The sequence below is a fragment of the Talpa occidentalis genome, unplaced genomic scaffold, assembly GCF_014898055.3.
Source record: "Talpa occidentalis isolate TD23 unplaced genomic scaffold, MPIMG_talOcc4v2.1 talOcc4.15, whole genome shotgun sequence".
Classification (NCBI taxonomy): Eukaryota; Metazoa; Chordata; class Mammalia; order Eulipotyphla; family Talpidae; genus Talpa; species Talpa occidentalis.
The window spans coordinates 24,884,944-25,029,122 of record NW_023601543.1 but is presented as its reverse complement, the minus strand read 5'-3'; the positions used below and the strand labels follow the sequence as shown (position 1 = coordinate 25,029,122).

Below are 144,179 nucleotides of genomic sequence, written 5' to 3'. Positions count from 1 at the left end.
GATGGCACCAGGTCCGCTCACTCACATCAGAGTATGTCTATGTCTTTCTCTTTCTCGCGTTGTGAGGTTGTGGTCCTTGTACCTAGCAGTAGTATCAGTGGAGTCTCCACTTCTGCCTTATGATTTTGAGTGTTATTTTTAGTTGCATTGCCTCCAAGTTGGTTCTCTGGCTTACTCAGGGATTGTATAAACTTCAAACAAGCCTCAGTTTCTTTTCTGCTTAAACAAGTCAGATTTGGGTTGTGGTTCTTTACAAGTAAGAACACTGGTTGATATTCATCTCCTCTACCCCTGTACCCTAAATCCCAGGACTATACAGATCAATAGCTCCCATGAGGACATAAGAGAAACAAGACTGGCTAAGGAACTCCTAGGTCCTTTAGGAGAGTGCATTGTCTTAATGACTTCTTTGCCGATTATGCAGTGCCCCATTTGAGGCTCAGGATGGAGCTAACATCTGCAGGGAATCTGATAGTCACAAACTAAGAGATCCTGGACTCCTGTGGATAAGAATCAGACTGAAACATTTTTTTATCAGCTGTAACCCTGTCACTACCATCAGCAAGGTCACAGACACAAAAATGCCTAGGAAATGAGACCCCCCCATATAATCAAGTGCAAGTAGGCTTTAAACCAGAAGCAATGAGAGAAGATATCCAAATGATCTGATTCTGGTTTGGCTCAGCCTCCTAAGTTTTGACCTAGGCTCATTGTGACCTCAGTGGGTCAGCTGACCGTGGCCCTGATCCACTCTGCTGATTCCAAATCCCAGGATTCTTCTAGATCTTTCCTCATTTGAAGGTAAGTTCCTTAAAATCTGGAACTTTCTCCTTTTCACTTTTGTTTAACGAGCTCCTTAAATAATGGTTGACACATAGTAGACCCCCATTAAGTATTTGTTGAATGAATGGATGAATGAATGTGTGGAAGAGTAAATAACTGGATCATTTTTTCCAACACTCTCCTTATGGAAAGAATTAAAAAAAAAAATCTGCCTAGCTTCACCAATTTACTTTTCTACTGCTCTGTCTCTTCCAAAAGTTATCTATGGCTCTCCCACCCTTCAGGAATAGCTTTGTTTCTTAGGCTCCCAGCTTACTGCTGACAAATTGTTCTTCTATAGCTTCAGTTGAACACTTTTTGTGCAACCAGCCCAGGAGACACTGAACACAGTTCTGCATTCTAGGCCAATTACACTCAGCTGTACTGAGGTATTAATTAGGACACATACAGGAAGTGTTCCATCCAGAGACCTGCAGCCAAAGGGGTAGTGTTCCTCTGAGACAGGGACTGTTGCAAGGAGCAGCGAGGAAGTACATAGAGCTCAGTTTAATAGCCCTAGGCTTGATTCCATAGTCAGTAGGCAATTTTATTCCCCCCTTTTTGGTGTGTGTGTGTGGGGGGGAGATAAACAAGCCTTCTGTTTACTCACAAGGCCTGTCAGTTGTTAATTCACTGTCAGTAATAACTGCCCATCAGTTTTCCTTGGAGCTGCCTAAATTTATCAGGAAAGTTTCACGTGGGTACTACAACTCACGCTGCCTCCAATACATGCAGAAACACAACACATGTGCACACACACACACACGGGCACATGCACACACTGTCTCTTCTCTCCAGATATTTTGTGCATCAAAGTAGTTGTAGTAATTTGAGACAAAGAAGGGTCTTTTTACTAACTATCCTCTGGGATTTTTAGTGATGCTTGAAGAAACCAATTTTTGTTTAGGGCCACAGCTGGACCCTGCCCTCTAAGGAGTTGATTTAAGGTGACTGTAAATAAATCAAACTTCCTACATGTGTGACCTTGGATGAGTCACTTAAAATGTCCATACTGCAGTCTCTTCATTTTAAAAATGGGGATAATAATAGTGTATACTTTTTGGGATTGTTGTGAGGATTCAAATAGTTAACACTTGTAAAAGCACTTAGAATAGCATCTGGCACATAGTAAGTGCTATATGAGTGATATATGTTATTATTTTTTCTGTAATAATTATCATCAGTTGAGAGTTTTTAAAATCTTTTATACCATTCTTCTTTGCTTCCTGTAGTTACAGGCCGCAAGAAAGATTTCTGTATGGATTTGCTTCCTTTCACAGAGACATAAGTGCTGGGCATATGTGTAATCTGAAATTCAGCAGAGCCCAGGCACAGGACTAAGCTCCTGAGAAAGGACTTCAGGCTTCAGAATTGCCAGGGAGTGGGGATGCAAACAAGTCTCTACTATGAAATGAGGGTTTGAGAAAGTGTATTCTTTAACTACCTGTCTCAGTGTTAAAAATTCCCAACCACAGATATGCCAAATTAGAATTCTGGAGGCAGGGTGTAGAAATCTACATTTTTAAGTGCTCAGGTTAAATTGCCAAATTTAGAGGATAAAAATATAAGAAGTCCAATTAAATTTGATGTTTGGATGAGTAACATATCATTTTTTATTATAAGTATGCTCCAAATATTTCAGGTGCCATACTTATACTAAAAATCATTTGTTTATATAAAATGTTAATGTAATGGGGCATCCTGTATTTTATCTGGCAGAGTACACCTAATTCCAGCATGTGCACTTCCAAGGAGATTTGAGCACCACTACATTAGAGGAATGTGGGTTCTGGAGAAGTCTCTCTTTGCAAGGAAAACTGGAGAAGGGATGTGAAACAGGGGTGTGAAGTGGGGGACTGGCCGAAGGGAAATAACAAAGTTCCGGGTCTTCTAACAGTGACAGATCAGGGTAGATCATCAGGCAGAGGAAGGTGACTTCATCACCCAACCAGAATTCTTTTAATCAGCCCCAAGGACTGGATTTTTTCCTAGAGCATGGTTTTTAGTGGGTGGAAAGGAGTTTCCATCCCCAAATACACTTTACAGGGTTTCACCTGTTAAAGCATAAAATGAGAGCTCAAGAATGAGTGACTTTTTCAGAAGCATCTCAAGTGCCCCTCCCTGTAGGGGAAGGAAAAGCTTTTCCTCTATTCTTTTAGATGCAATACCTGGTGCCTGCAAATAAAACCGGCAAGACAAATTAACAGGAGAAAAGGCATGCATGCTTCATTGATATCGATGTTTTAAGTTTTGTGTGATGGATACATAGAAAAAAGTGAAAATCCAATGAAACAGTTATACCCAGGGGCATATATACCATTTTAACAATGGGTGACAAACTGTGGAGAAGTAATGAGACAAAGGAAAGGGGGTTGGACTTACTGGTATGGTAAGTTGTGGGAAGATAACCCTCTGGAGGTCTTGTGTGCACACCCATTTAGGTGCCAGCTCTCCATCTCCAATGATCGAGTATGGAGAAAGGAAAGAGAGAGAAATGCCTCACAAAGGGAGATATATGTCCTTTTAAGGCAAAGAGATGGAGGGCAAAGAACCCTTCCTAGGTTGGCTGCTCCTTGATTGCCTTCAGCTCGAAATAATCTTTATGCCAAGTGGCAAGTTTTGGGGTGGTCTACTCTGATCCCCTTTACCCGCATTTTGAGAACCACTATCACAGAGCTTCAGCCAGAAAATAGAACAGAAAAATAGGTTATTATAAAATGTGCCTGTTGTCTCTGGTCTTTACCTGACTCAGCAGATAGCAGGTTTCCTTGCTAGAACCCAGCTAGCCTTCCCCCAAACACAACTTCACAGGATTTTCTCTCTGTTTGTACAAATAGTAAGCAAAACAGTAACTCCTGAATCTCTGGGGTCATTCCCTTTCATCATGGCTATTGCCAAGATCTTAGTAGGCACTGGTGTGCAGTAGTGCTTATTAGCTTGAGGAGACTAGAGAGAGAACTGGGTCAGTTTTCCTAACAGAAATATATTATGAAAGTCCCCCTATTGGCATCATGTCAAGTTTGAGCTGTATTTACAGGCCTTGTTTTCCAGAACCACACACCACCTATTGCACGGGGCTGTTATCAGCCCAGCACAGCCAGACTCTGACTCCTGCCTACTGTCTTATCACATTTTCATTATGACCCAAATGTCAGCCGAGAGGATTCTACTTTCTGATGGATTAAAAAACTACTTATTATGATTAGACTAATTCTCCTCAGTCTTGCAAGGATGAAAAGAAATGTTTCATGGGAAGCCCTGACTAAATGCTAGTGCCCATGACTCTGTTTTTTGCTGTTGCTTCCTACCAATCCCAGGTGTCGTGTCAAAGGGATGCTTCCCGGCCAAGAAGAACAGCTTTGTCTGAGCTTCGTCCCTCCCACTCAGCACCACCAAAGCCCTTTGAAGGAGAATGAAATGGTCATTATCAAGTGACATTCAGCTCATTATGAAATGGCATTCTAAGCATCCCAGGGATTAATTGGTTGCTGGTAGGAGAGAATAGAGAATAGGCAATAGTTAGCCAGGGTAAGCACACACACACACACACACACACTTTTTATTTCAAAATATCTGGCATAATTGAGGTCTACAAAATGCATAGGTGAAGGGCCTCCCCTGGGGGCGCAGCGGTTCTTCTTCTTTTTTTTTAAGATTTATTTATTTATTTATATTAGCACTGGGTACAGTCAGAAGTGCCGGAGGGTGAGAGAATTCACCAGAGCCAGAGGGGAGAGCAGAGCAGGCAGACTGATGAAGTACACTGCTGAGGGGAGCAGCGGGCAGGAGAGGTCTGCGTGCCATGTGGGACCCTCGCCCGGCAGCCGGGGATCGAACCGGCGCTGCGGAGGCTGCAGGCACCTTCACAGCCCAGCGCTCAACCGCTGCGCCACCAGGGGAGGCCCTGGCCAGGTTTTCTTGATTGGGAGTTTATTGGCCTCATCTTATCTGTCTCCATGCCTCCCTGGACAGTGAACTCGCTACAGGTAGGAGACATGTCTTATTCATCTCTGCTATTTGCTTATAGCACTTAGCACAAACCTGCTTTAGAGTAAGCACTTTCTAAAATGTTTATAAAAACAAATGTGCTGGCAAAATAAAGATGAAGAACAAAAGAGGAAGGTGCAGGACAACTTTCAAGTCTGGATGAAGTATCAGCAATTGAGCCCAAGCAAACAAAAACAGTTGTAGATTAGAGGAAATGGAAATAAAAGAGTCTAAAAATAGCAGATTGCAGTTGCGGCCAGCTAAGAGTGGTCTGGTCCACTCAGCACCACCACATAGAATCACAAGGAAACTCATGCTGCTTGTGTTACCTACTACTAAGACAATTTAATGGCAAGACATTAATGAAGAGGAAAAAAATGAAAAGGACAGTATGATCTCCCTGCCATGCTTAGTTCCATATCTGCATTCATGCAATTCTCCCTTCCTCCCCCATGTACCTGTGAAATCCTCTTCATACTCTAAGGTATAATTCCACAGGTCTCCACGATATTGTTGAAATTTATATCATATGTCTGGATTCAATCCAATGATTTCTACCTTGGGAGAAACACAACTGGTTTTCTATGGGAATCACCAAGTCTTCTGCTTTTCTTCTGGATATTCTAAGCACCTAGAATAGTGTTGGGTGCATTACAGGGACTTACTAAGTATTTTATATTTATTGTTCAATAATATTTAATTTTTATTAGATAAATATTATCTTGATTTATGGTGAATAGAAAACGAATCCCACAGAAGGCTGGAAGAGATATCTCTCCTGTAGTAACAAATTTAATTTCACTTCACTAAATAAACAACTAGTCTCATCTCAGGCCAAATGGGCATGTTACCCTTTAGAGACTGTTTTTCACTGCCTGGTAGAGCAGTTTGTTATGATTAGAGAGTACAAAGCATATCTACCTCTAGTGCCCCAAATTGGAATGTGTTGCACAAATCTCTTCAGTGAGATGACTTATGTTTTCTCCTTAATTGAGAAAAAAAAGTTCTAGAAATTATGAGGGGAACTTTAGATACCATCTCCCTTGATTGTTAGACAGAAATAACAGTATGTGACTTATTTCAAAGAATAGTCAAAGGTCATTTTAGAAGTACTAAAAAGTGGCAAAAAAAAAAAAAAGTAAAGGGAGAAGAACAGTCTCAGAGAAACTGATTAAAATTATGGATAGAAAATCCTGTTGTGAGAGCAGAGCCTCAAAAATAAAATTATGGAGAAGAAGATAAAAACCCTGCAAGATATAAGAATGGAGACATCTGGGGATGGGATGAATTGTGATAGTATTTATTGACCTGAAAAGAAGATTGCTGTTGAAAAAAATAAGAAATCTTACAGTGAGCCCAAATCGCAGAATCTTCTAAATACCTAATGCAGGGCAGTTGTGGTAGGCACTTCTAAGATTCCCCACCCCTCCAGTGAGTATTCCAGCATCCACACACTTGTGACATCCCCTTCCCACCCACAATACCCACACCATGTGTTCTCACCTTCCCTTCCATAGTCAACATTCCTAGTGGGTGGACTGGATCTAGGGAGTTGCTTTTAACTGATAGAAAACAGCAAAGGGATGTCACTTCTTAGATTGCATCACCAAAGACTGTGACTTCATTGTGTGGACATATTCCTCTCTCTCACTTGATCACATTGATGAAGCCATTGCCCATGTTGCAAGCTGCTAATGGGGAGATTCCCACATGTAAGGAATAGAGGGCGTGTTCTGGCCAATAGCCAGTGAGGTATTGAGGTCCTCAGCACAATGACCCTCAGGGAGCTGAATCCTGCCAACAAGCACTGAGTAATCTTGGAAGAGCATCCTGTCCTAGTAGAACAGAGAGGTGACAGTGACCCAGGCCATAATCTTATTTGCAGATTTGCAATTGACTCTAAGCCAGAGAACCAAGCTAAGCCATCCACAGATTCCTGACCCACAAATGAGGTAATAAATGTGTGATGATGTAAGCTGCTAACATTGAGCCTAATTTTTTATGCTGCAATGAATAGTGAATGTAACAGGGAAGGCAGCTTCCAGGCTCATGTATGGAATGGGGAGAAAGACAAAGTGGCTCTATCACATTTTGAGGGTACAAGTGGCAGCAAGATCCCAGGGCATTAGATCACAGGGCTGACCATTACAAAGCAGTGGGAAAGAGACTATTTGAAAAATAATAACCTAGAAAAGTCCCTTGTCCTATAGTTACTAAAGATACATAATGGAAACAGAATCTAGGACACAGGAAAGAAGTTTCAACTCAGGGCCAGAGGCCAGAAGCCCAAAAGAATTGATAGCCTGGGTGATCTTACGGTCTAGTCTACCTTGGTATGATATCTTTATCGGAGACCTAGTGGGACAGAAATCACCTCTGTGACTTCTGTGACCTCCCTTTCAAGTCTTCCTTGAACAATGAGAGCTTGAAATGGGAAGGGAAATGCAGAAGACTCCTACTATGTTTATAGTTTCTGAGATGTGCTGTGTGAATTGAAGAAGAAATCGATCAGAAGGTACATGGAGCACAGCGGTGAGAGGAAGCATTGCCTGGAAATAGCCACTGATCAGATTTGTTTTCTGGGGAAGAGGCTGAAAGGTGACTTGAGGCAGGATGAAAGTCAGAGCTGAGATATCAGGCATGTGCTTCCATAACCAGTACTCCACCTGCTCTCAGCCCTGCCATCTCTGAGCTATCAAAATGGGGGGAGGTTGAAAGGATTTGAAAAACTGGAGCTCAAAAGGACCTATTTCTTCAACATTGTTTTTGACTTCCTGTCCTTCTGGAGAAATGTTGGAGCTCTGCTTTATGAAAATCATCATAGACCATGATACAAAGTAGGTTCTCTTGGGTCCTACTGATAGGGGGGAAGGATGTCCTGAGCAAACGCCATTCAGGCTTTGTGGACTCCACCCCATGACACTGGGAACTACAAATCCCATGAGCACCAGAGGGAAGGTTGCGAGGACCTGAGGGCGGAGTTAAGCAACCAGGCTCTCGGTTTGGGTATTTAACTGGCCAGATCAGAGTAGGGGGTCGCTGGCTTGGCCACGAGGCGTGCTAGGTTTCTTGCCAGCTTGGCGGGTCATTGGGATTCCAGGTCAGCGGAATCGGTAGGACACATTTACGAACTTATCTGCCTCTTTACTCCCTGAGTTATTCATTTCCCATTTCCCCTTCCCTTGTAAATAAACCTTTTATCAACCTTTTGTGTATGTCTGCAGTTTAACATTAATAAGTCCCCTTTAAGCGCATGGGTGAGGACCCAGTCAGGTAACCCCATTTTATATCGGGGTTTGCCCTGTAACACTACCTCTTATCTTAGTACCTTGCGCAATCGTACCTTTCCACAATTTCAGGAGGTAATCCTGTGTACTTCATTGTTTAATCCTCACAGCAATCTTGTGAGATAGATAAAGCATTGTTAATCCTACTTTATAGATGAAGAAACTAGTGAAACCATCTGGTCCTGAATGTTTGTTTTTTGGGAAGCTTTTGAGTACTGTTTCCATTTCCTTGCTTGTGATTGGTTTCTTCGGGTTTTCTATTTCTTCCCTATCCAGTCTCAGATGATTGTATACTTCTGAGAATCTGCCCATTTCATCTAGTTTGTTGAATGTGTTTGCATATAAATATTTATAGTAATCTCTTATCCTCTGAATTTCTGCAGTGTCTGTTGTCACTTCTTTTTCATTTTTGATCCAATTTATTTGATTTTCTCCCCTTTTTTCTTAGTGAGCCTAGTTAAAGTTTTGTCTATTTTGTTTAATTTCTCAAAGTACCAGCTTTTGGTTTCATTTATCTTTCCGGCTGTCTTATTTCTATCTCATTTATTTGTGCTCTACTATTTATTATTTCCTTCCTTCTTCTGGCTTTTGGATGTTTTTATTCTTTTTTTATATTCCCTTGAGATGAGAGACAGGTTGGTTGACTTCTTTTTAGTTTTATTATGTGGGCCTGTATTGTTATATACTTCCCTCTTAGAACTGCTTTTGCTGTGTCCCATGTATTCTGAAAGGTTGTGTCCTCATTATCGTTTGCCTCGAGGTATTTTTTATTTCTTCTTTGATTACCTTATTAACCCAGTGGTTGTTCAGTAATGTGTTGTTCAGTTTCCATGTTTCAAATTATTTCCTTGTTTTCTTTTTGTAGTTGATTTGTGGTCACAGAAGATACTTGGTATGATTTCATTCTTCATGAATTTGTTGATATTTGTGTCATGACCCACCATGTGGTCAATCCTAGAGAATGACCCATGTGCACTTGAGAAAAATGTGTATTCAAATTTTTTTTGAGTGCATTCCCCTGTAAATATCTACTAGACCCATGTGGTCTAGCTCTTTGTTTGGGTTGATTATGTCCTTATATATTTTCTGTTTCTGCCTTCCTTTGCCTGGCTTTTTTTTTAAAAAATCATGCATACAAGAGCTGAGGTGTAGACCAAAGGTGGGGGGGGGGGCAGTGAGAGGATTCACCAGAGACCGAGTGGGGAGCTGAACAGGTGGATTGACTGAAATATACTGCTGAGGGTAGCAGCGGGTGAGAGAGGAGAGGTCTGCTGAGCCATGTGGGTTAGCTCCCTAACTGGGGATCAAACTGGTGCTGCAGTGGCTGTTGATAGCTTCATAGGGCTGACACTTAACCCCTTGCACCACCAGGGAGGCCCTATTCTGGCCTTTTGAATAATGAAATGTTTGTTTTTCCTTTCTGATATAGGGGATGATAGAAATGACTATGAAGTATACAATACAAATGAATCCTAAATGAAGGTTTGGTGTTGCATTGGCTGACTTCCAGAGGTCCCTCTTTTAATTTCTCTCAATCTTTGAAGGTATTTTCCAGGTGATGATCCATGATAAATCATAATATGTTCCTCCAAGAAAAGGTATCATGCTTATATGACTGGGATAGGATGGGTCTAACAAAGCTGAACAGGTTTCATAACTGTATGACTACTCAGAGCCTTTATTAAGATTGTATGCAAAGTAAATATGCAAGATAAGATTTAAAATATGCACCTTACCAAATTTTATTTTGTGATGGAATTCATTGTCTTTGGGGCCTCTTGAGGGACTAATGTACATCAGACTATAGATTGGTTGGAATATAGAATGCTGGTCTATGTTGGTTTTATAAATGTATTACATTAGTGCATAACTCTTCAGTCCTGGAAACCAAGAAGGAAAAATATTGTGCCAAACACACATAGAACTCTTCAAGGCTGTGCTTTGCTGGGAGCAGTGGGAGGTACTGCACTTTGGGACTGTGTTGGAAATGCACATTAGGTGTCACCTCACATCCAATAACAATGAAAGCCCTTCCCCCCAACTACTGGTAAAATGGAGTGAGGTCTGAGAAAATGAGCCAAACATTTAAACTCTCCACTGAGCTGGCACCTATCTACCCCAGCATGCTTCCTAAGCCCTGTGTGCAGTCCCTAAACAATTATAGGTTATGCTCCATTATTCAGCCAAATAGCCCAGTCAGCCTCAGAGCACAGCCAAAGTTCTGAACTTGATGTGCTTTGAAAGACAAACCATTAAAAAGAGTCCAGTGTCAGGTCAAGGTATATAACCTAACCTAGAATTTAAGTTGATTTTGTCATATTTAAGAGACCAGCACAGGCATAAGCTATCTTGGTAGATTTCTGATGGACCACTGTGTGATTTTCCAGGGTTTTTGGTTTATTTGAGAATGGAAACAAACATAATCATACAGTTTTTTTTTTTCCTAGCACAGTTACCTTTATCTCTGTCCTTACTCCCATCTTTTTGAAAAGGTTATAGAATACCTAAGAACAATTGCTTTCCTTTACTTGGGAGTGAAACTCTGGCTAAAAACTGCAGTCTCCTAATATTAGAACTGAAGACCTTGCAAACATCTTAGAAGAATTATTTTTAAAACCTAAGGGTAAGAGTGTTTGCATTGCAGGAAACAGGTTTGGATACTGGATCTCAATCATGCCCTTAAAAAATGCTCAAGTAACTTCTTCATCTGAATTCTGCTCTCTGTCTAAGGGACAAAGACTACTTGAAATGTGAAAATGAAGCATGATGGTCAAATGTCTGTCCATAAGTCAAAAGCAGTAATTAAATGGCTATATCAAGGATCTTAATATGAATTTCATCCAGGAAGACATACAGGTGGTCAGCAGACACATAACAAGATGTTCTACATAGCTTCTTAGGAGGATGAAAATCAAAACCACAATGAAATTTCACCTTATACCAGTTAGAATAAGTATTAACAAAAAATCAAGAAATAATAAATGTGGGTAAGGAGAGAAAAATGAACCCTCGTGCACTTTTGATGTGAATGTAGATCATTCCAGTCCCTGCAGAAAACAATATGGAGGTTCCTCAAAATATTAAAAATAGATCTACCATATGATCCAGTAGTCCTACATGTGGCTAGTTGCCCAAAGAATGCAAAAACACTAATTCAAAAAGATATATGCTTTCCTACACACATTGCCACACTATTCACGATAGCCAAGATATGGTCACAATCCCAGTGCACAAGAGCAAATGATTGGACAAAGAAGACATGGTATATATGCATGAGGAATGCTACTTGGCAATAAAAAAAAAAAAAGATGAAATCTTGCCATTTGTTGCAACCAGTATGGTCCTTGAAGGGATTATTGCTAAGTGAAATAAGACAGAAGAAAAATACCTTATGAATTCACTTACTTGTGGAATACAAAGAAAAAAAATGGATAGACAAAACAGAAGCAAATGTTTAAGGCTTTGACAACAGGATGGTTGTTGCCAGAGAGCAGAGGGGATGGACTGAGTAGGTGGAGGGGACCTGCTGGTTGGTGGTGGATGGTTACTAGACATTTGGTGGTAGGTGTAGTGATATATATAGTTGCTGAGGTTAAGAAACTAAACACCTGAAACCTATGTGGTGCTGTAAATTAGTGTTACCTCAATTGAAAAATAATGGCTACATCAAAATTACCCGAGGATCTGGTTTAAAAACACATACCCCGAATTCACCCTCCAGATGCATTGAATCAGAATCTTTAGTGGTGGAGCTAATAATCTAAATTTTGATCTAAAGTTTCTTGCTTAATTATGACACATAGCCAATGCTGAGAGCCAGTAGTAGATCTACAAGATCTCTTCCAGACCCGACATTTATGGTTAGCTTTATTTAAAAACAAAACAAAACAAAACAAAAAACAGACATAGAGCCCCGACCCACTTGGTGCCAGGGATCCCCCTAGACTTCCATGCTTTGTCAGCCAAGATTTCTCATCAGAAAATGATGTTTTGACTATTTCTTAGATTCTCCCAAGGATGGTACATAATGAATAGTATATGATTATAGATGCGAAGGAGAGATGCTAATGCATTATATACGACAGTTGCCTGGGGCACGAGGGTAATTTCTCCTAGCGTTGCTAAAGGCTGCTAGTAGAGAAACAGTATGTGAAGAACAGATGGAGTCTCTGAAATATAATGTATTTATACAGCAGAACGTTCAGTAATAAGATGGTGCCTCCAGTCACCTGGCCCCCTGAGTGATGCTGTGGTCTGAAACAGCTCCCCCCAACCCTGCACTCCACCTTCACCTATATCAGAAAGACAGTGATCAGTATAAATCACTGTTTAGATTTTAGGGTTAATTTGTTACCACAGTGCAACAGTCTATCTTGAGTAAAGCAGTAACATCAAGAAATTTGAACCCTGTTCAAACATCAAGCTATCAAAGGGGTTTTAACAGGATCAACTGAACATTTTTCAAGGATCACTCTGCCTACAGGGTTGAGACTGGATAGAAGGAGGGCAAGAGTTCATGTAGACAGAGCAACTTGTTAATGAATTAATTATTGAATTAATGTGTTCAGTCAACAAATACTTATTTAAAATCTTCTGTGTGATCAGCACTGTGCTAGGTGACAGGAATACAAAGATAAATGATAGAATCATAGGTGGTGTTAAATGCTATCAAGTGAAGAGCGAGGGTGGGCCTCCCCAGTGGCGCAGTGCTTGAGCGCTGGGTTGCGAAGCTGCCCGCAGCCTCTGCAGTGCTGGTTCGATCCCCAGCTGCCAGGCGAGGGTCCCACCTGGCACGCAGACCTCGCCTGCCTTTCCCACTGCTCCCCTCAGCAGTGTACTTCGTCACTCTGCCTGTTATCTCCGCTCTGGCTCTAGTGAATTCTCTCACCCTCCTGTGCCTCTGAGTGTACCCAGTGCTTGTATAAATAAATAAATAAATCTTAAAAAAAAATTAAAAAAAAAAAAGAGCCAGGGGGCTATGAAACAGAAGGAGCCATCTCTTTTATATAGAAGTATGCGGCCTGATAGAAATACAATGCTAGCCACATGTATAAGATTTTTCTAAAAACATTCTGGATGCTGTGGGCAGAATGAAAATGCTACAGTGGGACCAGACTAACCACTGAGTCCATTAAGGTGAGGCAGTTCATGTACTGAGTCCAACAGATAGTGGGTCTTGTAACAGGCACACCCTGACCTGTGCATTTTGCAGAGTCAGACCCTTCAGCCAGTGCAAAGTCCTTTATCAGAAGGTCCTGGAAGCCCTGTGCAAACATACCCAGGGAAAGGGGAGCATTGATCATCTCGTTCTACACAATTGTCCAAACGCACTGAACTTAACACTTAGGGGTTCTGTGTTGATGTGTCCTCACATCAACAGGTTAACACAACTACATCCAAATGATTTGTACGGGATTCAAATGATCATTTTCTACAGAAGTTCTAATGAAAAAATTTGACTTTGGTAAGGCCTAAGTTTGTTAAGGATACATCTTTTTTTAAAAAGATTTATTTGTTTATTTATACAAGCACTGGGTACAGTCAGAAGTGTGGGAGGGTGAGAGAACTCACCAGAGCAGAGAGCAGAACAGGCAGAGTGACAAAGTACACTGCTGAGGGGAGCAGTGGGAAAGGCAGGAGAGGTCTGCGCACCATGTGGGACCCTCGCCAGCGGCCGGGGATCGAACTGGCGCTGCAGAGGCTGCAGGCAGCTTCGCAGCCCAGCGCTCAACCTCTGCGCCATCAGGGGAGGCCCAAGGATACATCATTTTTTCAGAAAGAGGATGGCAATGCATGAAATGGCAATATCATAGATTGTTTACATGTTCACTAGAGGTTTCGCAACTAAAACCTGTGTAGCACAGCCTTCGGCTGATGGAAGTGTTTTTTTGTTTGTTTGTTTGTTTTTTCACTTCGGCATCCAGATGGTTCCCAACTCCCACCTAACCCCGTCCTTCTTTCAGCACAATCATAATTTCCTCATTCTATTACCCCAATTTTGAGATTTTTTTTCCAGGGGAAAACAACTTTTCTGACCGAAAGAAAAAACCATTAGAAAACTCAGGACTGGTCCACTTATTTTCTGCTCTCATTTTGTGGCCACTTTAAGGTCAAAGATTATATTTTGTCATTAGTACCTTGAATAGTGGTTGGCATATAATAGACCTGATGAATGTATGAGTGAATGACAGCAGTATCCAACATCACTCCTGAAAAATATTGTAAAGGGACAATGGCGAATAAAACACAACAGAACTCACAGAGCCAAATCACCATCATACTTGGATAATGTTCCTAATAACCTCTTATATTTGTGCCTTCACCCCTCTTACTATCACTGTACTTTGAACTTGATATATCACGTGCCAATTACATAATTAAGTGACAGTTTCCCCCCAAGTGCATCTGCAAGCATAGGGATCAGTAGCATGTCCTCTTCATCTCTGTATCCCTAGCACCTAGTCCAATGCTTGGCATATTATAGGTGGTCAATGAATGTGCAATGAGTAAATGAAATAATGCAACTTAACTGCAACCTTCCTGTGGCTGGGTAGGGCCATATTCATTTCTTTTGCAGTCATCACTCCCACCACCACAGATACACTGCAGATCTTGGGAGAGCTCTAGCTCCAGAGCTTTGCATAGAGTCTAATGCACCTGGCTCCATCGGAGCCTTTTGTTATCATTGACCAATGACCACATGCACAGCTGATGGAATCCCTTAGAGCAGAGCTTGGTCCGCAAGCCCTGTGTACTAACAATCCTTCTAAATATATTACAGTATATTCCCTACATCTAACTCACTGGACATTTGGTAAATGTAAGGATGTAGCAAACAGAAGTTCCAGACTGAAGTTTCAAGCATATGCATTGTCAGACATATGGCAGGATCTTTCTATGAGACTTAAGGGGTGTCACTATCTATTCAGCTATGTTCACCATTGGACATCGCCATGTTTCTCAATAGGGAAATGTTTTCCTCCTGCTAATATAAATCTGCTTTATCTTTCCAAATTAAGACCCCATAGTAGAAAGTCAGTGAGCATTGGAATATTAGTTCAGTACGAAACTTTAACCCCCACTGCATCATTTGCTCTCTAATCTCTTTTAGAAACATCTAAATGATAGAAAGGGCTAGAGAGTAGAACTCCTTATTTTATGAACTACTCTTACAACCTTTATTTTTCCCTTCCCTACCCACCCCATAAACCACAAATATCACATTTTTGAATTCCTATTTTGAGAGCACAGCTAACAGATTGTGATTCGAGTGAAGGCCTTTGTAAGTTGGAGGGAGTCCTGAATTTAAAAACAAGAACTACTTTTTAGAGCTACCTATGTGTACATAACAACATGGAGAAATGCATCTAATTTCCAGGTTAAGAGAAAATCCAGTATTTTCCACCAAACAGGGTTTAACAAATAGTCCCAGCCAGAAATACAAGAGACTTAAAGCTACAATGATATGGTAAACAACATAAGTTAGACTGTGCCTGAGAAACTGTGAGATTCCCCTTACCTCCATATAGATAGCAACTAAGCATAGTAGGTAAACTTCTGAGACAAGGGTAGCTGAACTTCCTGAGTAAAGGGAAATCGGACCTTTTGTGAATGACCTGGGGGAGTCTCACATATGCTTATTGTATTTTTCCAAAAGACTGGCATGAAAGGGCGCTGCCACTTTGGCCATCCAACTGAAGGAAATTTGTTTAAGCCTGTTTTTCAAAGGCCAATCAATCCTACTCAGTAGTTTATGTTCTACCTTAAATGTTTCCTTGATTGTATCAATGGTCAAATTTTAGGACAAAATACTCAGTGATACTTTGTCTTTATTAAAGACTTTTGCAATGAAATATCTTTTCCTCAGCCAAGAGCAAAAGAGTATCCCCAAGAAACAGAGTATCCTGATGTGGAATATCTTTGGAAGAACCAAGAGCATAGAGAGCATGATTGAGAAGCAAACGGGTGAGTAGTTTCCTTGCAGGCATAAGTCAAGAAAATCTTATTGGCAGCCATTCTTGCTGGAGGACTAGTCTTCTCACTATGCACCATTCTTTCCATAAGCCTTTGCATTGTCTCTTCCCTTTGCCTGGAATGTCATTAACTTTAACCTTTCCATACTTGGCTTTTCTTATCAACAGCTCAGGGAGATATTCCCTGAACATCCTACCTAAAATAAGTAATTCTCCCCTCTATTCTTTTTCTCAGTCCATTTTTATTCTTCGAAAAACTTAATGCAACTGATGATTTTACCATTTGTCTTTTCCACTATAATGTAAATATCAGGAGAGTGGGCACTGAATATTATTCACTATTAAACTCCCAACAGCACTATACTTAGACCATAATGGTTGTTCAAAATATGTGTTGAATGAATGAATGAGATGGTGAGGTACACACAAATTACCACTTTATAATGCAGTGCATGCATAGTACAATGGTACAATGTTGTGGGCATTTGCCTCTCCAGAATCCACTTGCCCTTCTTCTGGCAATAATCTTGATCTTACCCTTCCAACTTCAGTCAACACCAGGCCTTAGAGGGTGGAACATGTGATCGAAGTGAATGAATGAATCCAGTTCCCTTGGCTAGTTACTGATTATACTGGCTAGTGGCCTGTATAATCAGAAAATGTGACTTTTATGGGAATGGTGACACTTTAATGGGAATGGTGAGACTCTTCCTTTGGCAGAGTGTGTTCAACTGGAGCAAATGTAGCCATCTTGTAATCATGAGGGCAAGGAAGCACTATGGGAGCTCAGAACAGGGAGAGACCATTGCATGTTATGAGATTTGTGTTGGGGTGGTAATTAAACTAGAACTTGAAGATAGGTATGATTATTTTTGTTAGCAATTAATTTCTTTTGGTTTGTTTTTCAAATTGAAAAGAATCTTAGAAGTCTAGAAAGAGGATGAGAGTGAGGCTTTAAGCCTCACTAAAGTCTAGAGTGAGGCTTAGAAAAGTGAGCTGGCTTGCTTACAGCTACATTGCAAGTTAATGGCAGGGTCACAATCAATATCCAGGGCTTTTGTCTCCTGGCTGGATATTCTTTCCACTTTATAGGAGGGATTTTGGCTTTGCAGTTTGGTGAAGAGACAGATTCTAGGTGAAGGAAGAGATATACCACACACATTTTGGCATAAAATAAAAATAAGCTCATAGGATAATAATCTGTGGATGTGGCTAGAGTGAGGAATAGCAAGAGATCAGGTAAGAAATATCAGTTGGGGTCTGTTTTAGAAGGAAAACCATTAAGTAAAAGAAAACTATGATTCAGGAAACATGGAAGATGGGGACTAACAGAAGCAAAGAAACAAGTAAAATGGTTGTGACACTAGCTTAGTGTGCCAAAATATGGGGCCAAACCAAAGAGAATTGAGTATGTTTTAAAAAGGAAAATAGGGAACAGATGTCCTTAACTGTCCTCACAAATACTTGTGTTACTGTCTAAATGCAATTCCAATTATATTCATTTCTGTGAATGGCTTATTTTGTACATCTATTGATTAGATAGTAGTATAATTGTCATTTACTCTTAAATATGTATCAAATTATGTGGTAAATTTTATTTAACTTACGAATTTTGCTCATGTATGCTCACTCATCCCTCCAATCTTGGTGCTCATTATGATGAGTAACGAAGAGTAGAGAAACAGCCAGCCACTTGCTTTTGGTTTTAATACTTCTCACCCATTTTTATTTGAAGGTAGCCTTTTAAACCCCCAAAAGGAAGGTGAAGTCCTCCCTTTGTTCTGGATGGAGAATTTGAGGTAAACCCTTTCAGGAGAAGAGGATATGGCTAACCCCTAGGTCAAGAACCTGAGCAAAGCTGATCATCTGCTTATTTTGTTATTTGAATTGAAACTGGCCACTTCTCAGCTTCTCCCCTGGGGACACCCCCAAGATGTGCCCAGGTCTCTGGGTGCTCAGCTAAGGAGGCCATCTAGAACAGCCTCGTTGGTTCTACCTTGCACTGTGCTTAGCAACATGTCAGAAGCAAAAAGATTGTAGTATTAGAGGAACAGGAGCAGAAAGAGCCCAGGGGAGACCTAGAGTCCACTTGAGTAATAAATCATCAGCCAAACTGAGCACTGCACTTTATTTGGGAATCTTTAGGTTGTAATAGTGACATGTTTATTCATGGTCCAACATTTTTCTAGGTCAGATATTTCAAAGAACATACCTACAATCGAACACATACATTTTTTTTTCTGCTGTTCCTAAGCAGGGTGCTTGTGCTAGGAAATAAAATAGCATTTTAGAGTGAAGGACTGGGAATAGAGCCAAGTGAAAATGTGGGCAGCATGCAATGAAATATAAGTCATTGTAAGGGTGGCCAAAGTCTGAATTTACTTAGGACATTCCACTGTATGCCTGTTGTACATCAACAACTATTAGTAATTGTTACTTCCAAATTTATCCTGACCTGGAGGGTAAATTGTATGGTCATTTTATCAAGTCGATTACTTTAAATAGAAATGCCCTCCATTTTTAGAACTCATCATAATTTTTAGTAATTTTTTCATCCATTATCTCTATTAATATTTAGAACAACCGTATGGGGTGGGTACAGCAGGTGCTATCATGCCCTTTGGACAGAAAAAAAAAGTTGAGGCTAAAAAGGTTTCTTTTCCTTAATGATAATAAATGGCATCACTAGTCCTGTGCTTTTCCCAATTGTACTGCTTTTTCTGCCCCCTGTGAATACTTAAGACATGTGTTCAATTCTAGTGTAGCCAATAATGAACACAAAGTTATCAGAATTGACTGTCTGTAATGTATAGCCCTTTGGTTCCTGAGCTAGACACAAGGTTCATATAAACCTGGGAAGTGTACAAAAATCCTCTGTAGATTAAAATGTTGAGAAGGTGTAGTGTCATTAAAGGTAACTCCAATCAGTGGGATCCCAAGCTTAAATGACAAAGTTGGCATGCCAGTTAATTGACTATTGGTAACATTTAAAGAGAAACTTGGATTCAAGACAAGTACCTTTCATGCTAACCCCTGCTAAACCCACACTGCCTCAGGACCTCACTCTATTCATGTTACTCATTGCCTCTGTTTGCCCTTTTCAAATGACAGAGCCACAGTTTCCTCCACCTCAACCCTGGAACTCCAATAAGAAGTTACAGGAACAAGAATAGACCCATGGAATCAAATAGAAAACCCAGAAATAAGCCCACAGATTTACGGACAACTAATCTTTGACAAAGGAGCAAAGAATGTGCAATGAAGCAAAGAAAGTTTGTTCAATAAATGGTGCTGGGAAAACTGGGCTGCTACATGCAAATAAATGAAGCTATGCACAAAACCATGCACAAAACCCAACTCAAAATGGATTAAAGAACTAGACATAAGACCTAAAACCATAAAATATATAGAAGAAAAAATAGGCAAAACACTACATGACATACACCTCAGTAACATCTTTAAAGACACATCACCCAGGGCCTCCCCGGTGGCCCAGTGGTTGAGCGCTGGGCTGCAAAGCTGCCCGCAGTCTCAGTAGTGCTGGTTTGATCCCGGGCCGCTGGGTGAGGGTCCCATATGGCACACAGACCTCTCCTGCCGCACTCGCTGCTCTCCTCAGCAGTGTACTTCATCAGTCTGCCTGTTCTGCTCCCCGCTCTGGCTCTGGTGAATTCTCTCACCCTCCCATGCTTCTGACTGTACCCAGTGCTTGTATAAATAAATAAATAAATCTTTTTAAAAAAAGACACATCACCCAAAGCAAAAATAGTGAAGGAAAGGATAAACAGCTGAACTACATCAAATTAAAGACCTTCTGTACAGCAAAAGAGACGTTAATCAAAACAAAGAGACATCCTACTGATGGAAGAAAATTTTTGCACACAAAACTAAGAAGGCACTGATCATAAAGATCTACAAAGAGATGAAACAACAAAAACAAATTAAACAACCCAGTCAAAAAATGGGCAGAAGAGCTAAAAAGAAACTCTCCAAAGAGGAAATGCAAATGGCCAATAGACATATGAAAAAATGTTCAACATCACTCATAATCAGGGAAATGCAAATCAAAACCACAATGTGATACCTCCTTACACCAGTAAGAATGGCATATATTAAAAAAAAACAGCAACAATAAATGTTTGCAAGGATGTGGAGAAAAAGGAACTCTCCTGCACTGCTGGTAGGAGTGCAAACTGGTCCAACCACTGTGGAAAGCTGTGTAGGGATTCCTCAACCTGCAAAAGATGGAGCTTCCATGTGATCCAGTAATTCCACTCCTAGGAATCTACCCAAAGGACACAAAAATATTAATTTAAAAGGACCCCTATGTTTATTGCAGCCCAAAAATAGATGACTGGATCAAGAAGACGTTGTACATATACACAATGGAATATTACTCAGCAGTCAAAAAAGATAAACACATGCAGTTTGCAGCAACATGGATGAAGCTAGAAGGGATCATGCGCAGCGATATAAGCCAGAAAGAAAAAGAAAACTACCTGATGGTTTCACTTATAGGAGGAATGTAGAGGATCTAAATAAGGGGCGGGGGGAATAAGTAAAAATAAAAATCAACAAGCAAATCAGAGACATTCTATGGTGTGGGGTGGGGGAGAGAGAAGGGAGTAGGATCAAAACGGGTGGGAAAAACACAAGGGACTATGGTGATGGTACATGGGTGACTTCGTGGTGGGAATTTCACAGGGACTATAACCAAGATAAGAAAGCGTACATTGTACAAAAATGAAGAACAATGTGAAAAATATATGAAATAAAATGATAAAATCTAAAAAACAAAATCTCTCCAATAAGAAATTAAAGCAGTAGCAGGTAGGGCCTCCCCGGTGGCGCAGCGGTTGAGCGCTGGGTTGCGAAGCTGCCCGCGGCCTCTGCGGCGCCGGTTCGATCCCCGGCTGCTCCCCAGCCACCGGAGGAGGGTCCCACATGGCGCACAGACCTCTCCTGCCGCCCGCTGCTCCCCCCAGCAGTGTCCTTCTGTCCTTCTGCCTGCTCTGCTCCCCGCTCTAGCTCTGGTGAATTCTCTCACCCTCCCACGCTTCTGACTGTACCCAGTGCATGTGTAAAACAAAACAAACAAATAAATAAATAAATAAATAAACATGCCTCTAAAAAAAAAAAAATAAAAAAAAAAATAAAGCAGTAGCAGGTAAAAGGGACCTGACTCAGTTCAGTTAATCACTATGCATAGAGAGGTGGCCGTCTGAGATGCTTCTGCCTGTGCTATTTGTGTTTTGAGACAAGGCATTAGGTCCTTTCCAATTCCTTTTCAGATTCCAGCTACAATCCCAGCTCATTTGAGTTATTGCTAATGAGGAAAGAGCAGCCTAGCACATTCCTCTGAAGAGCGGCCATCAAACCTGCTAGAGATGGCACAGGCAATGGTGAGGTCACAGCAATACTGTCTGAAGGTTGGAGCGGCGGATCAGCTCTGCAACCAGTCCCCACATACCAATATATCCCGTTCTTCTCAGAGGGACCTTACCTCGATCTACCATATTATGTCTGTTGCCAAGATTTTCTATCTGCTTAATGTTCATTCATTTATTCAACAAATATTAAGTGTCCACTATATGCACCAGGTCATGGGAAAGGTGCCACTGATATAAGGCATAGTCTCTACCCTTAATGAGTTCACAGTATAATGGGGAGCGTAAACAGGTAAATTAATAGTTACAAAAGAGCATAATTAGCATTGTTCACTCATTTGTTCACTTATTTGTGCAAGCATTTCTTGAGCACATATTATATGCTAAACTCTGCAGTAGGTACTAGAGACACACAATAAGCAGGAAATGTAAGTGGCATCTCCCTTATCTGTGTGCCCCTCAGGACCTTATACCCAACATAGTTCCTGGCAAAAAGACAGCTCTTAGCAAATAAACGACAGCTTACTCTGAAAGTTCATTTGAAAAAAAATTGAAATAGTGGAAGCCCTTTCTTCCAAGGAAATCTTGTATATAACCTAATGTGTCAAATATATGAAAAGAGCAAGGAAAGGTAAAAACTAACATATTAAAAAATAAAGAAAGAAAAAGGCATTTTTCTGATTCAATAGGCAATGTGAGTCCAAGAACTTTGCTGTAGCAGCCTATTCACAAACACCCCTGGCTCTTATCTCTAAGCCAACCATGAGACATCCATAGCATGAGGGAACCAATAGATGATTCTCACATTATGGTCTCAGTATCACCTGCAGTGTTAGTTAACTAGGCTGATTCCTGGGAGCCATCCCAGAATTGCTGCATCAAATTCATTGGAGATGGAGCCCAAGAATATCAGCTTCCAGGTGATTGTTTGTGATGCATACTCGTAGTTGAGTTTGAAAACAACTACCTAAGAGGCCTTATCATAAATATGTGAATTCACTTTCTATTGCTACATAACCAATGACCACAAACGCAGCGGCTTAAAACGCCACCCATTTATTAGCTCACATTTTTGTAGATCGGCGGTCCCAGCAGTGTCGATGTCTCCCAGGACAGGAATGGAGGAGTCCAGAGGGATGCTTTCTCATCTGGAGCTCAGGGTCTTCTTCCAAGCTTGCACGAATGTGCCAGAAGTCCTTATGCTTAAAGGGTTGTGGTCCCCAATTCCTTGCTGGCTCTCGCTGGATGCTGCTCTTAGCCACCACAGGCCACCTCATCGCTTGCACATAGCCCCCTGCTGCAGAGAATCTTCCTCACATTGACTCCCTCTCACACAGCAAATCGCCTTCACCAGTGGAGTGCAGCAACCGGGCGCGGAGTGGGCAGGGGCAAAGGAGGCAGGGGCCCTCAGAGGCTTTTTCAGGCTTTAATGATCTTTCTATACCAATTGTTGTAGGGCAAACCCACAGGCTGGCAAGGCAGGGAGACCAGGGGGACCGGGAGACTCACAGGACTCCCGGCCCCTTGCCAGTCTTTACTCTTTGGACTCCCTGGCGTCATCGCGGGTCTCTACCTCGCACAGCCTTTCCATCGCCGGAGCTCAGTGACGCTGACCTTACAGACTCCGCCTCCAGGCTCAGGTGTGCCCACTTACGCATGCCCACACCATACTCCAGGTGTCCCCCCGCCCCCAGCAGGCACGTGTGCCCCGAGCCCACACTCCCAAGCGCCGGCTACATACAAGGCCACAGGTGATAGCCACAGAGGCCGGCAGTGTAAAATCTGACCAATTCACTTACCCTACAGCCAGGAAGATCCCAATTAAGTTTTAGGGCTCTCCTGATTTGGCCAGACCTACTGAAAATAATCTCCCTTTCTTAAAGATAACTGATTTGGGATTTTTTTTTTTTTTTGCATCAGAAAAATCACAGAAGCATCTAGATTCATGTCTGATGGAATATTTGGAAGAAGTGTGTGTATACCATGGTGCAGAACTCTTAAGTGTTAATTAGTTTGCTAAGGCTGCCATAACAAATATCACAGACTAGCTGTCTTAAACAACAGACATTTATTTTCTGATTTCTGGAGACTGGAAATCCAAAATCAAGATGTGAGTAGGTTTTTTCCACTGAAACCTATTTCCTTGGTTCCCATCTTGAAGCCTCACCATACGAATTTTTCTCTCTGTACACCCATTCCTGGCACCTCTTCCTCTTATAAGGGTACCACTCATGTTGAATTGCTCCCGATTTTAACTTAATCCCCTCTTTAAAGACCTTGTCTCCAAATGTCATTACTTTCTGAGATGCTGGAGGTTGGGACTTCAACATATAAATTTTGGTGGAACACGCTTCAACCCATAATGAGCCATTTAAGAATTCTGCCCTCTTTTTTAATTTATTTTTTATTATTTTTTAAATTTTATATATTTTTACATCATTTTTCATTTTTGCACAATGTATGCATTTTCATCTTAGTTATAGTCACCATACAATTCCCATTCCCCTTGTTTTGATCCTACTCCCCCCACCCCACCCCCAGTATGTCTCTGGTTTTAAAAGAAAGATAGAGCAAGAGACCAAGAAAAAAAAAAATTCTGCCTTCTGTTCAAAGCATCTGTATCACCTTTTCTTGTTTGTTTTTACTTTGATTTTTGTATCACCTTTTGGAAAAACACATACTCTCAATTCCACACTGAGGTTTTATATCAGTATATTGAGCCAAAAGCAAGGTAACTGATATGGAGCATCTGAAACCTGATATTTGTCTGAGTACTAAATTCCAATCACATAGCAACTACTTCTAGGAGATAGGATAGGGGATCATGGCATGATAGGGTCTTCGAGAAAAAGGAGTTAAAAATTGCATCCTGGGGGGGCATCCCTGCTGGCGCATGGGGTTAAGCACAGCACTGTAATGCTATCCACAGCCTCTGCAGCACGAGTTCGATCCCCGGCCGGCCATGGCACTACCTACATGGCGCGCAGACCTCTCCCATCTCGCCCACTGCTCCCCTCAGCAGTGTTTCAATCTGCCTGTTCTGCTCCTCATTCTGGTGAATCCTCTCACCCCCTGCACCTCTGGCCTGTTCCCAGCTCTTGTATGCATAAATAAATAAATCTTTTAAAAAATTGCATCCTGGGTTATTAGGGACAAGCTTAGTATTAGCTATGATAGCATCCAACATTTCTACACTAGGGCTTTGATACTGAGAAAACAAAAGATTGAAAACCGCTTCTCCACACCCACGATTCTGAACCCTATAGCCTAACCCCAAACCTACTGAATCAGAACCAAGGTCAGAATATGTGTATTGTTTTTCCATCTTCAGTGGTGAATTCAGTCATGTATAACCAATGACCAGGAAGCAAATGCGCCTGGACTATCATAGTTACTCAATATTTCTACTTGAAGAGTAAACTCTCGATCACTTTCAGTGATTCTTTTTTTAATTTATTATTTTTTATTTTTTATATATTTCTTACATCATTTTTTCATTTTTGCACAATGTATGCATTTTCATCTTGGATTCTTAAGTTGAATTTGACTTTGGATTTTGCATGTAGAGCCTGAATCTATTTGGATTTTTTTCCTGAAATCAAGCTGCTGTTGTTTGCGTCACGACAAGCAGCACTTTACACATGAGGTCACACAGTCCTCATTGACCGATCACTCTCACTGCCCTGCAGATGATTAGGTACAGACTGAGATCCATGGCCGCTCTCTTTCTTTGGTACCATTAGGTCAAAGCATTCCTTGGGTCAAATTTATTAACCTCACATAAGCAAACGCCTTTTTCCCCAGGCAAGCAACACCAATTTTCCTGGCCGATGGATAAGCCTTGTTGTGGCATGAAGTTCCTGTGCCCTTCATATAATATCTTTCTGCAAAGTTTAAAAGAACATTTTGCAATAAAAGAAGTAAAAAATAAATGCCATTTCTTATTAAATTAAAAATCAAAAGAATATTTTTTTAAATGAGGTTGAAGAACCACATGACAAAGAATAAGCAGCTACCTGAGGTAACATGTGCAATGCAGATAGGATGATGTAACAGAAATATTGGTGTGTGTGTGAGACAGCAGCAAAATCAGGAAACAAGAGGGTTGGGAGCTAAGAATGTAGCTCACAGCATAGAAAAGGAAGCATGGGGAGTGGCGAGGAATGAGAGGGGTAAGAGCAGGAGAGAGGTAGGGACCATGAAAAACCCTAGCAAGAAGTAACAGAGTGGTTGGTGTTCCAAAAGACAGCCTTTTGAAACCCTGCCAGGCTGAAATGAGGGCCTGCAGAGCTCGAGAAAATGCGGATTTCTGATTGGATTATGGTGATGGCTGCACAGCAATCCAGATTTACTAAAAATCCTTGAATTATACACTTAGGTGAATTACATAGCTAACCTATGTAATCTATATGTAAAAAGTATCCCAATGTCAAAGGCCCAATAGCAGGTTTAGATTTAGAAAACTCAGATTGTCTTTCGGCCTATACAGATTCAAGGTGTGAGCCTATGACTTTGAATCACATACAATGTTGTAAACCAATGTTACCTCAATAAAAATCAATAGATGATAATGGATGGAGGGATAGATGAATGGATGAATAGATAAATGGATAAAGGATTATGGGGACTCCCCTGTGGCACAGTGGGTTGAGCGCAGCGCTGTGAGGCTGTCTGCAGCCTCTGCAGGACGGGTTCGATTGCCGGCCGGCCAGGAAGATACCCACATGGCGCGGCAGACCTCTCCTGTCTAGTCCTCTGCTCCCCTCAGCAGTGCATTTCTGCCTGTTCTGTTCCCTATTCTGTCTCTGGTGAATCCTCTCACTCCCTGCACCTCTGACCTGTACCTCAGTTCTTGTATAAATAAATAAAACTTTAAAAAAAAGTATTATGACCCAACACCAGCACTTCATGACTGGTAGTTAGGTTTTCTTTTGTGGTCTATTTGAAATGGGAGTAGACAGGGTTGCTTCTCCCTGATGTCTGCCCTCTGAGTCTGTATTTACATTTGTCTAAGTTTCTCAGACCCTGGTTTTATTGCAAGGGGGAAATACCACAAACCCCCATGTGAGAAAATTCCACCAGGAAAACAGAAACATAAAATCAAAAGATAAATGGAGATAAATTAAAATTGGATGAGATACCACTATACCACCACCAGATATGTAAAATCAAAAACACTGACAAGATCAAGTAGTGGGGAGAATGTGGACGATCTGGAATTGTCATGTTGCTGCTGCTGGTGTAAATTGGTTCAACCACTTTGGAAAACAATTTGATATTATCTGCTAAAGCTCAACATATGCCAATCCAGTGGCCCAGCAGTTCCTGTCCCCAGTATTTATCCAAGAGAAGTGAGCACATATGTCTACCCAAAGACTTGTAGCAAATGTTCATAGTCATTTTATTCATAAGAGCCAAAAACTGGAAACAACCCAATATCCCTGAATAATTGAATAGATAATGAGATTGTATTCTATACATAAGACGGAATACAACACAGTTAATTTTTTTAAGGAACAAACTGCTGATACACCCCAAAACATTGATGAATGTCAAAAACAGCATGGTAAATGAGAGAAGTTACACAAAGAGTAACACTGAATGATTCCATGTAGATGAAATTCAAGTACATGTTACATTCAGTTTAAGATGATAAAAGCGAGAAACTTGGACAATACTGTTTGCAAAAGGGCACAAGGGAAACTGAGGTGTTGTAAATGTTCTATATCTTTATAAGGGTTGTGCTTACATGAGTGTAAACATTTGTTAAAACTCATCTTAGAATTTGTCAACTTTACTGTATATAAAATATAACTAACTTGAAACAATAGAGCATGGACAACAGCAACTGTGAAAAAAAATTAACATATATATATAATATAAAAGGGCTTAGATACAGGAATTATGAAGCACTCCTGCATAGGGGAAAGGGTCAGGCATAGGGGGAAGATTCTATACTTCAAAATACAAATAACAATATAACCAATGTTACCTCAAAAAAAAAAAAAGACAAAATATTTAATGAAAAACTGGCAAAAGATAGAACTAAGCCAGATATCCCAGAGCAGTTGTATATCACCCCTAAGTTTAGAGGGGGGGAGAATCTGCTAGTAATCACAGACACACCCAATTTCTAGACACTCCATGAACCAGTCAACTGTTTGATATTATTAATACTTTGCCATAAAAAAAGATGAAATCTTACCATTTGCAACAACATGGATGGAACAAAGAGGATGATGCTAACTAAAACAGATCAGAAGAAGAAAGAGAAAAATGGTATTTCACTCGTTTGTGCAATATAAAGAAAGAAGCCAGGGGCTCCCTGGTGGCCTAGTGGTTAAGTCTCTGTGCTATCACCACTAAAGCCTGAGTTCATTCCAGGGAATTAACCCACATATGGTGCAGCAGACCTCTCCTGTCTTGCCCACAGCTCCTCTCAGCAGTATATTTCAGTCAATCCACCCATTCTTCTCCCCACTCTGTCTCTCGTGAATCCTCTCACCCCCTGTACCTCTAGCCTACACCCCAGTTCTTCTACAGAGAAAAAAATAGAGAAAATTGTTCATAATATTAAAAAAAGAATAATACCTTATAGTTCCATTCACTAAACTGCAAATGTCATCAGTTTATCTTTTTTGATTGCTGAGTAGTATTCCATTGCATATATATACCACATCTTGTTGACCCAGTCATCTGTTTGGAGCATTTAGGTTGTTTCCAAATCTTGGCTATTGTAAATAGTGCTGCAATATACATAGGAGTGCATGTTCCCTTTCTGATTCATGGGTAGATTCCTAGGAGTGGAATTACTGGATCATATGGTAGATCCATTTTTAGTGTTTCAAGGAATCTCCATACAGCTTTCCATAGTGGCTGAACCACTTTGCATTCCCACTGGCACTGTAAAAGTGTTCCTTTTTCACCACATCTTTGCCAGCATTTGTTGTTTCTGGTTTTTTTTTTTTTATGTAATGGGCCATTCTCATAGGTGTGAGGTGGTATAGAAAATGAAGAGACACAATACTGAATGGGAAAAAATATTTGCACACCATACATCAGATAAGGGACTGGTATCAAAGATCTACAATGAGCTTACACAACTCAACAAAAACAAAACAAACAACCCGATCAAAAAATGGGCGGAAAAATTAAGAAGACACTTCTCCAAAGAATAGGTGCAAATGGTCAACAGGTATATGAAAAAATGTTCAACATCAGTTATTATCAGGGAAATGCAAATCAAAACCACAATCAGATACCACCTTACTATTATTTTTAAACGATAGTGAGAAGATGAGCTACATCATAGCATGATTTGGGATGAATGTCAGGCCTTTTCGTGTGTGGAGTGGGGGAAAAGATAACTGTGAAAACCCAATGGGAAATGGAAACATTGATAGGATGCCTTGACTGCAGGCACATTCTCAGGCAAATCAGCTTTAGAAATTATACATATAGATGCTGGAAATTGATTAATTAATTCTCTCTTTGCCTGGACACCCTCGGGAAGTCTTTATGCTCCTCCAGAGAAAGGAAAATTATGCTGATCCAGGGTTTCAGCACGACCTGCTGATTTGTATTTCAATTCTTCAATAGCTTTAATTTGAGTATAAATTACGACTGCTATAATTGGTACAAATACTATAATATTATATGTTGCAGCATTGGCTTATATTACATAGCACTGTTGAGTTTTCCAGTTCTCTCATGTATGTTGTTTCTTCTCATTCTGTCTTGGCCCTAGTTATATTGAAAGCAGAGCTTGATAAATATGTGGGTGGTATATTTGAGAAGCAATTCCAGGGGGAGAGATGGGGAAATAAAAGATGGAAGAAGGCAAAGATAACACAAGGAAGAATTATTGGGATGGGTATCTCTGGGGCTGGTTGGTAAGATAAGGAAACTAAGAGTATCTCATCTCTACTAGCAGGAGCGGGGGGTGAGGAGTGGGGGTTGAGGGGTGGGGGTGAGGAATCTAGAAAACATTCATTCTTCATCTCTGGTTCCCATTGGCCAAGGGTTGTCCCAAGGATATCCAACTCTAAGAAAGCCTCAAAATGACAGGGTAAAGAGCAAAAGATGGCAGTGAGTCCAAAATGAAGTGGTGTCAGGTGTGTAGTCTTCAAGGAAATAAATTATACTATAGTGTGTGGAATAAGAGGTAAGGTCAAGATGGTTTGAACTCCCACAATAGGTGCCTTTATATAAGCTCTTTTGCAAAACTACAAAATAGTGCAGACAATATTATTAATCTTATTTTAAAAGTCAATTGTATCAACAAACTATTGTGCTATTGTTCAAAATGGCTGGGCCACTTTGTGCCTCGGTTTCCACAGCTAGGAAAAAATCAGACATTAATGTCTTTTACCTCTCCCATGATGAAATCAACTAAGAAAGCAGCTGCAAAATGCTGTGAGCTCCCAGTAGAACACAGCTATGTAAATAAATTGTTGTTATTGTGCTTCATAGCCTATTTGAAAACAAGATGAGTCTTTTGTCATTTTGAAATATTGAATTCTACATCCAGAATAATTGAAAAATGCATGGGGGCCAATTTTATCTCTCATTCTTCATACATATCTCCCAATGACTTTAAAGGGAGTTTGGTTCTCTCTGTCTATACATAATTATACAAAGTAATCATAAAATTCCATATTTTAGTACTTGTATAATGAGCCTCAAAAGTCAATAATGAACTACAAATATTCATAGAAAATATTTCTTTCTAATTTTAGAATTGATAATTCAGTGCTGTTTCTATTTTGTGCATCAAGAACAACGATTGGTATGATTACTTCTCAGAATTTATGCTCTCATTCAGGAGTGAAGTGACTTCTTCAGTTGTCCTGCCTTTGTAGCATTCTTTCAAGGAAGCCATACTGGAGCCTTTTCGGGATGCCTGACCATCTGTGACTGTGCTGCACCAATGCATCTGTCCCTTAAAGTGCAAGGAGGAAGGTGTCTAAATTGATCCACATGGACACGGGTGACATAGAATTGCTGAGCTAGCAAGTCACTGGCTGGCTATTGTCTAGGCCCTGGGATATATAACTGACTTGACTGATTCTACTTTTTCCTGATGAATTGATAGATTTTTGGTATGGCTGTGGAACCATGGCTGTTGCCTTCAGATTGTAACCTGTGCAATCATACCCAGGTCATCACAGGCACCTTCCTGAGTACTCAGGCCAACGCAATGATGTAGACAGGGAATTCCAGGATTGAGGATCCCCTGTGTAAACTTGTGACAGTTCATTTCTCCTTCTTTTTCTCCTCTTTCTTCATTTTCCTCTCGTTCATCATTGGTGTGTATTATGTGTTAGGTTCTGGTCTACGTTTTTACATCATTAGTTCTTACAATAACTCTATGTAGTAGGTATATTAGCATATTCATTTTATAATGAGAAAACCAAGGCTCAGGTAGGTTAAACAGATTTCCCAGAGTCCCCCGGCTTGCCACTTGGCATTTCAAATGCCAAATCCTTTGTTTCTTCTTCTTGTGTAGTAGGCTGCTTCGGATGGAACAAAGCCCTGTGTCCCTTGGATACTGGTTATTAGGGCCAACTTTATGCCTCACTTTGATTTGCTACTTTAGGCTTTTCTTTTTGTCTTAATACAGATGTAATTACTGTTCTGGCCTCCACATCATATACCCTGACCATATTAAACTTGGGCTCTAATTCTATCCTGAAAGTTTGTAGTTAACCCCAACAGTTTTTGTATTGACCTAGGCACTAGGAATTCAGTGGTAAATTAGATGGGCATTTCACCTACATTCATGGAGTTTGCAGCCTTGATGAGAGAGACAGGAACATACATAAACACACACATTCACCTGAACAGATGATGTCATTTCAAGTCATAATAAATAAAATGAAGGTAGAAAATAGGATGCCATGAAAATGGAAAGTGGAGTTGGGTCTATTTTAGATAGTCAGGAAAGGTCTTTCTGAGGTCAGTTATGGTGAAAATATAAGGAGCAACTTACTTGAAGAGCCAGAGAAATAGCAGGGCAGGAGAGGGGAGAAGAATGGTAAGGGGCATGAGAAGACCAGTGTACTTTGGTCTTAAACAGGAGAAAGAAAAAAAGAGAGGAGAGAGAATGAGAGGAGACAAGGTTGCAGAAATAAGCTGAAACCAGACCTTGACCAGACTTTGTAGGTAGTCTTGAAGAAGCATTTGCATTTAATTCTTAGTTACGGGAAGTCATTAGTTTTCAAGCAGAACAGTGATGTGATCTAATTCATACCAGGTAAAATTACTTTGACTGCTGCAGTAATCTCTTTGACTGCTTTATGGAAAACTGACTGGATGAAGGAAGAAGGCAGGTAGGGGGCACAATTAGCCTCTTGCATTTGTGTAGGTGAGAGATAACAGCTTGCATTTGGGGTGGTAGACATGGAGGTGATGAGGAATCATTAGACCCAGTATGTATTTTGATGGCAGAACTAACAGGATTTGCTGACAGATTGGAGGCTGTAAAGTTAGGAAAAGAGAGGAATCAAGGATGACTTTTATGTCTTGGTCTAAGCAGCTAGAGAAATAATGAGGCCATTTATCAAGATGGGGTATGCTTCGGGAGAAACATGCTTGGGGGGAAATATCAAGATTTCTGTTGTTCATATTCAATTTGAGGATCCCCTAAGACTGAAGTGGAGACATTGAGTTGGCATTTGGATATACAAGTCTGAATCCCAGGGAGGATTCAATACGTAAATTTAGGAATAAGAATATAGAGAGTAAATAAGTCATGGAGCAGAATAAGTGATTCGGGGAAAGAGCCCATTTTGTTTCTTGCCTGTCTCCTGCTACACACTAGAATGCAATCTTCTCAAGGGCAAGAATTTCTATTCACTGGTGATTCTTTATTTCCTATAATAGTTCACTTATTATAAATGTATTGAATAGATAGATCTAATGAATTTAAGTTTCTCTTTTAATGCTTCTCAGTCGATGACCCTCATAGTCACATTTGCTTTTATCGTCTCCTCCCACCCATTTCTTTATTCTTTCTTGTATTTCTCATAGAGTCATGTTCCTTCATGATCATGACAGTGGTAACCTCTCCAAGGTCCAGAGAAAGTTCTGTGTTGGTCACGCTTTCCTCACCTGATGTGTTCTAAGTTTCCTTTGCTTAGGCCTTGTGACTCCTTTATTTGCTGCCACTCCCACTTCTCTGCTCTAATAGACTAACTTGGAGAGGATGCTTAGAATTGGACCCCAGGAAGCTGGGGAGTGAGGTTTGGGGAGTGGGAGTCGGGGGAAAGGCATATCTGACTCATGGTCAGGTTGGGAACTACAATGGCTGACTGCAGCACCGGAGACACAAGAGGGTACAAACAAATACACTCCAGATTTGTTCACGCTCCTTGAGTCAAATGTAGCTCCCTGCTTGTGCACAGACTGAGCTGCTTAAATGTATTGCCTAGAGCTTGTAATGTCAGTAAATGTTCCCGTGAAAGCCTTTCAAGACCACCGTGATCTGATTCCAACTTGCTGCCAAGTAAATCCCAGCTCTCTCAACAACCCTCCCGCACCCACCCCCTCCCCGCCGCACCTCCCCCCCGACACACACATGCACACACACACACAGACATCGCTTCTTATATAGTCAGGCAGCTCCCTCATGCTCCCTCTCCCCTTGCTCCATCCTGGTGCCAGTGCTGCATTTATTTCTACTTCTGAGCCTTTGCTCTTACACTGTAGCTACTATCGGGAGCACTTTCTCCTATTTGTATAAACTTAAATTTTGCATTTCTTTTTTTTGTAAATGTATACTTCTTTTTTTTTAAGATTTTTTATTTATTTATTTATTTATTTATTTATTTATTTATTTATTTATTTATACAAGCACTGGGTACAGTCAGAAGCGCGGGAGGGTGAGAGAATTCACCAGAGCCAGAGCGGGGAGCAGAGCAGGCAGAAGGACCGAAGTACACTGCTGAGGGAGCAGTGGGCAGCAGGAGAGGCCTGCGCACCATGTGGACCCTCACCCGGCGGCCGGGATCGAACTGGTGCTGCAGAGGCTGCGGGCAGCTTCACAACCCAGCGCTCAACCGCTGCGCCACCGGGGAGGCCCAAATTTTGCATTTCTTTAAGGAAGGCCTAGCTTAGAAACCAGCCTTTCTGTGGAATTTAACCACTGTGATCTTTTTCCGTCTCAAGTTTCCTCGAGTCTCTCATATATTTAATGTATACATCTTATTGACTTCTTAAATCCCACCCTCCCCATGATAAAACTTTCTCCTTATTTTAAACTCTCCAGAAACTTGTGGTGCTGGGTAAACCACAGCAACTAAATGAACCCTTGTTGAGGTTATCTTAGCACATTCGATTCTTTCCCTTAGGAGACAATGAAGAACTGAGAGGCATCGCTCTGCCTCCCCGCCCACCTCCACGCCCCCCACCACCCGTGCCCCTGTGCCAGTGTAATCAAAGTGGTTCTCCTTTTATCCAGTCTAGCCATTGACTTTTAAAGTATATTTGAAAGAAAGGGTTCGATCGATTTTTTAAGTAAGAAAGTTACGATACACACAGACCACTCATTGATTTCACACTTAATGAATATTTACTATGTGGTGAGCATTGTGCTGAGCATTCCTATACACAGTTAGGAAAGGGGTTGGAGTTATTAAGGATACACCAAGGAATGGGAAACGTAGAGGCAATGGGAAAGGGCTTTCTAGAATCCAGAGTAATTCATCACCTAGTGTGAGATGCACTGAGAAGGGGTAAGTATTGACCCTCCATCCCTGTTCTCTCAGAGGGAGGGGTACAGCGAGTAGAGCATTTCTCCCCTAGTTCTCTCTGCCAGCCCCTCTCTTATTGCCCCATCCCTTGCCAGTCTTGCCGTACTAGAAAGATGTCAGAATGATGGGGACCTTAGTTACTTGCCTCTCTAAATCAGGCTAGACATATTGTGGTGCCAGGCTAGTTGTTTTCTGTTTTTAGCACCACCTTCTCTGTGGGCACTGGCTTTTCTGCATCTGCTCACAGCAGGCTGCCTACACAAAATCTTCCTACTGACCCTCCGGGTCTACTGGGAGACTATGTTGCCATCAGGAAACTGCTTTTCCCATAATTCATGTCTGTAATACTGAACGCCAAGCACCTGAAGCAAAGTGTCCCGCTGCCACCACCACCCGGCTAAACTGAATCATGTGCAGACACCAACGCCCCAGGCTGCTGGCTAAGAATAAGATCTGCTCAAAATAACCTGCACTATCCCCAGTGGACCTTGTTGCCTGCCAGCCCCCTCTTTAGCACTGCTTATGATTGGTTGAAAAGCCAGGTAGACAACTAGTTCCTAAGCCCTGAAATAACATTGACAACAGAAATAAATCTCTTGCCTGGGTTAGAGGCTCATCAAAAGCAAAGGAAGACATGCTCAATCATTCTGCCACTTACTCAGCTGCACTCAGGATTTCTAGTATGGACTTCAGAGGGTCTGGACCTCCCAAGTTGGGTGGATGGTGGGTGTGTTTGAATAGCACAGACTGGGAACATGTTGGGAGAGCTAACTAGGGTTAGTGATAGGGGAGAACTAGGAGGTTTTTCACAACGAGCTCAAAACTCCATTCTTGTGCCCAGGTCCCCGGTGTCTTTGAGTAAATCTGTCTGCAAGCTGTTTGATTCAGCAACTATATCCAAGATATGTCTGGTTAATGGGAACCAAAGCGAGCAAAGGTAGGGGACTCCACTCTGACCACAAGAAATCACACTACTGCTTCCCACCTCCTGCAGAGGGTGGAACACCCCCTCTAAGGAGCAAGCACAAAGCAGGAAGTGAAGACATAGGTGTTTCTAATTGAGTCTCCCCTATTGAACAACTTGGTGGCTGGGCGCTCTGAGAGTTCTATCTCATCACTGTCATGGTTCCCCTCAACTTTCACCTCTAAAGAGGCATTTTCCTCTCATATAGCACTTAATGATGTTACCATAGAAAGGTGAAGTTCTCAACTCTACCCAACCAACAGGAAGAGGGTACTGATCCTTTTAGGAATAAACAACTTGTCAGTAAAAAGTAGAGATGTATGTGTATATAAGACCACATACCCTACTGACCTTAAATGACCTGCAATATCAGAACCAGGGATTCACAAAACAGTAACTCATGAGTATTTTGGAAAATATGCCAAGGTTATTGAGATCCACACATCGAATATTACATCCATGTATTAGTATATTTCTCATATGAATTTGCTAAGTCACTGAAAGACAAAAATAGTCCAGATAAGTAGGCTGACCTACAAGAGATCATCTAACTGAGAGCCATGCCAGAACCTGCCTGAACCTTCTAGTGCTAACGCACCCATCCCTGTCAACCTGCTCAAATGTTAAAACATGAGAATAAGTGTATTAGAACAACCTTTATCTAGCATTGAGAACCAGGAATTAAGAAAAATTTGCCTTCACACATGTTCATGTGCCATAATAAAATATCACAGACCGGGTGGCTTAACCAAAGGAAGTTATTTTCTCACAGTTCTGGAGGTTAGAAGTTCAAGATCAAGGTATCAGAAGGATTTGTTTCTCTTGAACCCCTTCTCCTTAACTTGCAGACGGCCACTTTCTTGGTGTGGCCTTAATGGCCTATTTCTCTGTAGACAGGCCTCCCTGGTGTCTCTACCTCTTCATATCTCTACCTCTACATCTCTGTATGACTTATCCATAATTACCCCTCTAAATGCCCTGTGTCCCGATGTAGTTACATGGAACGTCAGGGCATCAACATATGAAAACTGTGACAAGTGGGTTTAAAAATTGTTCATTGCCACCTCCTCCTGCATCCATGAAACTACACTTCAATCTCCTTCCCAAGTCCATGCCACAAAGAACGTTCTTCACCATGTCTATAACCATTCCTGCTGCTTCTACCAAGTCACATCTCTTCCATTGTCCTCCTGCCCCACAGCACCCTGTCTCCCTGGTTGTTCTGTATGATCCCATGTCTTCTGCATGTCTTTTTCATACATGAGTTCTGTGCTCCCTGGCAACCCTATTATCTCTTCTGGGTTTGGGTTTTGTTTTTTGTTTTTGTTTTTTGTTTTATTTTTTGAGCCCAGGAACAGACAGCTATTGCCTGGGCACTCAGCAAACACCCATACCGAAACCACCTTATACCCTGTTCAATGACATGACATAAAATGAGAGTAAATGTCACAGCCCCCAGAAATGTTGACTGAGTGGCTGCTCAGGGACAGGAATAGGGTCACCTCATCCTCCTTTCTGCCCCCTTTTTTAGTCTTTTCCAAACACCATGGAAAAGGTCTTGCTCTCTGCCTCTGTTAGACTGTTCTATTTTCTCCCCTTACACTCTAGGCAGTGAGAAACTCAAATAAGAATAAAGGGCATTTATTTCACTCTGAGAGGCTGAGTTTTTGCTGCTGCTGCTCTGGGACTTTCACTCTCCCAACCAAACAGCTTAATAACAAAAAAAGTGAAATTAGGAAGAAGGGGCAGGGGAAAGGAAGGCAGGAGGGAGGAATAGAAGTAGAGAGAAAGTTGAGCCAACATTACAGAAGACACTGCTGCCCTCCCTGTTGAGCCAGGAAGGGAAGGTACATTTTTGAAAGCACCTCCAAAAATAGCTTTTTTTCTGGAAAAAGACCCTAATGAGAATGGAAGAGCCCTTTTCCGTTCTCAGGAGCATGTTAAAAGTGTAACTTCATCATCTGGCTCTTCATCAGCCCAGGAACGAGGGCAGCAAGTGCCAGTGGTTTATTTTTATCCCTGATATCATCTCCCAGATCCCAGAGGGAGCCCAGACTGGCTTATTTAAGACCACACAATGTTGCTGTTAAACTCGTGTGTGCCTGAGGGACCCTTCTCATCTGTTGTAAGAAGAGAGAGAAGCTAAGCTGAACCTCTCGGCTCTTCGGCCCTCGTCTTCCTGCCACTGGTGTAACAGTAACAGCCAACGAGAGGAGCAGCTCATTGACACTCCAAGCCCAGCCAGCACCGCAAGCAACTGCAGCTGGCTCCAGTAGTTTGTCACCTGTGTACAGTTCTGGAGTATTTGGTGGATGCAAGACTTTGCATTAGGGACAAATGAGCCTTTTCTATCAAGAGGACATAAGCCACGCTTTCAGGAGCTCCATGACCCCGGAACAAGTTTCATTCAGTAAGGTATTCATTGTTCCTGCCACCTAACAAATTGCCATAAACTTTGTGGCTTAAAATGATACCCATTCATAACTCACAGTTCTGCAGGTCAGAAGCGCAGCCTGGTGTGAGTGGAATCTCGGCTCAGGGTCTTCGAGGCTAAAATCAAGCTGTCCATGAGCTGCATCCTCACCTGAATTGGGGCCTCTCCTCCTAGGCCCTGTGGCTGTGTAGGGAATTTCAGGTCCCTGCAATTTAGGACTGATGTTCCCATCTCCTCACTGACTGCCATCTCTTCACTGACCCCCTCCATATGCAAACCTGTGAAAGCTCTTCACATCCATCAGGTGTTTTCAATGTCACTGACTTTCCCTTCGGCCTTTCCTTTCTGCCAGCAACTGGATAAAGTTTTCTGCCATTAAGGGTTTATGTGATTAGATGAGGCTCACAGAGCTAATCTCCCTATAGAAAGGTTGACTGTGCCACATAAGATAATGTACGTGGGAACGATAGCATGATGGAGTGCAAGCTGGCCGGGGGTGGGGTGCATTTTTAGAATCTTAGAATTTTTCCTACCGCATACACTCTGTAGAGCAAGGTAAAAATGTCAGGCGTTTCTACCCTCCTGCCATTAGGATTGATGATGGATCCCTGCGGTCCTGAATGCATGCCTGATGGTGGGTGCCTGGAGTAGGGTGTGCACATGCGTAAGTGGGTATACCTGGGCTGAGAGGCTGGGCTTACAAGGGGTGGCGTCCCGGGGGCGCCAGCAGAACCACGAGAGAACGCAAGAGAACGCGGGAGAGCCCAGAAAGAGTGAAGACTTGCTGGGAGGCAAGGCCTCCCAGCCCCCAAGCACCCCTGCCTGCTGTGTGCCTGGTAAATCCCAATAAAAGCCTGCAAAATCCACCGAGGGCTCCAGAACTCTCTCCTCCTTCACCCCGTCTGCTCCAGTCATAGAGAACCTGCCCTGTGGCCATTCCTGCCACTACACACTCGTTTACCCTGCCCTATTCACCAGAGGATTGCAGACTTGTGTGTCCATAAATCAATACACATCCAAGAATTAGCAAAAGTCAGCATTTTCCCCAACCTCTTGTTCTCTTGTCATGATTCTGAAAATATAACAGAGTCTGCTGTTTTCATCATTTCAAATACTCGTCCAGTTCTTGAGTTTTAACCACAAAAGAGTGATTGAATTTGCAGTTATGGCAGAACACTATGAGAACAAATTCTCCCACGTGGTTGTCCAGAACAATGGAAACCAATTTTTTGGATGGTTTTACAAAAGTGCTTTACAGTGTGAAGCAGTGAGTGGTGCCCATTAGCATTTTATAAACTCCCCGGGACCCCAAATCTCTCTTGCTGCTTTTGAAAATACTTCCATTTGCTTAAATGCTTATGATTTTTCTATCACTTAGAAATAAAATAGGTTCCTGGCTGCTGACACATCTGATACTTTAAAATATGAATTCAAAGAGAATACAGTGTACAAGTGACGATATGTTAGAGTTAGGGGGTCTAGCTTGCACCAAACCCCCAGTTTGGTAGAAGGCCAAAATATCTGTGCATTGTTGTAAAGATTTACAGGAGAAAAAGAAATGTACATCAGCTATCATTAAAATAAAAAAGAAGCTATCATTAAAATGAAAAGACACCTTACCAAATGGGAGAAAATTTTTTGGACATCGTGTGTCTAACAAAGAGCTTATATCCAAGATCTACAAAGAACCCATACAATTCAACGAAAAGAACTAAAAGGACACTTCTCAAAGAAGACATAGAGATTGTCAAAAGGTACATGAAAAAAATGCTCATCTTCACTTATCGTTAGGGAAATGCAAATCAAAATCACTATTAGATACCTCCTCACACCTGTGAGAATGGCTTGTATCAATAAGACCAGAAACAGTAAGTTTTGATGAGGACATAGATTTTGCACTCTTGTTAAGAATGGAGACTGGTCCAGTCCCTATAGGGAAAATATTATGGAGGTTTCTCAAAAGATTAAAAATAGGTCTACCATATGATCCAACAATTCTTTTCCTAGGTATCTGTCCCAAGAACACAAAAACACTAATTTGAAAGTGTGTGTGTGTGTGTGTGTCCAACCGTACCTTCATTGCAGCACTATTTACAATAGCTAAGTTACAGAAACAATCTAAGTGTCCAATAATGGATGAGTCAATAAGGAAAATGTGGTATATATATATATATATACACAATGGAATACTACTCAGCTATTTTAAAAAAAAAGACATTCTAGCCATTTGTGACAACATGGATGGAACTGGGGGGAGGGTATGCTAAGTGATATAAGTCAGTAGAAGAAAGACAAATATTGCATGATTTCACTCATATGCACAATATAAAAGCCAAAGCAAAGAAGCAGACAAAGTCAAACCCAAATAAACCCTAGAAATGCTACTGAAGAACTTAGGCTAACTTAGGGTGGGGGCTGAAAGCAAGGGAGTGGGCCCAATTGACTTTGGTGGAAGATTATTGGTGCTTTGCTGGTGGGTGTGGTGTGATAACACACATCTGAGGAGGTGTGAGCATATACCCCTAAACATACAGTGTTGTAAATCAGTGTTAGCACAATAAACATAAAAAAGAAAAAGAGGGACAACACCCAATGGATCATGGTGGAGGATTATGGATGTTTTGGTGGTGGGCATGGTGTTGTAACATACATCTGAGGAGATGTGAATCTATACCCCCTAATCAGATACAATGAAACCATTGTTGCCTCAATGAAAATGATACAATTAGAGAAAAATGTGAAGAGATGTGTATTATTCTTCAGAACCCAATGAGGATGGGAAATAAGTATGATTATGTTTGCATGGTAATGTACCAGCCAGGCAAATGATCAAAATCACTGAAACTTGAGGTATATGACAATTCTAGCTTTTTCTTTCTAAAAGCAACCAGGTAACAATAAATTATAGAGGATTACCTTCTTATATTCCTCTACCCCATGTTTGAGTTATACTTTATATCTATCATATGTAAATTATGCAATGTATTCCTTTGAGCTTCTGTTACTACCCTGCAAAAAGAATGTTTATGGAAAAAGGGGGGGTGGAAAAGCTCTCTCCAAATTTGCTAATTGAAAACAGCCTTAATCTGGCAAGAGTGTAGAGTGTGGAAAGGCAATTTTGTTGTTAATGAGTTAATGTTCTACACTACAGCTGACTCAGACCTATAAGTATGGCATGGCAATGATGCTGGTCCTGGCTGAGAGAGCAGGATTGTGAAAGAGCTTAGAGATCCAGATCCGTGGAGAACTGTGATATCAGAGAGGAGGGAAGCTTGCATAACAATGAGAAAGGTCCTTTATCCTGGGTTGTGTGCCAAAAACGTTTGGTTCAGGATCCTGGAATGCTACTGAGTCAGAATTTTGCATAAATAATAAGCGCATGTCTGACCTCCATAGGAGAGATGAAGTATATAAAGTTCAGATACAAAGGTCCTTGCATTCTTGAGACAGTTATGGCATTATACTGGGGGAGGGGCTATAGAAATGCAAGGAAATTTAATGAACCAATGAATACTAGCACAGAAAAATTTATATTCAAATCTACAATAATTAGAAGAGAAGCACCACACACACTGAAGGAAGAACTGGGATTCCAGAAGCGAAGATCACAGAGAAGAAACCCATGGAATGCAGGAAAGGAGAGTTAAGCTAGCAACAGCGACTACAAAGTCGTACTCTGGAGGTCACCCTAAGCACTCATGTATCATTGGCAGGTGTTATAATTTTTCTTTTCAGATAAGGAAGCAGAGACTCAGAGTGACCCAAAGTCACAGTTAATTAGTGGCAGAGCCTGGGCCTGAACCTATGTCTGCTGACATTTTGGGCAGCTTTCACTTCTATGTTCTTGACATCAAGGTACAATTTTATAGAAGATCACTTAAGATTCTTAAACACACACACACACACACACACACAGTGGTTAACTATTTGAGGTGATGAGTGGTCTATGAACTTGATTGTGGTAATCATTTCAATGTAGCCTCACACTAAATCACCAATGTTGTATATCATACTCCTCTCACATGTGCAATTAAGTGTCCTAGTTATATGAAGAGCATAAAAGCTCTTGATCATTTAAAATTGTGTTTATTCTACAGAAATTCCTTTTATCCCACTTCATTTATCCACACACAAGCATGCATGTGTGTATGTAGATATGTGTGTGTAACATATATATCCATAAAGAACATAGTACCTTTCAGTTTTTGTGAATTGCTTCCCAAGGACCCTATTTCCAAATATTATCACAATGTGGGTTACGGCCTTAACATATTGGGGGGGGAGGGGAGAATGTGCTGTTCAGTCCATAGCAATCCTCCACTCTGATCCATTTGTTCTATTGGTTGATCCCTGTGTCAATATTGTACTTGTTAATCATTATAGCTCTTTATTAAATCTTGGTATCAGAATACAAATGTGAAAATCAGCAAGTAAGTTTACATGAAAAAAAAAGGTGAGATACTTTTAGAACTGCATGGAATTTACAGATTCATTTAGAGAGAACTAACACTAAGATATCAAATCTTAATATTTAAGTCTTTCTCTATGCCCTTCAATGTTTTGTAACTTTCTCTGCATTTTGTGAGATTTAGTCTTAGGAATCTGATGTTTTGGGTTGCTATTGTGGAAATATTATTCTGAATTAAATTAGAATGATTCTAATATTCATTATTATTAAGTTGTTTGCTGAAGATTTAATAGATATCCATTATCAGTTTAGCATGTCCCCTTTGGTCCAGTTTACTAAGATTTTTTGTTATCACTAATGTCTTAGCATGGTACCAGTAGAGATAAGAGGAGTGGACACATAAGGGATATATTTCACAGGTAAAATTGATAGGACATGCACATGCAGTGGAGGTAGGGGAAAAGCAAAGAATCAGAAATGACTTCAATTTTTTGGCAGGAGCGACTGATTGGAGAAGATTGAAAGAAGCCTAACAATTTTCTTTTGCATGGGTCAAATATGAGCAACCTTACCATTTTTAAGATTATCAGATAGACGAAATGACCTGGGGGATTCTGAATCTTTAGAAGAACAATGTGCTTTGGACTAGTTCAACATTAAGATGTAGAACAGAGGCAGAAGAGTCAGAAAAAAAGGAAAAGGGCCACCCAAGGAGGTTGGAGGAAAACCAGCTAAGTTTGGTGCATTCACTTTCTAAGATGGGGATAATTACAAAGAGAAGTTCAAGGAGGAAGATTTGGACTTTGGTTGTGGATATGTATAATTTGTCTAGCCTATTTATATAGGCAAGTCGTGATGTAATATATGTAGTTGTACGTATGATCCTGGAGTTCACAGAAATTTTGCCTAGAGATATTAATTTGTGAGTCATCAATTTTAATTCAGTTTTTCTCAACATGGTTGCACATCAAAATCAAGGTGACTTATATAATTTATATACATCAACACCATTCTCTAGACCAAATTAATTAGATCTCGGAAAATGGGTATAGGCATTAATTGATCCAAATTTGTAATTGCAGCTGAGAGCCACTGGTAAAGCTCAGTGTCCCTCAAAACTTAATGAATTTGAATTACCTGGGGGTTTTACTAACATGCATATTCTAACTCAGTAGGTCTAAGTTGGGGTCCCAGGGTGTAAACGTATAATCCACCCCCATGCTTTTGGACTATAGCTCATACTTTGAGTAGACAGGGCATAGGTAATATTTAAAGCCTTGAGACTGTGTGACCTCATCAAGGGAGTGGGTGTAGATAGAGAAAAGATGCAAGAACAATTATTGTTTTTCTCTGTCAACAGTTGGGAATTTGGTGTAAACACAGACCAAACAGATAATCAAATTTAACCAGGATTAGGGCTTTGTCAGACAAACATATGGCAAGGTGAGTAAGGGTCAAGTGAGTAGAATATTTATTCAAGGGGTGATTTCATTAATCAACTCTGGATTCTACACTAGGAAACAGACACGGGCTGAAAGAGTTGATGGAGTGGGGAATATCAAAGAACATTAGCTGAAAAGATACATGTGTTTATCATGAATGGGGTGCTTGAAATCAGTATTATGGTGATGCTACATTCATTGGTGATGTCAAGAGTGGAAGTGGCAGAGGGTGGGTAGTGTAAAGATATCATTGCAGGTAAGGGAGTCAAAGAACTTAGAAGCCAAGAAATGAACAGAGTGGTTCACATAGATATTGAAGTTGGATGACAGAAATAGGAATGAAAAAGAAGGGAGCAAGTCAGGTCTTCAGTGAATGACATCAATAAGTACAAGAGGGCTAGGAGGCCAGCATATGATATCAACAATGAACACGGGGTAACACCCCAGAAATTCTGATTCGATTGAATTGTGGGTGAAGCATAGGCATGAAACATTTTTAAAAGCTCCTCAGAGGATTCTAATATAAACCAGAGTTAAAAATCAGTGTGTTAGAGTAATCAGTACAAGCTGAGAGGTATGGGGCCACTGGATAGCAAACGCTTCTATAGCTCCTGGGGAGTGTGAAAGCAAACAGTGGTTAGGAGATGTTGTCTTAGAAACAATTAAACCAATTAAATTAGACCTCTAGAAGTGGGCTAATTAATTTCTCCAAAGACACACAGTTAGGACATGTTTGGGCTGGGATTCAAATCTTAATTTGAGCCCAAAACTCAGATTGCCTTCACTTTACCATGTTGTCTAGGAGGGCAGCATGTCAGCACAGAAGATACAAAGAGATATCATAGAAATTAATTCAAAGTTCTCCAAATGAGATTCCAATAGACCACATGTGGGAGGAGGCAATGTATCTCTGGAATGTTTCCAGCATTTGCCTCTTTGTCCACCCTTCTTTCTTCCCCTTGATTTTTCTACCAATTTGGTTTCCTTTCTGTAGTTGTCACCACCTCTCCCAGAAGTAGAGGCACTACATGAAAGGGAGCCAACATCGTGGGCTGCCCTCCTAGAAGCCAGCTGGCCTCAATGCCCCCTTCTCTCAAGTACTGTTCCCAGGGGCCTCCTTTTCTGGAGCAGGAGGAAGGAGCAGGCTACAACACTGCAGTCAAAACCAAGCATTTGTCTCTCCTACTTCTGCCTCCTGACATATAAGCAGCTCTGTATAATGAAAACCTAAATCATTTGTGTGCACACATAGCAACTGTTTATTTGCTGTTAGCTTTGAGGACTCAGTGGGGGTTCAATGCGTTTAGAGAAGAGATCAACACTGGGAGAGCCTAATCTCATAAGCAGACAAAATGAAAATTGAAGCTGAAAATGCATAGCTCTACATCTGAAAGAGGCCAATAATAAATATCCTTTAACCTCAGGCCCCCCGCAGCTCAGAAAATGCTTTTAAACCAAGGACACAGAGTGAAGATGACTCCGTGGAACGGTCCTCCCTCCTGTTTGCTAAGGAAGCTTTACTAAGCATGTTGGAGATTGATTTCAAGTTCTAGAAATAACCTACCTTTCCCCTTAAGCCACCTAGTGGGATGCCTTCCATCTTGCAAAACACATTCACTATTCTTCTTCTTGAAACTTCCATATTTTTCCCACCGACAGGCTGCCATGCCAAATACAATCCTGTAGCTTTTCTGCATTAGTATTTCTGCCAAGAGGGAGTGCCAGACTGATAAAAGTATTCCGTGTCACACTCGAAGAGTGTACAACTTGTTGGACAGTTTAGAAAGCCCAGCGCTTCCTCACCCTCTCCTCCTCCTGTGGCTTCCCCCTCATTCAGCCCAAACTTCAGATTGCCACCTCCTCTTACAGATGCCAGAACTCCCTTGCCCAGAGGCCAAGGCATGCCCATCTTGGTTCGAGGCACCTGCTTGTAGAAGGTGGGAACACAGTGCAAGGCAATCACCAGCAGCTTTTAGGGAATGGAGGCAGCTGCTCCACCGGAAACAGGGATAATGAGGGGTGATAGGAGGGAGACAGCATCACTTAGCACAGACCTGAGTGACTTAACCCTTGCACACCAGGGGAGGAATTGTAACCCTACTGACACAAAGACGTGCCAATTGGGCATTTGCTGCTCATCTATATTCTTTCCTGAAAGAAATGTCCTACTAAATGGACTCTTAAGAAACACTTAGTCACCTGCCCCCAAGATCTAAGTGATTCCAAGCATCAGAAAGGACCTGTGGCCAGGCACTCCATCTGTGTGTTCAGGCAGGGACCAGGATAGCCAGTGAGCAGAGGACAAGCAGTCTCTGAGGGTCTCATTTCACTCATTCATCCTCCTCCAGTCCAGAGCAATGGACTCTCCATTCAACAGCAGCCACAGAAGTACCCGCTGAGCTTCCAAGGGCCTGCTCCATGTCACAGGGTGAAAAACAGGCTAGTCAGACCTCTATGCAAAAACAAAGCCTGTAGGAAAGAAACTAGACAGAGCAAGGAGGGATTTAAAATGAAATTGAACAAGGGGCTGGATCCCTCTTTGAATATAAACCCCTGCAGGCCTGGTTTCTTCATAGAAAAAAAAAAAATCCCTTTTAAGTTTAAGTCCTTTTCCCTGGAAAAGATGAGGAAACATTTCAATTAACTAGTACCTTATCCAAGGTGAGTGTTATTTTAAATGGTTCTTTTGAATGAGACTCCATCTCCTCTCTGGGGTGTGGCTTTCTCACGGTCTGTTGATATGTGGACCATAGCAGACAACAAAGCTTCCTGGGAAGCAATGTGAAAGGGAATGGTAGTATCAGGGACTAAGAACACTCACTGAGCTGTTATTTTCCATTTGTCCCTCTCACCCCCAATGTCCATTCTCTGCCCTTTAATGCCATCCTTTGTGCCAAAGGAGACTGACCTCAATAGACTATAGCAACAGGCTTCCTTGCCAGCTGGCATCTGGCTGGGTCTGCCTCATGGTGGGCACTGGCTGGAAACCTGAGAGTGGAGAGAGAGGGAGATATAGAGCTCAGGGCCTGCTCTTTCTCTCCCAGTCGTGTTGCATTTGGGCAGGTTGTGCTCCCTGAAGCCACAGCTCTTATCAGGTGGCCCCTCTCACAATGGTATAGTTCTTGCTGGTTCCATTGAGGCCCCTTTTTCCCCTTGCTTTCTCAGTATTAGGAGAGAGAACAGTCTCTGTGCCTCCTATCACTTGTAAATTACCTTAATCCTATCGATGCCACCATAAATGGCCCCTTCATTAACTCTTCTCAGTGAAACCCCTCAAGTATGACTTCTGTCTCCTCATTTAAACCCTCATTTAAACAATTATATCACGCCCACGAATTCAATTCCAGAGAATTCCTCAGCCTAAGAGAGATGATCTGATCCAACTTCCTTTTTTCAGGAGTGTAATCTGTTTTTTCTCAAGTGTTTGACATATTCCCCACATATTGGGCTCTCCTCAGTTATGAATGCATTATCATGTCACACAATAATAATGTGGTTTGCACCTGTTCTATTTTGGTTTTACCTGTTCTTAGTCATCATTCCTGGAGAAAGGTGGTATTGTAAACCCAATCTCATTGCTTCTCACCCAGAGAAGTATGTTCAACTTGCCTTTCCTTCAGTACACCACCCAGTTCCATGAGGGAGATAACACTTGACATGGATTCAATCATCTATTCTTCTAGTAGTCCCCATCTTGGTCCTAGAAACCACCTTACTCCAGAGGGCTGGGTCACCACACACCTCAGTTACTGAAATCTCTAGTAGTCTTTTTCTTTCTCCCCTCTTTAGTTAAGCTGACCTTTGAGAAAACACATCGGTGTTCATTTCATCTCCTTTTCAATGGCCCTCATTTAGAATAAAATCTGAACTCCTCACCCTCTTGCAGAAAGCTCCGCAGGATCTGACTAGCACTTTCCTTTCCTTTTTTTTTTTTTAAACAACATTTATTTATTGGGTACAGTCAGAAGCACGGGAGGGTGAGAGAATTCACCAGAGCCAGAGTGGGGAACACAGCAAGCAGACCGACGAAATACACTGCTGAGGTGAGCAGTGGGCGCGGCAGGAGAGGTCTGCGCGCCATATGGGATCCTCCTCGGTGGCCGGGGATCGAAATGGCGCTGCAGAGGCTGTGGGCAGCCTCTCAGCCCAGCACTCAACTGCTGCGCCACCAGGGGAAGCCCCTAGCACTTCCCTTTTCAACTTCGGTTTTTGACACGGCCATTTTTATACCCCCTATGCATTAGTCTCATGATGGTACCATGTTCGTCCTTGTCACCAGGCCTCTGCTTTCCCTGCTCTTTGTCTAGTTTACTCTGCCATGGCTAACCTACTCCCTTATTCAGCTCTCAGATGCATCACAGGTATCATCCTCTCTAGAAAACTTTCCCATAAACTCCTCTATCCTTAATTGGGTTAACAGCCCTTGTGTTTGACCCTTCAGCCCCCTCCTCTTTACTTACTAGCATGTGACATGTTTGCAATTATTTATGTTGCTTTCAATACCCCACACTGTCTCTTTTAGGGTAAGACACCATATTTTCATTCTTTTATCCCCAGTAATTAGTGCAGAATGTGACATACAGTAGATACCCAGGAATGTGTCCTGTATGAGTGGCTGAATGGATGAGCTCATGAATGGAATATATGTTTGAATTCATCATCTACATAGGCTGATATAAGGACCTGACCCCTCCTTGCGTACCATATAACTAATGAGGATAGTTTTTGCTGCTGCTCTCCATCCAGGTAGGAAGCCTGGAAGTGATTAACAATAAGCCACTCTGGAGTGATTAACAATAGAAACAGATAAGCTGGCCTTTTGAATCACAGGCCCTCCCTAGTCCCTAAAGCTGAAGCTATTTAACAATAGAACTGGCCTAAATTAATTGGGGGATGGTGTTTTGAAACATAGTCTGCCCCCAAGAGACTCCAAACTCTCCTACACCATCCGTCAGCCTTGAGCACAGATGGGATAGAGGCCAGACCTAAAAATACATCATCCCTATGTGACATCAGGGCTGTGTTCTTTCATGTCTAACTCACCCCAGATGGAGGGAAAAACATTTGATGAGCATTCTTTGAACAGGTGGGGAAACTTATATCATGCTAGGAATGACTTCGGGGCCAAAGGCCGCTGTTGATTTCCTAGCCAATAAAAATGACTCTGGCGGAAATTTCAATGAGGAGCCAACACAAACATCCTTGTCATCATCATTGTGAATTTGTGTTTATTGAATGCACAACAAATGCTAACCTCTGCTCAGAACATTTGATGAATATCATTTCCGACACTATAAGGGATTAGGGAATACCTGCCACTATATTTTGACACCAGTCACCCAGGTAGAATGCAAAATGAACTCTTATACATATTCTAAAGCAAAATGAGGAAGGGGTCTTGGCCTATCTGCAAGCATCCTTGCTTAGTGATCCCCTCACTGGGAGTCACCCTCACCACAAGCTTCCCCACAACTGGAGAGGAAGGAAGCAGGAAAAAACAGTAACAGTAATGGTATAGTTCTGAGAAAGTCACAAAAGTTGGAGCAGTGGCACTCCATGGGTGTTTAGTAATAAATACCCAGGGGAGGGCTGTATGAATGGAGTGGTAGGAACCAGCCCTGTCACCTCCTGGGCCCTCCCTGTGCGTGTGTTTTCTTACCAAGCCTGTAAGCTTTGGAGTGAGTGGTAGACAGGAGCTATAACGCTCTGTAGTGCTGCTTGATAGTGCAATTACTTTTCAAATGAGGACCTTTTCCTTATTTTGCATAAAGGAGCACTTCGGGACTTGGGGGCTCGTGGGTACTCACCAGCTAAGCAAACATTTGAGAGAATCATTTTTTCTTGATGAATTTTGTAAATAGCCACTGATCCACTGGCTTATGGGAAAGTGTAAATAAATGGCGAGTTTAAAAGCATGCAAACGCCAGGCTACACTACTGGCAGGTGGGTGACAACTGGCTTAATCTTAGTACCTCTTTTTCAGGGCTCCTTCCCACCCCCTCCAATCTTCTGCCAAAGGTCAGGGTTTGTGGCATTGGTCAAGCTCCATGGCGTAGGAGTTGGTGTTTCTCATGATACTCTCCACCAACATGACAGGTTTGGGGTTTCTTCCAGCAAAGCAAGAGAGCCAGGTGCAGATCAACATGGCAGCAGCGGCTCCGGCTCCAGCACAGTAATATGCCCAGCCAAGCTGGCAGGTACCTGTAGAAACAGGGACAGAGTCATGAAGGTTGGGGTGTCTGTTCACACTTCCTTTTTGCAATGTTAGGTTTAAAGCCAGTAGGAAACAGTGACTGCGGCTGTGTTTCCTATTTCCTCCTTTCCTCCCTTGCTGATGACTGGTATTTGCTTTAGCAAGAGGTTATAAAATGTTATTATTATGTTCCAGTAGGAACCTGGGGGTGGTGAGGGTGGTGGCGGTGGTGGTGGCGCTAGTGGCAATGAGACAAGAACATCTTGATCACGTGTCAGGGACTATGCTAAGCTCCTCAGACACACATACCACTGATCTTTATAGTACCTCTATGAGTTAGATGCTCTTATTATTCCTGTTTTACATAAGATGAAGCAGCCAAGGCGCAGGTTAATGACAAAAACTCACACAGCTCCAAAGTGGTAGAGTTAGAGATCCAAGTAACAACTGACAGCTGAAGTCACATGTTCAATCTAACTTGGACTTCAGGACTCCACAAATTGGGGTACATGCCCAGTGATACCAAATTGCAGGAATTCTGAGAAAAAAAGGCATGCAGTGGCTTGCACGGACCTCCAGTCTTGCAGAAACCTGGTACTGACTACAGTCAAGATTGATCTTCGGTTGAGATGACAAGATTGCTCTTCATGACTAATTACTTTTGAATAATGAGTTCTCTCTTTTCACATGGTATCCAGTGAACCTTAATTGTCATCCTTTGAATTGGCTAGCTGGAATGCCATATACAAAGTCTAAGATTGGCCCCAAGTTGGACTGCTATACTTCTCCATTCAAACCAGACTAGTCTATCCCAAATGTACCACCTCAGAAATAGTCTTTCTACCCTCAAGTCATCACTCATGCTGTCTCTCTTGCTGGAAACAGCTTCTTTCCTTTTATTCACTAATGCATATCTTCCTTGGAACACTACTCAGGACTCAGCACCAAACAAGCAGCCCTGTGGAAATTTGTCTATATACCCCTTACACCAGACATGCCTAGATGAAACGCTGGGAAGAAGATTTGCCTATCACGTATTTTTCAACTGCTCTTTACCTCCTCCCAGGGTGTTGGTCAAAGTGCAAATGTATTTCTTTCTAATGCTTCCAATGCTCTGTCCATAGTGGGCGCTCAGTATATGTGATTTATCCCAATTCTTCAAAGACGGGAACACTTGTGTTTTCCACCTTCAACACCTAAACCTATGGCTTACATTTTGAATGAAAGTGATAAAACCTACTATAGTAGTATTCTACTTGTTTTTGGAATGAACTGTGTTCCTTTCCATTGTAAGACCTATTCACATTCTTTTTCCTCTGCCTAAAATGTTTACTGCATGCCCACATGTACACCTACACTGCTCACCACCCTCTTTGCCTAGTGAACACGCAGTCTTCAGAGCTCAGCTCAATCGTTTAGTCCTCAGTGAAGCATTCCCTGACCTCCCTAAGTCAAATTTCTTCATAAACCCTCAATAGTGCCTTTCTTTCCTTCCATACTTGAATGAGGGGGTGAACCCCTTATCCCCTTCCATAACAAGTGTGAAAGCTTAGTTCTTCAGAGGAGATAGCACTTTATCAATAGACTGAGGCAGCCATGTAACATCCTGAAGTCCTATGGACCCTCAAAATCATGGTCAGAGGCAGACCACAAAAGCTATGAAAAAAATGAAATCCTCGAAGAGGGGGGTAGATTTAAAGCCCTTGGAAAGCTCTCAGACACAGAGCGGGAAAGGTGGGGGTCTAATACAAGTCTTCTAATGCTCACTCTGGTGCTCTGCCCTCTACTGGTTTTCTCAACCTCCCAAAAGTCATTTTGCCCTTATAGGACCCTTGACTTGTGAACCCAAAGAGGAAACTACTAGATCAATTTGTAATATACTCACCTGAGCTTCTCTCCTAATTCCCTCCAACCAAGCCCTCCTGTGCTGACATGGCAGAAGAGGCAGGAATCTGCTCTGGGGTGGGCCCACTGTCGAGCAGCTACCTCCTCCCTGGCATGCTCCCAATCCAGTCTAGACAAGGCATTAGAAGGTTCATTCTGTTTCTTCAGTTGCCTGTCAGGTCATCCCCTCATTAGAGTAGCAGGGATATTTCTATTAGGTACATGCACCCTGGGACCAGGGAAAGACTTGTTTCTGTAAATGAAAGGAATAAATGCATAGCATGCCATTACCCCAAAGCCCTAGGCAGGAAAAAAGCTGACAGAATGGGCAGCTAGAGAGTGAAAATCTGGCTAGAAAGGCCTCAATAAACCTTATTGAAGTCAAGTCAGAACTACATATCACTGGGCTAAGAGCCAATATTTAAGTGCTCTCATTGCCACCCGAAGTGCACTCCAAGTTCCCTCTTAGAGAGATTCCTACTAGGACACTGAATTGCATCTAAGCCCCAGGCTGCTGCCACACAGGAAACCAAGGAGGAAAAGAGGGAGTCTATCTTCTTTCTAGCCCCCTCCCCACAGCTCTACCTGTTACTTGCTTGAGGGAACAGAAGGGTGGGATCACTAGCATTGCAAAAGGAGGGGGAGGGGCAGCAGGCCTTTTAAGAACTGCATTTCCAATATGAGAGTTGCTGTTAGTACTCACCTACTTCACACAAAGCTGGGACTCTGGTGTGATGGCCCACAGAGGAACTCCTTTTTTTTTTTTTTACAGAAGCCTGAAGGTAGGGAAGAGTGGCAATGAACTGCCACCCTTTACTTTCAATCACCTTTTAGATAAGTACCAGGAGTCATCACCAATCCTTAAATCCTAGTCCTTGAAGTATGATTGGTTCTTCTATTCATCTGACAAATACTTACTAAGTACCTATTATGTGTCAAACATTTTGAATGCACTGTCTCATTTGATTCTCATAACAGCCATACTTTATTTCCTTATACAGCTGAGGGAACTGAGTTTCAGAAAGGTAGATGACTTGGCCAACTTACAAACTTTAGAGGTGAGATTTGATGCCAGGGATGAAATACCACAATCATCCATTTCAACCCCTCCAGGAGAGTGAAGCCAATGATATGTTTTATGGGAAAGTATGATGTCTCAACTAATCACTTCACCTAATGAGCACCGATTTCCTTTTCTTTAAGTGAAGGGAATTTCACTAGAGAGATTTCTAAAAGCCCCTTACATGTGAATAAAAGACTACAGGACCATCCAGAGAAAGAGGAATTATTTGTAACTGGGAGATTCCAGGCTAAGGTAAGGTCTTAGTATTGGGAAGTGGGCATTCTAGGCAGAGGTTATAATTGGTGTGAGCAAAGTTATATAAGAATGTAGACTTCCTATTTCAGAAACAGTGCTGTAGTTGGCAAATATATGCTGATTTCAGACCAGAAAGCACCATGGGATCTATTATATTGCCCGGAAGCAGTGGAGAGCAAGGGAAAGTCTCTGATCAGAGAATGAGACACTAGAACAAGGTTTCAAAACCTTGATACTATGGACATTTTGGTCTGAAAAAATTTTTTGTCATATGTGATCCATGTGCATGGTGTGATCATGCGCTTTGTGGGACCCTAACTATCAACAGACATTTCCAAATATCCCCCGGAACGGCAGATTACAAGTTTCAAGTTGTTGTACAATAAGGCCCATTGCATTAGAGGTGTGGTTTGGGAAGATTAACCTAAAAGCTCTGTAAAGAGATCGGAGGCAGTTGCATGTGATAGGCAGAAGCCAGGGGAACCGAGACCGGGGAAGCTGCTTCATATCTAACAAGACGTAAAACAGCCTCCCGCGATGAAGAATGATCTGGCCAAAAATGTTAATGTTTTCAAGGTTAAGCAACACTCCTCTAGGCAAAAATGAGATCTTTATGCTTTCAATTTCCTCTGAACTGAATCTAGATACCTGATAGATAAGCTCAACAGAATGTAATTATCTCCCATAAGAACAACTGTGTGGTTCCTTATTGATGTGGAAGCTTGCTGGGGATAGTCAGGCTAGAACATTCTAGTATTCTATCTCACAGAAGCAGGGGAAAGTCAAGGAGAGAGTCTCACCAGGTACTGAGGAGGAAGCACTATTTCTCTGGGAATCAGGAGATGGGAGCCTTTAAGGAAATCTCTTAACCCCACTACATCTCAACAATCTTCCTATTTAAATGGGAGAAAATGGATAAGTACCTGCCAAAAGACAGAGCAAGAGGACCAGATTATCTCTTGAGGTCCCTTTGAGAAATAGCCAAACTGTTGCCTTGCCTTTCAGATTAAATGTACTGACACTGAGCCTCCATACTGCAGTAGTTCAAGGGCCTATGTCTTCAAAAAAAAAAAAAAAAAAAACTGCAGTGATCTGACACCACACAGGTGGATTGTCTGCACATACATGCATAGATACCTATGAAGAGAAGAACTGCGTGGCAGGGTAAGGGGAGAGAAGCGGTCTTAACTGCAAATTAGCTTTATGCTAAAGCTCCAGGATGATCCCTGCAATAAGCCTGTTCCTTTTTGTGCTCTTTTGTATCATTTCTAACATTCTATCTGTGAGTCATTCTATTCCACTGTTGAATTTGCTGTGACAAGATCCCTCATAAAAGTTATTAAATCATCACTCAGCGGTGGGCCTGACATTTAAATCAAGACACGTTGCTTTTATTCCAAGTTGCAAATCAAATTGGTTCAGAGTTTGACTCTATTTTCTTTGATTCAGCATTAAGTTATGTTATTATAGTTTTGCTGTTTAAAAAACAAATTGTCACTGGTTGCTATTTAAACTGTCCCCTCCCAGTCTGGTGCCCTACAGGGTCATGGTGTCTGACCAGTTGTCAGTGGATCATGATGAGCTACTGGGAGGAGTAAGACAGAAACCAATACCTTTGATGGGTCCTTGCATTGGTGTGAATGTCAGGGTTTGGAATCAGAGTAGGACAAAGACTAATGAGAGGCTCTCTCTGCAGGGGGCATAATCATAATGCCATCCTAGAGCCAAGTATGCTAGAGAATGAATCCAAAGAAAAGTCTTCCTTGGAGGAAGAAGAACAGAGTATTCCTTTTGGAAGAGCACTTGACAATTTCTTATTAAACTAAACATATCCTTACCATACAATCCAACAATCATACTCCTTGCTATTTACCCAAACGAGTTGAAAACTATGTCCTCATAAAATCATGTACACAGATGTTTACAAGCAGCTTTATCAAAATTGTCAAAACATGGAAGCAACAAGCATGTCTTTTAGTAACTAACTGAATAGATAAACTTGTACACTCAGACAATGAACTATTATTCAATGCTAAAAAGGAAATGGACTATCAAACCCCGAAAATATGCATTGGAGCCTGAAATTCACATTATTAAGTGAAAGAAGTCAATCTGAAAAGCCTACATACTACATGATTCCAGCTATATGACATGTTTGAAAATGAAAAATTTTGGAGACAGTAAAAAAAACCACATGATCATGCTGAACTGGGGTGGGGTGGAGAATGGTATAAGGAGGGATGAATAGGTACAGCACACAGAATTTTTATTTTTTTTTTTTTTTTTTTTTTTTGCTTCCAAATTATTTTGTATGTTTTTGTTTTTTTTTTTTTTTTTAAATATTAAATTTTATTTTTATATTCCCCCATACAATTGCAAACGCCCCATTCTGACCCCAATCCTTCCCCTCCCGCCCCCCACCCCCCAAAAAGTGTCTCTGGTTCATAGTTTTTTGTTGATTTTGATTTTCACTTCCTTATATTCATTTTCCTGGTCCCTTATTTAAGTTTTCTAGATTCCTGCTATGAGTGAGACCATCCGGTATTTTTCTTTTTCTTTTTGGCTTATTTCGCTGAGCATGATCCCTTCCAGTGCCATCCATGTTGCTGCAAATTGCATGTGTTTATCTTTTTGAATGCTGAGTAATATTCCATGGTATATATGTACCACATCTTCTTGATCCAGTCATCTATTTTTGGGCATTTGGGTTGTTTCCAAAGCTTAGCTATTGTAAACAGTGCTGCTATAAACATAGGAGTGCAGGTGCTCTTTGGAATTGATGTTTCTGTGTCCTTTGGGTAAATACCTAGGAGTGGAATTGCTGGATCATATGGAAGCTCTATGTTTAGTAGGTCCAGAAATCTCCACACAGCTCTCCATAGTGGTTGGACCAGTTTGCACTCCCACCAACAGTGCACAAGAGTTCCTTTTTCTCCACATCCTCGCCAACATTTGTTGTTGCTAGTTTTTTTAATATGTGCCATTCTCACTGGTGTGAGATGGTATCTCATGGTAGTTTTGATTTGCATTTCCCTGATTACAAGTGATGTTGAACATTTTTTCATATGTCTGTTGGCCATTTGCATTTCCTCTTCAGAGAAGTTTCTTTTTAACTCTTCTGCCCATTTTTTGACTGGATTATTTTCTTTGTTGTTGCTGAGTCTCATCAGCTCTTTGCAGATTTTTGTGATCAGTCCTTTATCATTAGTGTTGGGTGCAAAAATGTTCTCCCAGTTGGTGGGGTTTCTCTTTGTTTTTGTTATTGTCTCTTTTGCTGTGCAGAAGCTCTTTAATTTGATGTAGTCCCAGCTGTTTATCTTTCTCTTCACTATCACTGCTTTGGGTGATGTGTCTGTAAAGATGTCTTTGATGTGCAAATCCCGTAGTGTTTCGCCTATATTTCCTTCTATGTATTTTATGGTTTCAGGTCTTATGTCTAGTTCTTTAATCCATTTTGAGTTGATTTTTGTGTATGGTGTGAGGTAATGGTCAAGATTCATTCTTTTGCATGTAGCGACCCAGTTTTCCCAGCACCATTTATTGAACAAACTTTCTTTGCTCCAATGCATAGTCTTCGCTCCTTGTCAAAGATTAGTTGACCATAAATCTGTGGGTTTATTTCTGGATTTCTATTCGATTCCATTGTCTGTATGTCTGTTCTTGTTCCAATACCATGCAGTTTTGATGATTATGGCTTTGTAGTATAGTTTGAAGTCTGGGAGTGTGATGCCTCCATTTCCTTCTTTTTTTTTCAGGAGAGCTTTGGCTATTCGGGGTTTTTGGTGATTCCATATGAATTTCATCAATAATTGTTCTATTTCTTTGAAGAATGCCATTGAGATTTTGATTGGAATAGCATTGAATCTGTATATTGCTTTTGGTAGGATGGCCATTTTAATAATGTTTATTCTTCCAATCCATGAGCAGGGGATGTCTTTCCATTTCTTTGTGTCTTCTTCTATTTCTTTAACAGTGTTTTATAGTTTTCTTTGTATAGGTCCTTTACCTCTTTTGTTAGATTTATTCCCAAATATTTGATTTTTTTTGTTTCGATAATAAAAGGGGTGGTTTTTTTTGATTTCTTCTTCTTCAGATTTATTGTTTGTGTATAGGAAGGCTACTGACTTTTGCGTGTTGATTTTGTATCCTGCCACTTTACTGAATTGATTGATGAGTTGAATTAGTTTTTCTGTGGAGATTTTGGGGTTCTCTATGTATATTATCATATCATCTGCAAATAGTGATAGTTTGACTTCTTCTTTTCCTATTTGGATTCCTTGGATGTCTTTCTCTTGTCTTATTGCTCTGGCTAGGACTTCCAGTATTATATTGAAAAGCAGTGGTGAGAGTGGACATCCTTGTCTTGTTCCAGATCTTAATGGAATTGCTTTCAGCTTTTCACCATTGAGAATGATACTGGCTGTTGACTTGTCATAGATGGCCTTTATGATGTTGAGGTATGTTCCTTGTATCCCAAGAATTTCAAGGGCTTTTATCATGAATGGGTGTTGCACTTTGTCGAAAGCTTTCTCAGCATCTATTGATATTATCATATGGTTTTTAAATTTCTTTTTGTTGATGTGTTGGATAACGTTGATTGATTTTCGGATGTTAAACCATCCTTGTGCCCCTGGAATGAATCCAACTTGGTCGTGGTGAATTATCTTATGGATACATTGTTGGATTCTGATAGCTAAAATTTTATTGAGGATTTTGCATCAGTGTTCATTAGGGAGATTGGCCTATAGTTTTCCTTTTTTGTGTTGTCCTTATTCGGTTTTGGTATTAGTGTAATATTGGCTTCATAGAACGTGTTTGGTATTGTCCCTTCCTTCTCAATTTTTTGGAAGAGTTTGTGAAGGATAGGCACTAATTCGTCTCTGAATGTTTGGTAGAATTCATTTGTAAATCCGTCAGGTCCTGGGCTTTTGTTTTTGGGGAGGTTTTTAATTACCATTTCAATTTCGCTGCTTGTAATTGGTCTGTTTAGGTGTTCTATTTCTTCTTTATCTAGCTTTGGGTGATTGTAGAGTTGTAGGAATTTGTCCATCTCCTCTAGATTGTTGAACTTGTTTCCATATAACTGTTCATAGTAGTTACTGATTATTCTTTTGATTTCTGCTGTGTCCGTTGTGATTTCTCCTCTTTCATTTATGATTCTGTTTATTTGTGCTTTCTCCCTTTTTCCTTTGTGAGCCTGGCTAGGGGTTTGTCTATTTTATTTATTTTTTCAAAGAACCAGCTCTTGGTTTCATTGATCTTTTGGATTGTTTTTTTAGTTTCATTTCATTTATTTCTGCTTTGGTTTTTATTATTTCTTTTCTTCTACTGGTTCTGGGGTTTTTTTGTTGTTCTTTTTCTAGATCTTTGAGCTTCGAGATTAGGTTGTTTCTTTGAGTTCTTTCTTGTTTTTTGATGTGAGCTTCTATTGCTATATATTTTCCTCTTATTACTGCTTTTGCTGCATCCCATACATTTAGGATATTGGTGTCCTCCTTGTCATTCAATTCAAAGAATTTTTTAATTTCTTCTTTGATCTCCTCGTTAGTCCAGTGGTCTTCCAGTAGTGTGGCTTTTAATCTCCATGAGGTAGGATAGTTCCTTGCCTTCTTTTTATGATTTATTTCTAGTTTGATGCCTTCGTGGTCAGAAAAGATGGTTGGTATGATTTCAATCTTGGTGTATCTGTTGATGTTTGTCTTGTGCCCCAGTATGTGATCGATCCTGGAGAATGATCCGTGTGCGCTTGAGAAAAATGTGTACTCCGTTTTTTTTGGGTTTAGTGTTCTATAGATGTCTGTTAAGCCCAAATGCTCTAGGTCCTTATTTAGAGCTTTAGTTTCTTTACTTATTTTGTCTTGTTGATCTATCCATTGTTGATAGTGGTGTGTTGAAGTCTCCCACTACATATGTGTTTTCTCTGATGTCTGTTTTCAGAGAGGACAACAGTTGTCTGATATATTTTGGTGCTCTTTCGCTTGGTGAGTATATGTTAATGAGTGTTATTTCTTCTTGAAGTATTGTCCCCTTAATCATAATGTAGTGACCATTGGGGTCTCTTTTTTTATTTTTTGAGTTTGAAGTCTGTTTTATCTGATATAAGTATAGCTGTTCCTGCTTTCTTTTTTGGCCCATTTGCTTGTAGGATTGTTTTCCATCCTTTGACTTTGAGCCTATTTTTATCTTTTGTAGCTAAATGTGTTTCCTGGAGACAGCAAAAGGTTGGGTTTTGTTTCTTAATCCAGGCTGCAACTCTGTGTCTTTTTATTGAAGAGTTTAGTCCATTTACATTTAGAGTTAATATTGATATGTTAGCATCTGTATTTGCCATTATGTTTGTCTTTCCTTTGATTTTATTTATTTATTCTTTTAATAACTTTTTTTTTTTTTTTTTTGGTCTTCTTTCGTTGTTATTCGTCCCTCTGAGGTTCTGGCTTTAGGATTCCTTGTAGTATTTTTTGGAGTGGGGGTTTAGTCGCAATGAAATTCCGGAGTTTCTCTTTGTCTGGGAAGGTCCATATTCTTTCTTCATGGAGGAAAGAGAGCTTTGCGGGATAGAGTATTCTTGGTTGGCATCTGTTTTCTTGGAGTCTGTTGACTATGTCCCTCCACTCTCTCCTTGCCCGTAGTGTTTCTTCAGAGAAGTCTGATGTCAGCCTGATTGGTTTTCCTTTGAATGTTATCTGTTTCTTCCCTCTTGTCAGCTTCATTATTTTTTCCTTGTCCTGGATTCTTGGGAGCTTTACTATTATGTGTCTTGCTGTGTTTTTCCTTTCGTCGTGGAAGTTTGGTGTTCTTCTTGCTTCTTGTATATCAATTTTCAGCTCCTTCTTCTCATTTGGGAAGTTCTCTTCAATTATATCCATGAATATTTTCTCTGTTCCTACATCTCTCTCCTCTCCTTCTGGAATTCCTATAACTCTTATATTTCCTTTCCTCATGGAGTCAGATAGTTCCCGAAGCCTTTCTTCATTCTTTTTCCTTCGTACTTCTCTTCCTTTTCTGTTTTGGTTCTTTTTATTTCTGTGTCTTCAAGATTACTTATTCGTTCTTCCATTTCATCTATTCTGCTTTCATTGCTTTTCCCAGAGTTCTTTAGTTCCTCCATTAATTCTTTGATCTCCTGCATTTCTCTTACTTCCCTCTTTAGGGACTCAATTTCCTTCTTCTGATCTATCACTTTTTTAATCATGGCAATTTTAAATTCTCTTTCACACAGAATTTTTAAAGCAGTGAAAATACTCTATGATATGATAAAGATAGATACATATAATCATACCTTTGTCCAAACCCAGAACTCTGAGGTAAACCATGGAATCTGGGTGATTTTGATGTTCCAGTATTGGTTCAATGATTGGAAGAAATGCCCCACTGTGGTGGAGGCTGTTGATAATGGGGGAGGCCAAGCATGCGCGGGGCCAGGAGGCAATGGAAAATCTCTGTACCTTCCCCTCAATTTTGCTGTGAATTTTAAACTGCTTTATTAAAGTCTTAATTTAAAAAAGAGACAGCAAAGAAAGTCTGTCTTTTGAATTTCTCAGTTCTTCACTTTTTTATTTTAATATTTTATTTAAATTTTATTTTTATATTCCCCATACAATTACAACCCCCTTTTTTGACCCCAATCCCTCCTTTCCCCACCCCCCAACTCCCATAGAGTGTCTCTGGTTCATAGTTGTTTGTTGATTTTGATATTTTCTTTCTTATATAAGTTCTTCACTTTTAGAGAATCATCTAATGGGATACTAGGTCCCTGAAAGGTTGGGAAGGGACAGGTAAGCAGGACTACAGCAAGCACATAATGGCCACTAATGACTCTGAACCTGACTAGGGCTCGATGAAATGTAAGGGAACTTTCAGATACATGAAGGTTGGGGTTTTTTAATTGTTTTATTATATATATATTTTACATCATTCTTCATTTTTGTGCAATGCATGCTTTCCCTCTTAGGTGTAATCCCTGTGAAATTCCCACCACCCATTCAGCCAAGCACCACCGCCATAGTCCCTTCTGCTCTTCCCTCCTGTTTTGATCCCTCTCCCTCTCCCTCCCCAGATGCATGAAGTTTGATGTGATGCAAGTGTTGTCAACAGTCAAGTTCTGAGAACTGATACTCCAAAAGAAGGGGATAATTATATTCTAGATCAGTGCTAAGAAGCCTGGCTATCAGTGCGGTGGGGAAGAGGCTGATGAGAAGTAGTGTGGAGGCTGGCATGGAGCAAGAAGGGATCAGGCTGTCTGAAGAATGTCAGCAGTTCAGGGGCATAGAGTCGGGGCTGTATTCCTATACAAAGATGAGATATAAATTCTAGGAAATCATAGAGTCATGGATGTTGGCAGGTGGTTCAAGTGGAGCACAAAGAGAGCAATATTGACATCTGTATTTTATCTCATATACCCCAATAGCTAGTGAGAGACTGCTCTGGCCTTGAATAAACAAAATAAGGGAGCGAACACCCCAAGGATGAAGGAGGACTTGCATGGACAACCATGATACTGCCCTCACCATCACCACCCAGAGCTTGGCAGAGATATCTGTGTGGCAGACACATGGGGGAGCCCTCACGGCCTTCATCATATCTAACCAGGCAAGACCCTCAGCTTCCGGGAAACACTTAAGGACTCCTTTGGAATTATATGGCATATAGAGATAAGCAAACCTAGAGAGAGATCAAAGAAGAGAAAGGGACTCCTGGAGGGCCAATGGGGCATGTGGAAGAGGAAGGGAAGAAAGTGAAGAGGAACTGATTTCGAGAACATGGGAAAGAACAATGGAGAACATGGTGCATATGGACTGAGGAGCAGGGCACTGAGCCATTGAGCAGACCTCTTCCTAGTGAGGATGTTATTTTTTTTCCAAAGCAGACCCAGCTGAGGAAGACTGGTTGCTCCTCCCTTCACTGTGGCACCTCTACGCTTAATGACACTGGGGCTGCCACCCACCTCCCAAAGTGCTGCTTGGTGTGTGCTGGGTGAGAGGAAAAACAGTGCCATTTGCTTACTCAACAAATTTTTGCCACGGGGACCTGAATGCTGTGTCAAGTAGGAGCAATAGGGGTTTGGAAGAAGCTCCTGGCCCCATATGTTCAGAGAGATACTGCTGACTTGAAGGTCTCCATAGGTAGCAGCATAAAAACATTTCAATGCAGCCAAGCTAAATGAGGAGAGAACTTTCTCTGCTAGGTTCAGCACAGATGAATCATCTTCAAAGAGAATGCAAAGTCAATAAATTCAAGGGCAATTGTCAAACATCCTGCAACCCATCCCTGCCATGGCTGCCAGCACAATAACACCCAGAGCTACGAGAAGATCTCTCTTCTTACTCTCCAATGGGAGCCCAGAATGGAGCCCAGAACCCACTGAGGAATCCAAAAACCCACAAATCTCTCTTGTCAGAGAAAGCAAATGTAAGCAAACAGAAAACCCTGTGAAAGCTTCAGCAACTCAGGTAAATATGTAATTTCTAGTAGCTACCATTTGGCCAAGTTATGTCTGACAAGACATTCTGAGTTGCCAACTCCATCTTGGTGCAAACCCAATGTTTTAAAGGGTTAGGGCAAGCCAGGGCACTTGTTAGAAAGTTGTGCAGAACCCAGTATAGTCAAATCCTCATGGGGACAGAGGCACCCTGGTTTGGTTGATTCTTTTTCTCTTCTACACACATTTCTGCCCAACAAACTGAGTCCTTCTTATTGAAACCTTCCCTGCCAGTCTTGAGCTTCTCACCTATCCTCGTACTTTGCAAACCAGTCCTTTCTATCATTCCTTGCATACCTATCCTGACTTTTAGCTACTCTGGGCATCTTTTTCTTCAATGGGAGTAAGAAGAACTATGTCTCAGTCCAATTTAAATGAGGCATCTGAGTCTTTCTCAAAATAGTCTCTCACCTACCCGTGGGAAAAAAAAAAAACTTCCATGTCACCCTGTGTGCCATCCATCAAATACACTTTGAGTAGATTCTCAGAAGAGGTTCTCAAAAGAGCATAGACTGAATGTTTGTGTTCCCCCCATGCTGTAAACAATGTATTAAATCCTAATGTCCAAAATGATGGTATTTGGAAGTGGAGCTTTTGGGAGGTGATTGGGTCATGAGGGCAGAGCCCTGATGCTTGGAATTAGTGCCCTTATAAAAGAAGCCTCAGAGATCTTCCTTGGCCCTTCCACCATAGGTGGCCACAACAAGAAGATGACCATCTATGAGCCAAGAGGCTTTTACCAGACAATGAATCTGCTAGCATCTTGATCTTGAATGTTCAAAATAAATTTCCAGTATTTATAAGCCACCCAATCTTTGACATTCTCTCATAAAAGCGGGTAACCTTGGGCCTTCCTGGTGGCACAAGGGGTTAAGTCGTAGCACTGTGAGGCTATCCACAGCCACTGCATCATGAGTTGGATCCCTGGCCAAGGAGCTGACCCAAATGGCGCAGCAGACCTGTCCTGTCTTGCCCGCTGCTCCCCTCAGCAGTGTATTTCAGTAGATCTGCCTATTCTGTTCCCCACTGTCTCTGGTGAATCCTCTCACACTGCCCACCCCCTGTACCTCTGACCTATACACCAGTTCTTGCATGCATAAATACATAAATGTTTTAAAAAAAACAGCTAAACATGTATTGGAACTCTTTGACTCAGCATAAGTTCTTAAGGATACTTGGCCTCTAAAATATTGGGAATTTAGAAAACCTAAATCAGGGACCAGGAAAAAAACTAATTATAATAAAGTAAAAATCAAAATCAACAAGCACCTATAAACCAGAGACCCACTACGGGGAGGGGAGGGGAGGAGGGAGTAGGATCAAAACAAGGTGGGGTGGGAATTGTATGGGGACTATAACCAAGATGAAAATGCATACATTGTACAAAAATAAAAAATTAAAAAAAAAATAAATAATGAAATATTGGCCCCCTCTCCTCTTAACATCTGCTCAATAGACCTCTGCTTGCATCCACTTGAACTTTCTCAGCTAATTAAGTCTGTCACTGGAATAGTAATAGCTAATATTGGTCAAAAGCTTCCATATGCCAGTCACCGTGGTAAGCTCTTTAAACATGTTCTCACATAAGTAAGATCGACAAACCAGATGAGTGAAAAGGAGCCAGGGAGAGAAGTGGAGCGAATGAACAAACCGTTAGTGTGCCAAGTGCTGTGATATAGAATGATACCAGACCATAACATCCAGTTTAAGGGGGAACAGGGAGTTTTCAAGGAGAAGTATGACGTAGGCTCAATGAGAAAGGGGAGAAGGGTATCCCTAAAAAAGGAAGACCAGGGCCTCCCTGGTGGCGCAGCGGTTGAGCGCTGGGTTGAGAAGCTGCCCGCAGCCTCTGCAGCGCCGGTTCGATCCCCAGCTGCTCCCCGGCCACTGGAGGAGGGTCCCACATGGCGCGCAGACCTCTCCTGCTGCCCGCTGCTTCCCTCAGCAGTGTACTTCGGTCCTTCTGCCTGCTCTGCTCCCTGCTCTGGCTCTGGTGAATTCTCTCACCCTCCCGCGCTTCTGACTGTACCCAGTGCTTGTATAAATAAATAAATAAATGTTTAAAAAAAATAAACAGGCCTTCTTTAAAAAAAAAAGAAAAGAAAAGGAAGACCACAGGCAACATGGTGTAGGTTTAAAGAAACAGTGTTTTCAGGGTGACTTGACAAAAGAAGCAGCTTGAGTGGTGGTGCAAGTGGTGTCCAGGTCCCTACAGGCCATGCTAGGGAGTCTGGTCTTTATCCTGAAGGCAATACGGGAGCCATTGCTGAATAACGCAGATGACATCACATTTGTGTTTTTGAAACACTACTTTGGCAATAGAATGGGAAGCAGATGAAGGAGTGATGTGCAGCATCTTCAGGAATGGGGAGAGCGGGGCCATTTTCTGTGATCTAGAGATGAGAGCTGAGAAAAGACTGATTCAAGAACTGTAGTATTTATTCCTCTGACAGCTGATGTCGTCATCGTCTGGGGTTGACATTATTGTGGTGGTACTGGTTAGCTGGCCATCATCTTTTCCAATTAACTACCTTGGCTAATTCAACATTTTGATTGTGGTAAGTGTCCAGAATATGCTTATTGAGTAACTGTTACCTGTTTTTGACATAGTCTTCAAGTATGAATGCTGCAAGGTCTGGCAACCTGGCCTCCCTCAGCACTCAAGATCGAGTGTGTACGCATTCCAGCCATGAACTTGGCCCCATGCCAGCAAACTACCTCAAGTGTCAGCTGTTTCCATCCATATTCCATTAGCCAACAGATGTAGACAACATAGACTTTCCTGGGGCCCAAGGTCCCTGAGTAATACCTAATGTCACAAACAATACCACCCAATACAGGTACAGCACTGGAAAACTTACAAGGCACTTTTTTCCATCTATTATTTTATTTAATCCGCTTTTACTTGTTTTTAATAATTCATCAAGGTCCAACCAGAGGCAAGAACATTGTTATAAAGGAAGGAACTGAAGAGCCCGATGAAGTGTTTGACCAGCGTTCTCACTTAGAGGGTAGAGACCGGGCCAATTCCATGTGTGCTTGGCCATGCAGTGCACGGAAAAGAGCCTGGCATGAGGGTGACAGGGAACTGTGTTTGAAATCATGCCCTAACATTTACAAGTTGACTCTGGGCAAGTCATTGAAGCTTTCTGAGTTTACCCCCATGGGTAAAATGGAAGCAACACCATCTACCTACAATGCAGCTCTGAAGGGCAAATGAGACTTCACATATAATCATTTAGTACCGCATCTGGAGTGAACAAAATACTTAGCCCTTTTTTCTCTCAGCTAAACACTCTGTCAACTAGTCCACTAGTTTATGGAGAGCATTAAAACACAGATTCTTAAGCCCCACTTCAGAGCTGCAGAATTAGTATTTCTGGGGAGAGTGCCCAGATGATCGAACAACCGGAGCCACACCATGTGATTAAGCCAAGCCTGTATAGCTGTTAAACAAAAGCAGATGAGAGTGAGCATTTATTGAGGACCTATCATGTGTCTGATACAGTGCAAGGGACTTTAACTTAAAAGATATATTTGTATGTGGTTTCTCCCAATTCGCCTGACTGAGGAGTTCTTGGAGAAGATGGTTTGAAAATCTCACCTGACTAAGCATGCAGACAAAACATATATTTTCACCTCTCTAATTCTATCCTTGCAGAGAACTGCTCCTAGAATATCCAGGTGCCTATCTTAAAAACCCATTTCACTTTATTTAAAACCTTCTGGGTCAGTCTAGCCTATAACAACAACAGCGGTTATTGTTAACATTCGTTGAGTGCAAGTCCTGTACTAAATGGGTGTCAGGTATATCATCTTATTTCATCCTCACAAGAGCCCTATGAGATGGGTATTACAGTATTAACACCTTCACTTCAAATGTTTTGTTTTGAAACAAACGCTTAGGATGCAGTATCGTCCACAGTAGACGAGGAAAGACGACACTCACTAAAGAAAGGTGAGGAGAACAAAGGAAGCCGATGTTGAGGTTTATAGAAGGAAATCCAGTAGAGAAAATAGAAACAGGGCAGTTAATTGTGCATCACATTCTTTGACGTGAGGCCCAGAAGCCGGACCAAGAAAACAGCACAGAACAGAATGAATTTGCCTGACTTTACCGCCATCGTGTGGTGATCTGTTGTATAGACAGCCTGTTCGTAATTCTGTATTCTTTGTTTCAATCCCTGAGCCCCCTAGACCCTCTGCAAGACACTTGTGAGAAAATAAGACCAAGTCGAGCAGAGGGTCTCCCCTTGAGGCCTTTGTAGAGCCTTGCCTCCTTTGCAGTCATCAGGCTGGAAGTCTGGGATAGATTACTCCAGACGTGAGCATCGTTTTCTCATGGGCGCTATTTTAGGAAAGGCTGAGATCTTTATATGCACCATATTTTTTATTCAAAATGAAAATAGCTTAGTGTCCCATGAGATGTACAGCGTCTCATTACTTTAGGTACCTTGCTAGTTTGAATAGGTCAGTGAGGAAACTGGCAAAGCATTGCAGCCATCCAAATAATGGGGAAGAGGAATCTAACAGTAGCTCAACTTTCTCATCTTTTACTCCTTAATCTGTAGGGCATTGTTTTCAGAAAGCGCATTTATGTCATTTCATGTTCAAAACAATCCCTGAAGGCAGATAAAAATCATCCTCATGTTAGTCATGGGGGAAGTAGGTTTAAAAAACTGAAGTGACTTAGCTACGGCCACACTGTAAGATGGCAACAGAGTCACCCTACAATTTGTTCATTTCACTCGATGCATGAGATGCGTGCAGGGCATCACAAGCATCAGGGATAAACAGTTGAATTAAATTCCTCTCTAACCCACTGATGGAGTCTCTTCTGCATCCTCCAGCTGAGGCCTCTTCTCCTTTGGATGGAGCCTCCTCTCTGTGTGGGCTAGACATGCAACATAAAAACCGTTAGCAACATTTGAGCCTTGAGTTTTCCAGAACTGGCTGCCCAGGGCATTCAAGCTGATGTTGCCCGATGAATGAGTAGCTTTTTGCAATCCCCTTGTCTAATCCCGGGCCACCATGCCCACGGGTGAATGACATTAAAAGTCTCCTTGCCCCTAGGAATGCTGCTTTAAATAGAATGGTTTATTTTTTTTTTCATTATCCTTCTGGATTTTAAGAACAAATTAGATAAATATGAAATGAAATCAAAGATCTCACCATAAAGGCCACAGCAGGGAGCTAGGTGAGTATTTGGACCCTTTGGTTACTCATCAGACTAGACCAATGCTTTCTATGTGAAAACAGGGAAAGCAAGGCCTAGAGCAGGTACTTGATGTGCCTAAGCAAGCGTAAGAAAATTTAAAGCCAGCTGTCTGGATACCCTGGCCGGGCTGCTTCCACCATACTCTGCTGCCCCTCTGTGGACATGAGGATGTATTAAGCTGCTTCATTGTGCTCTAGTGAGCACAAGAAAATAGATTGTCCATAAAGGAGGAAATTGACAAAGAGCAAAGGTAACAGGAAATGCCTGGAAACTGAACCCACAAAGGCCAAACCTGTAAAAGGCTTTGAACTGGAAAGAATGAGAGGAAATGATGGGAGAACAAAGGAAATGGGCCTCTAAGGGAGGAAACAACGAACACATAGAAGACCCCGGGGTAGCCTCTGTTGCAGGGTTTTGCCACATTGAGTGGGACTCTCCCTCCCTCCCAGAAGCCAAGCCCAGGGTGTCCTCTGAAAAGTGGCCTTGAGAAATGGGCTGACGACCTACTAACAGCAAATAACATGTATTGTAGTTTATTGTGCTGCTTTGTGTGTGTGTGTGTGTGTATTACTTCACCTATTCATCTCAATAACTTTATGGCGAAAAACATTATGATCAGTCTTCGTTAATAGAAGAACAGAGAGGTTAAGTAGTATGACTGATGCTGTACAACTAGTAAGCACCAGGGCTTGGATTTGAACTAAGGTTCAAGTTCGAATTCCTTCTACCATCGACCTGTGTTTTCAACCATAGTGGTTCCTTGCTGTAATAGGTCTTTTTTTCTGAAAACTAAGGTACTGGGAACATTGTTATTTTGACAACTGCTATCATTACCATAATAATGATAACTAACAACAACCATTGTCTAGTTGTTATATACCAAGCACTGCCCTCTTTTCCACATGTGATCTCATTTAATCTTCACAACCACCTTCTGAGGTCGCAATCAGCTCACAACTGCTGAGTAACTTATCTGAGGTCACAGAGCTAAGGATGGCACTCTGTGAAAACCCACTCTGAGCAGTAAGAAACCCTTCCACAAATTCTTCCCTGGATCCCAGTGCTGCTGATACCAATCAGGGGCTTGGTGAGTAACTGAGAGGTGGAGTTAAATGGATTGATTTGGTGTTGAACTGAAAAGGATTCATTTTTATGGGATGAAATCTTCATTTGATGGCTTGGGTCCAATTGACAACGACCAAAAAAACCTCTGTCTGGTTAAATTTTTCATTACATAATGAAAGTAAAGTGTGAGAAAGGCATTGCACCTGACAGGGCTGCTGCTGGGAGCCTTTGTCTGACTTCCCCCTTCTTATTGAATCAGTAATTCATTTAACAAACTGATATTAGATTACCATTGAGCAAAATCTACATTGTGCATGAGAGTCAGAAAGCCATTCCACAAAACCACTAGTTGTGGGGTCTTGAGAAAATCACCTGTCCTTACTGGCTCTCGGTAGTTATAAATGAGCCAATCATTGATCTGCAAGGTCCCTCCCATTGTAGGTTTCAGTGCAAACCTGTAATTATTGTTTGGGCTGTCTTTCTGTCTTAAATATTTGATTATTAATCTCTTCTTTAAATGAATAAAGAGAAGAAAGTGAGTCAATTCCCTAAATAGCTCAACTCGACTCTGGTGGGTAAGAGTCACGTAAGACAGCAGGTTCCAAAGATGGACTGGAACAACATAGGACCTGAAAGAGGACTAGGACACATGAAAGGAGATCCTAGAAACAGAAGAGGCAATAGAGGGGAGGAGGTCAAACTTTTGGCCTAAGTGCAAAGTGTAACAGACTGTATGTTTTTGTCTTGAGAGCTCTGACTTCCCCAAGGCTCTGATCTTTTTACTACCGCCACATATAAACATATATTCTTTCTCTCCCAAGAAAGGAGACTGTGATAAGGTGTACATAAAGAGGAGGATACGCCAGAAGAAAACAAAGAGGATCCACGTAGACTGTATATGATATTAAAACATGGTGAATTACAATTTTCTTCTATGATAAAACTTAGTGTCTTTATCAGTGCTAATCTAGAGCACTGTTTAGTTCTTCTGTTCATTTTTTAATCAGGATGGGTTATTTTTGGTTATTAAGTTGTGTAAGTTCTTTATAAATTTTGAATATTAACCCCTTATCTGATATATATAGAGAGAGGTTAGGGGTCTCCCCTAAGCAAGGGAGGCCCCACGAGCCTAGTTACAGTGGATGATGGCACATAAACTGATAGCCCAGTGGAGATTCATATTATGAACACACCCTGGCCCAAGTGGGGGATCCCCTAGGCAAGATAGGCCCCACTAGACCAGATAGATTCTACACATTTCATATATATATGTATATATGTACTCATATGTGTGTGATATGTGTGTGTATATATATACATACACACACACAGAATTTTTCTCTTATTCTGTAGCTTGTCTTTTCGTTTTGCTATTTTTTTCTTGTGCTGTGTATAAACTTTTGAATTTGATATAGTTCCATTTGTTAATTTTTACTTTTGCTGTTTGTTTTTGGCATCATATCCAAATAATCATTGCCAAAACCAGTATCGATGAGTTTTTCCCCTACATTTCCTTCTAAGAATTTTGTGGTGCCAGGTCTTATGTTTCAGTCTTTTTTTTTTTTAAAGATTTATTTATTTATGCAAGAACTGGGGTACAGGCCAGAAGCGCGGGAGGGTGAGAGAATTCACCAGAGACGGAGCGGGGAACAGAACAGGCAGGCAACCAAAAACACTGCTGAAGGGAGCAGCGGGCAAGACAGGAGAGGTCTTCCATGCCATGAGGGTATCTCCCTGGCTAGCCGGGAATCGAACCTGTGCTGCAGAAGCTGCGGACAGCTTCACAGTGCTGCACTCACCCTGCTGTGCCACCAGGGAGGCCCTAATGTTTCAGTCTTTAATCCATTTCGAGTTAATTTTTGTGAGTGGGGTAAAAAAGGGTTTGAATTTCTTAATATGTCTCTCTGGCTACTCCTTTAAGGCTCCTTAATACGCTTTTCTTCTTTACTAAGGAGTATAGCAACTAATGGTCCTCCCTGGTGGCAGAAGGGGTTAATCAGAGCATAATCAAGCAATCCGCAGCCATTGCAGCACGTGTTTGATCTCTGCAGCCAGCGGGTGACCCATATGGCACAGCAGACCTCTCCTCTCTCTCCCACGTTTCCCCTCAGCAGTGTATTTCAGTCAGTCTGCCTGTTCTGTTCCCCACTCTGTCTCTGATGAATCCCCACCACCACCGTCTCTGGCCTACATACCAGCTCTTGTATGCATAAATAAATGAATCTTTAAATAAAAAAGAATGGCACAGTTTTCTCTTCTTTTCAGCATTAAACAAAAAAGTGCTAATATGGAACTATGTAATTGGAGAAAATGGGCACAAAATATGGGCTACAGAGGGATGAGAAACAGGCAACTGGACGAATGCAAAGATGGTTCACAAAAAGAACTAGGAGGGTTTGGGATTGAGCAAACCCTCCATCCATAAGGAGTCACAGAACAACACATGTACTGAGGAGAAGGAAGCTGGAGTAGTTGGGGAAATGTAGTACAAGAGAGAGGGTAAATAAAGTAAGAGAATGGAATAAAGAAAGAAAGAATAACAAAAATATAGTAATAGAAAAAAGTGGAAAAGAATGGGCCAGCGCTAACCATAACTGAAGGCCATCGACTGGGGGCAGAGGCAGCCACACACAATTGCTTGTTTGGGGCTAGTCCTTGGGGATGGTGATTAATGCAAAAAAAAAAAAAAAAAAGCCAGATGATTTGATGAAATCACATCTTCAATATTTTTTACTTTGTCATTCTACATTTAAGCAGAATCACAATAACTCATTCTATGAGGCAAATATTACCCTAATACCAAAATCTAGCAAATGTATCACAAGAAATTTAATCTATAAACAAATACTCCTGCTGAATACAGATGTAAAAAGCCTCAACAAAATACTTGTAAACCAAATGCAGTAATTCATATGTTGGATTACATACCATAACCAATTGTGATTTACCCGGGAAATGCAAGGTTGGTTTAACATTTGGAAATCAATCAATAAAAATGACTACGTTCATCTCAGTAGGCGAATAATAAGCATTTGACAAAAGCCACCACACTTTCATGATGAATATGCTTGATATACAAGCAATAGGGAGAACTGAGCTTTTTCAACCTAATAAAAGTCATCTATAAAAAAATCACCACATTATTGTAGCCCTTCCCTTATATTTGTGCAATGAACAACTGCTTCCTCCAGAAATGGGTCCGATGAGACTCAAAAAACAGTCTAATGCAACAGAGACAGAAGTATTGGAGCGAAAGTAATAGGTGAATGGATGGCTTTGTTTTTCCAAAGTCCTCTTCTATAATTGTGCATATTTAAGGAAACAGACTAGCCCCCTCATACTCTCTTCCATTATAATAAGTTGGGAAATTTTTTTTTCGGGTTTTTGTATTTTTAATTATTTTTATTTTTTATTTTTATATTCCCCATACAATTGCAATCCCCTGATTTTGACCCCAATCCCTCCTTTCCCCCCCCCCCACCAAAGTGTGTCTCTGGTTCATAGTTGTTTGTTGATTTTGATTTTTTTCTTTCTTACAGTTATTCTTTTTTCCTGGTCCCTTATTTAGGTTTTCTAGATTCCTGTTATAAGTGAGACCATCCGGTATTTTTCTTTTTCTTTCTGGCTTATTTCGCTGAGCATGATCCCTTCCAGCTCCATCCATGTTGCTGCAAATTGCATGTGTTTATCTTTTTTGAATGCTGAGTAATATTCCATGGTGTATATGGACCACATCTTCTTGATCCAGTCATCTATTTTTGGGCATTTGGGCTGTTTCCAAAGCTTAGCTATTGTAAATAGTGCTGCTATAAACATAGGGGTGCAGGTGCTCTTTGGAATTGATGTTTCTGTGTCCTTTGGGTAAATACCTAGGAGTGGAATTGCTGGATCATATGGAAGCTCTGTGTTTAGTAGGTCCAGAAATCTCCACACAGCTCTCCATAGTGGTTGGACCAGTTTGCACTCCCACCAGCAGTGCAGGAGAGTTCCTTTTTCTCCACACCCTCGCCAACATTTGTTGTTGCTAGTTTTTTTAATATGTGCCATTCTCACTGGTGTGAGATGGTATCTCATGGTAGTTTTGATTTGCATTTCCCTGATGGCAAGTGATGTTGAACATTTTTTCATATGCCTGTTGGCCATTTGCATTTCCTCTTCAGAGAAGTTTCTTTTTAGCTCTTCTGCCCATTTTTTGACTGGATTATTTTCTTTGTTGTTGTTGAGTCACATCAGCTCTTTGCAGATTTTTGTGATCAGTCCTTTATCATTAGTGTTGGGTGCAAAAATGTTCTCCCAGTTGGTGGGGTTTCTCTTTGTTTTTGTTATTGTCTCTTTTGCTGTGCAGAAGCTCTTTAATTTGATGTAGTCCCAGCTGTTTATCTTTGCCTTCACTGCTTTGGGTGATAATTCTATAAAGATGTCTTTGAGGTGCATGTCATGTAGGGTTTTGCCTATATTTCCTTCTATATATTTTATGGTTTCAGGACTTATGTCTAGTTCTTTAATCCATTTTGATTTGTTTTTTGTGCATGGTGTGAGGTAGAGTCAAGCTTCATTCTTTTGCATGTAGTGACCCAGTTTTAGTTGGGAAAATATTTTAAAGTCTTCTAATTAGAGTATAATCAATTTCCAATTCACATGTGTAAACTTAACCCATTCTCAGTGAGAGTTGGCAAATAAAGAACACAGAGCTACTTCTGTCACTCATACTAATATTTAACAGTTCTTGTATTAACATGCCAGTAATAATTCCCAATATTTAACTCAGATTCCTCATGTTTCATGGAAACTAAATTAACTCTTTTTATATTTTCAGGGGAAAATGATAAGATATATTGTTGACTTAACATTTGGAAAACAATGCCTACAAGAAAAAACACTGATAAGGACTACAATTTATTCATAAGATAACAGATCATCAATTTTCAAGCATTTGAAATCCCTCCATAGATATGGTTGCCCTTAACTGGTCACAGGATTCTGGGTAAAAAAACATAAAAAGTATGGTGAGATAAGGAAATAGAATTTATGGCCAACACTTTGTGTTAGCAAGGCCAGATGAGGAATCAGGCCAAGTCACGGCATCCCGCAAGCTAACAACGTAATGAGAAAGACTCGGGCAAGAACCACAAGCAAGCAGTGGCTTACCCCTCCAAGGGGTAAAGCACTTTGGAAAACAGATGCCCAGTGAAACATCCTCCTCCGATTACCTTACCTAACTGAAATTGATTGGAGACATTCCCACATGTTTGCATTATCTCCGGGCTGTTCCATCCTAAAGGATATAATGCACAGCCTGAGCTTATCAGCAGCCCTGGAAAGAAAAGCATACACGTAGGTAGAAAAGAACAATAACTGGTTTTCTGTTACCCCAACATTCTCTCTGGATTAGCTTATCTAAAATTCCACCTCCTCCTCTCAGAGGCTACCTTCCCTATTTACCCTAAATGTCGATGCCACTTCTAACTCAACAGGATTTCTTTGCATGTTCAGAAGGTGAGCTGTGGGTAAATAGCAGACAGGACAAGTCATAAAGAAAATGCAATGTTGGGAATTGAGAAAGGCCGAAGTGCTTTTTACAGACAAAATATTTTTGACAATGACTTACAAAACTAAGTTGACCTCCCTCTTCTTCATTGCTCTGATTTGCAAAGAAAAACAATGTCGAAACTGCTACTCTTTCCTAAAATTTGGACTTTTCTAAGTGTCAAGTACGTGCCTCTAGTTGAAGGCAAGTCATGATTTCTTTAACTTGGAGTCAGCTGCCAAAGTGAAATCTATAAAAAAGCATATACAGGGCCTCCCCGGTGGTGCAGCGGTTGAGCGCTGGGTCGCGAAGCTGCCTGCAGGCTCTGCAGCGACAGTTTGATCCCCGGCTGCTCCCCTGCCACCAGAGGAGGGTCCCATGTGGTGCGCAGACCTCTGCCCGCTGCTTCCCTCAGCAGTGTACTTCGGTCCTTCTGCCTGCTCTGCTCCCTGCTCTGGCTCTGGTGAGTTCTCTCACCTTCCCGTGCTTCTGACTGTACCCAGTGCTTGTATAAATAAATAAATAAATATTTTTTTTTTTAAAAAAAGCATATACAGGTCACCCTTGAAAAAGACAGGTATGAACTGTGCAGGTCTACTCGCATGCACTTTTTTTTTCTATTTGCGGGTTCCACATTCATGGATTCAACCAACTGTGGATTCCAAGGGCTATAAGTTACATGTGGATTTTAAACTATGTGGGTAGTTCACACCCCTAACACCTGCATTGTTCGAGGGTCAACTATATATTGCCTAGGCTCATCCTGATGAACAGCACACCATACTCCTTCCAAAAACACTTCTCTATTCTGAGAAATCATTCCTACATCATGCCCAGAATTCCTCTATTCTTTGGCTTCCATACCTTCCATGATGCCCCTTACCTTGATCCTGGTTTGGTTTAGGTCAGTTACACACTCGAGGGAAACTCTCTGGATCTTAACTCTCTGACTAGAGATACAAACCTGGGTCTGCACGCCTGCGCTACCATCGAAGGGTGACTGTCTCATTCACAGCTCTCACTTACTGCCTAGCTTTTCACACTTTATAACCCTGTATTTGGTCAAGGGGGATGGACCAAGCATTGGTATCTGACACCAAAGCAATCAAATTCATTGGCAGGCCGGGAATGGTATCATAACCTGGCCTGAAGAGATAAGCTAGACCAATTCTTGTTTCTGAAAATACTAATCAAGAAACATAGAGAGGGGGCCTCCCTGGTGGCACAAGGGGTTAACACGCAACCTATAAAGCTATCCACAGGCACTGCAGCACTAGTTCGACCCCTGGCCAAGGAACTACCCACATGGTGCAGCAGACCTCTCCTGTCTCGCCCGATGCTCCCCTCAGCGATGTATTTCAGTCAGTCTGCCTGTTCTGTTCTCCACTCTGTCTCTGGTGAATCCTGTCACCCTCCACACCTCTGGCCTGTACTCCAGTTCTTGTATGCATAAATAAATTTTAAAAAAGAAACATAGAGACGCTGAGCTTGTTAGCAGACAGAGGAGAAGTTAGGAAAAAAATGCCAGGAGGTAGAATCAGGTCTGTGTCAAGCTGAAGTCAAATTCAATCCAAAGTTATGAGAAGGCATAAATTCTGGGTAAGGTATGAAAACTTATTGGTAGAAGAAGAGAACAGAGTAGCATGAAGCAGGCACAACATGAGAAAATCCCCCATATCACCTTTTAAATGAGCTAGAGAGAATCCAGCTGTTCCGATGGCTCTCCAGTTCCACTTTTCTGATTATAATATCCCTTTTCATTGAGAGAACTCAAGTCAATCTCTTCTACTTGCAACCAAGAGAGTCTAATTATAAGATTGCTATATGTGGGTGCCACATCAGAAGTCATGGGAGGGTTCTCTGCACAGATGTGGATGCAGAAACCAACACATGACACAGAACTGCCACAGGGAAGGTGCTAGATCATATATATAGGTTTCAGAGCTCCTGATCAACCAGGTAGTGAAAGGCAGACCGCTCTAGGGACTGATTGCTTCACTTCCATTATTCTTTCATGAATGAAGAGTTCATACATACTCTGAGAAGCTAAGTCCTCTTTGCCTTTAGATGAATCCTTTTCAAAGATCTCAATGTATTCTCTGAAGCTGTCTGCAATATGGCAACCAGTTTTTCTCAATACTCAACTAAACTGGAGAAAAAGACAAGGACCCCCAAAAATAGCTACAAGAATTTAAAGACAAAAACAAAGAGACTTTTCTGACAGTGAGAAAGTACTTAGAAACTAAAAGAATGACCAATTAATGTTATTAGAACTTCCCTCAGTGGAATGCTTAAAATGAGAAGGCATTCTTATCTGTGTTGTAGTCTTAAAGGAAATGAAACTGATCAAAGACTTTTCTAGGCTTTGGAATTTATCAAATGACAATGGAAAAACATCCCCCCCTTTTTTTTTCACCAGAGATAAACTGAAATCTTATAATACAAGGAGGTACTAGCAGAGTATGCACAATGCGTTAAGGGGAAAAAATGGGAATTAAAACCAAAGCCTTTTCCTGCTGCCGTTGTATACTCTGGGAGGGGAAAGTTAACAAAATGTGAGCTTTCCCATACAAAATAAGAAGAAAAGCAAATTTATAAAATAATATCACCTCGGCTTTCCAGACTCTTTTCAGATTCCTGGGCCCAGTGTGAAGTCTGACTTGTCAAGCAGAAAGTAGGGCTGGCCTTGTGCCTTTCTTGATGTGGCAGGGGGTACCTTCTTTGGTCCCCTTGTTCTCCATACCTTACCTTGCTAAGAAGCTCAGATCTGGCCTTCTCTCCTCCAGGAGACCTTTCCTCACCATCCCCAGCCCCCCTCCCTTGCCCAAGCTCAGTTATATATTCTTTTTCCCTGTTCCCATAGCATCCTACACTCTCCTGTGATTAAAATACACTCTGATATCAATCTTACACAACTGTTTCTCTACTTCCCTCACTAGAATATGTATTCCTTCAAGGGAGGGTCCATTTATTCCTCAACTCTGTACCCCTGGTTCCTGGTACATAACAACTGCTCAATAAGTGCATCTGTTTCCGAATATGCCCTGCCTTCCTAGCATGCAGCTTCCTTTGCCCACACTGCCCAAAGACCAAGGCGTCTGAAGGGATCTCCATGATAGGGATGGGAAATCATCTTAGATACCTGATACAGCCATAGAACATAAGGGAGGGGAAAGCTTTGGAGATTACCTAATCCAGTCCTCCCTGAGACCGAGAACAATTTACCCAATTGCTACGTGATTTACTGTCACATAGGCAGTTGCTGACAACACTTTTTCTCCCTAATCAAAGAGGTCATCAACCCTTAGAGATTTTGGCCTTCTAGAGACAGGTGCCCAGAAATGACCTCCTTTGGGCAATGATATCTCCAGCAAGAATTAGGAATTTTATAGGCACTAACTCCAGAGATACCACACAACATGATGGCTTAAGAGAACTATAAACTTGTAAATTGCTGAGAGTAGATATTAAATATTCTTGTCACACACCCAAAAATGGTAATCATGAAGTGATGTATGCTCTCTAACCTTATTTTGATAATCATTTCACAACACATATGTGTATCAAACCATCATGTTGGACACCTTCAACTTACAAAACGTACGTAATTATGGTAAAATACATGTGGAAATTTAAAAGAAAGAATGGATTCTGTGGTTAGCCGAAAACTTAGTTCAAATTTTAGCCCTGCCACTAAGAGGTGGTGTGACTTCGGCACTTATTTTAATCTCTGTGTCCCTCAATTACCTCATTTTTTTAAGTTTAGACTAACAATACTCTGTTTTCCATGACTGTATCAAGAATTAACACTTTTAAAGTGCCTGGCACATAGAAAGTGCTCAACAAAGATTTAACAACAACAGCCTCTCCTATTGCTCCTCTCTCACTTTCTACCTACATTCTCCATGCTAATTCCTCCTGTGCTTGTTTGTCCTAATAATAAAAAGCTGAAAAGTCTAAAGTTGAACAGGGCTCCATTCCAAAGCTGCTGGGTTGGAGTTGCTGTCTTGCAAATTTTCAGAGGCATCAGGCCAAAGACCAGGGTTCGCTACCAGTCATGTGTTCTGCCCAGTGCACGTGGCACATACTATGCCCAAGATCCGCAATCACCTCTCCTATCCACAAGCCCCCCTCCTGCCTTTCGGTCAGGTGGGCACAGTAGATTGTACAGAGATTCCACGGAGTACTTTGACAGCTAATTCTAGCACATTTGATCACAACTGGAGAAAGATGTTCTAGGAGGCATATTAGAAATAAAAATGAAGTTATGGGATCGTTTATCCCCAATTATAGTTGCCTCCAAATATTTCTCATCAATTGGGAATTGTGAAAATGTGCTTCAAGTAGCAACCCAGAAGTCACTGGCCACTGCCAGACCCTCCCATCTTCTGAAAGAGCGATGGTTTAAATAAAATGTAGGTTCTTGGGCCTCACCACAGATATTTTATTCAATAACTGCAGCCCATGAATATGCATTTCAAAAGCCCTCTAGCAATTCTAACGCCAGCGTTGGTCCTAGTACCAACACTTCCTAAAAACACCACAGAAAATATTTCAAGTAGGAGCATCGAAGGCACAGAAAAACAATTTAAATACCCGACCTGCTGCATAACAGCTGCAACCCCAGCTCTCACTTCTCTCCATGTCTTCCTAACTCCTGGTGTTGTAGCCCCTCCAAACACATGTGCCCCTTGGAGAAGTCTCTCCCAACTACATATGGTCCATGGGACTCTTTTTTAGTCTCACCTGCCTCTAGGAAAGGAAGGGACGCCCTTCAGTGTGTTCCGCCACCCTTACCTTTCTCCTGCCCTGGGGGCTGCCACCTCATTTCCCTTCCTCAACGGCACCCCTCCACAAGAACCCCTGATCCCAAAATGTACCAAATGTCCTCCCCAGTCATGATCGCGGTAGTTGGAAATGTCTGCTCTGACCAAGGGGAACATGGAGTTGGACACTTTACTCAGCTTCAGCCCATGTGGCAACCCCGGCGCCAGCCAAGACAAACCCTCAGGTGCAGTCTCCAGCAGGACTTGCACCACTCTCTCCAGCAATATCCCAGCTGTCCTCAACCTCACCCTGCCGCCAGAATCACTCCTTCTCCAAATCCCAGCAGCTGCATGACACCTCCCAATGGCACATTCCCAATGAGGCAGATGTCTAAGCTTTGTCTCTGAGAAGAAAAAGCCCCCAAGCCCTGCCATCGCTTCCCCACTCACAAGTGCAACTGTTGAGTGCCCCCCCCCCATTCTGTTACACTCCCTACCCTATCTCCAAATATTTTAAAAATAAGATTATTCAGTAGTTTGATTTTACTACCCTGAGGAGCCTTGGATGGGGTAATTTGCTCAGTTTATTGCTCTTGTAAAAAGGGCAACTCAAACACAGTGGAAACTTTATGTCTATGCTTCAGTATGGCTCAGCTTTCCCTTTCCAGGGAAATCACCCACTCAACTCTCCCATTCATTCGACCGCTTATTCTCTCCTGAGTTATAAAGCAGTGCATTTCTGTTAGAGTTGTCTGAAGTAGATCAGGGAGGCTCCACAGAGACGCTGCATTTGGCCTGACCTTAGGAGAGAATTACAGACAGAAATGGAAGAAAAGGGAATTCCAGAAAGAAACACGATGAACAAAATTGAGCAGAGTTTCTCAAATTTTAGTGCGTACTGAAATCATGCTGGGAAACAATAAATAACAATTCTAAAATAGCAGTTACCTTTGCAGTGGGGCCAAGGGAATCTGCTCAGAGTATGAAGGAGACCTCAGCTGCACTTGGGGATATTCTATTTCCTCAGATGAGTGGTATGTATTCGTGAAATAGTGCACATTATCTTTTCAAAAATAAACCAGTCTGAGAAGCTGTGTAAAGTGCAGATTGCCAGGCATCAGTCCTTCTGATTCAAAAGGCTTAGGATGGATAGTACTAAGAAATCTGCGTTAACAAGCACCCCAGATAATTCTTATACAAGTGGATCACTCTGAAAAACACTGTGATATCATTTTTTCCCCAAAAGGGAAAAAAAAAGAAATGCATAGCATTGTGGTGCCCTGCACCACAGTCTCCACTGCTCCAATTTGCTCTACGAGTCTCTACTAGTAAGTAGGTTAACTTCTTTGAATAACAGTTTCCAAACCGAAGGTCACATTTATAATCCTTGCTCAACATGGTATTGATAAATAATGCCTGGCTAGACTTTGAAGGGGTTTCCAGGAAATGCATGCTTTCCAGAGAAGATAAAAGTTTTTTTGAAAACAGCCCTTCTTCCTTGAATCAAGTTCATGCTGTTTCCAGTAAGAAGTGCCAGCAAGGCATGGGGCAGGTTCTCTATCAGGCAGGTGGGTGAAGGATCCCTCAGTGGCGTTTTCAGGCTTTTAGTGACCGTTTTACATCATTTGTCGTGAGGCAAGCAGGTGCAGGGCAGGCAGGGCGGCTGCAAACCTTCACTCTTTCTGGGCTCTCTAGATTCTCTCGTATTCTATTTGCTGGTCTCTGCCGCCCCAGTCCTCTGCTGGCCAGCTCTGTTCTCTGCTGCCGCCCTTACATCCTCAGCTTCCAGGCTCAGGCGTGCCCACTCACACACACCCACACCACACTCCAGGTCCACCATCAGGCACGCGTTTAAGCCCACAGGTGCTGATCATTGATGCTAATGGGAGGAACGTCATCACTTCCATTTACCCTACACAGTGGCAACTTCCAGTGGGCTAGAAACATGTTAGCATTAGGACCTTAGATGGAGAAAATCATCATCGGCGCCTGTCTTGAGGCCTAACTCCATCCTCTTAACAATAGCCACAATGGAACGGCCAGGGCATTGGTTCTCATTTGGGTTTTGGAAAAGGAGTGTACCCATGAAAGTCACGGGCGGCAATTTTCAAAACACGCAGCCTTCCACCTGTTGCTGAGTATATCCAAATAGAAAAGTAACCCACAGAGTTAAAAGGTCCACATTTTTTAAGCACTCCAGGTGATTCTGACACAGTCCCTGCTCTAGAAAGCTTCTTGGCCTCCCTCAGGTAACCAGATCCAATATCTCACACTTTTTCCTGCCAAGAAGTTCCTTATATTTACATCTCACCTATTTCTTCTTTGTTTAGCAATCACAGAAGATAGAGGATAATTCATAAGTATCTCACACATGTATGCACAGGGGAACATGAATAACGATCTTGTTCTCAGGGACTGGGAGGCAGCTGGTTGGAAACCTCAGCATCCCCAGAGCTGAAATAATCTTCTGACCAGATGTTTCCTTCACTGGTCAGAGCAGGGCATGAAGATCCCAGTGGAAGGCTCTCTGGACTCTAGGCTTGTCCAGCTGGATCAGCTGCAGGTGGAGCAAATGGGACCCAAGGGCCCCATCAGGTCACCTTGCTGAGTATGACTCAGGCCAGCAGCTCTTTATTTCTTCCTGTCTCTCCCACTTCCCACTGCTCATCACTGCGGGCAGCTGCCAAACCGGGGAACAAGAATCAGGCAGGGGGAGGGAGGAGTTCTTAATGGATATTCCATCTCTTCAGTGGTTTGGGGTCTGGCAGAGATAAGCCAGACCTGAAATATATTGGCTCCTCCCTCTGATGTATTTCGGTTAATGCACTAGCTGCCGAGAAGCAGCCACGCTTAGAGCAACAAAATCAATTCCCCTTGGTCAAATAACAAGCTTAAACTTAACCCTCACAGCTCTCTTGCTCTCTCTTGCATTTTTCTCTTGTGTTCTCTCTCTCTCTCTCTCTCTCTCTCTCTCTCTCTCTCTCTCTCTCTCTCTCTCTCTCTTTCTCTCTCTCTCTCATCTTTTACCCATAGAGTTCAAAATGCGGTTCAGACTTGGCTTCCTGCAACTGGCAGAACATATCTCGGAGGAGTCACACTCAAGATCACTGAAGATTATGGGATCATGGTCATGTGCCACTTGCCCTAGAAAATGTATCTGTCCAAGCAGTCTTTGCCATTCATTCATTCCCATCTGATATACCCTTGATAGACACCAATTTCTAAAAAGGAGGTGGGAAAGACCCTTAGTTGGCTGGTGTTACAGATGGGGAAACAATGGAGAGCTGGTCTTCAATGTCACTCCTCTGCCTGGGAATAAGCTGTATAGAACATCCTGGATCGTGACTCTTTCTATGATTACTGTCCAGTGGCACATTATTCTTGAATTTTAAATAACCTCATCTAGAGCTTTTGTCAAATTCTTTTGGGAACATAATAGTCACTACTTTAAATCGATTACATGCAATGATGTAAATGAAAGTGTTTTGTAAATTGTAGAAAATTCAACAAATAGTAAATATTATTCACATTGATGGGAAGAAGGAATGGAAGGAAGGAGGGAGGGGGAGAGAGGGGGAAGAAAGTCCTCGTCTAAAAGTGAACACTGCTCATGTTCCTATGAGCAAAAGTCACTGGGGAATGTAGAATGACAACATCATATAAGATGAAATTGGTAGCCATGTTTTCACTTCCTCTGTATGACATCTGCCACTCAGCCAAAATTCTTCATTTGATCTGCGAGTATCTACATCCCTATTTGACACCCACATCTCAAAAATTTCCTTTGAGTTCATAAAACTAGGAGGTAAAATCTACAAAAATGCACCGTATGGAGGGCCATACACATTTTGTGAAAGTCTCGGTCAAATCCAAAATTGGAAGTAGGAGCCTCCCCGGTGGTGCAGCGGTTGAGCGCTGGGTTGCGAAGCTGCCCGCGGCCTCTGCGGTGCCGGTTCGATCCCCGGCTGCTCCCCGGCCACTGGAGGAGGGTCCCACATGGCGCGCAGACCTCTCCTGCCGCCCGCTGCTCCCCTCAGCATTGTACTTCGTCAGTCTGCCTGCTCTGCTCTCCCCTCTGGCTCTGGTGAATTCTCTCACCCTCCCAAGCTTCTGATTTTACCCAGTGCTTGTATAAACAAAACAAACAAACAAACAAAATAAATAAATAAAACATGCCTCTATTAAAAAAAAATTGGAAATAGGAGCCAGTTAATGCATGGAGTCTGATGGGAACTCTTCCTACTGACCATCCCCCAATTAGCCCTTCCACACTCTCTACAGAAAACTCTTAGAAATGCAAGTGGGGCTAAGTTATCACTCTCAAGTCTGAAGAGAAGAGAGCATGGGGTGCTTACACCCTTGAATAAAAGTCTGGGAATGAAAGGAAAAGTGGTGAACAACCCCAGGTTTCACATATCCAACTTATCCCAACACACAGTAGACCATGCCTCAGTCCTGCATTCATTCTTTTTACAGTTACTAAACAGCTGCTCTGTGCCAGGTACCAGTTGGGTCCTGGGGTTATAAATATGAGTTGCAAGGACCACCCCTTTCTCCTGCCAACCAGGTGTCATTTCCTGAAATAATGTGTCTATGGAAGTGCTGAGCTCGCTACAGCATACCCAAAAATACAGGTGAAAGGTAAGCCAAGTCCAAGGTTGATTTGTGATGTCCACAGAACCCCCAAAGGGGAATAAAGGCATTGACTTAGACAAGCCTTAATAATTGGTTTTGTTTCCATGGTTTTCAAGGAGAGGAAAGAAATGCATGTAAGTACTTTCTAATCCAGAAAACCATTAATAGCTAAAGAATGGGAAAATGTAAAGATAAGGGAATGGATGGATCTTAATTAAAATTAAACACTTCTACAATGCGTCTGAGAAGGAGAGACTCAGACTGGCACAACAAGACCAAAAAATGACCTGCTACTTTTCATAATCAGGCCAGGAAACCACCAGACTTTAGCTTAGGATCTCTCAACCTTGGCATTAATGACATTTTGGGCTCGATACTTTGCTGTTGGGAGTGGCGAGTTGTTTTCTTCTTGTGCTCTATGTGATATTTAATAGCATTTCTTGACTATTCCCACCGGATGTCAGTAGCACCCTCCCCATGTAGTGATAATCAAAAATGGTCCAGGAACTATTAAATACCAGCTGGTGGCAAGGGCTGAAAAACCAACTTCTGTTGAGAACCAAACTCTGAGCTCATCACTACCATCTTCCCCGAAGCACAGCTGAAAGCAGTCATTGGAGAGAAGAAGGAAAATTTTGGTCTGGGCTGCCCGGCCAGCAAACAAATTCAAGGGAAGAAGAGAAGTGAACACATCAAAGGTCACTGTCCTTTGCCCAAAACTACAATGCAACTAACTTAGTGTGAGAGTCAGAAGTAGGATCTAAGCTCCCTGATTCCATCACCTACAAGGCGGTGCTGATGGAGATAATAATGATAGTGAATCAAATAATAATTCTAAAACTCCATGGCAATAATACACTTCAGCAGTAGTTCTACTAGCACTTTCTCCCAGTACCCCATCTAGATGTAAAAAATAGCTCAAATATTCACACACATCTTTGCCTGTCTGTCTAAACTTGCGTTTCTTCTTATATAGCTCAAATTAAACTGCTCCCATTGCCTTCCTGCAGTCTGCCACTAATACATGTTGCTGGTTCCTAGCCCATCCACACTTGAGCACCCCAAGGCTCCTGCATGAAGTTTCAAGGGAGACCGAATGAAGGACAAGACAGGGACGGTAGCTCAGGGGCATAAGAAATCTGGATAGACTGTTAATGGAAGCTCACAGGACTCACTTAGATGTATGCAAAATAAACAGTCACCTATAGCCTGTTACCTGGAATTTCACCATTGGAGATGTATGTCTTTGGTGTGATGTGTGCCTTAAATCCTTGTTAGGAATCAGCATCTGAGCATATGTGTTTATCAGATCACTGTATTTGGAGATAACTACCAGAGATCAGTTTTTAAACATCAAGCTGATTTTAGAGCAGTGATACTAGAGGAAGTGTTGTTACCCCTAGAAGGCATACCTGGATAATATTCTTAAATGGGTACCCTGCAGGCAGAGGAAAGTGATGAAAAGGGAGCTCAAACAACAGATATCAACTCTGCGTAATAGCCAATTTTGCAATGATTAAAACCCTGCTGTAGATTGGACTTTGGGGCATCCCAGACTAGACATTTCAAAGGAGTCACCCACTTCATAGCCTTAGAGTTTGACAAAGGGGATGTGGTGAGAGTAAATTTCCCCATAAGACAACATATCCTGCTCCCCTCGCAAAGCACCCCAACCTACCCAATCCCAAAAGCGCAGTCTTACCTCCCACAAACTGCGCTGCTCCCATGCAACGTCCCATCATTCTGGAGATGAGCTCCTCCATGCAGCAGCCCAGGACAGCAGCCAGTGCCACCAGGAGCAACAGAGCACAGCCGGCACCTGTCACCACTGTGCACATCTGCCAGGCCAGGCTTGGGATGGCACTGAAGCTGGCATAGCGCCCACACTCTTCCACCATGATCAGACTGTGCCCCTCTCCCCGCACAGGGTAGTTGCACCTCCGGAATGTGCTGAATGACACTGGCTTCCCCAGCTGGGATCCAAAGAGCCAGTAAGGCAAGAAGTAGCTGGTAGAACTGGCCACAGCAGTAACAAGGGAAAGGAAGGCCCAGAGGGTCCCCACCAGGGTCAGGCTGCTCCTCATGGTCCCAGGTTGCTCTGCGGGGATGGGGTGATGAGTTGGATCACTGCGCCAAATGCAGAACGTTATCATGTAGGCTCCATAACCCTATTTTTCATCGGGCTGACCAGTCCTGGAACTCATTGAGGAGTCACTTGGCCCTTGCTTCTGGATAAGATTATTCTCTGGAGAACCATTTGTGTCCTTATGGGATTCTGCTTTTCAGCACTTTTCCCATCTTGCCTTCTTTCTGCTTGATTCAGAATTGCATGGTATCTAGGCTGTAATGGAAGAACCGTAGAGCTCAATTAATGATGGCCTTACGAATGCAAATATAAAACCCAATGAACAGTTTTAACTCTTGACTTTTAGCAGAGAGCTCCCAGGCTTCCAGTGGAACAACCTTGCTGGCCTGGGGGCTCGAGAGGAAGCTGTATCTCAAGAGGGCCAGGAATCAAGTTGTTTTCCAAATATGAAGGAAGAAGGAAGACAATTCTCAGGGCCTTACCCTACTACAAGGGAGAAAAGGGAAGGAGAGCTCACCACGGAGTCACTGGACGTGTCCATTTGACTGGTGAGATGTCCAATGGCGTCAGCATGGGCTTTTTACTGGGAAATGTCAACCAGGTTGAAATGGGTAGAAAAAAATGAGGGGCGCCCACTCTCACACCTCATACCCATCACTGGGAGAGCGATGTTCAGTCAGTTTTTCCAAAATCAAAATGAGAGGCAATTTTGCAACCAGAGAGTGTCATTTAACTCTAGACTGACTACTAAAAAACTTTCCTCCTCTTTGACTGAATTTAGGCAAGAAAGCACCTCATCTCTCTGCAATGGATCATGTACCCTTGCCTGGCAGTGGGAACATAGAGCCAGAAGGACCGTTCAAGCTGCCTTTTGGAATAAGTAATCTCAGATTCAAGATGAGAGTCTTTTCAGATCTAGTCTCCTCAGCCCAACTCACAAATGGCTTTCACAGACCCCTCTGTCAAAAATCAACCACTTCCCTCCCAACTCCATTAATCTGCCATTGCTTTCTGGCCTGTTTCTCGATTAGAGCTGCCAGAGACCACACTGCAGCTTGATGACAGCACTGTGAATGTCTCCAGCAGGCAGATGGTGGAATATGTTTCAGAAATTTCTCCATGATTCATCAGCATTGCTTAAAGTTACAGGTGGCAGGAGAAGGGAGAGAGGCTCAGGGCTCCCCAGGCAAGGGAAGCACAGGAACTGGCTGTACCGGGGCTACCTCATTGCCAATTTGGGACACGGTCAGGAGCAAGCAGCAGCTGTCCTTGGAGATCGGAGTCTCAGGGACAATGCCCAGCCATGAGCCTGTTCACAACATCATCGAACAGTGCCTGGCACAGAGGAAGCTCTCCAACTCACTGTGGTTAAATGAAACCCATTTCATAGAATCATCCAATTTCCAGGTTTGTGGGACCTTAATGAATCACCTAATTCGACCTTCTTGTTTTATACATTGGGAAGTAAGGCCAAGTACAGAGGGAAATGATTTTCCCCAAGGCCCAGAGTAAGTTAGCAAGCAGCAACACCGGAACCAGAAACCTGATCTACAGATCTCTACACCAGGAATTGTGTTCCACACGGTGCTGCGTACCTTCCCACTCCACCCCCACATACATACATGCACACTTTGCAGATGGGAATATGGAGAGGAAGTGATTTACCCCAGGGTAATGGGCTAGTAAGGTACACTGGCCAGACCAGAGCCCAGTTATTTGATTCTTCAAACAATGCTCTTTTTTCTCTCTGCCACAATTCCCCTCTTGATTCATTTGTATTGCGTGCTATGTGCTTTGTGCAGGAAGGGAGCAGAGATCATAAATTGCAGGTGCTTTCTTTGGAATGTTAGGGCTTGGGAAGAAAGTGCCCTGAGCTGGGCTCCTGGGAATAAGGCTTTGTGCCTGAGAGTAGGGGGAATGAAAGAAAGATGTGATGAGGGATTGAAAGCCAACAGGAGGAGAAGTAGAACTAGTTTTGAGTAATTGCTGTTAGAAAGCAGGTACGCTTGGCTGCAATGAGGTAATGCCTCTGCTTCTTATATTAAAGTTTGTAAGATTATGAAAAGTGCAAGCAGCTTTTCTGTGATGGACTCACTTCCTGGAGAAGAAGCCCAGGCCAGAGGATGAGAGGAAAGAAGCTGATAAAGAGCTGCAGGCTGCATCATCATAATCCCTTTCTGATCCATTATTTGCTGTGCTCTGCCCAACACGCTTCCCAGAGAGGCTGGTAAGAAAGACATTGTCCCGGGCTTTCAAATGAAGACATTGAGGGTCTAAAAACGAAGTGAGTTGCCCAAGATCACACACTGATTCAATGGCAGGCCTGTTGCTTCCCACTTTTCCTTCATCTGCAACCTTCCCCCATATTCTCCCTCACTACCCCAGTAAGTATAACAGAAGCTTCCATGATTTCCTTTCCAAGATTTCAGAATATATTTAAGGATGGGGAAGGAATTAGAGGGAAAGACAGTGAAGGAAGGAAGACGTCCACTTTCTCCAAAAGTGCATAACCAGAAGAACAAGAGCATTCATTGTTTTAAGTTCAGCAATTGTCCTCAGATGACAGATATCACCTAAGAGCTTCGAGACCTGGAGGTCAAAGGTTCCAGTATGACAACCAGAGGGCAAACAACTTAAGGCAGACAAAGGGTCTGTATCAATGAGTGCTTAGGCTTTATCGTAGAAGTTTGGGAGAGGTTCTGCCATCAGGTGCTCATCATCTGTGACAGATCAGTCTGCTAAAAAACACTACCACTGACAAGTGTCCCCATAAATTCATTTTTTAAATAACAGTTTGAAGTCAAGTTGTAGGAACATGGAATCACAGAATTCAGATGAAATTAAATATATTTTGCTTTTGAAAAACTCATTGGCCTTCAGAATTTAAATCGAGTACTTTCAGCTTCAGGAAAAACTCACTGTGCTTATTTCCTGTGGGCCCATGATGACCAACTGTGCCAGTTGACCTGGGACTGAGAGGTTTACTGGAATGTGGGATTTTCAATGATAAAACTGGAAAAGTCCCAAATTTGAATGAGTTTTCATGCTATTTAGGACTCAAAGTATGGTGAGCTAGCACCATCCACAACCAGCAGGTTGAGAATCACTGCCACAGATAATTCTGTAATGATCTTTCTCTCAAGGATTCAATCATAGAAAGCAAAAATTAGCATGGAGTTAAACATTGGGGAAATGAAGCCTATACACTTTGGGTGTAAACCTTCTGAATCATAGGCTTCACCTTATGCCAACAAGAAAGAAATCCTAGAGATCCAATTGCTTGATATTTTCTGAGCACACAATAAGTCCCAGCCCAGCTGCTCCTGCAGTTGGCTAGGGAGTCAATGAGGCATGTGGTGCCTGCGCATGAACAATGCTACAGGTTCACACATGCTGGACAGGGATTGGATTCTAGCAAATTCTTTCCGTTTCATTGCCTGCAATAGAGTAACCTCTCTTCCCGTCAGCCCTCCAAAACAAACCAAGTTCAATCCAAGGAACTGGCTAACTCTCTTTGCATTCACATAAATAGAAATCACATAAATGTTATATTTCTTTCTATCTAGTATATTTCATGTATGCAATAACTTTGTTTCCTGTCATGGGATGTCTAGCCACACAGCCACACTGAAGTTCCAAAACCAAGAATTCAACCTGGATCAATATGATTGCTGTCGTCCCTCTCTCTTTCCATGTTTCATAGTCCCTCATTCCTTAGCATCTCGATCTTTCACCCTGTCTTCCATCTGCCTGTTTCTAAGAGTGGTTGTATGGGATGCAGTGAGTGTTACCAAAAAGTCGAAATAACCAAGGTAGAAGCACTGGTCTGAATAACCAAGGTAGAAGTCTGGTCTGAACTTACTGTCCTTACTAAAGACTATTAATATTCACCAATCTTTAGAGATGAGGCAGTTGTTCTAAAACCAGATCATGGGTCGAGAGAGGTCACTTCAACATATACGAGGCGGGAAGCTCACCCAGGCCATACATGTCAAATGGTTATCTGTATTGCTTTGAAAGAATTCTAGAGGAGAGTCTACCATTTTTTGTCATTAACTTAAAATCTTTCACCATCAATAAGTCATTTGTTATGTCTTCTTTGAAACTTTTTCTGCTGCAACTTAAGGCCAATTCTTTTGATCAGATCCTCAGAGGGAATGGAGAACAGCCTGGCCACTGTCCTCCGGATGAGAGCCCTTTAACTCTGATTGCTGGTAGCTTACCTTTAGCCTCCCTCCCCCACCAAATGCACACTCTATCTCTCCCAGTGGTGCTTCATTGCCAAGTTTTTAACCCTTTGTTCTCATATTTTCACTCTCATGTGTACTACTCATGTGGGCACTTAGTCTCAGTGAACTGGAAACATTGCTTTTATATCTTCATTGCTGGAGAAAAACAAACCAAATCCTACCTTTACCATGCCTCCTCCTTAGTCCCCTTTTGTTTCCATTTGAGTTTGTCATGCAACTTCTGAATTAAGGAAAGCAGTACTTTATCAAAGGTCTTGGAGGTCAGGCAAAGCAGCCAATGAGTTGATACCCAGAACAGGAAGTGGTCAGAACGGGAATCTTTTCTTGCAGCTGCTGAAGAAAACATGGCAGCAAGACTGCTAGTTTGGGACTGGTCTGTGAGGAGCACTTTTATTTTTTTATTTTTAATTTTTTTAATTTTTTTAAATTTTATTTTTATATTCCCCATACAATTGCAACCCCTTTATTTTGACCCCAATCCCTCCTTTCCCCACCGCCCAACCCCATAGTGTGTCTCTGGTTCATAGTTGTTTGTTGATTTTGATTTTTTCTTTCTTATAGTTATACTTTTTCCTGGTCCCTTAATTAGGTTTTCTAGATTCCTGCTATGAGTGAGACCATCCGGTATTTTTCTTTTTCTTTCTGGCTTATTTCACTGAGCATGATCCCTCCCAGCTCCATCCATGTTGCTGCAAATTGCATGTGTTTATCTTTTTTGAATGCTGAGTAATATTCCATGGTATATAGGTGAGGAGCACTTTTGTTGGCAATATTGTTGGCAAAAGAATAGCAACAGGCCTTTCTCCTCATGCCTCCATGCAGTGTGCACTGTCTACCTGCCAACCCTGTTAACATACTCAGTGTTGAGGCTTCCCTAAGGAAATGAGCAAGATATGCAGGCAAATGTTTCTCATGGGTGAATAGAATCCTTCCCCAGAGAAATATTCTCCTTGTATCCAGGTGGGTATAAAAACAGCTTTACCATTCTAGATAGTTCTGCTTCAAACACAGCTTCAAAAAGAATCTACTCTCACTTGCCAAACATTTCTTTCCTCATTTTCTGCCATCTGAATCCCTCAGAAGTTTTTTTTTTTTTTAAAGATTTATTTATTTATGCAAGCACTAGGTACAGTCAGAAGCGCGGGAGGGTGAGAGAATTCACCAGAGCCAGAGCGGGGAGCAGAGCAGGCAGAAGGACCGAAGGACACTGCTGAGGGGAGCAGCGGGCGGCAGGAGAGATCTGCGAGCCATGTGGAACCCTCCTCCGGTGGGAAGCAGCTGGGGATCCGGGGATCGAACAGGCGCTGCAGAGGCTGCGGGCAGCTTCGCAAGCCAGCGATCAACCGCTGCGCCACCTGGGAGGCCCTGAATCCCTCAGAAGTTTTGCCTCCTCTGTATATCTCCACATTAGGAGTTGTTTTCATGTTCACCTGTGCCTGAAATCATCTCATGATGTAGCTACTCCAAGGGCCTTATTTCCCATTTTCATCTCAGTGACTCAAAAAAACCCTCACTTTTTAAAGCTTTGTTGATGTATAACTGATATAAGACATATTGCACATATAATGCATACATATTGAAGCTTGGGGACATACACCTTACATCTGTAATATCATCACCACAAACAAGGTACTATACATATTCATGACCTTCAGAAAGTTTCTTTTTGTGTGTGTCTGTTTGTGTGTGGGTTAAGGACACTGAACATGAGATCTATCCTCAATGTATTTTCAAGTTCCCAACACTGTATTAACTATAGCAGAGGTGTACAGCAGATCTCTAGAATTTAGTCATCTAGCATAACTGAAACCTTGTACCCACAGGGCAACAATTCCTCATTTAGGCCCTTAGGCCCTGGCAACCACTATACTCTCTGTTTAAGAAGATATTTTGATGTAAATCTTTTCTTTCAATCTCCTCTGCTCTCCTGCTTGCTGAACCTCTTTCTAAGCCTTCTCCATCCTTTTCTCTTTTAGTCAGGGTAGAATGACTAGTAAATCTATATAGCTAGGTTAGGTTCATTCATTTATTTATTTGCATCTCTCCATCCTGGGGTGAAGATGCTCATGGTCAGGTTAAGCATTAGACGACAGGAAGTTAGAAAGTAAATGGAGAGAGAGGACCAAATAAGTCATAAATAACCAGAAAGTCAATCCTAAATAACAAAGTATTTAGAGTAATAACTACACAGAGACAAAGAAGCACATTAAAAATAACAACAACAAAAAGCCTTCACATCAGGTCCTGTGCTATTCTTTTTCTCCAGTTTGAGTTTGGAAAGGTAGGAACAAATTTCCTCAAATTTCATATGAACTTCTCTCTTTCCTGCAAAAAAACAGCCTGCTCACTGAGCTCCCTGTGTGTCTTTTGTTTGGAAAGCATGGTGCCAATTAGAGAATCTCATCCCAGTTCTTACTCTGCCTGGACAGGTACCACCGTCTTTCATGATCAACTGGCTGACAAGAATCATCCTATCTCACACCCTCCACCAGTTAGAAACTACAACCATCAGGTTCCCTAGCTAGAGGCTGTTAAGCCACATCAACAATGGACTAACTGATCAACCATCCCACCACCACACTTACAACATTAGGTTCATAGACCCAGCCTTGCTATAAATGCCCACGAGTCGTTCTACCCAGTCTTAACAGAGAATTAAATGCTACCACAGCTGATCACCTCCATTCAATGAATCTGGCTACTGTGATAGAAGGTGGCCTGAACATTCTCCAACCACTTCAGTGGACATGGGAGGCAGCAAGGCATACTAAGAGTGTTTCTCAAAATGGAGGCCCTAATCCCCTGCATCAGAATTACCTTCAATGTTTGTCAAAATACAGACCAGGATATCTTCTTCCAGATTCAATGAAATAGAATTTATGAGATTTTAAACTTTTTTACAAATCTTCAATTGATTCTGATGGGAACTATGGATTAAGAAACATTGTGTTAGTGGAAAAGAGTCCAGATTTGGGGGTCAGGTCCCACATAGACTCCAGAGGTCTGCCCTTTTATGGGGCATACGAACTTGTGAGGAATACCTTAAGCCCCCGGGTTTCAGTTTTGTCTACAACATGGAGATAATGGAACATAAAGTTCAAATGAAAAATCTGTGGTATATCTAACACCAGGGTAGGGATTGAGTCTCCCCCCACCAGAGAAGACTATTCACCTGTAGTATTAGAGAAGACTTGAAGTTACCCAAGAAGTAGAACATCCCTTGTCTTCCCCCCAACCACGCGGCTTCTTTCTGCTTTCAGTTTCCCACCACAGCATGGAACTACTTGACCCAGTGTTCTTTTTCAGGGATGGATTTATAATTAAATTATTTCAGGTTCTTCTGGAAATCATCATGCTTGGCACATAGTAGGAACTCATAAATATTTACTGAGTGAATGCAGTCTTTTGTTTCCAGCCTGACTCACCCCAACATCTGCCTTTCAGTTTAACCCGTCACCCCATTTCAGTCCCATAACCGCAATTTAGGCAAGTCTCTAAGAGCTCAACCCAGCACATCAGCAAGGCAGACCCACTTTTACTTCTACAGACAGCTCAGAACAAAATCCCTCCCTCCACTCACAGAGACATGTACTTCCTCTCCTCAGGTTACCAACTCTCCTGGGGAAATCAACTAGGATTTAACCCTTAGGTCCTCAAACCATGTCAATATGAAATAGGAATCCAGTCCTCATTCCTCTTAGCCTCTGTGTGAATAACAGACTCTGAGGAAGTAAAAATGGCCAGGCTGCCTTTTGAGAGGAAAACAGCTTCTATTGCTGTGAGATGAAAGGACAGGAAGCCTGAGCAAGGAAGGGGAGAAGCAAGGGGGGGTGGGGGGTTGTTGGCTGAGCAAGGGGAGAGCAAAGCAGGGCCTTATCCAGCTGTTTCAATTGCCTTTGGCCCAAGTTGCAAATTTACCTTCTAACCACGATGGCTGATTGACTCCTTCCCTCTCACCGGACTCAGATCTGAGAAACAACTTCTCCTCACAGCTTGTCAGAAGGGGATGGGAATCCCAGCTGCTCTTTGCAGTGATGCTGAAAACCTTGCTTTACCTTTGGGAGAGAGGGGCGGAGTCCAACCTAATGGGAATTAACTCCAAACACGCTGGAGACTTCAAGTCCAAACTCAGACATTCGGGCACCAGAAGTAGTGGGCAAAGTCCTCCACCTCTATCCTGACTTGGCAGCTGTGTGTAAGTGTGTGTGTGTGCGTGTGCATGTGTTCGTGTGTGTGTGTGTGTGAGAGAGAGAGAGAGAGAGAGACAGAGAGAGAGAGAGACAGAGAGAGAGAGAGAGAGACAGAGAGAGAGAGAGAGACAGAGAGAGAGAAAGCGTGCTCACAATTGAACCACTTATCTACTTACTTCCTCACCTACTGCTCAAGTGCCTGCAGAGGAATAAAGGTTCTCCCTAACTTTCCTCCAAAGTCCTAAATAATTTCCACCATATGTTTTAGGTAACAGACCTATGGAGCTGCAAATGACTCATAAAACATATGACTGAAATGCATAAGAGAGAATAACCTCCTTTCCCTGAGCGGATTCCCACTGTCTGGTGGGGAAGATGCTCCAACAGAGCAATCTGTGGTTCCAGGATGTAACAAGTTTACATTTAAGAGATTTAAAATCACACATTAAAAGGACTAAATAATATCTTAAAAAAACAGTGCGAACAAAAGTCAGACTCTAACTTCTCCCAACAAAAGCATCAATAACTGCGTTTATGCTTGGGAAAAGGTCTGAAAGTTCTGGGAATTAATGGCACTTTGTCTGATACTCTGTTCCAGCCCAACATGATCCCTCCCACCATTGAATGTCCCTGGCATTCCATATTTATTTTTGGAAAAGTATTGCCTTCTACCTTATATTAGGTTTGCCTTTTTTTTTTTTTACATATGTGTCTCATTTCCCCTTCTAGACATCGTGTGAGCAGGGAATTGTGCTGAACAAAATGACTTGGAAAGATGGAATCTAGCTTAACTCAATAGGGCATACTAGACAGATCCAAAGCACGTTTGTTTCTATAAATGCACAGTTGTCTTCCCAGGATACTATCAGAGTGATCAGGCCTGTTTTCTGGCATTTTGTGGCAATAATTCATAATTTAATAGTAAAAGAACTGGAAAGTTGACACATTCATTGTACCATGATCATTTAATAACTTTGCTCAAGTTTTTCTGCCTGATCTGAATAAAAAAGGCATCTTGTTGTTTATCAATAATATATATAGCTTTGTATTCATGCATACATTATATTCATGCATGCATTTCTCTGTTTTGATACTTTGCATAAGCACTTTTTTTCTGCTCCCAGACACTGGTAAACCACACTCTCATCTGTAATATTACTAAAGGTCATTCCTGGGTGAGAAACAGATAACCCTAAGTGGACTATCAAACTTTTGGCAGTGGAAACTCTCAGGATAAGTTTCATAATCTCCCAGTTGGGGTTCTCTTTTTTTTTTTTTTTTTGAGGTTTTTTTTTTTTAAGATTTATTTATTTATTTATACAAGCACTGGGTACAGTCAGAAGCGCAGGAGGGTTAGAGAATTCACCAGAGCCAGAGCGGGGAGCAGAACAGGCAGACTGATGAAGTACACTGCTGAGGGGAACAGTGGATGCAACAGGAGAGGTCTGTCACGCCATGTGGGACCCTCGCCAGCAGCCCGGGATCGAACCGGCGCTGCAGAGGCTGTGGGCAGCTTCGCAGCCCAGTGCTCAACCACTGCACCACCAGGGGAGGCCCCCAGCTGGTGTCCTCTTAAGAATTACTGCTTCAGGGCCTCCCTGCTGGAACAAGGATTGGAGACACAGTGCTGTCAAGCTATCACCAACCACTGCAGCATGAGTTCGATCCCCATCTAGGTCCAGGAAGCTAACCTACATTGCGTAGCAGACCTCTTCTGATTTGCCCACTGCTCCCCTCAGCAGTGTATTTCAGTCAATCTGCCTGTTCTGCTCCCCACTCTGTCTCTGGTGAATCCTCTCACCCCCTCACCTCTGGTCTACACCCCAGTTCTTGTATATATAAATAAATAAATCTTGTTTAAAAATCACTGCTTTATACATCAAACTAAAAACTTTCTGCACAACAAAAGAGACAGTGACTGAAACAAAAAGACATGCTACCAAATGGGAGAAAATATTTGCACATCATACATCCACCAAGGGACTGTTTCAAAGGTCTTCGAAGAACTCATACAACCCAACAGAAAGCAAGCAAATAACCCAATGAAAATGGGCAGAAAAGCTAATTATGTACTTCTCCAAAGAAGACATACAAATGTGTCCAATGGGCATTCGTGTTCATCATCACTTGTCATCAGGGAAATGCAAATCAAAGCCACAACAAGATACCACCTTACGCTTGTGAGAATGGTCCATATCAAAGAGACCAAAAACAAGTGCTGGTGAAGGTGTGGAGAAAATGAACCCTCTTATACTGTTGGTGGGAATGTAGACTGGTCCAGTCCCTATGGAAAAGAGTGTGGTAATTTCTCAAAAGATTAAAAATGCATCTTCCTTCCAACCCAGCAATCCCATTCTTAGATTTAACTGAGGAACACAAAAACACTAATTTGAATGGAAACTTGCACTCCCAGGTTCATTGCAGCACTGTTGACAATAACCAAGCTATGGAAACAACATAAGTGCCCAAACACAGATGAGAGGACCAGCAAGATCATGTGGTATATCTAAAAAATGTAATGCTATTCAGCTATAAAAAAGATAGACTCTTGCCATTGTGGCAACATGGATGGAGCTGAAAGGGATTATGCTAAGTCAAATAAGTCAGAAGGAGAAAGACCAATACCAGATGGTGTCATTTATATGTGGAATGTAGACAAACTAAGAACTATTATTATATTATCCAAGCTAAGAACTAAACCTAGAAAGCTAATTATAGAACTGAGGCTACCAGAGGGGGAGGGGGAGAGGAATAGGTAAGAATAAAGTGGGGAGGGAGCACAATGGAGTATGGTGGTAGATTATAGGTGTATTGGTGGTGGCGATGATGTAGTAATAAAACAGTATCAAAACAGTACTTATAACAGTGCCAAGGGACAGTATCAAGGCAGGGACAAAGGGGACAGGTCACTGTCTACAGGTGCTCACCCATGTGCTCAATTGCAAGACAACGCTCAGGCTCAGGGTCCAGAAGCAACGAGGTTGATTTAACAAACAGGAGATATTGAGGAAAAGGAGTGTCTAAGGCAACAAGTGGCCGGCTGCCTCTCCCCAGCTGGTCCTCATTGTCCAGTCATCCCAAACAGAGGCCTCCCTTGACTGACAGCTGGAGACCTCAAACCCATTTGGTCCATTTGTGATCCTGGAGGCAGATACACAAGAGAAAAGCTTGGCCCCTGCCTAGACCAGCCTGCACTCACATCAGGGCAGGCTCGTAGATGAGAGTGCCCTGAGAAACAATGGCAAGAGCCAGCCTCAGTGACACCAGAGGCATACTTCACTACCTGGTGCCCCTGAGTGGGGCTGGGTTTGGCAATTTGGGGGGGGTGTTTGGAGGGAGCCTGCAGCATACTTCTAAAACACAAACAACAATGTAAACCAATGTTATCTCAATAAAATAGAAAAAAGAATCATTGCTTCAAATATAGGACTAAATAAAAAAAATGCTGGACCCTCTCATTAAAAATAGTCAATATTAAACCAGAGACATCCTGCAGGGGAGGAGGAGGGAGAGGGAGCCGAAGGCGGGAGGGAGGCACACAGGGGACTGTGGTGATGGTGCAGGGTGCCTTGGTGGAGGAAATTCTATGGGGACTACACTTGGTGGGGGAGGGAGGGAAGCAAACTTTGTTTAAAAAGGAACAATGGGGCCTCCCCGGTGGCGCAGCGGTTGAGCGCTGGGTTGCGAAGCTGCCAGCAGCTTCTGCAGTGCCGGTTCGATCCCCGGCTGCTCCTCGGCCACCAGGGTAGGGTCCCACATGGTGCGCAGACCTCTCCTGCCACCCGCTGCTCCCCTCAGCAGTGTACTTCGGTCCTTCTGCCTGCTCTGCTCCCCGCTCTGGCTCTGGTGATTTCTCTCACCCTCCCGCGCTTCTGACTGTACCCAGTGCTTGTATAAATAAATAAATAAATCTTAAAAAAAAAATTTTAAAAAGGAACAATGATGTAAAATATGTAAAAAAAATTTTTAAAGGACCAAAAATAACAGTTATTATTAACAGAGACATAACTATGTGTGAGACATGGCTGAAATTTTTGACATAAGAAAAATAGTGAATTCCACTCGATGCATCAGTAAACTGTGCTCTATGTTTTGTGACTACATCTGTCATTTGAGGGAATTGATCATTATTTGCAACTCTAAAAACAGCTCATTATTACTTATCATTTTTTATCCTCTTTTCCCTTGTGCCTCCATTTCCCTTAAGTGGAATAATGCAGAAACTCAAATGTATTCTAAATAGTGTTCTAATTTAGTGGGTAGTTTTATTTGCTGTTCTTAATTTAACAGTTGATAGTTCTCTCAGAAAAGGAGAATGTGTCCCTTGACTCTTGATATTTTTCATTTGAAAATGCTATTTCAGCCCTGCTTCCATTGAGAAGGGTTCATGTCTTGGCATTTACTTAGGGGATAGGATAGAATACAATATATCTAATAATGCTAAAATGGGTATTATCCTAGCACCCAGAAAATATCTGAATTCTGCCTTTGATCAGTCTGGAATAAGAGATCCTGCAACCACAAGATAGGGATGACAGGTGGTTCTGATATATATCCTTATTCCTATACTCAGTTTGCAAAACAATAGAATTTCCCAAGCAAAATCAACACTCCCACAACATTTTGCAGTCTAGACAAAGGGTCAGCAAACCAGAGGCTGTGTTATGTGCCAAATCCAATAAGCTGCCTGTTTTTGTAATTTCTTTGGCACACAGCCACAACTTATTCATTTATGTATCATCTATGGCTGTTTTCATGCTACAACTGCAGAACGGAATAATTGTGACAAAGATCTTATGATCCAAAAAATTCCTAAGAAATCTGGCTCCTTACAGAAAAAAAAAATTGCTGACCTCTGGTTTAGACCCGTACAGACAGATTACAGTAGAGACATTATGTTAACTGTTAATTGTTAGGAGAGAGGGGCAGAAAAAGAAGGGAAAAAAGTGAAATAAAGATAAATGCTGCTTGCTTTTAGCTTTATTAAGGTGCCAGTCAATCCTCACCAGTTTTTTAGACTCTGAGACGTTAACAACACACTAGAGACCAATATAAACCCAATATCTGGTAGACTTGTGAAAATGTCTTTCTCTGTTAAGTACCTTTTGAGTCTGTGTTTTGTGTTGTTTCCCAATATACCTGAATTTTTTTTTACAGGCAACTTTATTGAGATATGTCTCATACCACAAGATTTACTCTTTTAAAGTGTAGATTTAAAAGTATATTTTTAGTATATTCACAAAGTTGTGCAGCCTACCATGACTATTTAATTCCAGAATATTTTCATCACTCCAAAAACAAACTCCATATGCTTTTTTTTTTTTTTGAGAGGTGTTTCTTCTTTGGGAGTTACTTGGGTTTGCTTTTTAAATAGTTTCTTATTACTATGGTGTATGTTCTATTCTTTACTTCTAGAGCCATATCTAGAGTCCCATCATACTTTGGAGAGTTTGCATGTAAGTACTTACAAATTTCTTAACACATACTCCATGACTGTCACTTGTGCAAATTGAACATGGAAGGTATACCTTGTCTTTACTATAGTTTCAATGCTAGACAAAAAAAACCTAGAGATGAAAGTTATATTTCCTTTGTATATGAAAATCAGAACTGACATCTCTTGTGTTGTTTCTTTATTGATCTTAGAGGATGGACTGAGTGTTAACCAGTGCTATTGTGTGCTGATAAGTATTTAATTACTGGCTTTGGTTGGCAGTGGGGAGCAAGAGAACCCTGATTTGTAGCATGTGCTGATTCCCATGGTATAAATATTCCTACCATGGCCAATATTCAGCTATCAGCTTGAAGTCAATGAAAGTAGAGCTGGGAAGATATAAACACAAATCCACTCTCCTGAGCTAGCACAGGACAGCTCCAGCACACTATGGGAATTCATATACAAGGAATTATTTCAATCTTGGTATATGTGGTTTTATAGCTACATACAATATAACAAAAGCAGGGTAGCTACCATAGTTGTTTCATATGTTGGGCATAAACTTCTCCTTCCTATATACTGTGTTGACATTGAAACATTTCAAAAATACCTTGTTGCACCAGCTTTTTAGCTTTCACAGTGTTATTTGTGTACAATTCAGATAAATTGTTCATGAGCCTGCTGCCCGCTTTAACAACTTTTAGAAGGGGGATTTATTGTTATTATGATAGTTGAAAAAATAAACTTAGACAATATACCATAGTTTTGGACTAAATTATTTAGTGTAAGCTAAATCAAATGTCATTATATTAACCACTATGACTATGCTTCTGTAAGCATTTTAATACTGAAATAAACTTTAAAAATATGGAGGAAATTTCTGTCAAGATGGTAAATGAAACTCTTACAAGGTCCCATATACTAAATGGAGAAGATCCATCACCTGGGATCCTTGCTGCCGCCTTGGAAAAAGACAACCAGTCTAAAATTGCTTTACAATCACTGACATGCACCAGGTACTGTATTAGGTGCTGGGAGCACAAAGGTTAAGAATTCCAGGATTCCTGTCCTTGTGAAATTTATATTCTATTCAGTGAGAATGAAAAAACAAAACAAAACATCATAATAACAGACAATGATTGTATGTATGACTTAAAAGGAAATAGTGATATTGATAGAGTGGTGGGTTGAGGGAGACCTAGCTTAAACAGAGGATTCAGGGAAGCTTCCCTGATGTCACATGGATCTAAAACCTGAAGGTTGAGAAACAGGGAAGAGCAGGAAGCAGCAACAAGAAGACTATAAATGTAAAGGCTCTGAGATGAGAACCATTTTGACATGTAATGGAATTGAAAGGGTTTGCATCAGGCAAGACCACACTGATAAAGAAACGGGAGTCATAGAACAGGCTACATAATGCAGGATGCTGCTGAAGAGCAAGATCCTGGACTTTTTATTGATATACAGAATTGTTTGTAAGGGGGAGGAGCAAAAGGAAAGGGGAAGGAGGTTAAGGAAAGGAGAAGGAGTAGAAGATCAGGGATTGTGAGTCTGCCCCCCAGGTACTTCTTATCTGCTCGATGACTGGTATTGTCATTGAGATCACACCTTAGTGCCCCAGCCATGGTTTTAATCTTATCAACAAGGTGGTCCAGTGATCAGCTTCTGGGGTCCTTTGTTATACATTGGTCATCACCCCCCCAGGCATTCCTGGTCATACATCGTGATGCATAGCCTTCCCAGCATGATCCAGTTTTGTGCTTTTGTTTGATTTGAAAGGCACCTTGCAGGGTTGGGCTCTGTACCTAGCTGACCAGGTCATCTTGACCTTGCTTAGAACTATAGGTGACAAAATGGTGGCTGAACAATCTGCTTAGGAGTAGCAGACCCACAGTAAAGGACTTTATCTGGAGCCTGGGGACCTAAGCATAGAGTGATACTAGATAAGGCTGGGAAGGCAAGGCAGGCAGAAGGCAGATCACACAGAGATGTGTAGGATTTCCTTTTAGTTGCAGGGGCAGGCTGTGTACAGACCTGCGGTAAGCACAATGAGACAGAAAAAAGTAAACTATCTACAGGTAACTGTATAAAATGGGGTAAACCCTAGGCTGCTGATATGGTCCATCCCCAGCCTAAAGGCATCTAAGACCACACAATTTCAGATATATCTCCATGAAAACAGGAGCAGCTACAGGGAACAATGACCAGCTGCTACTTTTATCTCAAGATTTCCTAGATACCATTGTTCACAGATTTGGCTGGTAGTAGACTGAGGTTTACATTTAAGCCTGACATTTACTACTTTATTCTTTAGGCTATCTTGACATAGTCTGAGTCATTATCCTCATCAGTCATTGACCAGGTTTTCTCATGTGACTTAGCTCAGAGCAATGGGAAGTCCCTGACTGGTTTAAAGCATCATCTGATTCAGTTTTGAAAACTGTCTTCATATAAAATATAGACATTTGTATCCATACATTTGATCTTCAACACCATGGAAATGATGGCAAAAAGTGAGGCTAATTCCACACAGGCTTTTGGATGCCACCCCCACACCATCAAGACACCGGGAACTACAAATCCCAGGATCCCCAAAGGGAAGTGGCGAGGACCTAAGGGCAGAGTTAAGCAGCCATTTTCTCTGTTTGTAAATAAAAACTAGCCATGTTAGTGGGGTCGGGCACACTTGGCACGTGCTCTTGGCCGGCAGGTTTGGTCTCAGTGGGTCATTTGTGATTCCAGGTCAGCGGAAAGGGTAGCACACATTTAAGAATTTATCTCCCTCTTTTCTCCCTGAGTTGGACATTTCCTCATTTCCCTCCCCTTGTAAATAAACCTTTTGTTAACCTTTAAAAAATAAAAAAGAAGGGCTTCCCCGGTGGTGCAGCAGTTGAGCGCTGGGTTGTGAAGCTGCCTGCAGCTTCTGCAATGCTGGCTCGATCCCGGGCCACTTGGCGAGGGTCCCACATGGCGCGCAGACCTCTCCTGCCACCCCCTGCTCCCCTCAGCAGTGTACTTCGTCAGTCTGCCTGCTCTGTTCTGCTCTCCGCTCTACCTCTGGTGAATTCTCTCACCCTCCTGCGTTTCTGACTGTACCCAGTGCTTGTATAAGTAAAATTAAAAAATAAAGAAAGAAAAGAAAAAAGAAAGTAAATAAAAATTATATAGAAATTTGTGATGCTTGCACTTCCAGGCCCTAATTCTATCAGTGATCATCTCATATTCACTTTTCATTTCAATTTTAGTCCCTACATCCAAGGTACTGAGGTTGATTATGAGGTTGATTAACCTCAGAACAGAAGGTCCACTCTCTCATGCTAGAGGTTTGTCTAGGATTTTATTCATAGGACAGTGTCCTAAATGACAGTACAGATAACCAAAAGGAAGAATGATCTCCTCCTAAATCTCCTACAACAATACCTGTGTCATTCCTTTGCATCCCACCTCTCTCACCACAAAGTCACCAGTATCTTTTGAAGCCTTTCTAGCACTGACACCCCTGTCTGCTCACTCAGCCTAACCATGTGGGAAGTGGCCCCTGGTGGCATAACCGATTTTCTAAACCACCTCTATTCATTTCCCAGAAAATAATCTAACTCGGTTATAAGGATTTCAATGAAACAAGAGAAGCAGCGTTTCAGAAACAAGAAATCCTTATTATTCTTGCCTCTGCTTCCTGAAGCAAGTCACGGAGCCTGGTCAATTCGGGGACTTCACTTACAAAGACTGGTTTCTAGGCATCCACTTGGTTATTAAAGCATTATTACACTTTTGTGGTTTTTCTCAATGGGGTAGCTGACCAGGCTGCTCTAAAAGGCCAGGGTAACCACACCACAGAAGGATATTGAAAAGGTTGAAAGGATGAGTGTGTGTCTGACCATTTCAGTACTGGTTTAAAGGTTGAAAGGAAAGTGAGAGTTACAGGATAAGCAAAAAATGCTCAGGAAATGAGAAGTAGAGCTCAGGAAATATATGACAGCCTGTTCCATAGAGGTAATCTGATAGAGCTAGTGGCTGGCCAGTGGAGACAGTGCTGTGAGCCAAACTACTAGCCCACAAAATCCCATGAAGCAACAGCTGCAGAAAACAAGGACCACACATTGAGAGATGTCTTGCTCTATGAACCTCAGCTTTGTTCCATGGGTAAGTATTTTGGTGCTGGGGTTAAACCATCCCAGGGCACATTTAGGCATTTGCCTAGTGACCTTCAGAGTATACTATATTTTCTTGGCAGCTGTAGGTTAAACACAATTGGCAGTGGAAAATACTTGTTCTATTTCTCTTCCTGGAATGTAAATGTGCTTCCTGGGGACATCACAGTCATATTTGTGACTTTAAATGCCTTCTATTTAAACAACCTGCCCAGAAAGCTGTCATCATGAATATTTGGTGGGAATTGGGGACCAACATTGCCTAATCTTCTCAATATCTTTTGGTGTGAAACTGTAACTTCCATTTGAACTGTAAAGTTGATCCTCACAGCAACCTTATGAAGGATGCATTACCTACATTGTCAGTGCGGGAAACTTAAGATTTTAAAAAATTAAATGACTTTCTCAAGACCGCTGAGATATTGGGTCTACCATGTGATGGATTCAGAAAAGGACTGGGAGACAAAAGTGACTGACTGGAACAGAGAGGAGGGGCCAAAAGAGAAAGAAGGAAAGGGAGAAATATGGTATGAATCCTACATTTCTGCTTTGAGAAACCTGGTGCCGGAAGACATCCTTAATTAAAGGCAGAGAGCAGTATGATCTTCCCATCTCCCTTCTCCTTGGTAATGGACAGTGATGAGCAGTTTGTCATTGCATTTGACATGGCAATTAGGGTAGAAGCATCTCTTGAACATTCTCATGTATGGTAAGCAGATATAGTTATACAGGTCTGTAGTGGAGGGGAAGTTCTAGGTTGAATGTTTAAGTGAGAAGACGTGTCCCCTAACAGTAGATGACATGAGCAAGGTGTTTGTCCAATAAGAGAGTCAAGGACAGGAGCAGCCCTGATACACATGCACATTTGAAGGATGACAAAAGAGACAAGGACCTATGAAGGAGGCAAAGGTTGCTCAGCTCTCCTCTTACCATCCTGTTTCCCACATACCACAGTCTCTCAAGAACAAAAGTTGGCTCAGGAAGTAGTGACTCAGGAAGGATGTGGGGCTATGGGTTGAGGAAGGCAAAGTAATTAAAAATCTTTCAGTGTTAAGTGCTTTATCCACAACCATTGCCCACAGGTAACCAAGGATGAGCTGCAAGAAACCAAGCTCACTCAGAAATGCAACTATATTTCTAACTTGTTTAACAAATGTATTTAATTTTTAATGAGTTTTTAGGGACCTGGTAGCTGATACTTGCTGTGCTTGGCAAAGAATCAATTCTGGTACCACTTGATTTCATTTTATTTTTTAATTTAGATAAATTTCCAGGAGTGACAGGAGGCTGGAAGTAGGCTCAAGCACCTTGCATTTGGCCTTGAGCAATCTCCTGTGACTTTCTCCTTTACTCTTGTGGGATACCACAAGCTAAATTAATGCTGTGGCTATCACTCCACAAATCAAAGACTCTATTTGACTTTGGAGAGTCACTTTTACCCTTCCTAGAACTTAATCTTCCTATCTAGGGAGAAAAGTTATAAAATTAAAAGCCATCCTCAGACAGTGTGGGAACAGATCATCCATTAAGTTGTCAAATGATTTGAAGCGCATTGTTGTCATTACTACTACTACTGATAGGACCACTATGTTTACTCTATAATGAATTGCTGACTGTCTACAATGTGTCAAGCACTGGAGAGAAAGTGATAAAACAGGACAAAGTCTCTGTTCTCACCAAGTCACATTTCAGTTGGGAAGAAGGAATAAAACAATTGAACAATTAATCAAATAGAGTGGTATGTTCTGAAACGAAAATGAAATTTGGTCACAAAATAGGGTGTTGAGAGGGGAATAAAGGCAACTTTTGATTAGATGGGATAGTTGGATAGTTGAGAGAGGCTCTGAGTTGATACTTGGCATGATACCTATTATATCAGAAGGAGCCAGTCAAGCTAAGAGCCAAGGTAAGAACTTCCAGGCAAAAGAAACAGAAAATGAACATTGAACCATAAAAATGCTCAGTTCTGAAGAAACAGAAAGTAGGTTAAGAAGAACGGGATATCGGGCCTCCCCGGTGGTGCAGTGGGTTGAGTGCCACGCTGTGAAGCTGTCCGCAGCCTCTGCAGTGTGGGTTCGATTCCCAGCCAGCCAAGGAGATGCCCACATGGCGTGGCAGACCTCTCCTGTCTTTCCCGCTGCTCCCCTCAGCATTGTTTCCAGTCTGTCTGCCTGTTCTGCTCCCCACTCTGCCTCTGGTGGATCCTCTCACCCTCCTGTGCCTCTGTCCTGTACCCTAGTTCTTGTATAAAAATAAATAAATCTTTTTTAAAAAAGAAGAACCGGATATCCACATGCAAAACAATGAAACCAAACTGCTCTTTTACCCTAGACCATATAAAAAAGTGTACCTTAAATAGATCAAACCTAAATATAAGAAATAAAACTAAAAATCTCACAAAAGAATAAATAAGCATAAATCTTTGTTCTTGGATTTAGGCAACACATGCTATTTAGATATGGCACAAGAAAACAATGAAAAAATAAGTAAGTTGAACCCTAATTTTAATCAAAATTAAAAATTTTTGTAAATCAAGAAAATGAAAACAACCCATAAAATGGTAGAAACTATTTGCAAATTATATATCTGATAAGGGCCTAATAGCCAGATTATGTAAAGAAGCTGCCAACTCAACAGTAAAAAGGAAAACTACCCAATTTTAAAATGTACCAAGAACTTGAACAGATGCTTCTCCAAAGAAGATGTATTAATGGTGAATAAGCACATGAAAAGATGTTGTAGTTATGCATTTGCATTATTCGTTAGGAAAATGAAAATCAGAACCACAATGAGATACTACTTATAAACACTAGAATGGTGATGATGATGATGATGATGGTGATGATGATGATGGCGATGATAGAACATAACAAGTTGGAAGGGAAAGTGGAAAATTTGAAACCCTTGTACATTACTGGTGAGAATGCTCAATCATACAGCTGCTATGAAAAAGAGCTAGACAATTTCTAAAAAACTTAAAAATAGAATTGTCATTTGACCCAGCATTTCTAATTCTCATTTATACCCCCAAGAAGTGAAAATAGATATTGAAATGAAGAATTTTACATTAATATTTACAGCAACACTTTTTATAATTGCCAAAACAGAAACAACCCGTGTTCATCAACTGATAAATTGTGACATATTCATATAATATTAATCATCCACAAAAAGAAATTCTGACACATGCTACATCGTGAATGAACCTCGTAAACATTTTGCTAATTGAAATCATATGATTTCACTTGTCCAGACTAAGCAAACTTATAGAGCTGTAAATTAGATTAGCCACTGCTAGAGATGGAGATAAGGGAAATGAGAAGTGATTGCTCAGTGGGTTTCTTTGAGGAATGGTGAAAATATTCTAAAAGTAGATAATGACAAATATTGCACAACTCTGTAGTTATACAGAAAGTCATTTAAAATAGTTGAATGAGGCAGAAGAGACTGAGGAAGGAAGCAGGATGGAGCCAGGAGACCTGGAGGAGACGCATGGAGCCTAGAAACACGGAATATAAAGCTACCATATCAAAGGATGAAAATATATGTTAAGAGGGGGCAGAGCAACATGGCGGCGAGGAGACGCTGCGAGTAAGATCTCCCATTAAAAAAGTGAATAGGGAGGAAAAGCGGCAGGTCCCAGTGAGAACTGGGACACGGAAGATAAACGGGTGACTCCAGCAAACTGCCCAAAGAAGAAAGTTGCCATAAAAGAGGACCAGAAGGGAGGGAAGCGCAGAACCCTGCTCCCCTCCCCCGCCCACAGAGGCGGCACTCTCCGACCGGCAGAGAGGAGGAAACAACAAGCCAAAACGGCTAACAAGAAAAACGGACGCAGCAAGCGGGACTGTGAGTGGAAAGGAACTATTTCAGCCACCACACCCCGTGAACGGGAGCTGAGGCGAACCCTGCAGGATCCGCCGCGGCGGTGAGCGAACGGCTCCGGGCGCCATTAGAGAAGAACAAAGACCCTGGGAGACGCGCACACAGCCCGGGCTGCCGGTAAGCTGGCGCGGAAACGCGGCGCGCTCGGGGAGCTTGAAAAGCAAGTGCAGACCAGGATCGCGGCTGCCCAGGTCCCCGCGCCTGCGACCTAGGCTTGGGAGACGACCTAGGCTTGCGGGGAGGCGCGGAGGTCCTCACTGAGGTGAAGGTCCCTCCCTGAGTAAGCAGGAACCAGGCGCCCAGGCACGGGAGCTGTGCAAAAGGCGCCCTTCCCGCACCACTGAACTGGGCTACAGCCCGCGTCCTGGAACTGAGGGCTTTGGAACTGAGACCCGGGGCACGAAATTAGGGGCGTGGGTTCCCCACGACGGTGGGCACAAGGCAGACACAGCACCCAAAGCCGTTGAGGTGTACCTACCATCCCGCTTTGCTCCCTGTCCCACGGCGTGGAAAATCAGCTCCCCAAGGGCTCTAGGAGAGATCTTTGGCGCCACCTAGCGACTTGTAGACAGCACAGGCTCCTGAAGGAACTAGTGGTCAGCTGGGGAGTTAGCCCACACCCGGCCCCTTCCGAACAAGTAGTCTGAGCCCACAGGGAGAGCGAGCACCCACAGCCAGGGCAGACCAGGCACGCAGAAGAGTGTGCCTGACACCGGACGCGCAGGGAGTGTGTCCCACATCACCATTTTAGAACAGGGACATTTCTTCAGTAAAGACTACCTGCAGAAGGCTTCCTCAGGAGCCAGAAGTGAGCGGGGGAAGTTCGCCCACGCCAGACCCCCTCTGGCCTGCAGTCCAAGCCCAGAGGGGGAGCAGGAACCCACCGCCGGGGCAGACCAGGCGCACAGGGGAGTGTTGTCCCCACATCGACATTTTAGGACAGGGACCTTTCTCCAATAAAGACTGCTTGAAACTGACAGATGACTCCAGGAGGAACCAGAGGGGAGAAGAGAAGCCCACCCAAGATGCCGGCCAGTCCCAACAACACAGTGTCCCAACGCATACGGCAAATTAGAAAACAGACAGTAGGGGAGGAGAAGAACCACACGCAACCTAGCAACTCTCCGAAAAAGCACACCACAAAAAGAAAACCAGCCCCCAGATTGCAACGACAGTAACTTGGAAGAACTTCTGAGCCTTCCAGAAAGAGAATTTAAAATTGCCGTGATTAAAAAACTGACAGAAGTCATAAAGGAAAACAATGATAAGGGAAAAATAATCAACGATCAGAAGAATGAAATTGAGTCCCTAAAGAGGGAAGTAAAAGAAATGCAGGAGATCAAAGAATTAGTGGAAGACTAAAGAATTCTGGGAAAAGCAATGAAAGCAGAATGATGAAATGGAAGAACGAATAAGTGCTCTTGAAGACACAGAAAAAAAAGAACCAAAACAGAAAAGGAAAGAGAAGTACGAAGGAAAAAGAATGAAGAAAGACTTCGGGAACTATCTGACTCCATGAGGAAAGGAAATATAGAGTTATAGGAATACCAGAAGGAGAGGAGAGAGAAGTAGGACAGAGAAAATATTCAAAGAGATAATTGAAGAGAACTTCCCAAATGTGAAGAAGGAGCTGAAAATTGATATACAAGAAGCAAGAAGAACACCAAACTTCCACGACGAAAAAAATACAGCAAGACACATAATAGTAAAGCTCCAAGAATCAGGACAAGGAAAAAATAATGAAGCTGGCAAGAGGGAAGAAACAGATAACATTCAAAGGAAAGCCAATCAGGCTGACATCAGACTTCTCCGAAGAAACACTACGGGCAAGGAGAGAGTGGAGGGACATAGTCAACAGACTCCAAGAAACAGATGCCAACCAAGAATACTCTATCCTCAAAGCTCTCCTTCCTCTTTGAAGAAAGAATATGGACTTCCCAGACAAACAGAAACTCCGGAATTTCATTGCAACTAACCCCCACTCCAAAAAATACTACAAGGAGTCCTAAAGCCAGAACCTCAGAGGGACGAATAACAATGAAAGAAGGCCAAAAAAAAAAAGTTATTAAAAGAATAAATAAATAAAATCAAAGGAAAGACAAACACAATGGCAAATACAGATGTTAACATATCAATATTAACTCTAAATGTAAATGGACTAAACTCTTCAATAAAAAGACACAGAGTTGCAGCCTGGATTAAGAAACAAACCCAACCTTTTGCTGTCTCCAGGAAACACATTTAGCTACAAAAGATAAAAATAGGCTCAAAGTCAAAGGATGGAAAACAATCCTACAAGCAAATGGGCCAAAAAAGAAAGCAGGAACAGCTATACTTATATCAGATAAAACAGATTTCAAACTCAAAAGATAAAAAGAGACCCCAATGGTCACTACATTATGATCAAGGGACAATACTTCAAGAAGAAATAACACTCATTAACATATACTCACCAAACGAAGGAGCACCAAAATATATCAGACAACTGTTGTCTTCTCTGAAAACAGACATCAGAGAAAACACATACGTAGTGGGAGACTTCAACACACCACTATCAACAATGGATAGATCAACAAGACAAAAAATAAGTAAAGAAACCAAAGCTCTAAATAAGGACCTAGAGCAATTGGGCTTAACAGACATCTATAGAACACTAAAACCCCAAAAACGGAGTACACATTTTTCTCAAGCGCACACGGATCATTCTCCAGGATCGATCACATACTGGGGCACAAGACAAACATCAACAGATACACCAAGATTGAAATCATACCAACCATCTTTTCTGACCATGAAGGCATCAAACTAGAACTAAACCATAAAAAGAAGGCAAGGAACTTTTACCTCATGGAGATTAAAAACCACACTACTGGAAGACCACTGGACTAATGAGGAGATCAAGAAGAAATTAAAAAAATTTTTTGAATTGAACGACAAGGAGGACACCAATATCCTAAATGTATGGGATGCAGCAAAAGCAGTAATAAGAGGAATATATAGCAATAGAAGCTCACATCAAGAAACAAGAAAGACTCAAAGAAACAACCTAATCTCGAAGCTCAAAGATCTAGAAAAAAAGAACAACAAAAAACCCCAAAACCAGTAGAAAAAAGAAATATAAAACAAAGCAGAAATAAATGAAATGAAACAAAAACAATCCAAAAGATCAATGAAACCAGAGCTGGTTCTTTGAAAAAATCAATAAAATAGACAAACCCCTAGCCAGGCTCACAAAGGAAAAAAGGGAGAAAGCACAAATAAACAGGATCATCAATGAAAGAGGAGAAATCACAACGGACACAGCAGAAATCAAAAGAATAATCAGTAACTACTATGAACAGTTATATGGAAATAGTTTAATAAATCTAGAGGAGATGGACAAATTCCTACAACTCTACAATCACCCAAGCTAGATAAAGAAGAAATAGAACACCTAAACAGACCATTACAATTAGCGAAATTGAAATGGTAATCAAAAACCTCCCCAAAAACAAAAGCCCAGGACCTGATGGATTTACAAATGAATTTCTACCAAACATTCAGAGACGAATTAGTGCCTATCCTTCACAAACTCTTCCAAAAATGAGAAGGAAGGGACAATACCAAACACGTTCTATGAAGCCAACATTACACTAATACCAAAACCGAACAAGACAACACTAAAAAGGAAAACTACAGGCCAATCTCCCTAATGAACACTGATGCAAAAATCCTCAATAAAATTTTAGCCATCAGAATCCAACAATGTATCCATAAGATAATTCACACGACCAAGTAGGATTCATTCCAGGGGCACAAGGATGGTTTAACATCCGAAAATCAATCAACGTTATCCAACACATCAACAAAAAGAAATATAAAAACCATATGATAATATCAATAGATGCTGAGAAAGCTTTCGACAAAGTGCAACACCCATTCATGATAAAATCCCTTGAAATTCTTGGGATACAAGGAACATACCTCAACATCATAAAGGCCATCTATGACAAGCCAACAGCCAGCATCATTCTCAATGGTGAAAAGCTGAAAGCAATTCCATTAAGATCTGGAACAAGACAAGGATGTCCACTCTCACCACTGCTTTTCAATATAATACTGGAAGTCCTAGCCAGGGCAATAAGACAAGAGAAAGACATCCAAGGAATCCAAATAGGAAAAGAAGAAGTCAAACTATCACTATTTGCAGACGATATGATATTATACATAGAGAACCCCAAAACTCCACAGAAAAGCTAATTCAACTCATCAATCAGTTCAGTAAAGTGGCAGGATACAAAATCAACATGCAAAAGTCAGTAGCCTTCCTATACACAAACAATAAATCTGAAGAAGAAGAAATAAAAAAAACCATCCCTTTTGTTATTGAAACAAAAAAAATCAAATATTTGGGAATAAATCTAACAAAAGAGATAAAGGACCTATACAAAGAAAACTATAAAACACTGTAAAAGAAATAGAAGAAGACACAAAGAAATGGAGAGACATCCCCTGCTCGTGGATTGGAAGAATAAACATTATTAAAATGGCCATCCTTCCAAAAGCAATATACAGATTCAATGCTATTCCAATCAAAATTTCAATGTCATTCTTCAAAGAAATACAACAATTATTGATGAAATTCATATGGAATCACAAAAAACCCGAATAGCCAAAGCTCTCCTGAAAAAAAAGAAGGAATGGAGGCATTACACTCCCAGACTTCAAACTATACTACAAAGCCATAATCATCAAAACTGCATGGTATTGGAACAAGAACAGACATACAGACCAATGGAATCGAATAGAAAATCCAGAAATAAACCCACAGATTTATGGTCAACTAATCTTTGACAAAGGAGCAAAGACTATGCATTGGAGCAAAGAAAGTTTGTTCAATAAATGGTGCTGGGAAAACTGGGTCGCTACATGCAAAAGAATGAAGCTTGACCACTACCTCACACCATACACAAAAATCAACTCAAAATGGATTAAAGAACTAGACATAAGACCTGAAACCATAAAATATATAGAAGGAAATATAGGCGAAACACTACGTGATCTGCACATCAAAGACATCTTTACAAACACATCACCCAAAGCAGTGATAGTGAAAGCAAAGATAAACAGCTGGGACTACATCAAATTAAAGAGCTTCTGCACAGCAAAAGAGACAATAACAAAAACAAAGAGAAACCCCACCAACTGGGAGAACATTTTTGCACACAACACTAATGATAAAGGACTGATCACAAAAATCTGCAAAGAGCTGATGAGACTCAGCAACAACAAAGAAAATAATCCAGTCAAAAAATGGGCAGAAGAGCTAAAAAGAAACTTCTCTGAAGAGGAAATGCAAATGGCCAACAGGCATATGAAAAAATGTTCAACATCACTTGCCATCAGGGAAATGCAAATCAAAACTACCATGAGATACCATCTTACACCAGTGAGAATGGCACATATTAAAAAAACTAGCAACAACAAATGCTGGCGAGGGTGTGGAGAAAAAGGAACTCTTCTGCACTGTTGGTGGGAGTGCAAACTGGTCCAACCACTGTGGAGAGCTGTGTGGAGATTTCTGGACCTACTAAACATAGAGCTTCCATATGATCCAGCAATTCCACTCCTAGGTATTTACCCAAAGGACACAGAAACATCAATTCCAAAGAACACCTGCACCCCTATGTTTATAGCAGCACTGTTTACAATAGCTAAGCTTTGGAAACAACCCAAATGCCCAAAATAGATGACTGGATCAAGAAGATGTGGTACATATATACCATGGAATATTACTCAGCATTCAAAAAAGATAAACACTTGCAATTTGCAGCAACATGGATGGCGCTGGAAGGGATCATGCTCAGCAAAATAAGCCAGAAAGAAAAAGAAAAATACCAGATGGTCTCACTCATAGCAGGAATCTAGAAAACTTAAATAAGGGACCAGGAAAATGAATAACTATAAGAAAGTGAAAATCAAAATCAACAAAAAACTATGAAACAGAGACACTTTTAGGGGGGTGGGGCGGGAGGGGAGGGATTGGGGTCAGAATGGGGGCTGCAATTGTATGGGGAATATAACAATAAAATTTATAAAAAAAAAAAAATAAATAAAATTTAAAATTCAAAAAAAAAAAAAATAAATAAAATAAAGATCCAAATTATTGCTTTAATACCACAAAAAAAAAAAAAAAAAAAATAGTTGAATGAATGGTATATGAATGAATGAATGAATGAAATGGTATGTGTAGTCTATCTCCATAAACTGCTATTCAAAAGAGGCAAGCTATGTGATGGAAGAACAGTGACCAAGAGAGGGCCTCCCCGGTGGCGCAGCGGTTGAGCGCTGGGCTGCGAAGCTGCCCGCAGCCTTTGCAGCACCAGTTTGATCCCCGGCTGCCCTCGAGGGTCACACATGGCACGCAGACCTCTCCGGCTGCGCCCACTGCTCCCCTCACCAGTGTACTGTCAGTCTGCCTGTTCTGCTCCCCGCTCTGGCTCTGGTGAATTCTCTCACCCTCCTGCGCTTCTGACTGTATGCAGTGCTTGTATAAATAAATAAATAAATAAATAAATAAATAAATAGATAGATAGATAGATAGATAGATAGATAGATAGATAGATAGATAGATAAATAAATAAATAAATCTTTAAAAAAAAATAGTGACCAAGAGGGACAGGGATAGAAGAAGTATATATGGAAGTCCAAGGATACCCTCCTCCTAAGTCTCCATGAAGATCTAAGTCTTACAAAGTTAGATACACCAAGTGGTTTCCTTGGCCTCTTTATGCTTGGCCCAAGGCCTTCCCTTTCCTTTTTAGAAGTAGCCCTCTAAAAGCAAAGAACAGATAACCCTAAATAATTTAAGGAGTAAGAGCATATTTGTCACTGCATCTAAAGCAGAGCTAGTCCAATTACCCTCCCTAGTCCTACTCAGAGTGGAAACTTGCCTCCAAGCCCTACCATAAATACTCAAGAAACATCACACGAAGGCTTCATGGACAGAGGATACAGAAAGTTTGTTCTAAGGACACAAAGTTTTAATGTCTTCCTGCATGCCATCCAAAGCTGTACCCCAGAACTGTTGTCCAAGAATTACCTTGGCTAATATCCTGAGCCACATTTTATTAATTCTTTGCTATGTGTAAGGCATTATGCTAAATGAATCTAAATAAGCTATCCAACTTGACCCGCCCAACAATCCCAGGAGGAATCTGCACAGTTGTATCGGTAACTCAAAAACTGAGGAAACTGATGCACTGTTGGGTCAAAACCTTGCCTAAGTTTTCCTAGAGAGCAAGAAACGGTACCCAGATTCTGTCATTCTAAACTTTCTCATAAACACCACATCATACTGTGTGCCCTCTTAGTCCCCACCCCCGAAAGCATATTTCCATTGTCCTCTACCATAGTCCACTGTACCTCTTCACTTTTAATCCCCCACATTATTCTGATTCCCTTCAGCCCATTCAGTGCTTCCTTCTGGGAGTGATAAAAGGTGTTTTGTGTGCTTTTATAAGTTAAGTTTGTGCTACTAAAATATTTTCTTATTTTTCCGGTAAATTTAATGAACTAACGAGTAATTCCTATGGTTATCCAGGGATGTGACTGGCCCCCTCTGAGAAGGAGGTCGCTGGAATATCAGTCTTGCCTGTACATTCACAAGGCCATGTCTCCAAAACTTTCCACTGCTCCTATGTAATCACCTGGGACAAGTAAAGTGGTGTTTCAACAACTCAAGTCCTTTTCTAATGCCCTTTTATATTGCTTCCTACTTAAATGGAATGGAGCTTAAAGGACTCTCAACCCTTTAAACCTCCTTCAACTCATCTTTTGCCAAGAGAGTTCTGTGACCTTATCCAGAGTTGGCGTGGTCAAGGCCAATGGAGGTCTTTGAAGTCTGTTCTGTGAGACTAGAAAAGGGACGGTATAAAATGAAGATTCTTGCTAGATCTGCAATCAACTTCTCTGAAAGTCAGTTCCTGTGAACTAACGTAACACCCAGCTTTCTGATGGAAACTTGTTGCCCTTATCTGATCACCTGGGTTCCCAGGCTGCTCCTGGGTCCTTCTGTCAAGTGATCTCTGATCTCTATGAACATTGCCTTTGGGGAAGAACAGTCACCAGCCAGGGTAGCAGCAGGAAAACTAGCTGCTTCAGCTCGGAGTCCACCAGTGACATGCATGCCCACTTTCATCTCTCTGCTCCACCGCCAGCTTCAGTTCTCAGTGGCTTCCCTCACTTGCAGAACAACATCCTCCTGTAAATGAAATATTCAGGTTGTCCAGAGCTGGCTTAGTGCCTGTGGCTCTTTGATAAAAATAAGGCTAATAATAGAGTTTTGTGTGAAAATAGAGAGCTGAATGACATCAAATAATCATGAGGCATCTGCTGATTAATGGGCCAATTGTCCTGAAGGTCATCTGGCCTGAGCTTGGCTAGAAACCATTAAAATGTGGGTTGTAACTCCAAGCAACAGCTGCCCCTTCAGAGGTTCCATTTTAGCTCAAAATAAGAGATGACAATCAATTTTTTTATACTCACAGATGGACTGTACCTTTAACTATGACTTGCATCAACTTTTCTTCATATTTCCCAGAAGAACAGCTGATCCTTGATGCATATAACCTGATTTTCCCCTTTGTGAGATTTGAAAATTCCAGTCTCCAGGTGTTCGTTCCCTTATTCCACGCAATTTCCACAAAAATTGGCAATTCAATGTGTCTGTCAAAGTATACAATGTGTGAAGTTTATAGAAAATGTAAGGTTTATTGAACCACTTGTATATATGCCTCTGCTTCCCACAACCCCTACCCGAACCTTGAGTTTTCATACTGTCATTTGTTTTTGTCCTTTGGGCATACATAGTTCCCCTTGGGAATTTACAAAGCCCTCAAAAAAACATTACATCACTGAGAATAAACTATTGGTAGGCTTGCCACAAGAGACAAACAAAACACATAATCAGGAAATAAAAACATCTTTGTAGGTTTCAGTGTAGTAAACCCCCATTTTAGTGAGTTTTTAAGTAGAGTGCAATGTTTTTTTCCTATTGTTCAATTACTTTCTTTCTGCTCCTTTTTTAGTGAAAGTCATTTAATAGAGGATGACTATTTCATCTTTGCCAAAGCACACATTCAAGACAGATCAAAAAAATTAAGAAACTTACTCACCAATAGCTACTTATTCTGGGCCTGAGAGTCACCCTATCCTGTGTCTAGCCAGGGGATCCTCTAATAGACTTAACCTTCCTAGGAAGCCTTCTGTATCTTGACTTGCCAACTTCTTGCTTCTTGGCTAAATTCCCTCTTACTCCCACTACACTACCACCCCCACCCCCAAAACACACACACACATGCACACAGGAATCAGTACTCCTGAGAGATTCCTCAGGCCTTGCCATATGAAATACTCAAACCATCAAGTTTGCTCCATGGTTCTTGGCATCACACAAAGGAACGATGGCTGTCATGTGTGTTTCCTGGAACCGACAATTTTTGTTGCTATATTTTTAGTCTTGGAAATATTTGTTTTCTTTATTTGTTTAAAAAATATCTCCTTTGTCTCATCAGCCAAGGTGAACCGCTGTAGGTTCTAAAAACTTAAAATTGTTCTCACCAGTGTTCTTTAATCTTTAAGTACCAGCACACTTTATCCCTGGGGTTAGGCCAAGGAACCCTCCTACAGAACAACTTGGGCTTTGCAATTTTAAGTATGAGCAGTTGGGAGGGCTCAATGTGGTTGAATACTTAAAACAGTGTAAAAGAGTGCTTAAAACTGTGCTACAACAGGGCCAACAGTGTGAAGGACAGGGACAGGTCACTGTCAGTGGGTTCTCACCTGCATGCACAATTGCAAGAGCACTTGGGGTCGGGATCTAAGAACAGCAGGGTTTATTCAACAAACAGGATATTGGGGAAAAGGAAAGAGTTTCTAAGGCCACAAGTGGCCAGCTGTTTCACCCTGGACAGTGTCCAGTGTCCAGAGTGCCAAACAAAGGCTACTCATGGAAGACCAGGTGACAGTGCAACAGCCCACGGCAGCAGTCTGAAGGCTGGGACAGACACCAAACCAGACAGCAGCAGACTCAATAGCACCAGGAGGTGGTGCCGGAGAAGCAGAGGCTGTGGTTTTTGTGAGCTGTTGGCATGTACCAACAGTGAACAGCTCTTTGAGACACTAGCCAAGGCCACCTTGCGGGCACCTTGTTTTATTTTTTGTAGTTGTTTCTATGGTTTTTTTTGTTTGTTTGTTTGTTTTTTTACCCTTTGCAGTGTGAGTTCCCTGCAGGACTGCAACTGCTTAGCATAAAGAAATAAACCTTAGGGCCTTCCCTGATGGCCCAGGCAGTTGAGTGCCGTGCTATGAAGCTGTCCGCAGCCTCTGCAGCACCAGTTTGATCCCGGCCGGCCGGCGAGGGTCCCACGTGGCGAGGCAGACCTCTCCTGTCTCGCCCGCTGCTCCCCTCAGCAGTGTGTTTCATCAGTCTGCCTGTTCTGTTCCCTGCTCTGTCTCTGGTGAATCCTCTTACCTTCCCACACACCTGGCCTGTACCCCGGTTCTTGTATAAAATAAATAAATCTTTAAAAAAAAAAAAAAAGGAAGTAAACCTTCGTCTGGGCAGCCTTGTCCCTTTTGGGCTTGCCTACTGCACCTTATGGGCCCTTATGAAAAAAAAAAGCTAAATACTAACTCAGTCTTCAGAAATTAAAGTAGTCAGATGAAAGAATCAATGAGTGATAGTGCTGGATGTGGCCACCTCCAGTTTTACTTGATTTGCACTTTTGTTTTGTTTTCCTTTCTTGGTAAGAGGAAATAATTAGTATCTTTTTATGGAGGACAATACCTCTGCAGTTAGCTAGAGAAAACATGGCAACACCATCTTTTTGCAATCAGAACTCACCATTCCATCAACCTTTGTTCTAGCCACTGGAACCCCCTATTCAGGGAGATTGTCTTCCCCAAAACTTCTTTGCATTCATTAGAAGTTTCTTGACTGACATTCTTTCTTGCCCTCCACTCAGGAATCAACATCCCTCATAAACCCAAAAGATCTCCTTCCTTTAGCTACGTCAACCAAAAGTCTTCTGTTAACTAACCGAACACTAAAGGAAAATGGGGTGATTCTCAAGCACTATCCATTACAGGGACTCTTTTTGATTGTCTTCACTTTGGGAAATCTGTATTTGCTTTCTCCTTCTTTTTAGACAAGAGCCCCTAATATTGTAGTCAGCCAAGGTAAAAACATGGTGGGCCATCACATCAGCATGGAGACTCCCTCTCCATTGTCTCAAAATTCTGTAAATGATTAATAATTTACTGTCCCCAGAGTAAACCTCTAGCCAACATCCACCTCTTACTCTTCTTCCTCTTTCTCTTGCTATCTTAGATTCCATTTCCAGCGTTCTCTCAAAATAAACACACTCACATACACACAATGTAGCTGTGTCCTCAAGGTATTTGTAAAAGTCTCTCAAATGCATATAGAGTTATATATGTGAGCCTGTGCCAGGAATGTGGGGGAGGTGGTTCATTGCTTTTTTCATTGTAACTTCATGTTTTCCTCGTTGCTTCTGTAGAAATATACTCACTGGGAAACTATTTTCTGTTATCTTAAAACATCAGTGCATAGTATGCATTTTGGTCTGGCAACGTTGAACTTCTTTTCTTGAGATAGTCTTACTTTCTTTTCTCAATAGTAGGTTGTTATTTCAACATCTCCTCCCGCCCACCAAAAGTAAACCATTTAAAAAATATAAGCTTGTCTTCAACAAAAATGACTCATTAAGATGTCGATATAAATGACTGGTAAGTTTTAAAGTCATAACTACCAACCATCCACATCATTTTTTTTTGCGTTATTTATTTTTTAATAATTCAGGAATTCCTTATCAAATACCCTAATTTGAGGGAAAAGTCAAAGGCTTTTTGAGTGTGTTAGCCAGCATAAGGTCTATGAAAATGATAAATAGAGGTAGAAAACTGTTAATTAGACATAAGACACCCATATGCTGGAATTCTACACATGAAAATTGAGTTGGAGGCAAGAGATCCAGAAAAGTAAAATCATGCTGTAATCCGTGTATTGGGGAACACACTTTTGTAGCCAAAGTTGAAATTCTCTTTTCACAGTGCTCCTTTCTCTCTCTCTTTGACTATCCACAAGACTTCATATACATCTTCCCTGCTTTGTTCCACTTTCATTAAGTCAATTTATTTGTGTTATTTTTATTTTTTCCTGCATTCACATAACTTTTATTACAGTATACTATTATATTTCTTTTTTATTTTATATATTTTTACATCATTTTTCTTTTTTTGCACAATGTATGCATTTTTATCATGGTTACAGTCCCCATAAAATTCCCACCCCCCCTTGTTTTCATCCTAATCCCTCTTGCCCCCTGTATTGTGTCTCTGGTTTATAGTTGCTTGTTGATTTAGATTTTTACTTTATTATAATTAATCTTTTTCCTAACTCTCCTGCACTGCTGGTGGGAGTGCAAACTGGTCCAACCACTACGGAAAGCTGTGTGGCGATTCTTCAACCTGGTATTTGTGTTATATATTTTTTTAAATATTATTTATTTATACAAGCACTGGGTAGAGTCACAAGTGTGGGAGGGTGAGAGAATTCACCAGAGCCAGAGCAGGGAACAGAACAGACAGACTGACGAAATACACTGCTGAGGGGAGCAGTGGGCATGGCAGGAGAGGTCTGTCGCACCATGTGGGACACTCGCCGGTGGCTGGGGATGGAACCGGCGCTGCAGAGGCTGTGGGCAGCTTCTCAACCCAGCGCTCAACCGCTGTGCCACCAGGGGAGGCCCAATATTTGTGTTATTTTTAAATGAATTATTGATTTTTGTTTCAGCTTGTCTTTTTAGAGATACCCTACAACAGCAAGATATGTTGACCATCTGGGTTAAGCTGAGAAGACTCTCCCTTTGGGAGTATAAATGACCAGGGTGGTGCCCTACTGCAGACCCCTTGACATTTTTCTTGTTTTCTTCCTTTACTGGAAGTAATTCCTATCTTTTGAAAATAATGTAACTTTGAATTAACTTGTGAGAACAGGAAGCATTCATTTTCCAGGTGGTTTCAAATTTTGCAGCCTTAAATGTTTTCATCTGAGACCACTGCTTCCCAAACTGTGAGTCAAACTTGTGGAGCCTCTTACCTGGAAGCTTGCTGTTGGCATTTTGGTTTTCTAGTCATGAAAAGTGAGGTTTTTGCCTCACCTTTTTCTTTTCTACCCACGCCCACCAATAGTTTCTGGATCTATAAATCATCTGTTATGCATCCCAGACCCACCCATAAGCATCATGGCCTCTGGTGTTATTATTGTCCACGAAAAAGACCTTTTTCTTTTGATATTTTAAAGCTTTCTTTTCCTTTATTAAGTCTTTGGAGTTTACTTTTGTTTTCTCCTTTTATTTAAACAATCAATCTTAGGTCATCAACCAAGGTAAACCCAGGTGTAATATTTAAATTACAGCTTAAAAAAAAAAGGTTTTTAATGTATTTTTGTTTACTTCTAGTTTATAAACAGTCCATTCAATCATGTGGTCTGCCAAGTGATGTGCTATGGGTTCTGAAAGGCTGGAGGTGTGCTAACATCTGCCTATTTTGTCCTCTTTTTTTCATGTTTTTATTTTTATTTTATATATTTTTACATCATTCTTCATTTTTGTACAATATATGCTTTCTCATCTTGGTTATAGTCCCCATGAAATTCCCACCACCAATTTACCAGCGTACCATCACCATAGTCCCTTTTGCTCTTCCCACCCCTGTTTTGATGCTACTCCCTTCTTTCTCCCCTGTAGAATGTCTCTGGTTTATAGTTGCCTGTTGATTTTGATATTTATTTTTTTATAATTACCTTTTTTTACTGATCTCTTATTTAGATCCTCTACATTCCTCCTAAGAGTGAAAGCATCCGGTAATTTTCTTTTTCTTTCTGGCTTTTTCCACTGAGCATGATCCCATCCAGCTCCATCCATGTTGCTGCAAATGGCATGAGTTTACCTTTTTTTTGATTGCTGAGTAATATTCCATTGTGTATACGTACCATATCTTCTTGATCCAGTCATCTATTTTTGGGCATTTGGGTTGTTTCCATAGCTTAGCTATTGTAAATAGTGCTGCAATAATCATAGGGGTGCAGGTGTCCTTTTGAATTAATTTTTTTGTGTCTTTTGGGTAGATTCCTAGTAGTGAAATCGTTGGATCATATGGAAGCTCCATTTTGAGCAGTTTGAGGAAACTGCACACAGCTTTCCATTGTGGTTGGACCAGTTTTCATTCCCACCAGCTGTGTGGGAGAGTTCCTTTTTCCCCACATCTTCACCAACATTTGTTGTTGCTAGTTTTTTTTAATATGTGCCATTCTCACTGGTGTAAGGTGGTCTCTCACTTTGGTTTTGATTTGCATTTTCCTGATTATGAGGGATGTTGAACATTTTTTCATGTCTGTTAGCCATTTGCATTTCCTCTTTGGAGAAGTGTCTTTTTAGCTCTTCTGCCCATTTTTTGACTGGGTTGTTTACTTTGTTTTTGTTGTGTTTTGGTTTTTTTTTTTTTTTTTTTTGAGTTTCGTCAGCTCTAGCTCTTTGTGATCAGTCCTTTATCATTAGTATTGTGTGCAAAAATTTTCTCTCAATCAGTGGGGTTTCTCTTTGTTTTGGTTAATGTCTCTTGTTGTAAAGAAGCTCTTTAATTTGAGGTAGTCCCAGCTGTTTATCCTTCCCTTTACTATCTTTACTTTGGGTAATGTGTCTTCAAAGATGTTACCGAGGTGTATGTCATGTAGTGTTTCGCCTACATTTTCATCTATACATTTTTTGGTTTCAGGTCTTATGTCTCGTTCTTTAATCCATTTTGAGTTGATTTTTGTATGTGGTGTGAGGTAGCAATCAAGCTTCTTTTTTTTTTTTTTTTTTTTTTTGCATGAGGCGGCCCAGTTTTTCCAGCACCATGTTTTGTCCTCTTTAAATAACAATGTTCACTAGCTCAGGGGTAGGCCCCTTGAAGCTTCCCTTCAACAGCTTTTATACACCTACATTTTACCTACTTACCATAGAAGAAATAAAAACTATTTCCTCAGCAAACTTTATAAGAAGTTAATCACATGGAGGCAAAAGGTGCTGAAATAATTCAGTGTGGTAACCATCATTTCAATTCTTTCCCTCTTTACTTCAATGAGAGGAAGGAATTGGTTCCTTTCAATAAAACATAGTATACCATAGATCGGGGAAGCATACCATGCCTACATGAGTTTTGGAGATTTTCTCACCAATCACTACATATTATTTAACCATAAATATTTTAGTCCTAGTAATGTTGGCTTCCCAAATTTGACTCTAGCTAAGAAAGTAATACACAAAAATTTTGTGTTCTAGGCCCTGTGCATTTTTATCATTAGAAACCTGCATTATTTCCATTCACGCCTTTCCTTGTTGCCACCCTCTTCTGCTAAAATCAACATTCCTGACTGAATCCACAGGTTAGCTTCCATGAGCCACTTAAAATATAATGTCCAGTGTTAATTATCCAGGTGTCAATGAAAACTGTGGTGACTTTCATCTAAGAAAGCACTGTCCTGTAAAAATACCATGTGTACAATGTGAGTAAAAAATACAACCCACATATGTAAGTTTAAATTTTCCAGCACCCACATTTGAAAAGGTGAGCTAATTTCAATAATATATTTATTTAAAGCAATAGTCCAAATATTATTTCAACATGTAATCAAATACTAAAATGTATGCATGAAATAATATAGCTAATTTGATATTTGCTATGTATTCTAAACTTACAGCACAGCACCTTGCACTAGTGACTTATGTGTTGTATAACCCAGCTCAGAGTCATGAAGTTTGTTCCTTGCTACATTCTTGAGATGAAATACATCTGCCATAAAACTCATCCCTTTAAAGTGTATCAGTCAACAAATTTAGTCACAAGACTGTGCAAAAGTCACCACTGTTTAACTTCAGAGCATTTTCATCCACATAGAAACAAGAGGACAGGAGGCAACAGAGTGAAGGTGCTGGGCAAGCTCTTTCCTAGACTCAAAAAAATTTATTTATTTATGCATACAAGAACTGGGGTGCAGGCCAGAGGTGTGGGGGGTTGAGAGGATTCACCAGAGACAGAGCAGGGAGCAGGCAGATCTACTGAAATGCACTGCTGAGGGGAGCAGCGGGGAGACAGGAAAGGTCTGCTGTGCCATGTGGGTTAGCTCCCTGGCCAGGGATCAAACTCAGACCTCAGTAGCTGATGATAGCTTGATAGCACTGAGACTTAACCCCTTGCACCACCAGGGGGGCCCTCTTTGCCATTGTTGACTACATTGTCTTTCTATTTGTTTATACAGTTTTGTTTTGCTTTTTGTTTAGCTTGTTCATTTCTTCAGTTTGGGCAGTAATTACATCATAGAATCAGCCAAAATGATCAATCCACTGTGGGTCCTGAGAGGCCAAAGACTCCCTCTCTAAAGTCTGTCTTATTACCCAGTTGGCTACAAAAATTGGCAGTGTTCACACGCTTGGGCAGACTTTGTACTCCTAGGCTGCCGAATGAAGATCTCAATTTAAGTGGAAAAGTACCGTGGCGCCTCAGTGAACTATTTACTGACAGGAAACCATATGTGACTGGGAGGTATCCATGTGGAAGCTTATTTTTCTTTTCCTCTTTTTTTGTGGTGACCGGAAAGAATTTCTATTGTTTAATAAAGAATGATCTCTTTTAGCTAATTAGACCAAGCACCCGACATGCATCATTTGAGGGTTTAATGTTGACTCACTAATGGTCGTGTGTGTTGCAACCTTGTTCCAGTATCTTTGTTGACTCTCTCCTGGAGTCCCATTTCACTTCTTCTGGTTAAATGTGTGTTTAATTTTTTTCCACCTATGGGTCACCCCAGACCTGCACTGAACTCCTTTTGTTAATCTGTATTTTGTTCCTAGTATCTGCCCTTCAGAACAAATAACAGCCATAAAGTTCTAGGAAATGAAGCATGCCACCACTATAAATGATTCCAGGTTGAATATGCTATGGCAAAGTATTTTAAAAAGTAATTTACTAGATTTATTTGCCTTGGTAGACTTGCCTGTTTTCTAGCAACACCTGAAGTGATGTGGCCTCCCAGATTGGAGCCTCTGTAACCAATGACTACTTGTGCTGCAATTTTTTAAGACTTCTCTGTAGCCTTTGACTCTAACTGACTGATGTTCCTCTGGAAAACATCATTAGATTTTTTTCAGGAAGCTCGAAGGAGCAAAATTCCAGGGTCTCTAGTGAAGCCACTTTTGTGTCACTCAACTGAGAAAACAAACTCAAGTCCAAAGTCACCTTTCTATCTCCAATTTCCAATTATGCATAACTATGTTGTTCAGACTTACCACAGTTTATATGTGTGTGTGTGTGTGTGTGTGTGTGTGTGTGTGTGAAGCATACACATTGCCAGCTATATGATGCTTCAGAATTTCACTTCTTTGTAAAATGCAGTCCTTTCATCAATTCAATATTTTGCTTGAAATTTAAAGTTCTAATAAGATGAATCTCCCCAAAGGTAAGTCAACTTAAGTGCTTCAATGGTGGGAGAGCTACGATAGCCTCACCTGAGGGGAGAAATCCTACATTGTCAAAATATTAACAAAGATGTAAACAATGGTTCTTCATCAATAAAAATAATTTTTAAAATCATTAAACAGTACATTAAAATTAAGTGAATATCTTCTCAAAAATGTATAATTAGTACCATCACCTCCTATTTTCTACACATTCCATTGTCCCAGGTTGAGGGATAATAACATGCTGCAGCCTAATGTAAACTCATGAACCCCCTAAACTACCTCTGAGATTTAATTGCTACCACCTCAAGTTTTTCATGATTCTATTTCAAAAGTTACAGTTAAACATTAGGAGACAAAAATGTTACTCTAGAAGTGCACTCACAAAAGTCAGACTATCAGAATCATAATCAATCATAAGAACTAAATGTGACCACAGCAATAGCTTAATTTAGGTACCTACACGCCCATAGAAAACATTTCCCAGGCAAAAGCAATGCACCCAGAATCCACTACACATTTTATTATCTAGTCTTTTGTCACCAGTATAGACCACAGGAAATATTCATGTGTGATCCGGGATAAATTGGAAAAATGTTCAGATTAAATGATTTTGAAAACAATTATTGCATTATATGGCTGTATAAGAAGGGAAAGTGCCTAAAACTAGAAAGACCCTGGTTTTAACCTAAAATATATAAAAATACTAAGCTACAAATTACACACATATATCAAAAGACAACCCTCCCAACTTGGTAATTCTATAATAGACAATATTCACAGCAGCACTCCCCACATCACCCATTGAATGCATATATTTGCCTTTAGGATTCCAATGCACTAATGAGCACTGATCTTTACCCTGCTATAGTAAACTTATCCTAAAGATTAGAACATATCTGTCTTTTGGGATTTTATGAAAAGCACTTCTGTGTATACATTACCACCTAATCTATCTCCAAATCATGGGAAGTGTTTTAGTTCATCATCACAGAAAGTGTCATGGGTACCCAGAATACAAAAATCTAGACTAACTCATCACATACAGGAAGATGCAATTCAACTAGATTTTGTTGAATACATTATAAAATCACCTAACAGGCCTATCAAGACCTGTATAGTGGGCCTCCCCTGGTGGCGCAGTGGTTGAGTGCTGGGCTACGAAGCTGCCCACAGCCTCTGCAGCACTGGTTTGATTCCCGGCAACTGGTGAGGGTCCCACATGGCATGACAGACCTCTTCTGCTGCACCTACTGCTCCCCTCAGCAGTGCATTTCATCACTCTGCCTGTTCCCCCGCTCTGGCTCTGGTAAATTCTCTCACCCTCCCATGCTTCTGACTGTACCCAGTGCTTGTATAAATAAATAAATAAATAAATCTTAAAAAAAAAAAAAAAAGACCTGTATAGTTAAAAGATTTCAACTGAAGTTATCTCTGGTGTCTTCTTTACCATGTTTAGTATATTCATGTGGATTACAATCCATCACGTCCCACTGTCCAGAGTCCAGCATCTGTGAACAAGCACAATTAAAAAAAATCAATAAGGCCTTGTCATTCCCCTGAGTGCTACGACCAGTAGATCATGGATAGCACCTAAAACCAGTCTTGATGTGAAACTTACCAGTTGAATGGTATCTAAAGGGCTCCTGTGAAGCACTAGGATGTTGCTTTGTCTAGTCTTGCTCCAAAAACTTAGGAGTAAGCTGTCCAAAGGGAAATCAGCCAAATGAGCCCAAAGGCTGTGGGGCACTATCATGAAGAGTACATGTAGACATGGGTTTCGGGAGTCTTTACCCTGGGTGACAATTAGTTTTGGGTGATGCTAGAGAAAAAGAAAGTCTACAAAGAAAAAATAATAATAAAAAAGAATTGTGATCATCATCATACATTGGAGAAAATAGACCTCTTCAAACTGTCTCTTTTTCTGAGTGTTTTTTCAGATATCCCTATCGTCTTAGAAAACTTGAAAAGAATTCACATGTGCACACACACACACACCAGTCTTTAGATCTTATTGAGAAGGGCTGCACCACTTATTTCAAATCATTCAATTCCCATGTTTCCTATGATCTTCGTGCTCTGTGGCATTCCAAAGATTAAATAAGACTTTTTCTAATAATACAGTCCATTAATAAGCAAGGTAGGCCTTAATAGCAACTGGCGCCCTCAAAGATACCCTTTGCATTATATTATTCATAGTGCTAATCTCCTGCCTTTCTTGACCTAGCAAGATCCCAAGGTCTTCCTTAAGCTACATGAGCTATTGTTTTCACCCCTGGAATTGTGTGTCAACAACTGACTTATTTCATCTCTGGTAACCATATCAATGAAAGATACTTAAGCACATAGCCTTGATCTGTCCTATTATTCAGTAACTAAAATTCTCCCTTATTTTATTTTCTCCTTGAGATAGTCCCATAGTACTGTCCATACCAGATTATATTAAGTGTGCCTGTATTTCAGAATGCTAAAGTGGGTCCTCCCCAACCTTGGAAGAAAAATATTCCTAAGACAACAGGTAAGAGTTGGCAAATTACATTCACTTTGATTCTCCTAAGACAGAAGATTGACATTTAAAGGTGATGATAGAAAGACTTTCAAATCAGACCATTTTTGTCATAATTTCAGTTTAAAAAATTCCAAAGCTGAAGATAGTAAGAGTGAACTACCTCTCCACACATACACATTCTAAAAAAAGTATCAAGCAGCTGCTAGACACCCACTCAAAAGCTTTCTAACACATATTTAAATTGCTGCTGTGATCCTCGCCCCACCCCCACCTCAGCTGAGCTATATGGAAAAAGTATATTGAATTAAATTGATAGGGGCAGTGAAAGATGAGGAGATTGGGCTTTTACCCCACAGATTAGATATTGCCCTGGACTAAGAGATAGGAGACATGGAAAGAAGGAAGTATGTGACTAACACAAATAAAAGCCAGCATCCTGATTCTTGGCAATATGCATATCAAGGTCTCATGACTCTAGGAAGGAAATGGTATGGGATGTGTTTCCAAGATGCAACCATAAGAAATCTCACAAAAACATACCTATGTCTCAACTGCCAAATAGAAGCAATAAAGATTGCCATATCCCAAACACACACTGAAAAGCAACTCCCTGCTGGGCCCTGAGTCGCCAGACAGGGACAGGGGCAACAAGGCAGCAGCAGGTTACAGGAACTCGGACATAAGAACAGGATGACTCTCCCTTTCTCTGTCCTCAGTGCCTCAGTATTATGTAAGATCTTACTTCAGAGAGTGTCAATTATACAGATTGATTATTGGATGGGAATAGACAATTAAGACAACAGAATTTTTACTGGGAGTAATGAGGAGGGGAAAAAGATAACAGGGACTCCAGGCACAGCTTGAGCATTATCAGGATAAGTGGTGGGGCTGCAGGAAATATCATACTAGGATCTAAGGATTGTTCTAAGAAAGAATCTTATGGGAAGACTCAAGATGAACGCATTTGATTTAATGGAAGTAGACCAGTGTTTGAAGACAGAGGGGAGGTAGACTTTAAGTATAGCATGGTGTCTATTAGATTGTATTTTAGGCCAAGCCTCAGAGAACTAAGTGAATCCTTGAGCAAGGAAGCTTCGGTAAACAAAGTAAATCTCCACAGAATATTGAAAGCTAAAGAATCAGCAGCATCAGTGTCCAACAGCTTTGACAGTAATAGAGGTACTACCTTTGATGCAGTGTGTTAAGTGCAGGTATCGGTGGCATTGTCACAGGGAAGGATTCTGCCTCTGTAATGCTGTCTTGGCCCCAAAAAGGGTTTAGGCATTAGTGTTCCTGGTGAAAACATCAGCGTCCCAAAGCATCTATGGACAGTAGCAGCAAAATACATCTTAAAGACAGATAGGGATGGAAATTGGTTGAGATCCTTTAGATGGAGATTGTTGCAAGGGCTGCAAGCTGAGCAAATTAGTTAAGAAAGTCACATTAAGATGCTTTTTGGCTGACCCCAGTGCATTCCAATTCCATTTCACCATCAAGGCAAGCAATAAATGGCTATTGATTAGACAGATGCAAGGAAGGGGATTAAGAAGGAAGAATGACTTTGTAATAACAGGAAGGCGTGGCTAGAAGTAATAAAAACTTCATGAGTTTTGAACATTGACTGTGGAATGCCTTCACATGTATGAATAGGATTTGATGTGTATTTAGCTTCCTCCTCCCTCCTCTGCTGCTCAAGACAAGACCACATGGACATAAACAGCTTGCCTAGGATCATCAGCATGTTAACTTGTTACGTTGCCTGTTTAAGAAGACCTGGGAGCAAAGTGGTAAAGAAAGCCAATCAACCAGTGGTGTCAGATGTGACAAGAGAAATACTGCAAACAAAAGAAAGAAAAGTAGACTTCCCTGAAGGGCACGTTTACCACTTCTGTGATGTAAAGAGAGATCTATAAAACGATATACTTTTTGAAAATCAAAATCAACAAAAAACTATGAACCCGAGACACTTTTTGGGGGGTGGGGGGCGGGAGGGGAGGGATTGGGGTCAGAATGGGGGTTTGCAATTGTATGGGGAATATAAAAATAAAATTTATTATTTTAAAAAAAAGAAAATGGGAAGGTATGCTGCCATTAAAAAAAAGATATACTTTTTAACATTAAATTTTATTTTAATTTGAAAATTTAAATTAAAATAGTATCACTTTAAGTTGAGTATAAAAAGGTAGAAAATACTCTGAAACTGAAGAATTCTCACTTCTGAAAGGAAATTTGCGAACAAAGATCAACTTTACTCATTTTCTAAGTGGGTGGTGCTTTCAATTTAGCTAGAAATTTTTTTGCTAAAGTTTAGCAGAAGTAATGTTATTGAGACATCTGAATGAAACCTGCCAATGTGACTGATAAAGAGGAATTTCCAATTAAAGGGTTTCACTCTGGGTTCTGTTTTCATTGTCATTATTTCTGTATAACAAAAATCTATTTGTAAGTACTTTTATGGCCTGGCTAATGACTTGAGATATGAAATATCACTTTCAAACCCAAAATTGGACCAGATGGTTTATCAAGATTTTCTTTTCTGGTTTACTAATGTATTATGAACATTCTCACAAATAAATGCAATGAAATCATATTTAATCGTACATTTACATCTTTTTTTAAAATGAAATAGTAAAAAATTGAAACTGTCCCAGAAATACCTGCATGTATTTTCTACTTATTTGTACAATTAATATGTTGGCAACCACTTCAACTATACTTCAGCATCCAAGCATTCTAGAGTCCCTCCATCCTTTGCCTTTCCATGCTATCTGCCCTGCCACCAATATCTCTCTGTTTAAATTTGTTGAGTTTTGCAATAGAAAGTTGGCTCCTCTACAAATGCACATCATTTAATTTCAGCTCAGCCTTAAATACTGATTGGCAATTCTTTATTCATTCCTATGTTGATGCCCTCTCCAGCAGCTGTTCAAAATTGTTTCACTTTTCATAGGCTCTCAATCATCAAAGAAGAAAATCAAAGGAAAGCTACAAAAATTTCTAAAAATTACAATTCAGGAAAATGTCCTTGAAGTAGGATTTAAAACTGCATATTTTAAAAGGAAATTGATTGAGCCAAAGCAACCAATGCAGAAACATATTCTAGTAAATTTGTTGGGAAAATTATTAGGAGGAAAGTTGAAAGGACCAAAATCACTCATAGAAGAGAGAAAATCAGCTTATCACCAGATTCTGATGACAAATCATTATGCCAGCAGAATATGTATTAGCAGGTTTAGTATCCTCAAGAAACAAAAACGTGAGGCAAACATTCTAACTCATCTGATTTTCAAACGGAAAGACCACAAACAAATTTATCAACATGTGAGAACTTAGGGAAAATTGTTCCCAAAAGTCACTCCTTATTTTAATGAATGAGTTTCTAACAAGCGAAATGTCTACAGAGACATCATCAACCTAAAGAGTGATGTGTTAATGGCAGCTAACATCACAGAAAAGAGAGGTAACCAAATGCCATGCACCTTCAAACAGAACACATCAGCATCTATGAAGCCAAATAAATGAATAAACAAACCCAAATCTGGTCTAGCCTATAAAACCAAATATCGATTTTTAGGAAATTCAAAACAGAGCAGCATCTTTAACTGCAACAGAAGATGTCACCAAATAAAATCAAGACCTTGGGTTACTCTAGAAAACAAACGACTCCATTTTTTTCAACAAATAAAAAGAGAGAGAGGATAATCTCCAGATTAAAAGAGGGAGGGTGAAGCATAACTAAACTCGTGCTCAGAAATGACTATTTGGGTGAAAAATTTATAGAGAAAATAAAGAAGTGATTATTGATGGAGGCCAGGAATAGAAAAACTGAAAAGGAGGTACGCACAAGACCAGAAACCTGGCTCACAAAATGCCAAGAGCTGGAGGTGGGGGTAGAAGGGATTCGCATGGCCATTGACACAGCTATGGAAACCAAGATCCTCAGGCGCCAATGCCCAGATTACAAAGCATAAGACCCAAGCAGGTATCAGACTGCTGCAGGGAGTGTCTAGAGCACAGGCCCAGGGGTAAAGATATGGAGATTGAGCCCAACAGACCCCAAAGGTAAAGATATGGAGATTGAGTTCATTGTGGAATCTCAGTCCCCTTCTGATTCTGCAGTTATCCAAAATCAGTGACTAACCCCAACACTGACAAGGAGGTGAGCCCCTCCCAGACAGCAGAAGACTATATCAGTGCAGTCTCTGCACAGGCTCAGGGCAGCACTCCCACTGCCCACCTGTGACTATGCAGGTGCCTCTTTTCACCAACTCTCTCCTCTGCAGGGCAGCAGCCTCCCTGCCTGCCAGTGACCTGTACCATGCCCGGGGTTCTCCCCTCAGCCGAGGTAGCTCTCCTTAAGGCCTCCTGCCTACAACCATGCAGGCCTCTCTCAGCAAACCTCTCCCTTCTGGGGCAGCTCTTCCTGCCTGCTTGTGTCTGTGCAAGTGTCTTTAACGGTTTTATCCCTTCCCTCGTAAACCTGCCCTTTAAATATAACTAACGTCTCTGTCTTGTGGAGAAACTCGCCTGGGAAATTCGCTGCGTGTCGCTGAAACAGGAGCTCTGGTGAAACCTTCCCCAGAGTGAACCTAAGGACCCCGCACTCCAAACCCACAGACTCCAAAAAGCAACAACAATTATCATAAAGGTCAGAACTGGGTTTAATGTTGAGGAGAGGAAAGAGGTTGTGATTAGAATAGCTGGATGGCAAAGTTCTATTTTTTAACCTGAATGACAGGTATAAATCTATTTGCTTCAGAGAAACCGACAAATCTATACATTTGCTTTATGGAGTTTCCTATATCTGCTAGATTTTACAAGAAAAATGTTTTGTAAAGACACTGTATGTTTCATATTGGTTATCTTTTCATGTTACAGCAGTGAGGCATTAATGTCCAGCCCAAATTCACTGTGTCATATATAATGGAGCAGGTTTCAAACGGTGTGGTTGCTTAGGAAATAAAGACCAACTCATGAATACTGCAACAAAAGAAAGCAAGCAAGGAGAGAGCTAGATGGGGGAGGGTGGGAGAAGTGAAGGAAAAAAAGAGGAGAGGAAGAGAAGGAAAGAAGAGAGAAGAGGGAGAGGGAAAAAGACTTCATAAAAGAAAGCAGACTTCTGCTTTCTTCCATGACAGTCTGTACTTCCACTACACAGTTTTCACCACGCTTCCAGCAGTGTTAAGCCAGAGCGAACTGCTTAAGACAACATTACGCACCATGTAACCCAATGCTGCCAGTTAACACCCTAGCCTACATAAGACCAACCCAGCAAAAGCCATGACTAGAAGATTCCTAGTATCTTCCTAAAGATGAAATTTCCCACTTTGTAGTGTTGCTTATACTGCCTGTTAACGCCAGTGCCCATGGAAGACCAAAATCAACAAATCAGCCACTCCGTCTGGAAATAGTATAATATTTTACTAAACCAGTGTCAAACGCTGTAGCTGTATTTTAAAGTTCAATTCGTGTGAATAATGGAAGGAGACTTTACCTGGTAGCAAGATTTCACTCCAGCTTTGCTCTTAATCAGATCAGTACAAAACATTCAGCCTGTCTCCTCAGAGGATGAGTGATATCAAAATTTTCTTGAATCTGTCTCTAAATCTTTATCAAATTAATTTTCAATAGCACTATCTAAGGGGTTAGAAGATAAGGTAAAATGTTTTTCACAATGAGTTTAACTGTAGTTTAAAAATGTTCTAAGAGGAATAACGTTAAGACATATCAGTACTTTAACAAAATCTTTTAAATATATTTTATCTAAATATTCAATCACTGATATTCCAAGGAGTTGTTATTCCTGAGATTTTTTTGACATAATTTTGGACATTCAATGCGATATTCTCTAAAGAGGTGGAAAAGCATTCACTTGCTAGATACTGGCATGCTCAACTAAAAATTATGTGGAAAATAAAATAAGCACATTAAACCAGAATTCTCTTTCAGATAGATTTCAGGCCCAGAAATTCACCCTGCTCTTAACCTCTGGAAATAATAATGTTTACAATCAAAATAGAACAATATTGCCATTTCTGGAAAAGTGTTGACTGCTGAAAGGTTTCCTAACAGGAAAAAAAAATCTTTGGAACTTAAAAGGTTTAGTAACAATTTATTGGCTTTATTAATGTTTCCAGCACATCCTCTTACCACCCTGAGAAAGGCTTAGAGCATGGCAGGAGGGGCTCGCTCTGAATACTCTCCCGCAGGGCGTTGCGACAGCAACTTGGGGCACATACTGCTCAGAACATAAACCTCAGCCCCTCCAAATACTCACCATAATCATAATGAGTTCAACTTACTTTTTGATGTCTCCCCCTTGGAAAAAGGCTTCCATCTTCTGATCCTCTGTTGCTCCTCTCAACTGGGAATGGGGGTGGGGGGTTCCCCAGCTCACGGGTGCTTTCTGTCAAAAGTTGAGCAGTCTAGTCTTCAAGATCTCTGCCTCTGTGCTGCTAACTTTGCATATTGAGGTTGGCTGGGCACTCTCTACACACATTTCTATACACCTGAATATCTGATCAATGATCCCTGACAACCTGGAATTGCCTGTCTCCTATATATCTGTGCCCTTTCCACTGTTGGATTCAGGCTGATCATCCAGTCAGAATTCCCAAGCTGTGAAGTTGCCCCTTGCCTTTCCACTAAGAAAGCAGGTTTGCTTTCTATTGTACTTGGAATTTCCTGTCCACTGGCAGATTTCTTGTCTACTACCACTGTAGCTGGAGTTTCCTGCCCATTTTTAGCTTTCCACTTTCTTTCCCTATGTGACCCAGGGTGACTTGCCACTATTCTAGTGTTTCCCACGTCTGTCTATTTTAGTTTACCACTATCTAATGCCCTGAAATTTTCGTCATATTAGGAGACCCTCTCGTGTTCCTTTATTCCTTCACCAAAATTGTGCTTTGGGAAAAAAACCAATGCATGCTGCTCCCACATAGTCTTTTCAATAAACAAGCGTTATAATAGAATTTATTCAGCGAGTGATTTTTTTATCCCCCTCTTTCTTCAGACAATTACTTATATGAATCAGGCAACACTAATAACTAATCCAGAAACAAACACCACTGCAGTTAATTTGGGATGATGCTCTTCTCCCTCTTCCTAATGCTTAATCAGCATTTGCTTATAATGATCAGGAACCATGACTAACTTGCCCTGGGTCTGATATCACTGGAATTAATTTTAGGGTTAGCATTAGCCCCCCTCTTCCATCAGAAAAGTATTAACTTACAAAGATATAACACAAATAACTACTCTACAAACAAACATCACTTCATGTAATTTTAGGGTTTTTTTCCTATAATCCAAACACATCTGACTTCATACTAGAATGTTCCAGAATATTCTATCTTCATACCCCTCCTCTTGCAGAAATTCCCGGTGAGGGGATTACTATTTAATTCTCCTTTAATCAATTATGTTCTAAACTCCTGCTTAGGCTTCTCCTTGTCCCATAGGCCAACTTGTCTGGCCTCTCCTTCAGAGCCCGTGGCCCAGACAAGACTGAGGGAAGCCCACTCAGGAGTTGTAGCAATAGAAACGGTAGGCTGGGTTTGCAGCAAGAGGCCTGATGGATACTGCCTGCCTTACATATTTTATGTGCCCCTCCCCCCAGGACACACATGTGGCTAGACATGCAGGTCCTATTGTGGGCCATGGACACAGCTCCTCAGGAAGAACTGAGAAGAGGTGTGACTCACACCTGAGTTTCAGTGGTTGTCTGTATCCTAGGTGTACAAAATTTCCACTTTTCCAGCAGATGGCTCTGTGGAGTTCCTTTGTGGCTTTTTCTTTTCTGTTTTTCCTGGCTTTGCACTTCAGTATGTTGTATGTCAGAGAGATGTGATTTGCAGCTGTTGAGTCAGGGAGTAGGGGAGGGGCCTCAACGGGTCCAGTCACTGACTGGTGACAGTGGTGTGTGGGTGGGTGTGGCTCATGTTTATACCACTAATAAGGCTCCTCTCTGGGTTGCCAGTCCTGCACCTAAATTCTGCAAGCCTCTCTTTCAGCGCTGATTCACAGGATCAGCTCAAGCCACAAGGGAGAGCTGGAGGAGGAGCACCCTGCACCCTGTATTCTTCATTACAAACCCTGCCCACTTCACTCACCCCAACACCTCCACATGTACCTCCCTTCAGTGAAGAGTGTGACTCCACACTAAGCAGCTCTATACACCCCAGGGCCATCAGTCAAACAGGGGCGCACCAGATTGCACCACCAGCTCCTGGTCCAGCCACTATATCTAAGTGCCTCTCCACCCACCTTTTGTTGCGTGGAGTTGAATTTCTTCAGTGTTTCCTTGTCATGTTGGCCTCCAATGCCCAAGAGTTGCCCTAGTTTTGTTCCAAGTCCTGGGAACCTCCTCTGACACCATCTTCCTAACTCATCTCAGCTTGCTTTCTTTTAAATCTGATATGTATTTTACATGTTTTCTGTATCTCAATTCAAACCAGGCACATTTCTGTGCTCAACAGTCACTGTGGCTAATGACTATGCGATCAATAATGCAGTACTAGGTGACATTTTTTTGTTGTCCTCCAATGTTTATAATGGTTTTTTTTTTAATTCTGTTTCAATAATATCAGTCTTCATGTTGTCATCCAAAGTGATCCCCTGTGGACCCTGAAAGTTCAGATTCTGCCTTCTTAACCTGTTATGTGGTCTTCAAATTTGCTATTCCTTGGGTCAGGTCAATTGACCTTCCTTTGGGCAGCTTTTGCTATCTGGGGCTTGTCCAGTATACAAGTGAATATGCATCTCTGTACCACAGCATAGATGAATAGCAGGAGCTATGTATGGTGACTTAGTCATCAACACATAATAGGAGTTGAAATCATGGGACTAGATGAGGTCAGCTAAGGAAATTGCCCATATATTGCATAATGAGAAGATAAGAAGGCTGAGGGGCTCAAGAAAGCACCCACATTGAGGGGGTAACAAAGGAAGAAACAAGTTCAAAAAATAGAAGAGCCAGGGACAGAGTGATGTCTCAGGAGCCAAGGATGGAAAAGGTTTAGAGAAAGGAGTAGGCAGCCATACCAACTGCAATAGAGCCACCACGATAATGAAGTGGTCTGTCAGCTCTATCATCATGTGATTCCATAATCAGTTAGCTAATGTGTTTTCAAAAATAACAGTTAAAAATTTGAACGAAGAGAAAATAAAGATGGTAGAACTGACATCAAACTCCTTTCATCTTCATTTTAGCTAAAAGCTCCCTCATGTGTCCAAAATAGGTATTTCATTGACAGTTGGCAAATTTCTTGAAGAACAGCATCTGCTGATTTATATATCCCTAGTATTCTTCTAGAATATCCTTTTTATTAATAAATATGTATTAATGTTATAATCAATCAGAAACATTATAACAGAAGGAAAAAACCAACAAGGTGTTTTATTTCTAGACTTAGGGTTTCACTGTAAAGAACGTTATCCAATAAAATTCCAATGAAGTAGTACATCTTCCCCAGAGGGGTAGAGAGAGTGTGTCAAGACTTAGCAACAACTGTGAAAGATTGCCACCAAATTATCATGTACCCTCTAAAACGAGAAAAGATGTGGGGGGGGGGAATCTCCTCCCTTATTTGGACCCAAGAAATCTGTTAAGGTCCTCACAGTCCAGTCACAGAGGCTAGAGTGGCAGCAGAAGGTGCCAGAAGCCTGGTGTGTTCCACTGGTAGAGGTGCTAGGGAATTGAGGGAAGAACACTGTCCTGAGAAGCTGCAGGTCTAGGGGCTAGCATCCTAGCTCTGCTTCAGAGAGAGAGAGAGAGAGAGAGAGAGAGAGAGAGAGAGAGAGAGAGAGAGAGAGAGAGAGTGTGTGTGTGTGTGTCACCTTGAATGAGGTCCTTCCTTTTCTGGAACTCAAACTTTCATTTGATGGGGACCCTCTAATTCCATGATCACACCCCGAAGGAGACAAGATTATAGACTGATGGTATTTCTTATTCTCTCATCTGGCCTGTTTTCAGGACTGTTTATTTACCCCACAAGAGCCCAAGGCATGATGCCACCCCACCCCCCAAGCTACAAAGGATCCTCTACTTCATCCCCACTTGCACACCAGAAGCAGCTCAGACCCACTTCTCTCTACACTAAAGTTGACCTGCAAACAGGAAACAGTTAACAGTGGTTCAGCAGTTACATTTTCAAGAAGAACCGAGGGTTGTTTTGGAAAAGTGAGTACAGATCTTTTATTTGTATACCTTTGAGAGGTTTTGTTTGTTTACCATGTACACATTGTGAACAAGTGTGTGCCCATATGTGTGTGTAAAGCAACAACATACTTTTCCTGTCACTTGGAATCCATTATTCTTTTAGCCAGACACGTTTGAGGAAAGTGGATTCCCAATGAGATATTACTGGCGTCACGGACTGATGGAATAATATGGATAGCCCATGAGAACTGGCATTGCTACTGGGAACGTTCTTAAGAACAGAGTTTACTTGGCACTGTGGGTAAGACACTGCTAGGTGCTGGGATGAGAACCTAAAATGATCAAGTTCCAATGTCTGTCCTCATGTACTTTTCTTCACTTCATAGTAGGGAATGGAAAGGCTATGACTGAAAGAAAGATCATTTGTTTAATGAATTCCTGAGCAGAGAAGCAAAGAAAGCCACAGAATCTAGGAGTAAAGCCTGACCCAGTTATCACAAGGGCCTTCTTTGCTTTGATTTTCTCTCTTTTTCTATTTTCCCATTCTTTTCTGTCTTTACCGTTCCTTGTCTACTTTTCTCCTTGTGCCAAACACTTGAAAAGAACAGCTCCCCTCAGCTCCATCTGACAGAGTCAGAAGAGTGGCGGCAGCATCAGGGGCTGGGCACTGCTAGCTCGGTGTACCTGTGGGGCAGCCAAGAGCAGCAGTTTTACAGGGGGAGCAGGGAGCAGTAGGTTATTAGAACGGTGACTAAAATTGTTTGTTTTTTTCCTCAACACTATATTAAACAAACAAACAAAAAGTTATGTAAGAAACAAAGGACTCCATCCTCTCCTCAAAAAAAAAAAAAAAAAAACAAAACAAGGGTCACATTTGGATTAGATTGTTACTACTAGTCATTGAGAAGGAAATAGTTTCATAGGATTTAGGACACATCTGGGTATTAACCATTACAAGAACAAAGCATACAGGGAAAAACTAGTGCATGCATAGTCTCTCCTCTAGCTCTTACTCTTGCCTCCTATCCCTTTTTCTTTCTCTCTCTCTCTCCCCCCATCCCTTCTTCCTGTCTTTCTCTCTCCCTACCCCCATCTGAGTTAATCCAACCAGAGAGTCTCTTTGGAGATTTATTACAATTAAGTTGAGAGAAAGCAGAGCAGTTTGGTTCTCTCCTGTAAAACCCTATGCACAGATGGCAGCTCAGTACTCACCGGGGATTTCTCTAACTTCCCTTCTCTGTTAGAAAGGAGAGGATGTAAGCAGCTAGTCAGGCCCGCCTGCTGAACTGAGGCCAAGTGTGGGGGAAATGACTGAGTGCTACTCCTGTGCTGTCGAATGGAGTTTGTCTCAAGAGCCAAACCCACTAAAATGGGGTCTGGAAGCTATCAGAGAAGAAATCTGATGCATGTATGTTTTTACCCACAGTCGTCCATCACCAAGGATTTTTGCATTTGAGGCATGTTGCAGAGACTCGGGCAGGCTGCTGTATATCAACTGTGATCAGTTTTTTACATGCTGTAATAATCTAAAGGGAAACAGCCCCTGGAATCTACATACCATTTTTTTTTCTTTTTCTAATTTGTCCTTCAGTGCCAAAAAATTAAAACAAAAACCTGAAAGGCAAGATTTCCATTGAACCATCACTAATTTACAAAGGCCTATCTTACTGGCATGTGTGTCTACAGCTACAGACACAAGGGAGGGTGTGCACATTTAGGCAAAGACAAGGAATCCAGGCAATGCCACTTGAATTTTGTGGGCCACCTACTATGTTTCTCAGCACTGTGCTTAGTGTTTTACATATGCAAAAACTAAGAGTAAGACTCTCTTTCTTGATCAAAAGGGATGTGACACTTCAAAAGAATTTTAGGTGAAGGTGACAAAGAAAATAAATACAATTTTCTGCTGAAAGAGGTTTTCAGTTAAGCAACTCAGAAATCTTACGATGAGCCAGGATATTCGGAAAAAAAAAAAAAAGGTATACTGTACTAGACATGGGAATATATGCAGCCTTAAAATTTGTTAATCTCCTCAATCGCGTAGGCCAAAAACAATAGTTTTAGAAAGTTCAAGAAAGAAAGATTGGAGTTACTATGTTAGGGTTTCTCATTGTCCCTAAAATATATAGTTCAGGGGTAGACACCAATCTTTCCTGCACCCTCTCTTCTGTCTGCCCCTTGACACAGAGCGTGCTCAAGTCTCCATGTTTGGCCCTCTTCTATTCCCACCATATATCTTCTCTATAGGTGATCTCATCCCCTCTGCAGATTTTTACCATCATCCATATGCTGATGCTTTCCAAATCTAAATCTCCTGTTTTGACATCTCCCTGGAGCTCCAGACTCATATATCAAATGTCCACTGGATATTTCCACTTGGATGCCCCACAACCATCTGGAACTCAAGATGGCCAAAACTAAACTCATTTTTCTTCCAGATTCTATTCTCTACTCATTATCTTCGTTAGCAAAACCAAAATGCAGTCATCATTAAGTCCAAAAATCTGGGAGTCCTCCTCAACTTCTTTTCCTTCAACCACTATATCAAATCAGTCATCAAGTACTGCCACTTTTAATTTCCCAATCACTCTCCTTCCATCTCTCACCCCTACCTTGCTGTAGTCCAGGTACTCATTATCATTGGTGTGAACTGTTAAAATAATTTCCAACCAGCTTTTCCTACTCTCATCTTGCCTCTAATCCATTCCCTCTAATCCCATCCTCTACCCTTCACACTACTACCAGTCTAATAGGTACATTAGTACATATGACAGGCCTTAGTTAAATCATTTCAATGACTCCCCTTAACCTACTAGATTAAGTTCAAACTTCTTGGCATGGCATATAAGTTTTCCTAAACTTGACCTCTATCCTTTTCCCTAACCCCATCTCCTACCACACTCGTGTACTTTATCCTTGATACACTTTCTGCTCCATCAGTATTGAAATGTGTTTCCTCCCACATTCCATGCAGCTGCATGCCTCTGCACCTTTGCTCATGTCATGCCTTCTACTGGAGTCACAACTACAACTCTATTTCTGTCTTTTGTTTGCTTAGATAACTCTTTTCACCCCTAAGACTTAGTTGCAGAGGTGCTCTTATGAGTAGCCTTATCCTGACACTCTCCTCCAGAACTGTGTTCTTTCACTGTGCTCATCCAGCACCATGTATGTATGTGTGTGTGTGTGCGTGTGCGCGTGTGTGTGTGATGGACCATGCCACACTGTATTGTAACTGTTGGTTTGCTTTTGATTGGGGGGAGGGTGTCTGTCTTCTGCACTGTTTTGAGAGCTCCTTGGGATAAAAGTAGAAGTTGCATTGCAAGTGGGCTTACATCCCTACTCCCACTGCTACTGTGAGTAGAGTCCTTCTCTCCCTCCCTGTGGAGTCTTTCTCTGTGTATTTGATGATTCTCTAGAAGTAAAGGCCACACTCAGTGTAGCATACAGAAACTGATCTCAGCCAACCTGCAGGTCTTTTTTCCTGCCAGTACCTACCCTGCCCACATATGCACTCCAGCTATGTTCAACTACCATAATTTTTCCTCTATATACTCTGCCTCTTTAAATGAACACTTACGTATCCTTGAAAGCCCACCTTAAAATGTACCTATCTCTGTGATGTCATCCCCAGATATCCCCAAGGAGGGCTAGACACGTCCATCTTTGTTCTCCTATTGCATCTATTTATCATAGCACCTTCCAAACTCAATTAAAATAATCATCTTAAATTTTCTAAGCCTCCATTTTCTCTTCTGGAAAATGGGTAGGTTATAACAATTTCTACTTCATAAGGTAGTTGTATAAATAAAAGGAGACAATGTATGCAAAGCATGTAGCACAGAGCTTGGCATTTAGTAAGCACTGAATAAATTAGTAGCTGATATCCGTTGAATTCTCAATATGTGCCAGACACTTTACACGTATGAATTCACCTCATTGTCCTTGTGTGGCATGTACAACTATTGCCTACATATTCTAAATGAGAATAAAATGACTAAGAGGCTGAAATGACTTGCCCAAGTTCACATGACTGAATTAGAAGAGGAGCTGGTTGAATCCAGCTGGCCTGTGCCAGGGCATTGCTCTTAACCATTCTACATATTTCTCATCCTTACTAAATATGACCTTTTGTAGGACAGGAACTATTCCTGCCTGCATCCAAAGTTAGAGTCACAGTATATCAGGTTCACCACCTAGAGGACATAGGGAGCTAGGGTTGCAGCTCTCGCCCAGCACTGTACCTCTACTCTCTCGTTTGCGCCTGTTATTCAACCACAGTGCCCTAAAAAATGTGTTTTGCATTTCTCAGCTTGCCTCCAGCTGCTGGTGTGCCCCTGCACACCGCCTTGATGAATTTAATGTACCCCGGGTCCACCTGAGGAGCCCCAGTGCACTTCAGGTGAATAGAATTCAGTTCTACACTGCAGAGGGATTTCAAATGCATTAGCTGTCTTATTGCATGCAGTTTTATAATGATTACAAACAGAACTGCAAACAAGCCACACAGGCACGCTCTTCTCATCGGTATGCCAGGTAGGCTACAACCTGGGACCTACAAACTACTTAAATTCTACATGTGGGGGGCCTTCCTGGTGGTGCAAGGGGTTAAGTCTCAGCACTATGAAGCTATCTGCAACCCCTACAGCCTGAGTTTGATCCCCAGCCAGGGAGCTACCCACATGGCACAGCAGACCTCTCCTGTCTCGCCCACTGCTCCCCTCAACAGTGTTTTTCAGTCAATTTGCCTGTTCTGCTCCCCACTCTGTCTCTGGTGAATTCTCTCAACCCCTCCCCCGCACCTCTGGCCTGTACCCCAGCTCTTGTATGCATAAATTTAAAAAATCTTTAAAAATACGTAAATAAATTCTACATAGATCACATCCATTCCAAAGCTGTTAAGTGTTGATACTGTTTTGCAAAACTATCTTGAAAAAAAAGGAGTAGCTTATCCAGTGAATGACCAGTAGTAATTCCATAATTTCTATACAGGGAAGCTGGTTTGTACTTACTTTCTTATTTATGTAAAGAGTCATGGTGGGCGGGGCTGGGTAAAGATTAAGGGTGCATTTGTTGAGCAAGCAAGCAGGCTTTTGTAAGCTTATTTGGGGTAACTTGAGGGTGACTAATACCCCCTTCACCAAGCCAAATGGCACTGGCACTGAGAAGGGCTCACGGTCACATAGTGAGTCTTGGGTAAAAGATAGATTAGAAGTTTCCACTTCTCGGCTCCAATTGCTGGGCTACAGAAAACTTAATTCCACCATCCCTTCCAGACACTTACTAATTTGGGAGAAGATGGAAACCCTTTGCTAGTGAGAAATCCCAATTAGAAAGATAAGAGAGTCAAGTTAGGAAAGAAGGGAGCGGGACAGGTGCCAGGAAGGAGGAAATCACACCCACCCCAGAGTCAAGGCAAAGTTTGTAGTTTCCACTAAGAAACCAGAAAGCTCAAAACAGGAAGAAGGAGGTGAGGTGCAATCCAAAAAGCAATCAGCTCACTGACATTTTATTTATTTTTACCTGGGGGAAGGCGTGTGGGGAGGGGGTTTGGGCTTCCAGGCTGACCCAGCAGCTGCAGCTGCTTTAAAGGAAGTGGACCTTTGGGAGAGGAGGAGGGGAGTCAGGGGAGGAGGGGGGAAGCCTATTCCTTGCCCCCAACAGAGGCCCAAAGAATCTGAAGGATGGAACCTGAGACTGTGTGAAACCCAAGAGACTGAGATATTTCCAAGCCCAGCAGAAAAGGAAGCCACTCTCCAAGGACATCGAATCTATCCCAGTCCTGACCTGGAAACCTGGAGGAGACTTCCCTGCCCCCACAGCCTTCAGCCCGCAGCGACTCCTGGGCCATTGCAAGTGCAGACAAAGGCAATGGAGGTGCAAAGGGGATGGGGAGAAAGACATGAACCGTGCCAATAATATACAAAATTAACTGAAAACAAGACTTTCCTGGGATTTTTTTCCCCCTGGTCTTATAGCATCTGGTTTCATTTCTCCTCCTGAAGGGAAAAAGAGAAGAAAAGAGAAAGAGAAGGGCCGTGGGGGGGAGGGGGGGTGGACAGAGCACATATGTTTTCAATGGAGTCCTTAAAGCATACCCGGGCAGCTGGGAGCTGAGCCTGGGGTGCAGTTCTTGTCACCACCAGCGCCAACACCAGCCTGTCAGGAGGGTGTGCAGGAGCCTGCGGGGTCCCGAGCAAGTCATTTTGCTCTCAGTGCCAGCTGCAGCCTCCCTGACCGGCTTCTGAGACTTTCAGAAGTAACAGGAGAAAAATTGGTAAAAATGTATAACAATAATCATACTAATATTTTGTAATGGCTTTCCTGGGCTTTCCATGCATTTTTCTCATTTAATTCCCCCAAACCCCAATGCAATTAATGTTATTATTGTCCCATTTTATTGGTGAGCAA

General features: G+C 41.5%; 1 protein-coding gene across 4 annotated transcripts; it reads right to left on the bottom strand.

The window, feature by feature from the left end:
- Positions 1–48,668: 48,668 nt before the first annotated feature.
- On the bottom strand, positions 48,669–134,246 carry LHFPL1 (LHFPL tetraspan subfamily member 1). Of its 4 annotated transcripts, XM_054695600.1 has the most exons (6): positions 133,912–134,246; positions 126,501–126,611; positions 116,079–116,245; positions 85,243–85,881; positions 73,828–73,926; positions 48,669–49,657 (listed from the first exon to the last, which is right to left on the bottom strand). In XM_054695600.1, exons 4-6 carry the CDS (start codon positions 85,691–85,693, stop codon positions 49,476–49,478), a joined length of 732 nt encoding a protein of 243 aa, XP_054551575.1. In that variant the 5' UTR covers positions 85,694–85,881; positions 116,079–116,245; positions 126,501–126,611; positions 133,912–134,246; the 3' UTR covers positions 48,669–49,475. The 4 variants fall into 4 exon arrangements, with proteins under 4 accessions (XP_054551575.1, XP_037368829.1, XP_054551576.1 ...); XM_037512932.1 differs by lacking the exons at positions 116,079–116,245; positions 126,501–126,611; positions 133,912–134,246 and adding exons at positions 90,038–90,209; positions 93,795–93,923; XM_054695601.1 differs by lacking the exons at positions 116,079–116,245; positions 126,501–126,611; positions 133,912–134,246 and adding exons at positions 90,038–90,209; positions 92,694–92,721.
- Positions 134,247–144,179: the final 9,933 nt, after the last annotated feature.

Coding starts and splice junctions, on each gene's coding strand:
- LHFPL1 (XM_054695600.1), bottom strand. CDS start 85,693: ATGATAACGTTCTGCATTTGGCGCAGTGATCCAACTCATCACCCCATC. Junction 73,927..85,242: donor AGCAGCGCAGTTTGTGGGAG/GTAAGACTGCGC, acceptor TTTTCTTTCCAG/GGCTGCTGATAAGCTCAGGC. Junction 49,658..73,827: donor CTCCAATCAATTTCAGTTAG/GTAAGGTAATCG, acceptor CTGTTTCTACAG/GTACCTGCCAGCTTGGCTGG.